This window comes from Eubalaena glacialis, chromosome 9 (genome assembly GCF_028564815.1).
Source record: "Eubalaena glacialis isolate mEubGla1 chromosome 9, mEubGla1.1.hap2.+ XY, whole genome shotgun sequence".
In the NCBI taxonomy this organism is placed as follows: domain Eukaryota; kingdom Metazoa; phylum Chordata; class Mammalia; order Artiodactyla; family Balaenidae; genus Eubalaena; species Eubalaena glacialis.
In genome coordinates, this window is record NC_083724.1 from 27,646,536 (window position 1) to 27,790,714 (window position 144,179).

A 144,179-nucleotide genomic window follows, 5' to 3' on the forward strand; every position below is an offset into this window, starting at 1 on the left:
AAACAAGCCTAAGACGATGAGAATTTATTGCCTTACATAACTAGTTGCAGGCATATTTGCATCCAGGGGTTCAAAAGATGTTATTAGATCTCTCTCTCTCTCTCTCTCCCTCCCCCCACCTCCTCCCCATCCTCCTCTCTTGCTCTCTCCCTCTCTCTCCTCTTCTCTGTGTTGTCTTTATTTTTCAGTATACTCTAGGCAAGTGGTCATATATATAACTTTCAAGTTCTCCAAGTTTCCATGAATATACTTTCTTGCAACCTCAAGAAGAAAAGAGATCCTCTTTCCCTCAGTGTGGGTCCCTGAGGAATAAATCTTCCATACCATAATAATCTCTGCAGCTAGTGGGATTGGTCAACCCTGGGTCTTTATTACCATCCCTTTAGGCCCAGAAAAATGGATTCAAGCCCACTCACACCAAAGGGATTGAATTGGATTATTACAAAATAGGTCAAGAAAGGTTAACCAAAGAGATTCTGGTCAGACAAAGAACACATGACCACAATTCAGTTGCAGCTTTGACGGTATTACGTATGTGACCACTGGAAAGCCAGTGGGCTAACCTATGGAAGAGGGGAGACCTCACAGGGTTCTCTTGAAGATTAAATAGCTGGAGAGAAAATGCCTACCATAGCATCTGGCAGATACAAAGTATCTTATAAAGTTTGTTTCCTAATTGATTAATCAAAGGCAGAGGTAGTTCTGAACTACTTGTATCAATCACCTCATCGCAGAGACTTTATCAGTCAACAAGTCCAACAGAAGAATATAGCATTCCTATCAAATACGAAATAGGATTGCAAGCCCATTTCAAGTTGTCCTTTCTAAGTCTACGGAGAGCCAGGGGACTGTGTGACCCTGGAGTCATAACAACCACAATAACAAAAACTGCAGTAACTAACATTTATTGCATGCCGACCACGTGCCAAGTAGTCTAAGTGCTTAACATGCATTTTCTCAGGCAATCTTTCCCATAACTAACAAAGTCGATATTATTGTTATCATTTCCATTTCACAGATTAAGAAACAGATGTAGCGAGGCCAAGTAATTTGCCCAAGGTCAAGCGAGTGACAAGACTTGGACTCCCACTTGGTTGTGTTTGACTTGGGAGCCTGAGCTCTTAACCGTGCATTGTTCTGTCTCGCGCTGCCCTTCGAGGCCTCATAATACCCCGAGGAGAAGACTCAACATGAAATAGCATTTGGCTGCATTCCAGTCAGTCAACACATTCATCACTAGATGCACAAAGAGAGCAGGTAGGTTGGATTCCCTGTGCTGAACACAACAATTCAGGCCAATACAGGCACTGACCTCTCACTCGATTTGAAGATTTAGCATCTCCACCTTGAAGACTTCCCTAACATCTCAGCTGCTGTATTTAATGGGACCTTTTGTTGATGGGGTCAAGTGGGATCAAAGAGAATTTACCTTTTTAGTTTCTTTTTCTTTCATTGAAAAAAAATTATTTAAGCGTAATGATTATGGAATTATTTCTCATTGGCAAAATTGTGGAGCTGTGTATTGAATCAGAGAAGTGTTGGGACGCTGGGCACAGATGGCTTTAATTATTAGGGCAGCCATTGACAGATGTGACAGTCTAGGTTTCTGCTGCCTTGGACAGGTGTAAGCTATAGGATTTACCCAGAGGGAGTTGTGGAGAGCCAGAATTGGATAGAGTCCTGTGATGGCCCTTTATTTTGTCTTAATCCACCCCTAGGTACATAGTTATCATATTTCTTTGCCTCAAGGCATGGTCAAGTCAGTCAAAACCATCAAACCAAGTTTGTGTGCAGAAAGAAAATCTCAAAGAGAGAATACATTGTTAGCAATTGGTCCCAAACTCTGTTCACTGTTTTTACTTAGAAGCCTTTCTTCTCTTTAATTATGTCTTTATAATCAAAAGACATAAGATATATGTATGTCCCTTCTCTGGATCAAAACAAGCATGTTTACTTCTCCAATTAGAGTCCACACAAATAATTTCAAAAAATTGAATGTCAGCCTGTGAAATCCTTTATTATTTTGCTCAACAAATTTATTGAGAAAGTTATGGAGAGTAGGAAGAGAAAGCAGACATATTCCCTGCTCTTAGGAGCTGGTATTAGGAGGGAATTTTCAGACCTTTGATCTGATAAGAATATGATAGTCAGCACTTACCACGTCAAGGCACCATTCTAGGCTCTGGGGATGCAGTGGTGATCAAAATAGCCCTTTTCCCCATGGAGCTTCCATTGTGACATGGGACATGGACCATTAAAAACCCATTTCTCCCTCTCTTGCTCTCTCATGTATATATGTATACAAATATACATGTATATATGGACACACATATATATATACACACATATTGTATGTGTGTGTATATCTGTGTATGTATTAGAGGGGGTGGATATAGTATACTACTTGTTAGAACAGCTTATATCTAAGGAATTGTGACTAGCTGTGTAGATGCGTTCAACAGTTCTGCAGAGGAAAAGATATTTAAACTGGGCTGAATATGAGAGAGATCACCAAGTGGAAAAGTAGAAGAAGAAGGTATCCCAGGTCCTACTACTCTTTGTTTGAAAAAGCAGAGTTTGACTTAGTACCTAAGCTGAATTTTGTCCCCCCAAATTCCTGTGTGAAAGTCCTAACCTCCCAGTACCTCAGAATGTAACTGTATCTGGAAATAAGATCTTTAAAGAAGTAATTAAGTTAAAATTAGACCTTAGGGTAGGGGCCTAGTTCAATGTGACTTGTGCCCTTGTAGAAGAGAAAGAGATGCCAGGGAAACTCGGCACAGGGAAAAGGCCATGTGAAGGCATGGTGACAAGGCGGCCGTCTGCAAGTCAAGGAGAGAGGCCTCAGGAGAAAGCAACCAGCCAACCCTGCTGGCACCTTGATCTTGGAGTTCCAGCCTCTAGAACTGTGAGAAAATAAATTTCTGTTGTTTAAACTACCCAGTCTATGGTATTTTGTTACAGCAGCCCTACTAAACTAATACATATGTCTCCTGTTCAGTTTGGAAGGAGAACAGTATATACCTAGTGTGCAGAAAGCTTTCAAAAAATATTTACTGAATTAAAATGTCTGAGAGTTAACACAGCTGACCTATACTGAGCACTGATCTAATTTAATCCACAACTCTCTGATGTAGATATTATTATTCCTGTTTTATTGATGAGGAAACTGAGGCTCGATGAGGTTAACTAAGGTACCCAGTGTCACTTGGCTGGTAAGTGAGCATGTATTTGAGCCCAGGCAGTCTGATTTGACAGCAAATGCTCATCACTGCAGGCCCGGGGGGGAAGGAGTTGGTAAAGAAGGAGAGGAAAGGCCAACTCATGGAGGACCTTGGTTACAGCCATGAGGCTGCATTACCAGGGAACCAGAAACCTAAGTCAGTACCCAGAAAACCTGTGATGCCATTACCTATATTTACTCAGGCCGACTCTCAAAGCAATCACAATCCATGCACACAACTCACCACCCTGTACCTCACATAGACACAGTCCTCCCAACCACTCATCTCCCCTCTTGTGCAACACACACACATACACACACACACACACTCACACTCGCCCCAAACTCCTCAGACAATACAACTTTTTAGGAAGTCCTTTGAAGAATGCCTTAACGGATCTGAATCAATAATCTCCTCAGATCCTAAACTGGTGCTCCCCAGTTTGCTTTTTAATGATATCTCCCAACTCGGCAATCACAGCTGCTTCTTACTGCTCACTCCTAGCTGGTTTACTCTATTCTTCCCTCGGCCCATAGCACACGTGTTGTTTTTTTTTTTTTTAAAGAAAGAAACAGACATGGAATTAAGTCTTGATGTCCCATGTGCTTCATTATCCTGCCTTGTTGGGAATGTGTTAAACATACAGTGTGAGTTTTCGTAAGTAGCAGAAAAGGATCAAAGGAACCCACTTTACCAAAGGTTTTTCTTCTCTCTCTCTCTCTCCCCCAGTTTTTTTAAAAACTGAGGTTTGGGTGATTCAAATCACACTAGGTAGTTGAGCTGATAAGATAGGGGAGGAGAGATCTTCAGCAGTAGTTTTTATTTCAAGAAAAGAAAACTTTTTAAGTCCTGAAATGGTCTTAGTTGTCTTTGATTTTTTTTTTTTTCAGTTGAATTACAAACCTGGAATTAGAAGACGTTTTCAAAAAATATGCTTGATGTTAACCCTAGGTAGTTATATAAATAGAGTGAATTGAAGGAAGTTACATAGCCCAAAGATTACACTTTGCTATGCTGCTGAGATTTTTACATACCAAAAACTTTAAAACTTAAAATGGGCTACTTAAAATTACATTCTTTACTGGAAATACACACACACACACACACACACACACACACACACACACACATATACATATATCCCTTTATAATAACGTTTTCATATTGCTCTTCTGTAAAACTTTGAAGTGCTTGTTCCTAGGAGACATTAAGTAACAGTCCTTGGATTGGGAGGATTTGAATAAATTGCCCTGAGATGAGATATAATATGAAATATAAAGTTCATGGGAAAACAAATTTCCTCATTTAATCCTACCTGTGCAATACAGAGGGATATTTTTTTTTCCTTTTCATTTTTTAAAAATTTAAGTATATTGACTTACACTATTATAATAGTTTGGGGTGTACAACATAGTGATTTGATATTTTCATAGATTATGCACCATACAAAGTTATTACAGTATTATTGACTATATTTCCTGTGCTGTACATGACATCCCTGTGACTTATTTTATAACTGGTAGCTCTTTTTCCTTAACTTTTGGATGTCCCTAGGCTATTTGGGTTTCCAAAGACAAGACTGGAATACATAAGCTCTCAAACTGAGTCGAGAGCACACATTTATAATGACAATCCATTAGCATCTGGTTTATATACAGGACTCTAAGACATTTTCCTCATAATACTTTTTGAAAAGTTGCCTTTCAGAATCCAATTTTGCTGAATAAAAATCTATTTCCTCTTTCTTTTAATTTTGCAGTTACTATTGTATTATTTTCACCAAAAATGGTTCTGAATATTTGCAGATTCATGTCTTTGATGTGTATTCAGCAGATACTTTTTTTCCTTGTGTGACATCAGTGAAATGGTGAAAATTTCAAATGAAAGCTCAGTGAAAAATATTTGGGTATAAAAAAAGTCATATAATCACCACCCTCAACAGATTTTTGTTGTATTTTCATTATTCTATGCATATTTTAAAAGCTGTAATCAGACTGTGCCCACAACTTTTGTATCTTGATTCTATTGCTTAAAGTGATTAAAATCTTTCACATTAAAATCATAAGAAAATATTTTACTAAGTCTTTATTAAGTGTAACTTATACTCAATGACTCATCACTATATATACACTCACACAACCATCATTCAAGTCAAGATATTCAACATTTCATTGACCCTCAAAATTACCCTCTGCTTCCTTATAGGCAATCTTTTCTGTTCCTAGCCTCAAATAACCACCACTATGCTTTCTTTATAAGTATATTTTTTTGCCTTTTCTAGAGTTTCACATGAATGGAATCATACAGTATGCACACGGCTGACTTTGGTGTCTGGCCTCTTTCACTCAGCATATGGGTTTTAAGATTTATCCTTATCATTGTGTGTATCACAGGTTTGCTACTTTTTATTGGTACGTAGTATTCCATTGTATAATTATTCAACCATTTATTTATTCATTCACCTATTGATAATCATTTGGGTTGTATCCAGTCTGTAGCTATCATTAATAAAGCTGTTATGAACCTTCTTGTACACATTATTTTGTGGACATACATTTTCATTTTTCTTGGGTAAATAACTAGGAGTGGAATTGCTGGGTGATAAGATAAGTGAATATTTAACTTTTTAGAAACTCTCAAATTGTTTTTTTAAAGTGACAGTACTATTCTGCATTCCCTTCAGCAACGTATGACAGTTTAACTGCTTCATATTCTAGCCAACATTTGGTATTGTCAGTCCTTTAATTTTAGTCTTTCTGGGGCATGTGTAGTGATATGCTATTGTGGTTTTATTTACATTCCTTGATGACTCGTGATGTTAAGCATATTTTTCCATGCTTTGTGGACATTTATATATCTTGTGTGTGTGTGAGATCAAATATTTTACTTTTTTTTAAATAAAAAATTGGGTTGTTTATCTTCCTATTATTGATTTGTAAGACCTTTTCATATATCATAAGTTCTTTGTCACATATATGCATTGTGAATGTTTTCGTTGAATCTGTGGCTTGCCTTTTCATAATCTTTATAATGAGTTTCAAAGAGTAGAACTTTTCCATCTTGATAAAGTCCTATTTATCACTTTTGTCTTTTATAGTTAGTACATTTTGCATCCTATGACATCTTTGCTTCAAGACTGTAAAGATTTTTCTCCTATGTTTTCTTCTGGAAATTACATAGTTTTCATTTTAAGGTACAGATCTTAGATCCACTTTCAGTTAATTTTGTATGTGATATAATGTAGGGATCAAGGTTCAGAATTGCTTTGGCTATTCTGTTTTATGCATTTCCATGTAAATTTAAAATCATCTTACTAATCTACTTTTTAAAAAGTCTCCTAGGATTTTGACTGGGATTTCATTGAATCTACTGATCAACTTGGAGGAATTTACATAATAATAATATTTAATCTTCTGATACTGAGAAGTGTATATATACTATAGTATAACACTCCTTTCTTTGTCTTATTTAATTTATCTCAGAAATGTTTTGTAGGTCTCAGTACGTAGATCTTGGACATATTTTGTCAATTTTATCCTTAAGTATTTCATGTATAAAATCCATATTAATTGCTATATGATAGCCCACTGAGCTCAGCCATTCTACCTATTTTTTACTGAATAAGTTGTTTACAGTGTTTATTCTAATACAATTAATATGGTGATTGGTAATTTGTGCATGCATTTTTTTGTATTTAAAATTAGTTTACAGAAACTTCCAGAAGAGAAGTTACTAAGTCAAAGGGCATGAAAAATTTTCAGGTTCGTGATGCATATTGAGTAACTTTTTGTCTTGAAAAAGAATTACAGAAGTTTTTCCAGATATTCCACTCTTTCCTCCTCTGTAGCCAAGGTGAACAGAGTCACTGTTATATAATCTCCAAGAAAGATAGAGGAAGAGAGAAAAAAAATTTTAAATCCCTTTTAAAAGAGAAATAGAACACACCAATTTTTTTCTTGCTGTACAGTTGAATATAAGAAAGACCAAGGCAAGCTGTTGCAGGTGATGTTTTTATATGTTAAAATGGATGGATTCTTTCTAGTAAGTAACTCTTCCTGGACCTCAGTTTCTTCATTTACAAAATAAGATTGTTAGAAGTATCAGTGGTTTTCAAAACCTGCTCTGAAAAACCTCAGGGTTTTGGAGGGGAAGGTTTGCGATGCAAGTCTGAGCTGGCCTGCTTTGCGTCCCCCAGTATTTCTTCATGCAGAAAAGCTTTTTTTGTCAGCTTTGCATAACATGTTCTTTCTCAAATGTGTTTTAAAAATTGGCATCCACTAATAAAAACAATTTAGAAACCCACTGAATTAGATGGACTCTAAAGTATTTTTCAGTGAAGTCTTTGGTTTGAAGCTATGTTATCTTCTGGGAGCTTGTCTACATAAGAAGTCCTGGGGAAACTGGGATTAAACTGGGATTCCGTGCTGCCAAATATATCATAAAACACCCCTAGAGTACCTTCAGTTCACAGGACACAGTGGTTCTGGGCAGGTCCCAAAAGAGACTGGAATCAGAATTCAGATTCAAATTCAGATTTCTGGGTGCCTACTACCACAGGCCAGGTGCCCTGACTGCATTCTAACATACACAGTCTTATTGAATTCTCACAAGAGATCTGTGTTATTATCGCCATTTTGCAAATAAGGAAATTAGAGCCCAGCTTAGTAAGCAATGGAGTTGTGACTCAAACTCAGGTCACCTGACTTTGTATCATCCCAAGGTATCCCAGATTTGTGAACAGAGCTTGGTCAGAGTCTGGGCACCAGACATGGATTGCTAAAATAGTCAAGGGATAAAAACAGGTGAGAAGCTCAGAGAGTCACAGGAAGAACCCAGGACTGGAACATGCTTTTATGTCTACTTACCTCCAAGAAAATCAAAGCCAAAGTAGACCATTTGAGACCCAGTTCTGCTTTTTACTAGCCTTGTAATCTCGGGACCATGCCTTAACTTCTCTGAGACTCAGTTTCCTTGTACATGAAGGAATAGCAGTGAACCTCATAGGGTATCTGTGAGAACTAAATGAGATGATGAATATGATAATATCTAGCTCAAAGTCTGCACAGGGAACGTGTCACACCCAAAGTGCCACATGAGCGGACCACAGACACATCATCAGATACAGCAGTTCTGAATCAGACCCTCGACAGACAGAGGAGAAGAGAAAAGAGTGAGGGCAAGGAAAATAAGATTATTATCGTTTCTAAGCAACCACAGAAAAAGAATAATATAAAGGCATTTCTCATAAGGGTGCTACACTGGCTACTTCACAGAAAGACTCGTCAGGTTTTAAAAGTAGGATACAACTATCAGTGACTGTAGAGAGACTTTTGATGATTTACAATTATTCAAAATTCTTCCTAACCACACCCCCTCCCCCCTTCCTCTCTCTCCCAGTTCTCAAAGTAGTCAGCGAGGAAAACCAGAAAGACGTTTTCATTTTAATTTTATAAATAATCAAACTGAGGCTCTGAGAAAGCTTAGAAAACTATACACAGTCATCCACTTTAGGCTCAAAGCCCCCCTGGGCTATAATCTTCTTGAGGCCAGGATCTATATCTTATTTTTCTTATATACCTTCCCAAAGTGTCCTCAGAAAATAACTATCGAGTGAAATACATTCGTTTAAGACCTGCTCATTCAGCCATTTTTCTCAGAAGCAGAATCTCAGATTAAATTTCAAGGTCACAGATGCTGTGGAAAGCATCTTCGGTTGGTACATATCCATTTAGGAATAACTTATTTTAAATGTCTTGGTGCATTGTCATGTCCCACTGCTAATCCATTCTTTCTTTTCTTTCTAATTTTTGAATAATGCATGTATTTTTTTTTGAGAAACAGCATAGAAAAAAACACTGATTAAGGATAAATTTTCATTTTGAAAAAATCCTTGATGTTAGCTTATCCTCCTGATTGGCTTTAAGTTGCAAGGAAAATTAATTGACCTTGGACATAACATGTTTTAAAGCCAGAATGGGTGAAATTTTACTGAGGGCATATTTATCTGAAGTTGAGATGTAACTTGCTGTCTCTGGTGTTATCTCTGATTGAAGGCAGGAAGTGTTGTCCTGCCTATTAAAAATGTACTTCATCTGGACCCAAAATAAAAATATGTCAAATGCAAAGAGACCCATATTTGAACCTTGACTCCCCAGATTTACAATGTTCCATTATGAATATCACTTAAAACTGCTCTGTGTCTCCAAATAAAATAACCACTTGCCCTTCTTCCCCAGCTCGTAAAAATTAATATAATGCTGCAGAGGACTGACATCCTTAGAAGAAAAGACTTGCTAGGTAAATGCTGAGACTCCCCAGGATTCTTAGAACCACAGGTCGTCACTATTAAAGTCATAAAAATAGGACAGAGAAGACATGTTTTGCTTCCGACAATTTGAGGATTGGATTTTCCAACCACCTTTGAACCTTTTGATGTTCAAATTCCTCACTGGCAAGCATTCCAAAACCTTGCAGGGCTCCTGAAATCTGAGAAGTCTTCTCACCAGAGACATGTTGAGCTGAGCTGAAAGCTCACAGATGTGGCTGCAGCCTGCCTCCCGGAATGGGAAGAACCACAGTAAATTATTTAGATGATGCTTTCTCTCTGCTCTGCCCCTCTCAAGGTCCCCTTCTATTCCAGGCCACCTTCTTTTTCTTTGTGGGGAGAGGTTTTGGCAACCAAGAGGGATCTCTCCCCTCTAGCACTGCCTGACAGAGGGTACCTCTCCCTTGCCCCACCTCAGGGGCTGCACTGACAGCCTTTCTTTGACTGTGTCACTCACAGCTGGAGGAGAGTCCAGCCTGAAGATAAATCTCTCACAGCTCGCTCATTCTTCTCCACGGGGCTGTGAGGAGAATATTCAAGGCAGTGTGACAAGGCTAGTTTGCTCAGTGAACCACAGAGAGAGAGAGAGAGAGAGAGAGATTACAAAGAGCCCATTGAAATACCGAAGTCCCCTCAGCTCCCCCCTCCTAAGTCATGGCCTTGCTCTTACAATTTCAATGGGTGTATCTACAAACAGTGACCTCAGGGAGATGGCTGGCCAAAAATAACCCCTCAGGCAATGACCCCGGCAGCTCCCTGAAAATAAGGCCCTTGTACCTATTTCGAAGAGGGTGCCTCTCCACCATCATTGCCTAAGCTGCCAGTTGTTCATCCGATGGAGAGCAAGCTCTGGGACAAACGAGACTGGGAGATTAGCAGGACATTATTGGGCCACTGACAGGTGCAAGGAGACAAACATTAATTTGCTAAGATTCTAAAGCCCTGCTACAGGCCCCAGGCTGGCAATAATGCGCTCTCTCCAAGAACCCGAAGGTATTTCTGGGGTGGCGGGTCATTTTCCACAAGCCAGAAGGCTTTGTTGGGTTTCTGTGTTGTGCCCTGCATTCAATGTGCATTCCAGGAGCCAGCCCGTCACTACGGCAACTGGTCACTGATCTGGCCGGCCTTTTCTCTCTTTTTAATAGACTGTCTGGAAGTAAGGGTGCAAGTTCTCTCCTCTCTGAGCCCAGTGGCTCCATCACGCTGGAAACAACTTTCAGTAGGTACTTTTCCTACGTATCCTGTCCGTCACCCTTGGCACATGCCTTGTAATTGGTTCCACTGCAACCAGTTTCTTCCTCTTCCATTCATACTCTTTGCATCCTGGCATCAGAGTGATCACTTCAAGCTCAGACTTCACAATGTTATTCTCCTGCTTAAAAAAACTGGATGGCTTTTGATCAATGACAGGACGGATCTCTATACTTGGTGGGCCCTACTCCATCATCCTGCATCTGGGCATGATGAGGATGTGCAGTCAAAGCCAACCCGACGGACAAGCCTGCAAGAAACTGCCTTTTCTGCTGTCAACCGCCAAGGCATCAAGCATTACTTCAGCCAAACTTAGCCTAAACTGCGTGAAACTGCGACTATGGTCATCTTATTTGAGACATCAAATGACATCAGGGAAACTATTGAAGACCAATTGTGTCTTCAGGAAGAAATGTTTTTAAACAATACACTCTTAAGTCCAAGCTCGTCCTAGGCCTTCATAGAACTAGGAAGTAGAGTAATGGAGCATGAAAAATTGACTCTTTCATCACGAGTCACTATTGAGACTTTCCCTATATCTGAGAGAAAGAAATGATTTGAAAATCTGAAAAACAATCCATGATCTCAGTGTATGACGTGGTTTCCAGGACAAAGAAAGATCTACATTTTAACCTTTCCACTGTGTACCAAACACTTTGGGAGCTTTAGATATATAGATAGATAGATAGATAGATAGATAGATAGATAGATAGATGATATATAGATAGATGGATAGATAGATAGGTAGATAGATAGATGATAGATAACAGGGTCTCAGCCTGAGCCTAAATGTGGATTCAGACATGTCCAGATGTGTCCGATGAGTATGAGGCCGGCCAGCCACATGCCTTTTCGCACCAGGGTCTGAGCGAGAGAACTCAGGGAAGGAGGAGCTGCCCGATGGGTACCATCATTCTGAGACTAGTGTGATGGCTTCTAGAGTCATTTCCAAGCACAGCCCACACAGGGTTCATCATATCTGAGCCCCATGGAACAAAGAGACTGAAGGAAACACCTAATGAATTGCCTTCATAAAAGTCTGTGAAACATCACGTCTCACGCAGCCCTGCACGGGGACCCTTGGAATGGAATGTGACACAGAGCTGGGACAGGGGCCTTCTTCTCTACCTTGCCCTAAAATATCTCACAGGCTCCAGGACCTATTCAGTGTTAGGAGTTCTTGGCTTATTGCTAGTAGCACTGAGCAAATGCCCTGCTGGAGACAGGGAAGCAAATATGGCACCAGGGAGGAGATACACGTGGAAATTGCCATAAACCCTTGAAAAGTAATTACACAGAGATGAGGTCATGTGCACAGAAAAGGCCCAGAGCTATAGAACCATAATTACTATTGCTGATATAACCCCATTAATATCAATCAACAATTATGTTTCCAGCACCTACTCTATGCAAATTACTTTGTTACATGCTGAGCAATAATCCTTGATCTTAAGGGGCTAGTCTCTAGCCCTCCATGGCCTGACAATGCTGGAAGAAACTCCATCTAATCACACATTATCTCATTTAATCATCACAGTAACTCCATGAGGGAGATTTTATCATCTTTTTAAAACAAGGGCCTGGCTTCCCTGGTGGCGCAGTGGTTAAGAATCTGCCTGCCAATGCAGGGGACATGGGTTCGAGTCCTGATTCAGGAAGATCCCACATGCCATGGAGCAACTAAGCCCGTGTGCCACAACTACTGAACCTGAGCTCTAGAGCCAGCGAGCCACAACTATGGAGACCGAATGCCACAACTACTGAAGCCCACGTGTCTAGAGCCCATGCTCCGCAACAAGAGAAGCCACTGCAATGAGAAGCCTGCGCACCGCAACGAAGAGCAGCCCCCGCTCGCTCCAACTAGAGAAAAACCCGTGTGCAGCAACAAAGACCTAACATAGCCAAAAATAAATAAATAAATAAAAATTTAAAAAATTTTTAAAAATTTAAAAGGAGGGCCCAGAGAGATTAAGTAACTTGTTGAAGGTAACACAGCTTTTAAGTGGTAGAGATAAGGCAAGTCAGATATGATGACACAAACAACTGATCATCAAGGCAAGGCAGAGTTCCTGCTTATTACTAACAAAACAAAAAGATGAAGAAACAAACAAAAGAAGTGCCACAGACCTTTTTTCTGTGATTCTTTGGTGGAACATGTCACCAGCTCTAACACCCCGGGGAGAAAACAGCAGCTGTCAGAGGCTGCCCACCTTGCTTTGCCTCTCGCTTGCTCTCTAGTAGCTTCCACGATTTCTCCCCTTACCAACCTGAGCCTCAGGAGTAATCAAATCAGTAACTGATATTCAGGAAGTAGGTACAGGCTTAGCTGAAGTGGATTTTGTATGTTAATTAAGTGTTTTATGGAACCTCTGAGAGCTCAGATGACACTCGGTAAATATTTCTCACTGAATCCACAGAATCTGTGAGTGGGTTCTGTATAATAAAGCAATTTCAATGTCCTGACAGATGGGCCATAGAAATTGACTGGGTGGCTATGATTCCAACAGATTATATACGATGAGAAATCTGGACAATAAGTGCTTTCTGTGATTGTTGCCTATGTCCTGGTCATTTTCTAGAAGGGAAGAACTCAACTGTTTTCAATTTGTATTACAGAGAGAGGAGGGGTTCTGAGATGCTTGCAGTTCTTTTGTCCTGGCATTAAGTAAAAAAGAAGAAGAAGAAAAAAAAAAGTACCTCCCAGTTCTGCTTCCTGGTTCTTGCATGAACAATGCAACCCGCTAAAAGTCATTTGTAAAGCATTTATCAAAAAGATAGAAGTGATAAATTCCCCCTTCTCCTCTTGAGTTCAGAGCCCTCTTTTTCCTACAATTTCTCTGTAGAGAGCCTGATTGAGGTTCTGCTGTACCTTCAGCTCTTTCAGGTCAGGACTCCAAATTCTTGGAATGAGTTCATGTACATAAACACTCACCATGTGAATGTGCACACACACACAATCCAGGAATTGGCGAAGCTTGTGTTGTTAAACACGTTGATTCAGACTAATAAATACCCACTAAGCAAAACATTTTAAAAACATTCACATAAAGATCTTTCTAATCTAAACAGAAAAAATTCTAGGCTTCTAATCTGTGGATTTTGCCTACCTTGGACAACCACATTAAAGAATAAAATTTCAAAATTGCCTAAGCCAGTCACAAAAAGATAAATACTGTATGATTCCACTTATATGAGATACTTAGAAGGGTCAGAATCATAGGGACAGAAAGTAGAATGGTGGTTGCCAGGGGCTGGGGGAAAGGGGAATGGAAACTACTGAGCTATTGTTTAATGGGGGAAAGTTTCAGTTTTACAAGAGGAAGTTTTATGGAGCTAGCTGGTGGTGATGTTTGCACAACACTATGAATATATTTATTACAACTGAATTGTACACTTAAAAATAGTTCAGGTGATAAATTTTATGTTATGTGTATTTTACCATAATAAAAATTTTTTAAAAACCATAGGACAAAATTAAAAACAAAACAAAAAAATTTTTAATTTCCTTTGTTGCTACTTTACCTTCATCAAGAGGCATCGTCTTCTGCCTACACTGCCTGGTCTATGCTCAAATGATGAAAGGAATCTGGTGCAGCCCCACAATTAGATAAAGACAAAATTGCCTATGGAAATGACCGAACCCTTAATTAGCTAATTGTAGGTGCAATTGGCCACTTGCACCATCAGATGAAGGGCAAGTGGTTAATTGAGCCCACAAGTGACCTACTCAATCAGAACTAACAAATGGCTCATAAGATGAGGTCCTGGCCAAAACGTATCTGCAAACAATAGCATGTGTGAAAACTGCACAAATCAGAAGCGGCAGTCGGGCTGCTATCTAAAAACAAAACACGAGCTAATTATGGAAATGATCAAAATAAGGAAAATTCAATAATGAGCCATGATCATGGGGGAAGGGAGGGAGATGAGTGATGAAGCAATTTTGGGAACCAAAGGCCCTAGATATTGGAAAGAGCATCTGCTTGGAGCCATCCCTACTTGTTCTTATTTAAAACTTTCAGGAACACTTGTCATTTTCTTCCATTGTACATTCTTATTCATGGAAGGTATCGAGAGACCTCAGCACAAAATGTTATACCGATAGGGGGCTTGGGAAATGTGACTGAATGAATGAATGGGGGACACCATATTTGCACATAGAGGGCTAAGACACAAATACAGCCACTTCAGTAAATTGATGGTACTGAGAAGTTCCTGTTGGGTTTCCCCAATACTGAATATTTTGTTTGACTGTGTTGCTACCACATGCAAGTTAACTAGTAGGAGGAAATACTAACAATTATGAGGCTGTTGACAGAAACAATAATAATAGTTTGTACTCATCAGGTTAGGCCAGGTCTATGCTGAGGTAGAAATCCCAAAATCTCAGCGGCCCTAAACAACAAAAGTTTATTTCTTACACAAAATTCATTCTAGGTTGTTTCTCCTTCTCACCGGTAAAGATTCTTTCATCCTGTGATTCTGCCATCTCAACAAAGGCCTCCACCTTTACCACTCAAGAGGACAAGAAGACCAAGAACTACGCAGTGAAATAGGGCTTTTCATCGCGTCAGCCCGGATGTGTCACATGTCACTTCTGCTCACATTTCTTTGGCCAGAATTAGTCATGTGCTCCCGGGGAGCACAGGCTCCCATTCGCTCAGGAAAGAGGAGAGATGAAATAGGGTTGAGTGAATCTGTGGCATTTTTTCTACCACAGAGGCCAAAAACAAAGAAGAATAAAAAATAATCTATCCATCTGGAAACTTAGAATACCTCTTGATATAATGCTATTTTAAAGAAGTACAGAAAATTAAATGTACAAACGAGTCAGAAACTTTCATGATAAAACATATAAGCTGAAGTGGTGTTCATAAGGAAATGCAAAGCCGTGAAACTCCTTATAAGAGGAAAAGTAGACTGAAAATAAATGATCCATACTTTCACTCAAGAGTCTTAACAACAAGAAATAACAAGTGTTGGCGAGGATGTGGAAAAAGGGAACCCTTGTGCACCACTGGTGGGAATGTAAATTGGTGCAGCCACTATGGAAAGCAGTATGGGGGTTCCTCAAGAAGTTAAAAATAGAACTACTATATGATCCAGTGATTTCACGTCTGGGTATTTACTTGAAGAAAACAAAAATACTAATTTGAAAATATATATGCATCCCTGTATTCATTGCAGCATTATTTACAACAGCCAAGATATGGAAACAACCTAAGTGTCCACTGATGAATGAATGAATGAAGAAGTGATGTGGTATATATATACACACACACATACACATACCTACACACAGTGGAATACTATTCAGTCATAAAAAATGAAATCTTGCCATTTACGACTACATGGATGGACCATGAGGGCATATGAAGTGAAATAAGTCAGATAGAGAAAGACAAATATCATATGATCTCATTTATATGTGAAATCTAAAACAAAAAAACAAACAAAACCAAGCTCATAGATACAGAGAACAGATTGGGGGTTGCCAGAGGTAGGGGGTGGGGGTAGGCAAAATGGGTGAAGGGGGTCAAAAAGTACAAACTTCCGGTTACAAAATAAACAAATCATGAGGACATAATGTATAGCGTGGTGACTATGGTTAATAATACCGTATTGCATAGTTGAAAGCTGCTAAGGGAAGAGATATTTAAAGTCCTCATCAAAAGAAAAAAAACTTATCTATGGGGACCAATGTTAACTATGAAGTAGACTACTGTGGTGATCATTTCACAATATACACAACTATTGAATCATTATGTTGTACACCTGAAACTATTCAATAATATGTCAATTATATCTCAGTTAAAAAAAATCTTAAAGAAGCAGCAAAATAACACAAAGGAAATGTGATTAGGAATTACTGAAGATTTTTTAAATGATGAAATAAAAAATATTTTAAAAGTACATCATATTAATAAAAATTTAAAATGTGTCCTTTGTAAAGATTGATAAAGTAGAAAGATTTTGGGCCAGTAGGATTATAGGGAATAAAGAATGGATTACTACGAACAATGTTATAAACAATATAGGAGACATAAATATAGATGCTGAGGAGCTAGCAAACATCTTAAGAGAACACACATAACAATTTCAACCAAAAAGTTGGAAAATATAGAAAACTGATGAAAATCTAGGAAAACGGTCATTATTAAACCTAGGAAATTTATTTATCCTTACTCAAAATTTTTTCTTTTCCTTATTTGCCTTCCTTAAAAATGAAATAACACTCCGGAGTTTGGGCTATGCTCTGGGGTATCAGTACCAGGATTCAAATCCTGACTCCACCCTACTAGCTGTGCCAAATTATTCCACCTCTCTGTGATTCAGCTTCTTAATTTACAGCTACTCACTAGATTATCATGAGGATCGGGTAGGTAGTAAGCTATCAATGAACACTGATACTATTCTTTAAATGGGACTTCAAGCATGTGATTTTTAAGTGGGTTGAAAAAAATTTTTAATAGATTATATTTACAGAGCAATTACATCAATTATTCCAGAGTATAGAAAATATCCTATAACATCGTGTTAATTTAAGGATGTAATCTAGGCACATGAACACAGATCACAGATAACACAAATCAGTGGATCACAAATTCAGATGCTTTCAAGAGCCATGCAGCAATCTAAATGAGAAAAGTAGGCTTGGTTTAAGAAGGACCAGGCATGCATATTTTTTGGTCTATTTTGGTATTCTCAGTTTTAATAAAAACATGAGACTAAGAAGCAGTTCTCTCCTATAAGAGAAACAAATGGGCACTCATAGTTAAATCACCCTCTGGCACGCTGAGGTGACAGGGAGCAAAAGGGACCATGAGAACTAGTGGCCATAGGCCCCCATTAAATGCGGCATTTGCCTCTGAGCTACAGCCAAAGGCTAACGTGCAGAATTAAACTCCCAGTGTAACCTCATCATCTCAATTTTTTAAAGAAAAATTCTCTTTTATAAAAAAATGTAGATCTATATATTTACAAAAAAATTATAGTGTCGGATCCCTACTTTATACCTTTCACAAAGCTAAATTTCAGATGGTTTAAAGAGATAAACTAAACTTAAAATAATATTTTTATGATCATGGTGTAAGACAGCTTTTCCTAGCAAAGCACAAATAAGGAAAAAATTAACATGTTAGACTACATAAAATTTTAAATATTTATATAACACAATAGTCATAAAAGGCAAGTAACAGACTTGGAAAAGTATATGTAGAGTATAAAACCAAAGATTAAGATCTAGAACAGTGCTGCCTAGTAGAATTTTCTGTGGTGAGGGAAATGTTAACAATTTGGTATGTATTCTCCTGGATATTTCTCTCTATATTTATATGGATATTCAGGTGGGTACATATAAGTATGTAGTACTATTATGCTAATAATAACAATATTGCTTACTATGTCATGTACTGTTCTAACGGCTTTTCATATATTAATTGATTTAATCCTCATAACAACCCTATGAGATAAACACTACTGTTATCCCCATTTTACAGATGAGGAAACTGATGCATAGATGGGCTTAGTAAATTTTCCAAGGACAGAGAGCTAGCGAGTATCGGAGACACGACTCAATCTTGGGCCGTCTGGTTTCAATGCCTATACTCTTCAAATTTATACTAAATTTCCTCACATATAATTTTAATTTTCTTGATTGTTTTTAAGGTTGTTGTTTTTGTTAAGTATAAGGTGGATTTTATTGCACATGTAGCTCTACAAATGATATTTTTCATTAACAGTCTACCTGGCATATGTCCTCACTAGGACATATATCTCTACTTCATTCTTTTTACTGGTATGATATTTCATAGTGTGGATGAGATGTACCATAACTAATTTAACTATTCTGACATTGTATTAGGGTTTCCAAAGAGCATCACCCAGAGAGCACCATTCATAGAAACTACAAAGTGAAAGGCATCTACTGGACATGTGCAGTGCATTGCCCAAGTGGTCCCGCATTTAAGTATTTCCACTTTTTTCAATAATACAAATGGTGTTGGAATAGACTTTCTTGTTCAGGTCTGTGCCAGTATCCCCGCAAGCCAGATACCCAAAACTGGAGTTGTAAAGAAAAGAGTATGGATGGTTTAAATGGTGATAGACACTGCCAGAGTGATTCCAGAAAGGCCCTATCATTATTCTCCCACCAAAAGTATAAGAGAGAACTCATTTTCTTCCACCCACACTAAAACATACACTGCCAATATTTATGTTTCTTGTCAATCTGAAGAATGAAAACTGGTACCTGACTTTTGGTTGCTTCAGCATCTTTTCATATGTTTACTGACCTTTAGAATTTCTCCTATTGTTTTAAATTATTCATTTATAGGCACATATATAGTCTACATCTGCAGTGTCCAATACGGTAGAGACTAGCCACGTGGCTATTTGAATGTAAATTAATTAAAATTAAAGGTAAATATTTAATTCCTCAGTTGCACTAGCCACATTTCAAATGTGTATGCTCTCTGATAGAAAGGAGACAGTAGAGAAGAGACTGAAGATAAAAGAGAATAAAGCGATAATTAGAAACTAAAGGGAAGATGGAGAAAGTAATATGATTACAGAAAAATAGCCATAAACGTAGACAGCTAGTACTGAAAGGAAACTTGGAGATGATCTGATCCCATCGTTTTCAAATTCTATTTTGTGAAGTCCAGGAATTCTGTACAGATGCACAGATCTATATATTTTAAAATACGTTTCAATGTAATTTAAGGTTGTAAATAAAAACAGAGACTCAAATTTCAGCACATCGTAGGCCATTGGAATTTTAACTTGTTTTACCATTTTAACTTGTTTTGGGGCAGACCTGAAAAGTTTTCTGGTGTGTGTGTGTGTGTGTGTGTGTGTGTGTGTGTGAGTGAGAGTGAGAGAGTAAGAGAGAGAGAGAGAGAGAGGACAAACTTATGGAAAGTATGTCATTGGGTAGGAAGGTTATAGCTCTATGTGGAAGTTTTTTTTAACAATTCAAGACAATATGTCAACACTCATAACTGTGACCAAAAGCAAGCATGCTACCTTAGCTCATGCACACAATACCCATGCAAGGCAGGTCTCTACTACATCTGCTTGACACATGCTCCCATCTTCAATGAATACTCAATAGTGCAATACGAAGGAAATGTCAATATATACAGTCAAAATAATATGTTATATAGATAGCTTTAGAGCTCATTTTAAATCTTAGAGGCTTCTGGTTTGACTTTTTATTGATAAACTTTCTGCAAATATTGAGTTATTCTTATTTCATTTTTGTATTTATAAACATTCTCTTTTTTTTCAGGAGATGTAAAAAATACTCTTGAAGCAAGAAAGAGTTATCTGGTGAGAAAGAGAATATTAAAAGGGGAAGTCAGATATGGCATATTAGCATGTATTGGGTATATCCACTAATGTTAACCCATTGAGAATCATGTAAGGAATGAAGGCAAGTGCTGACAACTCTCACACAAATGCACTTAAAATTCACACAAGATCAAGAAACTACATGATGGAAGGAAAAACTGGAGGAATCTATGTTTATGATCATAACATCGTCCCCATCTGCAGCAGGTTTTAGGCAACAAACTACTTCAAAATAGTGTTATGGTCCCTGACAGGTTAGTCCTATCTAAATAGAAGACAATGAGCAATACAGTAAGTCTTTCTACTTGCTTTTTTCAATGTTAATTGAACAGTTTGAATGCTATCAAATTTGATGCAAATTGCTTGTTAGTGAACATGCACTTTCTCCCATGGCAGAGAATCAGATTCTATGAAGGGAAAGTTTTAAAACCCAGTACTTTTAAACAATCCTACTCAAATGTAAGAGAGTGAAACTATTATAAATACATACATACAACTGTTTCCATTTTCTGATGATATGTCTAGAGAGGAGTGAACTTTTTTTAATTAATTTTTATTGGAGCATAGTTGATTTACAATGTTGTACTAGTTTCTGCTGAACAGCAAAGTGAATCAGTTATACATATATCCACTCTTTTTTACATTCTATTCCCATATACATCATTACAGAGTACCGAGTAGAGTTCCCTGTGCTATACAGTAGGTCCTTATTAGTTATCTATTTTATATGTAGTAGTATGTATATGTCAATCCCAATCTCCCAATTTATCCCTTCCCCGCCCTTTCCCCCTTGGTAACCATAAGTTTGTTTTCTACATCTGTGACTCTATTTCTGTTTTGTAAATAGGTTCATTCGTACCATTTTTTTTAGATTTCACATATAAGTGATATCATATGATATTTGTCTTTCTCTGTCTGACTTACTTCGCTCAGTATGACAATCTCTAGGTCCATCATGTTGCTGCGAATGGCATTATTTTTTCTTTTTTATGGCTGAGTAATATCCCTTTGTATATATGTACCACATCTTTATGGATAAAGGAGTGAAATTTTTAACACCCAAAATACATGATGGATTAGTGAAGGTTGTCAGTTTTATGAACTCTTCATGAATTTTACTAATAATACTGTGGATTTCAGCATATTTCTTATTTTTCTATGTTGGGTTCATGCAGATGAAAACAAAAAAATGTACCTTACACTGGCCAATGTGTAGTTAACATCTATACAGATGATGTGAAAGTAATATCTGAGAAGAACACAGATGTAATGATTCTCTTAAAGCTCAGCACAATGTGTTCAAGCAGTCTAAAGACTCTTTAACAGAACTGTAGAGTCAAACATTAGGTGTTAACTTCTTACAAACATACAAGCATCTTTCTAAATATTGTTGGAGCAAACCATATAAATAATCAATTACATTAAGATACAGCCTTAAAACTGCAATTTTTCAGAGTTATTGGTAATTATATTGGCAGTATATTACAGAATAGCCTTTTCTTTACAGGAGACTTACATGATGAACTGAAGGCAAGGAGCTAGTACAAATATTTCAAAGATTCTAAGGGAGAAAAAAAATTGTGCTTGTCAGTGAAGGAATTCCATTTATTAAGTAGCTAACAAAAATACAACAGCTTTTCAGAAATCCAGTATTTTCATGCTTATAATTGCAAATGAGGTGTCAGAAAGGGAAATGAAACTTCAAATTTCTACTGAATGGAAAACAAAGTAGATTTTTATAGCCTTGAAAAATGACAGAGGTGTGCTAAGACATGTGAGATTTTTTTAAAATGAAATCACTGAGAAATCTTATATTGTTATCAGATATATTTGAAAAATATTTCCTGCCAAAGACATTTCAACCAGCTAGATAGGAGTGAGTTTACCTACCCTCCCCAAATGAAACACTTACCAAGTAACCTAAGCGAGCGGCTATGAGATAATGTTAGTGATTCAGTCTCGAAATAAAAATACCCTATTGCTTCTCTTTCAGTCTTCTCTGATGGTTAATGGAAGAATAAGCTTAACCATTGAAAACCTGTTATCTTTTGTAAAAAACTTCTCTAAGTGAATCAGCATTTTTGTCCCATAAAAACCAAAACAAATCACTGGAATAATTGGATTCTGACCCTAGTTATTATCCATAACTCCTGATTTCAAGATTATGTTTAATGACACATAATTCTGAAATATTTCAGTTGCCTTTACAATAAATAATAATAAGCATGCATTAGATAAATATATGTGTATATGTAAATATATATAAGTTAATACATACTGAAACTAAGAAAATTATACTAAATATTGCTTTTTCTCTTATTATATATTTGGGTTCTTCATATCATTTTGTTGAAAAGAAATACTGCTAGAAATGAAGCAGAGATGATTGATTCAACTCCATTTTACAGAAAAGGGATTGCAACCAAGGAAGCAATGAGCACCATACTTCAGAGCATGGTCTCTAGGTTCTGACAGATTTGGGCTTAAATCCTGACTCCATCACTTATTTTCTGTGTGCCACTGGCTATATTTCTTAGTTTCTCACCAAGTTTTAGTTTCATCATTTGTTTGATGAAGGTAATAATAGTATTGACCCCCAAGGGTTCTTATTATGGTTAAATTCAATGTAGTGAATTCTCTTAAAAAAGAAAAAAAAAAAATAGAAAACAAAATGAAACATGCCCTGCATGGGAAAGTGATCCAGTATTACCCAGAAGTCAATAGTTAAGCCTGGACAACAAGTTAGTTGTCCTAGTTATAGAGTTCTCTCCATCATACTAGTCTGCAGTGAACCCAGTGGGAAAGTTCCTTCGGATGAAGACGCATATGGCTTCTTCCTCTGCAAGGAGGGGAAAGAGACGGGAGTCCAGAAATTCTGATCTGGAAGGTGGACAATGGCCAGGAATATTTCTTAAGTGGTGGTTAGTTTTTCTGTTGAAAATGTGGGTTTTGAGTGGCATCGGAAAAGGTGGAAAAAGTCTTTGTAGCAGAGAGTATGAGATTAATAAAATTTATTGAGCTGCAGTTTTGACTAAGTTTGGAGACTTTGGAAGAATAAGAAGCTTTGAATTCCAGTAGAATTGCTGCAAACTCAAGATTTGCTACATAGCAAATGTGTGGTTTTGGCAAGTCTTTAATATCGCCATACCTTTCTGCTGAGGTTACTGTGGCAATTACATTAGATAACATTAGGTGAAATTCCAGGCCTGTTGCTGAGGCCCGCAGCACAGAAGGCAGACTTGTAGCCCAGATCCTCCTAGACCATGGGCTCCTTGAGACCGGGAAGAGTGTCAGACTCAACGTTTGTTGAGTGTTGAACAAACCCTGAACTCTCGTTTCTTATACTCCTTGATCTGAATATTTGACCTTTGTTCTGCTGGTGGTAGCCCAATTTATTAAGACTTCTTCCTTCATCTTTTGGGCTATGTTACTACCCTCAACCTCTGGTCCCTGGAAATAAAATGGGAATGATAACCACTTTGTACAGGTATTATGTGATTTAGCAGTAATTCATGTAAAGGCTTCAGCACAGTCCCAGCACACAGACACAAATTCAAGTTCCAGTATTTATTATCTTCTGAGTGTCCCCCCCTGTGAAATGGGATAATAATGCAGTTTTCCTGAAGTCTAAATGAAATTTTTAGATGTGAAAAGACTTTTCAAATTATAAAGTGCTAAATGAATGTTGATTAATATCTTCAGTAGAGAAGAGCTAATTTAGGTGTCTTCGATTAAAGACAAAACAAACATTAAGTGTTAGAACTTGAAGTTTTCCTACTAAGTTCTCAAACTGAAGGATATTCTTCCTATTAATGTGTTGGTTAAATGTGGTCCCTCCACCTGCATTCTTGAAATCATTTCCTCTACCCTTTCCAGGAAATTTGTTCTATCAGTCAATGAATTGCCGCCTCTATAAGATCAAACTGCAGCTAGTAGCTTGCACACTTAACAAATCAGTGCTTGAAAAAAAATTGGCTAGAGGACTCCACTTTCCAAGGATGCTATAGAGGAAATGCCTGTGTTGGGTGGAAGACAGGACTAAAGCGATAGGAATGTTGAATTGGAAAGGATTTATATTCCAGTTCTTACCACAGCAAGTGGATATTTATCCGCTTCTGCTGAAGCATTTCTAGCCATTTGATTTTCAGGGCACCTTCATTTTTAGAAAGCTCTCTAGATTGCATTAAATTCTACCTCTCCTTGGGCCACATTCTCTCCTCTGGAGCCATCAAAACCAGCCTCTTCCATCTTCAATGCGAGGCTGTCAAATATTTAGGGAAAGAGATCAAGCTTTTCATCATTTGAGCATGTTATTTGTCAGCACACAAGGGAGCTTGAGGGAAGGGTGGTCAGTGGGTTTGAGGAGCATCTCAGACAGGGTTTGGCAAACCCTCTTTAACCACAGTCTATATCTTGATTGGCCACATCAGATCCAAAGAAGCCACGGGATGTCACTAAACCACCCAAATCTGCCCCTTCTCTTGAAATTCTCTTGATCTTAGTCATACTTTTGGACTCTTCTCATTTTCTATAGCATATTAAGTAGCACTTTGGTAAAAGACGTGCTTTATGTGGGAAAAAACCTCTTACATATTGCATAGCTACAGGGATTACGATTCCATCTCATTTTTCCCCTCTCAGGCTCAAGTGTCTTTTTGTCAACCTTTTGGTATTCATCTCCAATCCCTTCTCCTTCCTCATTTTCTCACTGTATAATTTCTTCCTTCCTTTCTAATAAGCCATTCGAGAGGTTCCCAAACCATTTTACCTTTTCCTCAAATAGGGTGACAAAATGGCATGGAATATACACATAGTCAGGATGGCCTCAGGAAGGAAGAAAATTATAAGGGGACAGTAGAACCTCTCAACTTTCATGCCTCTTGATGATGGGAAGGCTATGGTTAGATTCTGCAGTGAACCACAATTCTGTTGTCTAACTCCAGGTACTTCTAACTAGCTGCTACTTATAAGTAGACTATGGTTTCCTGTTACATTTAAGCCAGTGCATCTATTCTTATTTTTTCACCTCACTGTTAGTTGCTTAGTCACTCATTCAATGAATAAAATATCAGTCATTTCCATAAGTCTCTGCAGACCTGTTTCCAGATATTCAGCAAGACATTGACCTAGTCTGCTAGGATTTCTCATTAGTATTTGTAAACTGGTAGCAATAACACGCATCATGTGAATGAGCTGTTATTAAATATTTTATATACATCATGAAGATCCTTATGACACTTCCATGATGTATGCAGAAGAGAGATATTATTAATAATTATCACTCTAAAGATGTAGGAACCAAGGTTCTGGAAGATTGTTTGCCTGCATAGATTGTATGTGGTGGGGCTAAGACTCCAATGTGGGTCTTCAGACCCACAGTCTCACTTTATTTACCTCACACTGTATTACTTGTGCTACTCTTTCCCAAAAAGAACAAAAAAAAACACACCATGGAAAATATTATTAAGTACAAAAAGTTTCTCCTAAATTCTTCACCCTTGGCTTAAAAAAAGTAACACCCTGAAATCTCCTTAGAATACTTTAGTCTGAAGTTCTGTCTCTCCTTCTAAAACCAATGTATTGTACACTTCCTCTTTGACTTTAACTCATGTTCATTCATCCATTGTGCTTTGAGTGTCTTTCTTGTACCAAAGTGCCAAGCATTGGGAATTCAAAGTTGAGTAAGAGATGGTCCTTGCTTTTGAAGAGCTCACTGTGTAGTACAGGGCATAGGGAAATCTTTTAAATGGTACAAAAATAATGATGTTTATAACAATAACGGCTAACATTTATTGAGTACTTACTATGTGCCAGACACTTATAAGCACTTTACACATATGGTTAAAAAATGCACAGTGTAATATGATTTATATTTTCTTATGAATACATATTACTTGCCCAGCTGGTATGCAAACTCTTTGAGAACAAGAGCCTTCCTTCTCAGTGTTTTGCTTACATTATATATGTCCTCAGTTAAACCAAAATGAACCAGTTTATGGTAGCAACCTGGGAATCATAAACTAAACTGGAATACAATAAAAACGTTCCTACTTGTTTTAATGACAGCTGTTGGCCAAGGGACACACATATTATTAGAAATCATTTTGACTAGGTTGAAAGGGGACCACAAAAGGACAAGGTTTAATAGCACATGAACTGGATGATAGCTGTAAATACATAAAAAAGTTTGAAAATTGTTAGGATATGAAACACAATGTTTCACAGATCAAAAGCATATCTGGAGAATTAACCTTACAAGGGAAGGAGTAACAGATGAAAACAAGGGACTGGGGTATACAAGTCCTAGCTAGCTTATAAAGCAGTAAAGAATACAAATCTCAGTGGTTTAAGACAACAGTTCTCAACCAGGAGCAATTTTCTCCATAGGGGACATCTAATGATGTCTGGCCACAGCTTTGGTTGTCACAACTTGGGGAGGGGTGCTACTGATAGCTGGTAAGTAGAGATCAGGGATACCGTTCAATATCCTTTAGTGCACCTGAGAGCTCTCCTCTCTACCCCCAAGAAAGAATTACCCAGCCACAATGTCACTAACACCGAGTCAGAGAAACTCCAGATTAAAATAACAAAGGATTATTGCTCACTCCTACAACATGTCCACCACGGAGGAACTTAGAACTCTGCTCTGGGATCATCATCAACCTCAGTCCAGGATTCAGGCTAACAGAATAACATGGCTGAGAGAAGAGAGAGCTTTGGTGTTTCTCACAGTGGCAATTAGGTCATCCAGCTCTGAAATGCCATGCATCACTACTGCTCAAACTCATTGGCCAGAACCAATCACATGGTCCCATCCAAGCCATAGGAAACAGGAAGTGTAATTCTGAAACTAATCACACAGTCCCACCCAAGCCAAAGGAGCCAGGAAGTGCAATTCTACTGTGTGCCCCAAACAGGGGAGAACTCGTATATATGATGAATAGCACAAATGTATAGTTTGAGGGATGGAGGGCAGGAAATAAGAATAGTATTGGGCAGAATTATCACTGTTCTAATCACAGTTTAAAGTTCTGAAGTCAATGCAGTTTCCACTTTCAGAAAATCTTTACAGAGAAGGAAGTAGTATATTCACAACAAGTGTAATTCAGAGATTCTTCAGCCGGAAATGGTTAGAAATAATGCCTACCTCCCAATGTTATGTGAAAGCATAACCTCTCAATATGTGAAAGCAATTGATATGGTGCTTAATTTCTAAGAAATACTCTTTAAATAATTTCCTCCCCTCTTTCCTTTGCAGAGTGGATAGAAGGGCAATAATGTAGCTGAAGAATAAATTTATCAAAAATGGGCTACTTCTTTTGCATTAGGGAAGAGAAGAAAACACTGTATTATGTATGATAGCTGAGGCCTTTTCTCCTTCTTGCCAGGATTGCATCAATTACCTTATGGATTCCATAACTCTACTCTCAGTCCTTTCCTCTTCTCCTTCCCTCCTTGACTTCAAAACTCCAAGTCAGTCTTTATTGTTTCCTTAATGAAAACCCTTCAGTGGCTTCTTATGACCCTCACTAGAAAACTCTAATTCCTTAGCACAGCATCCTTCCCTTTATGACTTTGTCTGCCCAACTCTCCATCCTCATCTTTCTCCCTGTTGCCCAACGATTTATATTTTCTCAAACACAATGCTGTTATCCATGTTTCATGCCTTCTTGGAAACTGACTTCTTCTATCCATTGGCTTGGCAAACCATACTTTGCCCACAAAAAGATCTCAACCATCACTGTCCTCAGGAACATATTCTCTGAGTCTTCCCACCCCCATACTCATTTCTATGATAGCATTTATTAAGTTACATTATTTGACTGTCTAATTGCCTGTCTCCCCCATTCTATGTAAACTGCTCTTACCAGGGGCTGCATTTCATGTCTATAGCCACAGACTCTAGCCCAGGACCTGACATAGAATGGGAACCCAACAAGTGGTTTTTGAATGAATCATTAAGATATAAATTTCATTTTGCTATGTCTTCATAATGATCATTTTAGCATATGCATATTATCCAGCCAAGATGATATCAAACTTTTCAAAACATTAAAACAAGGTAATATTTTCCTTTAATAAATTAGGAAAAAATATTTGTATAAAGAAGAAAAATGTCAATCCTCAGATATTTCCTGCAGCATTATATAAAAGCAAGATCATCACCTTCTTTTCTCAGCAGTAGCTCTTCGGAAGGGACTGAATAAGGTATCAATGACTGAATAAAGTTAGATAGGTAAGTAAGAAAGGGGTTTCACCTTTTTTGTTCCTAGGAGTTTCCAACTCTTGCACCACAACTTCTACTTTTATTATCTGTCCTAGAATGGTCAGACTTGAACTTGAATCTCAAGTTTGCCTGGATCATTACCTCTGAAGACTCTTCTAAGAAACCAGGGATTCTAAGCAGAGCACCATTGGTTTAGTCCAAATCTGTCATTTCACACAATCCTGTAAGATGGATACTATTATAATCCCATTTTACAGATGATAAAATGGAGGCATCAAAAGGCTAAATAAAACTGGGTAGTACATCAGGTTTGAACCAGGAAGTCTGATTCAGAGACTATACAATCCTTATACTATAACATCTTCTATAACAAAAGCTATGTATTTTAGTAGCTTGAAAAACTTTATCCCTAAAAGAATGGCTTTCATAAATGAGTGTGAAAAGTAACTGGGAAAGTAGAAGAGCTTCAGTGGACATTTGTCTATTATTTTGTTTACTTCCCAATCTGAGGACTTGTCTTTATCAGGAGAATTCCTCATCTTAAGAAACTTGGTGGAAGGCAAAGATTGCCTTCCATGATAGTGAAAATTGTCCCCTTTTCTTTCTAGGGCAGATGGAGGGCACAAAATGGAACAAGGTTCACCCTGGAAAAATGATCTGTCTAGTTTTCCAGGTATTTAAGCTTTCTGATTTTTATATACAGAGAGAAAAAGCCATAAGTCAACCGAGATCACTCCTTTACAAGCATGACTCACATGCCATCCAAACCATAAGTTATGAAATTGAAATCTAAGAGGAAGTGATCAGCTTGTCAACTCTACCTGAAGAAGAACCTCTCAGTAGGAACCATCCATGCGTGCTTATTGCTGAGTGAATCTTCTCTAAAGACCCAGCCTCTTTCTGTGAAACAGATTTAAATATTTAAATATGATATTTAAATATGATAATGGCAGACTTCCCTGGTCGTCCAGTGGGTAAGACTCCACACTCCCAATGCAGGGGGCCCGAGTTCGATCCCTGGTCAGGGAACTAGGTCCCACATGCATGCTGCAACTAAGAGTCCACATGCAGCAACTAAGAAGTCCACATGCTGCAACTAAGAAGCCTGCATGCCACAACTAAAGATCCCGCATGCCGGAACGAAGATCCCATGTGCTGCAATGAAGACCCGGCACAGCCAAAATAAATAAATAAATAGATAGATAGGTAGGTAGATAGATAGATAGACAGATACATAAAATATTTAAAAATAAATAAATAAATATGATAAGGGCTTCAATGGGGGCATAAGAGAACTCTCCTGAAACACCTTTTCTTTGTCATATTGGTTGTAAGAGTTTGCTAGTAACTAGCCGATCCTGGTGGAGAAAAAAGCAAGAGAATAATAAAGATAGTTTTGGCTATGATGATTTCAGTGTCTTTCTCTGTTATCATATTGGGGAAGGACGTACACTCTGGTGACTGCAGCCATGAATCAGTGTCAGGGAAGACTAAGAATGACACAACCTCCTGGAGGGATCACTTGACTCAATGATTATTATTTTAGGACAATATGTTTTATCTCAAACATATGAAAATAGATATATTATAGAAGAGCATAAAAAATTAGTGTGGGGGACTTCCCTGGCAGTCCAGTGGCTAAGACTCCATGTTGCCAGTGCAGGGGGCCCAGGTTTGATCCCTGGTCGGGGAACTAGATCCCACATGCCACAACTAAGAGTCTGCATGCTGCAACTAAAGATTCCTCATGTCACAACGAAGATCCCGCATGCGGCAAGAAAGATCCTGCATGCCACAACTAAGACCTGACTCAACCAATCAACTAACCAACCAACTAACAAACTAAATAAATATTTTTAAAAAAATTAGTGTGAACTTTTAAGATTCATTGATTTATTCAACAAATATTTACTGAGTGTTGGTGTCCCAATAATGGGCAGAAAAGAAAAATGGCCTCTGATCTCAGGAAATTTAAAACCTAGTGAAGGAGGCAGATGAGTTAGTCACAAAAGCTGGGCTAAGGGGTTTTACCTTTCTTATTCCTAGAAGTTTCCAACTCTTTCACCACAAAACTCTACTTTTATTATTATCTGTTCTAGAATGGTCAGACTTGGACTCGAATCTCAAGTTTGCCTGGATCATTACCTCTGAAGACTCTTTTAGGAAACAAGGGATTCTAAGCAAGGCAGACAGGAAGACATCACAATTCTTAAAAAGCCAAGAACAGAGGCAAGTGAAGGATAATCTGAAGGATGAGAACAGCAAAGATGGTGAAACGCAGGGAGTGATGGTAGCAGGGAGGTAGGTACAGATGGCCTTGAAATGTATGGGGATTAGGACACACTGAAGAAGTGGAAAAGAAGGCCAGTGAGACTGAAGCTCATAGGATAAGGGGGAGGGTGGTGGACCAGGCTGGAGATACTGCTGGGGCCAGACAGGGCAAATCTTGTGAGTATGTTAGGTGTACAAAACAACAAAGGTGAATACTTGCTTCACGCTGCTTTGCAGTTAATTTTCTGGTCCTTCCAGAGGACCTTCTCCCCTGATACTGGGGGGTACATGGATGGAAAATGTGAAGCATTGGCTTATTACATATCTTGCAAAGTCAACTGTACTGGCCCTAATTTGCAGATGAGGAAACTGAGGCACAGAGAGGAGAAGTGAACAAGGTAGTTTACGTTGTAATCAACAGACAGGATTTCAACTTTTGTCTATTGGACCCCATCCTGTGGTGAGACTTTAGAAGCCAACTTTGTCTCCTCCATGATTTACCTGTGACCAGTCAGGGCTATGTATACTCATTCTGTGGGCAATAGTTTCCATTTTTATTGCTTTTTAAAATTGACCTCAACATGATTTCCTTTAGGTCCAGCCTCTTTGTGGAATCTCTAATCTGGGATCAAAGCAGGTTTACATGGTTGTCTTAAAATGATCTCCTTCTGGTCACCCCCTCAGTCACAGGTACATTCAACACTCAAATGCAGTCAGCTTTCCTTTGGCTCATCTGAGATGTGAATCACTTGTCCACGCCAGTTACATTTTGCTTAGTAAATTCATTGCTCTATCCTCAACAGGTTATTCTCATCCTACCTCACTTCTCTGGAATTTATAGGAAACTCAGAATTTGTCAGAGTTGAAATTGACTCACCGCAACTTCTCACTCGAAGAGATTTCGTTCAAATAAATCCTCGATGCATCCAAGATCTTAATGAATCAGCACATTCACAAATATCGCTCTAATATAATTTCTCCCAGAAAAAGAAGTAATGAAATACTGAAACAGTTAGGTTGTGCTTTGATGATTTACTTAATGAGCAGTATTTGCCCGGGGTAGAGTACTGCCTGAAGTGGAATCAGAAATATCTTTTTCTCGATGCTGTACAGAGTGTATGGGGGACTCGTTTATGTCATGGAACCCGAGCACTGCCAAATGTGACATTCCATTCCTTAATGAATCCAAGGGTTCAGCTTTCTGGCAAGGGACTATCACTTTCTTAGGCTTCTTATTTTCTATTCCCTTTCAGCACCAGCTCTTGCAATTGATGTTCTTCTCTTGTTTAGTTTTTTCACAAAGAAATACAATTTATCACATTATGAGAATTGCTAAATTCTCGTCAAGGAGTGTGAAACCACAAAACTGATTAAGACACAAAAGCTGGACGGTTGGCTAGGTTCGGAGACAGAGTGGCGTGGTCAAAACGCGAGCTTTGAAAACCCATGTGATTTAACGTGCTGTTGCAGCAAAATGATAAATCACGCCATATCCTGGCCCTGCGAGGTCCCTTGTGAATAGCTGAATTCATGGATACCAAATTCACAAATGCTAATGGTCTCCTCTGTTCCCGTAAGTTTTCACCTAACTTGTGTTTTGCTTTTTATGTAATAATACCCAAAGTCCTAAGTCCTTTGTGTATACTCAGTCTGTTCTGGGTCTCTCTTTGAGCTTCTGCCTTTGACTGTGAACTTGCCACATGACTTTAGTCAATTCATCATTGACACTGACCTTATTTAGCACCCCAAAAGTCCCCATAGCCATTTCTGATTATTCTGTTCATCTGTTTCTACCAAACAGATTTTATCTGACAAAGGATATAAAGAAAAACCAAGATTGTCTAAGGATCTAGGTTATATTACTCTGGGTGAAACAAATGCTCACTGAAATAAACATTTTGAATTTTTTCAAGTGAGTCACAAATTCAATGAACTATTATATATTAGTGAAAATTATGAATAAATAGTCATATAGGGAAATGATTGTGAAGTAGTACTAAGTGACAAAACAACATACAAAATGACAAGTATAGTGAGATTTCAATGGTGTAAAAAAAGTATACTAAAAATACTAAATTTCAATATACCAACAAATAGTAATCATATCTGGGTATGTGAATAATTTAAATTTTCCATTTATAGTACCTCAGATCTTCAATTTTTTTACAGTCCATAAAAAAGACTATTCAACAGCTCAGTAGTACCTATGAAGTACCTTAGTCTTAAAAGAATTGTAGGCCAGCTCCTTAAAACACTGCTCAAATTCCTCCACAGTTTCAGAGGCTAAAAATCAGGGCCAGCAACTTGAGGAATTTAATAAAGAACAAGAAACAAATCCCAACTTCAATTCCCCTGCAAATATGACAGGATTTTAAAATGTGCCTGGAAAACTGCATCTGGGGTTTTGCCAATCCCATAACGTTTGGGACGTTTGCTGAACCCAAAACACAGCCGGGCCCACCCATCCATAATTAAAGCCCTCCCCCCAGATGAATTCATTGCTTTGTGGCACCATCTGTCTCATTCCCTTATTTACATAATAGGGAACCCTGCTCCGACTGCAGCAAATGAGAAGCGACAAAAGAATGGCGAGTGAAGATGAAATGTATACATGTATACATCAGATTATGTATAATATGGTCAAATCCTTCCAATTTAAAATTTTTTTAAAAATTCCAAAACCCATCACAATTTTCACTTGGGCCTCTTTCCAGCTCCCGGAACCTCCTTCCTCCTTCTGCTGTATCTGCAGCTCTCACTAATATGGCTTGTTTCGCTCAAAGAGTTCATTTGTCACGTTTTATTTTATTAAATACTTTATTTTCCTCTTGTGGACCCATTAGAATGCCAGTTCGAGAAAATGACATAAATCAGTTGTGTTTGGTAGTCACTAAGGATGCAGAGGAGAAATAAGTAGTTTCATATTAACTTGAAATTTAAAAAGAAAAAAAAAAAATTGTCCCCCATGTGAAGCTTCCTTGAATCCTCATTTTCCTCTTGCCCGTCTCCTGGGAAGTTCCTGTCCTAATAATGGGAGCATGAGGAGTGGATCTGTTCAAAGACAGACAAAGGGCTGATTTTTGAATATGCAGCAGTCACTCTAATCCCATGTTTTGTGTCCCTTCCTACAGGCTGGGGCAGGGACACCCTTCCAGTGCCCAAGGCAGCTGCAGGATTCCTATGTGGGCTCTGCCACTAACTCTCAGCAAATCCACTTCTGAGAACTTCAAATTCACAGTCAGTGCTCTGCTGCCCCAAAAATGCCTGCCTGGAAGCAGAGCTGATGCTATTCTCTATGGATCTAGAGGCCCCCCCTTTCCAAGCCCCCAGACACAGATGCAACTGGGTGGAGTGTTAGGGTGCCTGAGTTCCTTCAGCTTCGGTACTCACCTTTCGCCAGGACTGAGCACCGTCAGATCAGAGGGAGAAAGACGCCAAGGCTTAGAGGTATATATTGTCTTCTGCACCAAGCTGAGCTCTTTTGCAGTCAGGGATCAGGAGGGAGCCTCCTAGGCCCAGCACTGACAGCCCACCTGTGGAAGCAGCCACACTTCAGGTTAAAATGTGAGAGGCTAGAGCAGAGTTCCCTGTGCTACAGAGTAGGTCCTTGTTGGTTATCTATTTTAAATAAAGCAGTGTGTACATGTCAATCCCAAACTCCCAATATATTTCTCCCTCCGCTCAAGATTCTGTAATAACCTAAATGGGAAAAGAATTTGAAAAAGAATAGATACATGTATATATATAACTGAATCACTTTGCTGTACACCTGAAACTGACACGACATTGTTAATCAACTATACTTCAATATAAAATAAAAACTTAAAAAAAAGAAAAGATTAAAAAATGAAATAAAATGCTATGCAAAGTTTAAAAAAAAATGTGAGAGGCTACTGCTGGGAACAGTGGCTTTATCAGCATAGAGGGCTTGGGAATCCAGCTGATCTACAGAAAATGGATTCCTCAGCCCCTCTCCAGGTCTCTCAATCAGAATTTCCAGGGATGGGGTAGAGGAATCAATGTATTTATTATGTTCCCAGGTAATTCTGATTCATAGCCCAGGTTTGGGTCCTATTGGTTTCCATAACTCTTGTTGTGATAAAAGGAAGATTAGCATCTCTTTAGGAGAAACAATTTCTTAGTTCTAAACTCCAGAAGGAATTTGCCACATGTGTGTCTTTATCCAGGGCTTACTGATCAGCAGAACAAGTAAAGCTGGCAGCAATTTTATTCCTCAGATGCAGAAATGTTCATGTGGACACATCTTACACCCACCTGCGATCAACCTGAGGCCAGAACCCTAGGCATTTCCCTGGTAAAAGCATTTCAGCTCTGGCTATACTGATGAGGTGCAGGCTGGGCTTCTAATCTATGCCTGGCAACCCACTGAGGCTAAGAGCAGCCTCAACAAAGAGGCCAAACCCCCTCCCCCAACCCCACATTCTCATCTGGTGTCTGAAACCTCCTTCCAAAAAAAAGATGAGTACAATGATGATAGAATTTTTCAATATAGGCAACTTGGATTTTCTCAATCATATACGATGTATGAGATAAAAATAGCTTCAGAAGACATTACAATATTTACAATGATGTAGAACACAATCCAAACACAACCTCTGTCCTTGCCTTGCAAATGCAGCTTGAAGGCAAGTTGGTTAGACTTCTTTTCCAACCAGGTGCCCTCTGCTAAGCCCCTTCCGTCTACATGGGAAAAGCTGCCGCTGCTGTTGTAAACAGCAAAGAAGTGAATTAGCAAAGAATGTATGGCAGTGGGGACACTTGGCTCGGACCTCTGGGCCTTCCATTTACTAACTGCACAACCTTGAAACGTTAGCTGAACCTGATCGTCATCTGTAAAATGGGATAATACGGGCCTATCTGACAGGGTTGGAGGATCAATCAGACAAAGGACATGAAAGGTCTAAGTAAGCAGTAAAAACAAGGGGTGTATTATAAGACATGGTACGTGTTCTACTGAGCTGGCAGTTTAGGAGAGGAGATGATAAATTGGAAAATTAAGTGAAATTCAAGTTATTGCGAAAGCCCAAATGTGGAAGGGATTTATCTGGTCTAGAGATCGTCAGGCACTTTTCTTCACAAAGAAGATTCGAACTGAATCTTTAGGGGTGGGTGGAAGTCTTCTAGGAGGACAAAGGGAGGCAGTATAGCATATGTGAGGGGAAAAAAATGAATGCTCATTTCCGGAAATAGCCATGTCAGTTGACATGACTGGTTCATAAGGTGCATTTTGAGGGATAGGAATTACAGAAGTGGGAGGTAGGGAGCCTCTAATTAGGCTTTTGTTGCTTTGTGCTGAAAGGGAAGGCCTTTATGTTGAACACACTGAAGGACCAATGGAGGCTTTATAAAGGAGAGTGACATGAATAGATTTGGGTGTAGAAAGGTCACTCCGGAAATACTGATTAAGATGGGCCGGAGCAGAGTGAGACAGGAGGCAAGAAGGCCACAGTTGGAGGGGGTGTTGCAGGAATCCTGGTAAGGAAAGACAGAGGCAGCAGTGATGGAGTGGACATTACTTATTTGAAAGATGCTAAGAAGGCAAGAAAGGCAGGACTCAGTAACTGATTGGTTGGGGCAGATAAAGGGGAATAAGAAATCAAGGCTGTCTCCCAGCTTACAAATGCAGGTGAATGAGTAAATGATTTGCACACTGACCAAGAGAGAAAGAAAAGAAGATGAGCAAATTTAAGAGTAAGCTGAAGTGGGAGATAGTGAATTTGCTTTGAGACATGTTGAGTTGAAACCTACCTGTGAAAATCCAGAAGGAAAAGTCCAGTAACTATGGAAATGAACATCTCTAATTTATGGGGGGAAAAACTCAGGGGAAAACAATCTCATGACGTGGAAGCTAAGAGTAGTTACTTGATGGCAGAATGTTCTTAGAAGAAGTCTGCTAATAGCAAATACAGTGGTTATTTTCAGAAATTGAACTGCTTGGAGGATTGTGTTTCTTTCTCCATGAGCCAAGCTCTGGGTTCAGAGCCACACAACCAACAGTGCTCAACCATATTCTTGAGGCTCCAAACAAAACTCAAGGACTTTTCAGCTGTGCCATGTCCAAGGTGAGATAACCCTGGACAATGGTGAAGGTCATAGACATAGTCAAATGAGACAGTGTACATGAAATTGCTTTGAAGTCCCTCAAGAAACAGCAGTGTCTTCTCTCTTTCCTCGTTTCCTCACAGAGCGGCAGCCCACAGCAATATGATCAGAAGTTGCGTCATGCCTGGCACATTATCTGACATACAGTAGTTATGCAGTTAATGCTTCGTGAATAAACTGCCGAAGGTAGGTACATGTCAATCAAACAGAATAAACATTCCAATTACTGATGAAAAATCTGAAAGTGAAATTAAGAAAACACTCCCATTTACCATTGCAACAAATAGAATAAAATATCTAGGAATAAACCTACCTAAGGAGACAAAAGACCTGTATGCAGAAAATTATAAGACACTGATGAAAGAAATTAAAGATGATACAAATAGATGGAGAGATAAACCATGTTCTTGGATTGGAAGAATCAACATTGTGAAAATGACTCTACTACCCAAAGCAATCTACAGATTCAATGCAATCCCTATCAAACTACCACTGGCATTTTTCACAGAACTAGAACAAAAAATTTCACAATTTGTATGGAAACACAAAAGACCCCGAATAGCCAAAGCAATCTTGAGAACGAAAAATGGAGCTGGAGGAATCAGGCTCCCGGACTTCAGACTATACTACAAAGCTACAGTAATCAAGACAGTATGGTACTGGCACAAAAACAGAAACATAGATCAATGGAACAGGATAGAAAGCCCAGAGATAAACCCACACACATATGGTCACCTTATCTTTGATAAAGGAGGCAAGCATATACAGTGGAGAAAAGACAGCCTCTCCAGTAAGTGGTGCTGGGAAAACTGGACAGGTACATGTAAAAGTATGAAATTAGAACACTCCCTAACACCATACACAAAAATAAACTCAAAATGGATTAAAGTCGTAAATGTAAGGCCAGACACTATCAAACTCTTAGAGGAAAACATAGGCAGAACACTCTATGACATAAATCACAGCAAGATCCTTTTTGACCCAGCTCCTAGAGTAATGGAAATAAAAACACAAATAAACAAATGGGACCTAATGAAACTTAAAAGCTTTTGCACAGCAAAGGAAACCATAAACAAGACCAAAAGACAACCCTCAAAATGAGAGAAAATATTTGCAAATGAAGCAACTGACAAAGGATTAATCTCCAAGATTTACAAGCAGCTCATGCAGCTCAATAACAAAAAACAAACAACCCAATCCAAAAATGGGCAGAAGACCTAAATAGACATTTCTCCAAAGAAGATATACAGATTGCCAACAGACACATGAAAGAATGCTCAACATCATTAATCATTAGAGAAATGCAAATCAAAACTACAATGAGATATCATCTCACACCGGTCAGAATGGCCATCATCAAAAAATCTAGAAACAATAAATGCTGGAGAGGGTGTGGAGAAAAGGGAACACTCTTGCACTGTTGGTGGGAATGTAAATTGATACAGCCACTATGGAGAACAGTATGGAGGTTCCTTAAAAAACTAAAAATAGAACTACCATATGACCCAGCAATCCCACTACTGGGCATATACCCTGAGAAAACCATAATTCAACAAGAGTCATGTACCACAATGTTCATTGCAGCTCTATTTACAATAGCCAGGACATGGAATCAACCTAAATGTCCATCATCAGATGAATGGATAAAGAAGATGTGGCACATATATACAATGGAATATTACTCAGCCATAAAATGAAACGAAATGGAGTTATTTGTAGTGAGGTGGATGGAGTTAGAGTCTGTCATACAGAGTGAAGTAAGTCAGAAAGAGAAAAACAAATACAGTATGCTAACACATATATATGGAATCTAAGGGGGAAAAAAAAAAAGATCATGAAGAACCTAGTGGCAAGATGGGAATAAAGACACAGACCTACTAGAGAATGGACTTGAGAATATGGGGAGGGGGAAGGGTAAGATGGGACAAAGTGAGAGAGTGGCATGGACATATATACACTACCAAACATAAAATAGATAGCTAGTGGGAAGCAACCGCATAGCACAGGGAGATCAGCTCGGTGTTTTGTGACCACCTAGAGGGGTGGGATAGGGAGGGTGGGAGGGAGGGAGATGCAAGAGGGAAGAGATATGGGAACATATGTATATGTATAACTGATTCACTTTGTTATAAAGCAGAAACTAACACACCATTGTAAAGCAATTATACTCCAATAAAGATGTTAAAAAAAAAATTCCAATGGAACTGGAGGAGGCTGGAAGAAGTTTGGGTTCCCCCCCCCCGCCCCCGGGTAGAAGTGATGCCCGAAGTGGGTACATTCAGATTTTAATCAATGGTGGCATTTCACCCTGGCCACATCTCAAGGGAACCGTTAGGGTGGTTGAAAGTGGGAAACTGAAATTTTCTTTCTTTCAAGGAGGAAATGAAAAGTTCCAAGAAGGGATGAGTGGGTGCGGCTTCTTTTTAAACAACGGTGAAATGCTACATCAGGTCATAAACCTGCGGTAGAGTTTAGTGACTGTGTTTAAATGGATGAGTCTCATTGCCTTATGAGATCCAGAAAAGCCATAAAAATTCATGGCCTACTTGTGGCTGAGCTCTAATAAAGGAATAATCGGTGCTTTAAGCGAGGGGTAATGGGAGGTACAGTGGGAGATTTACTGGAGCAATAACGGCTGCAGAGAGAGAGTAGGTTTTCCATGCCAATTACACTGACAGACAACAGTGCAAGACTTCCCTGACACACACTTGCAATCCTGTTCTGTTAAGTGACAAGATGGGGTCCTTAGTTCTTTCTTCTCCTGCATTTGCAGGAATCAAGCCTTGGAGTTTTACTCAGGGCCCCTGTCATCAAGGTCAATAAATCTGCACTGAGGTTCCCATTAGAGATCACTTGGTATGGTAGAAAGAACTTGGAATGTGGATAAGGGAGAACTTTAGTTTTAAACCCAGCTCTGTCACTTACTAGATGCCTTTCTTATTGACCCTAATGATTCCTTCCCAATTATTCCTTCCTGACCTTTGCCATGGGACTTGGGATGTCTATCTATGGGAAAAGCCCTCACTCCTATCGCCTGGACTTCAAGCTTGGCCATATGACTTGTTTTGGCCAATGGAATGTGAGTTGAAGTAATGTATGCCACAGTCCAAAGGAGCTTTAAGAGCCTTTGGGAGGGCAGCCATTGTTCTTTTCTCTCTGTCATGAGAATAATATACCCCAAATCAGGATTGTTTTTTAGTCCGGGTTCTGGAATAAAGAAGACCCATAGGGCAGAGCCAAAGCTGCCCTCAGACACTGCACTAGGAATGTAATATGATTGAGAATTAAAGGCTTGTTGTTCCAAGACATTGAGACATGGGGGATGTTTGTTACCTCAGTATAATATACTGAAAGCTGACTGATACACAGAGTGATTTTGGGAAAAGCTCTTAACCTGACTGAGCACTATTTTCCCTAAAATGGTGACCATACACCCACTTTTATGTTTGGGTGGACATCAAATGAGATTCTTGCGCCATGTATGACAGAGAAGATGTGCCATTAATGGTGGTTTTTGTTTTTCTAATTTGCTACTCAATTAGAGAAATAAGGGAGGCTAAGTTGCTTTTTCAACAGGTGTGCTTCTGGTTAGCTATGTTTCAGTGACTTGTTGCTGTGGAGTCCCTGTGCCAATGCGGCAATCAGTGGCAAATTGGACATTTATGACACCCTTCTTCCAGGACTAGGGCAAAAGAGTTTCTCAGATCTTTTCATTACAGCCTTCACAAGCTGTGATAGAAATAGCAGCAGGTTCACTTTCACCCCATTACACGTCCAGTCTATGGAACGCTGCCTTTTCCTTACCTGGGGTGACGGTCAGGCAGCTAAGCGCTGGCTCCTATGGCCCTTTGTACCTGGCCACACTGCTATGAGAGCCAGGGGACCGTGCTCATTGCAATCACAGTAATAGCCTCTTGCCCAGGCCCAGCCATACATGGTTCACAAAGCTTCCACAGTGTTCATTTTGATTTTCACAACAGCTCTATGAGCTTTTCATTCCCTCACTCATTCATTCAACCGAGTGCCAGCTACATGGTTCCTGCCTTCATGGAGGTTGGTATTATTGTATTAGTGCCAGTTTATGACTAGTTATTGTATTTATTCAGCAAATATTATTTTGCATCTACTGTGTGCTGGGCATTGTAAAGTCAGTGAAGATACCCAAATGAACCAAGCCTGGTCCCGGCCCTCAAGGAGCTCACAACTGCAAAACGAGGATGCAGACACGTAAATCACCATGTCTGAAAGGTTATAGCAGAAGTGTGACCACAGAGATTGAACCAAGTGTGTGGAGCACAAAGAAGTGAGACAGTGAGTCTGCCTGGAGAATCAGGGAACCCAGGCCACAGGAAGGGACACAGGGGCTGGGTTCTGAGAGATGATTGGTAGTGTACTAGTTGGATGAAGCGGAACACAGGAGCAAACAGTGGAAATGTAGAGATTAGGAAGACTGTCTGTGCGTGGCTAGAGCACAGGGTCAGTTGGGGCCATAGGGAGAGATGGAGCTCAATAGGTAGGAAGAAGTGTGTTGTAAAGAACCCTGAGGTACAAAGGAGTTTATCTTTATTCTGTAGGCAATGGTGAGACCTCACATAAAGTGTTCTAAACAGAGGACTATCGTGGTCACATTTTTTTAAAGAGATCACTCCGGCAACAATGTAGTCTATTGGAAATAAGAAAGACTAGGGTAAAGGAAACCAGTTAAGAGGTTAATTCCAAAATCCAGAGTGCTGAACTAACGTGCGCTCACTCCAAAGTCTTGTCTTTCTGCCAAGGACTTGTACTCATAGGGAGATGTCACCCCTATTTCACACCATCTCTGCCCTTCCTTTGGGAAAAGCACACACTTAACAAATGATCCACCCACTTATCCCTCTGATAAAAGACTATAATCATTAATTATAGTCTTTTATCAGAGGGATAATCGCTTCCCAGATACCTCACACACTCTCTCTGGATGGTGATCCCAAGATCAGGGTCACCAGGATAATCAGCTAGGGCTTGATGATGAATGGCAAACTAACATGTGCTCTGAGCACCAAAAAAGCAGGGATTTTTTTTAAAAGTACGTGTAGACACATTTTAAAATCATCATGGAAAAATCAGAACTTTGTTGGATTTGGATACACTTATTTTATAATTTACCTTTGTTTTCCATTGCATATAATGTGGGGAATAGTGGTGGCGGTGGAGGTGGGACACATATTTTTAGCACAGAAGTCTTCTAAAGGACTCGGTCTGGCCCTGATTATGCCCTCTTTTCTCTGGTCGCACTGCAGGTGGCCATAGCCATTTCCTTCCTTGGAACTCCTTTACAGAGAGAGTCTAGACAGCAGCAAGCAGGAAAGTGCAATGAATTGGATTCATCATTCACAGCAATGCCGAGGACATCACCACCGCCCTTAGTAAGGCTACACAAGGGGACATGGCTAGCAACTCTCATTGCTTAACTGTTCAGGTTTGAACTCCATGTAAGTTTATTTGGGCAACAGAACTGGAACCAGAGTACTTCATACTTCGGTTACTCAACAGCAGTATTAAATTGAGATCCTCTATACTGTCAGGGCTTGAAAGTCTTGGTGATTATCGTAGGGCAGGTTTCTTAAGCTGTAGATAAACTACTCCAAACTAGAGCAATCCCAACACTCTTCCAAGGGATCCTGATTGGAGGCCCATCTGTTTCAAGAAGGTCAGCTCCATAGAGAGAGGCTGAGAGGAATGATCTGTTCTGTTAACAATATAAGTCATTGCTGTTCCCAAAATGGTTCCCAAACACTTGCACAACCCAGTAGGCTATACTCCACTAGAGAACCGAAATCTGAAAGGTCTATTCAGGCTTTCTAGGCCGGAGTCATTCGAAATCACACTGTAAGCTTTCCTTACTAATTTTATCTTTATTCTTTGGTCACAAGCCACAAGCTTTCCAACAGAGTTCTCTTGAGATAATAAAGATACGTATTGAGCACTTACTATGCGCCAGGCATATGCTAAGTGTTTTACATGCATTCTCTGATTTACTCTTCATATTTATGGGGCATAAACTATTATTATTATCCCTATTTAGCAGATAAGGAAACTGAGACACAATGATCTTTGGTAACTAGGCCAAAGTCGTAGAGCAAGTAAGTTTTGGAGCCCAGGCTGGAATTTAGGAAGCCTAACTCTAGAGCCAACCTTCTTGACCATTTGCTTTCCTGCCTAGGAATTTAACCTGATCTTTTATTCCAATTTACAAGCATTTGTTAACTTCATTTGTAGGGGAGAAAACGGAGGTGAGAGAGGTTAAGTGACTTGCCTCAGGTCACATCACTAGTGGTGGCAGAGCTGGAACAGGCATACAAAATCATTGCCTCCTTGATTTCTTAATTTGACATCCTCATTTTAACCTAAACTAGGCCTAAGACAATTTTATCCCCTCAAGGGAAAGAACAAAGGGAGGTGGGAGTGGGGTGGCATTTATTGAGCTCTTTCTAAGAATCAAGTAATCTGCTAGGCACTTTATATCCAACATTCATTCATTCAAGCAACAACCTGGAAATGTTGGCATTACTGCTTCCATTTTCCAAATGAGAAAACAGAGGCTTCAGGAGGTCAGGGAAACCTTCCTAGATACCAAGTGATGGAGCTGGGGCTCTAGACCCCATCTTTGTGAACATGATGCCCAGGCTCCTCTACCAAGAATTTAATAGTGGGTTTATCCCTTGCAGGTGTGGATTTTATTCTGTACCTGCTTTTACCAGGTCATCAAGGATGAAGGAGTAAAATGGGTCTTGAATCAACACAGGCGATCTTCTTCCATCATCCCCTTACAAGATCCTGCCCACTATGATTTAAATTGAATTTGTAAGCAGTTTCTCCAAGGCTCTGGGTCAAATGGCTTGTGATGTTTGGGGAAGATTCCTCCCCCTGATTCTGTTTCCTGACTCTTCTGACTTGGGCCCAGCAATGAGAAGCCTCACAATTTATTTAAAGGTTACCCACCAGAGAAAACATCTTCTAGACCTTGGCTTGAAATTGCTAGGTGAGCCAAGTCATATTTTAGGTACAATGAATGTGTTATTTCCCAAGTATTTGGGGTTTAATACAGCAACAGAAGACTCTCACCAGAAACCGTCCCCCCTAACTTTGAAATATGTGTGTACAGCAGAGAAAATTTTCTGGTTTTGATGCCCTTGCAAAATTGTCAACACACTGTATCTTTCTTCACAGCTCTTTGATGTACTTGAAGGGGTTTCTTCCTTGAACAAGAAGCCACAACTCCAAATGTGTTTAAAACAGAAGCCCCTAAACATTTGAAGTTCAGAATTCCTAAGCAGAAACTTGGCAAGAAGTCCTAACTTAAATTAGGAAAAAGGAAAAAAACAAAAAAACAAAAAAAACAAACCCTTCTATCATCCATAAAGTATCAAATGTATACTTCCCAATAGAAAACAGACTTTTCACATCCATGTCATGCTGGTCTATCTTTTTATTCACTGCATTTTCCCCACAGAACTTAGACTTTTCGACTCATATCAAAAGCACGGTAAAGACCATTTGGATGTATTGCTTTCATCTCAAATTCAACAAGCCCAAGTCTTAACCTGTAATCTTTTCTCTACTCGGTGTCCTTTGCTTTCTTCTTTGTTTCCCCATCATATAGGCTCAAAATCTAGACAAGGACAGGAAATATGCCTTAATTATCTTTATATGCTTAGTACCCAGGCAGTGCTGGTACATAGAAGATGCTCAATAAATACTTGTTCAATAAATAGATTTAAAAGTCATCTTCTCCTTTTCTCTCTCCTTCACCCATGCATCTTATCTCTTCAAAGCCCTTACCACTTGTGTTTTACAATATGAGTACCCAACAGCCAAATATGGCCCATCTGATCAGGATGCAACCTGTTTAAGAATTTTATGGAAAAAACAAAAAACAAAAACATATAAAATCAGCCAGAAATAGAAACTAAGAGGCCAGTGGTTCCAAGTAATTATGGGTCTGAGTGCAGATTAGGGTCATTCTAAAAAGAAGTGGACCCGGTGTAACTGTCACTGAATCTATGAACAATTTTAATCTTACATATTAAATTAGTTTATAAGATCAAGGTAAAGTTTAATGGATCATTCCAAAGGATTTCTTACCAAAAAATAAGTATGCACCATATCATTAATATAAACTTCTTAAGAGCAGAATCCATAAAGCCCCTTTGAAGTCACTATCATGCTTTGAACATGGAAACTACTTACTAAAGCTTCCATGTATCCTTGAATCTCACTTGAGTCATTGTGCCCAAACTAAACATCAGCTATTAGCCCTCTTTTAAACTAAAATGTATTATCAATAACGAATAGGTTTCATTACACTCTATTTCTGATTATGGGGTTCTCTATAAAAACCATATACCTTTACCTATTTTTTCCTTCAGTTATTTATCTCTCCCCATTCTTTTAATATATACTATGAATCTTATGGCTGCTGCTGTAGTTCATACCTTCCTGCTCCACTAGATCAGCAGTTCTTAACTTGAGGTCTATGGTATAGAAGAGAGACTGTGGAAGTAGAGGTAAGGGCCCAGAGCAAGAAAGCAGCACTGACTTCAAGCTGGCATGAGTCTAGAGAAACCTCAGACACGCTGATGAGAATACGCAGATTCTGGAGGAAGGACCCACAGGGTTTAATATGCACCAGGCATAGTTTTAGGCACCGGGGGGGAAAGCAGTGAACACAAATCCTGCCCTCCTGACCTTCCATTCTGATGGAACAAATGGCTAGCAAACAAATAAATACGTATTATGAAAAACAGTCATGAGTGCTATGGAGACAAATGAAAGAGATAAGGAATGGAGAGTTCTATAAATTGCCATTTTATATAGGGTGGTCAGAGAAGGCCTCCCTGAGCAGAGAGCTGATGGAAGAGATTATCTGGGGAAGAGCCTGAAGGCAGGGGAAACAACTGAAGCAAATGCCCTAAGGCAGGAAAAGGCTTGGACCAGCTTCAGCAGCAGAAAGCAAGGTGGCCAGTATGGTTGGAGCAGAAGGTGGGAAACATCATGTACAGCCTCGTGCTGGTGAGAGGGCTCACACTTTCACTCTGAATGAGTGTCTACTTAAAGAGACAATCTTTCCCTGATTCTATTCCACCAGCACGCTGGTTGTCCGTCATGTCCCAAGCACTCTGATAAGCTCTGGGAACGTACACGTAAATAAGATCCAGTCCCTCTTTAATAAGGAAACAGATATTTAGACAGATGAATCTAATGCCAGGCAGCAAACAGGCAAGTGCTGTTAAGAGAGCTGGGTGGCCTGCAGGAGAGCTGAGACCCCTCTCAGCTTCAGAGAGGAGGTAGTCAGGTTTGGCTCGTGGAAATAGTTCCCATATGATGGACCTTGAAGGATGGGTTGGATTTGAATATGGGCATCACTGAGCTACAGAACTTTCTAAGAAAACAAGTCAAGAGACAGAGGTGAAAATATGCCTGATATTATCAGACAATTGTGAGAATTGCCTGAGATGGGAAATGCTTGAAGGTGAGTAATTGGAAATGGGTTTGGACAAAAGGTTTGAAATTATATGTTTGAGGTACATAGAGGCAAGACAGAGAATTAGTGAACCCTTATTAGCTCTGGGGTATAATATGCCTTCTACATCATTTCCAGATATGTATGTTGACATCTATATATGAAGATTTCATAGGAGAACAGTACATGCAATGAACGTACAGGAATTAAATTGAACTCTCCTTTGGTGATTTGGTGAAAAATTTTAAATTAGATTCGCTATTAGAGATAATTTATTATAAACCCTTCCCTCACCCTCCAACATTGCACTGTCGAGGAGTATGAGTCCTAAAGGTTTAATAGGCAGTGAAAGGTCATGTTATTAATAACTGATGAATCAAGAATTGGACTAATGTCCCATTATTTTCCTACCACATTTCTCTACTCAGCTCTATCCGGCTTTTCCATTACTGTACCAAAGTAAGGTGAGGGTGACACACTTAGTGCTTCAAATCCAGATCTTGAGCTGTCCTATTGTAATACACAGATGATATTAATGACTCATCTGCTATTCCTCCCCCAGCTGAGTGCAATCTACCTCCTTACAACTCCTTCACACTGTCAACGGTGACTTAGCTGCACAGCTGTAGGCAAGGCCTTCCAAATACTCAACTATGGCATCTTCCACCCCTGCTTACTTCTCTGCAGGACAAAAAAAAAAAAAAATGGAATTCCCTCCACCCACCACTACCACACCATTAAGAAGTTTTGTTTCCATTTATTTGCTCAATATTCCTTACGAGAAGATCTTGACTTGTTCTTTTTCAATAATTGAGCTTAGCAACCAGATTAACACGCTTTTGGATGTTTCAAATTTATTTCTAATAAAAAGCAGAGTTGACAGAGAGCAAGAGAGAATGAGCCAGAGAGAATGAGCCAACTTAGCCACAAAAGTAAATTTTAGCTCTTTGCTTGTATCTTAAAGAAAGACTAGAAAATTTGGAAAAATCCTTCCAGAGCTTGATGTTTCATTTGAATCTTGAAAATAACAAACTAGCCTCAAGACTCCACCTAATGGCTAGCTGTTTCAGGAAACCCTCGGTGAACAAACCCCACTCCCCAAATCTGTGTGCCCTTGAAATTCCATACATACCTTTAAGATGATGGCACAGACCGTACTGTGTTGTGATAATTGCTCCACATGTCTCTTCTTTCTCACCAGGTTCACAGCACCTATCACAGTGGGGAAGAAAGAAGGAAGTTATCAAAGATGGGAAGGAGGAAGGAAATGTTCAATGTACATGTTTTCCAAGCTAACTCAAGACACATGATCTGGCAAAGAATGTCTTGGCTGCTACTTAGTTAAGAGTAACTTGAAGAGAAATAGCTTGGGTGTCAATACTAGGATTCCATGCACACTGCTGGTTTCTGATGACACCAGAAAAGAATGTTCTAATTTGAGACTGAAAATCTATGATGCTCATATACTCTGCTCACATTACAACTCAAACCTGGACAAATGAAAATAAACATTTCTTGGATCTACGACTATTTTTATAAAAGCTTACACAGGCACTTCTTGGTCTAGATACATTTGTGTTTTACATATTTGATATATACATAATTTTATTTAGGCCTTTTAGTGAAATAATACAGTGATGCAATGTAACGTGTGGCAAATACCATGGTAGGTGGGCACCGCAGTACCTGAGACTGTAATTTCTGGTGAATGACAACGTTCTAGTATCCATCCTTTACACTGTTCATTTCTCCATTGCCTGTCAAGTGAGATGCATTTGTGCTGTGTTTGTGCTTTTCTGCACTGTGGTTTTCTTTCTCACATTAACTGCTTTTGATTCCACAGCTACACAGAGCAACATGGCGCATGCTTCACTGTTTGTAATTTTTAATTTATTTAAGCATAGAAAGAAAAATCCTAAGACATGATATGACCCATCGCCATCAACCCTGTGGCAGTACAAGGAAGCTGATTTATCACCTCCAACTCTTTCTCTGTTTACACCACCTCTCACCCTGTACACTTATTAAATGAGTCCAGCTTAAGTAACTATGGATTAAATAGAAATAGTGATATCCCCCTAGAGTGGCTGAAATATCCTAAATCTCTTCTGTGCCATTACTCTATTGGAAAATTGCTTTGGGCATATCAGTTTTGGCTGGCATCCTTTGTAAGGAATTTAGCCACTGGTCATGTCAAGGGGTGTCTGTACACCTGAGTTTTTGATCTCCAATACTTGGGACATTGGAATTATATTTGTATGTTTGAGAAACATTAATCGATCATGAGCCTCACCTTGCCAAATGACTTAAAGAATATTGGTATAAAAAAATTAATATCAGAAGTTTGACTTAGGATATTAATTCTCACTAGTATTTTACTAAGACACTGAAAGGGTTCTGCAAAAGGAGATACAAACAAGGAATGTCCCAGGGCAGAAGTGCATATGATGAAGGCAGCATGGACTACTCAAGGGAGCAGCAGAATTTAAATGATTCAGAACCTCAATCCATGAATATATTTTGAGCACCCATTATATGCTGGAACGTGTGCATATATAAAATCATATAGTAGTATATATAAATATAGGGTATAATTATGAGTTCTTTTAGCATAACTTAGAAGGTATGGGAGATCCAAAGGAACACTTGACCACCTCTTTGAAGAGATTGACTTGGCTGAACAACATCTTGCAGGAATCTTTTGGGTGGGGCTGGAAGAATCAGGAGCCTTTCACATTGACTGTATTTACCCAAATCATCTGTCTTTTTTTGCAAAGGTTTAATTTTCACATGAAGCCACACTTACATTGAAGTATGAAACTTTCCATTATCTATGTTAAATGTCATCCCTCTAGTTTGTTGAGTTTTTTGATATCTAATTTTGATATAAGACATGTTCTTTAAGATTCCTTCCGGCTCCATATCATCTGCCACTTCAACAAATAAGTCTTCACCTATCTCAATAAAAAGATGTTGGCCTGGGCTAGATCAATGACCTGAAGTTTCACCGTTTCTCCAGGGATCTCCCTTCTGACAGCCACTGCGACACTCTACCAATTACATATCCACCAAATTGAAAACCATCAAGCTCCATTTTCATCTTCACTTTAAGGTTTTATAAAGCACCCAGCTCAAATATCCTACTCTTGTGACTACAGGATTTTATAAATGGGCAAGATTTGATCCACAAAATGAAATGAAGATGTGAGGGCATAATTTATTCTTAGGGATTATTGCTAAGTCCCAGGGATCGCTATACCTTTTGTAATGGCTCAAAATTTTTCACTTAATCTATTTAAAAATCAGAAGCATCTCCAAGTTTTCTAAAGCTTTTGGAAATCAAGATATTGGCTCAGTCACCTAGTACCTCTTGGCTCCCCTCATACTGCAAACATGGCTGACAGCATCTCAACGATCTCATCTGCGTCTCTGCCCAGCTCAGCATCAGGCAGGCCTGCAATTCCATCTGGGCAGAGGGCTCCATCTCCTTTACAGAAAGGTAACACTCCTTTGGAATCACTTTATCTTGATTGGGCTTCCAGATCCTCCCCTTAATGTTTGTTCCTCTCTTTCCGGACTTTTTTGACTACTGATCTGGGGAGAACTTAAGAGAGGCGTTTTATAATTTATTCAGTTGACAATGGACACCTTGCTCTTTAAAAACAAAAACAAAAACAAAAGAATACATGTCACCAAACATAATGTACCTAAAAACCAAAGGTGCTTCAACTAATCGAGCCTAAAAGAACTGATATGAGTGAGAAGATGGAAAGGGGAATGTGTTTCTAGAGGGAGTGCTTTTATTTGTGGGAAATTCCCCCTACAGATGGTGAGCTTGTCAATATAACAAGAAGGGTGGAGGCCGCCCCTCTCAAGATGATTTGAGGAATAATGGTGAGCAACCAGGTAGCTGATGCACTGTGAGAAGGTCTGTCGTCCACGCCTCTGCCTCCTCCGGGGGATCTGCCCTGTTCATCTGTCAGTTCAGCAGAAGCTCTGTCTGTGACAGCCAGAAGCCTGGCGGTAAGTCAATATGTTCCCCTTGAGACAAGGAAAATTCCGCAGGTCAGACTCACTAGGCAAGTAGACTACAAAAAGCACCTAGTGCATACAAATGCTGTAGTAAATTAAGATAATGATATTAGCTGTTTATTGTAGATAAAACCTAAATCTGTAATAGAAGCATCTAGGAGATTCCAACACCCAGTGTCTCAACATCAGAAAGAGCAGTTATGATTGTTGTCAAGGAAAAAAAAAAATCCAGGACTGACTAACATTTAGAGATATAAAGCTTTCATATCCTTCAGTCTTCTTTCCTTTGTGATTTCCACAGGATTTTCATTTCCAGAGATATTATACTACTTGCTTTCAAAGGAATTCAATATTTTCATTCAGAAAAGTAATTTCACAGGAAAGTAACACAGAGTGATGTCCTGGGTATTCATTTTCAGAGCCAATATTACAAAGTCAATTTGTGCTGCACGGAGCTGGGGCGACATGAAAAGGTGCAGATCCTGTGTATCTGGGTTTCCAGGGTCCTCTTCTTCCTTCCCATTCCCCTCCTGCAGGACACCCCACAAGCCTTTGAAAAGAAGTGTCTGGCGGTAAAACAAAACAGGCTGTCTGATTCCCTTAATAACCTCACCCAGCGTCACCCAAAGACCTTGATCCCGAGCCCAGGACTCGATTACGGCTTCATCCCCTCTGCCCTGTAGTAAAAGTCCTATCTCCATAACCATCACAATCATCCTGTTTCTTTTCTTCATGTTGTTATAGAAATTAGAGGAGAAAGCAGCCAGCCTAAGGTGAAAGACGAGGAGATGAGTGACTTCCTCTGGTACTTCTGTGCAGATAAAAGCTAATTCTGATAAAACCAAGACTGAAATCCTTCCAGCCCACATAAAGTCAAGGTCAGGCAACATGAACCAATCAAGTTGAAAGCTGACCGATTTTTTCTTTTCGCAAGTAAGTCAGAGACTGACAGAGGAGCAGAGGTGGACGGAGGAAGGATGAAGGGGGGAAGAGGGAAGAAAGGAGGAGAAAAGCCCCCCCATCGAGGTGAACAGATGGACTGACAGAGTGAACGAGAGACAGAGATGGAGGGGAAAAAAGGGAGTTCCTTTTGCTATTCCTGTTCCTTACATATTTCAGGATCACAAGGCATAAAAAAACATCTTCAAGTTTTTCATCAGGCATTGGGGGTGACGGGAACACAAGGTCCAGCTGCCAACGGGTGTTTTTCCTGGGGTGTTACAAGTCGGGCCGCATGCCCTAACCTTGAGGATGATGTTTATTCCTGGGGGAGAGATAAGCCAGCAGCCCTGGCCCCAGCCCCATCGGAGCAGAGAGGGCATTACCAGCGAACAAAGGAAGAGCGCTGTACAGCAACAAGCATTTGGTTTTGATTAGAGGATATTCAGGGACTGTGCAAGTTCTATTAAAATAAGCACAAAACCATCTTAAAGGGCTTTTTCTTTTCTTTCTCTTTCCCCCCCTCGGTTTATATTGTTAATCTTTCTTCCTGGACGGCTCCTCACAAATGCCTTTTGTTTTCTTGTGTGATTCTACGTGCCAGGACTCTAAGAAGGCAGGACGGAGGTCCTGTTCTGGCATGCTTTCAAGTCTCTTCCATAGGAGATGAAGGCTTGTTGCTGTGCCTTCAAGGGTATAAATTTAGAGGCCGCCAATCCGTCCGGAGGTAATTCAAATGCTGGTAAATGGTGGAATCCACCCTGGCCCCCTGCTCCTATGAATACCCTGGCACTTACCCCACTCAGAGGAAACGAAACCAATTTGGGAAAGCGAAGAGAGAATAAACATGCAATTAAAATGGTCATTTCTCCTGGTTTCTTCCTTTAGTTCTTTTTTTAACACTGCATCCCATTCTATAATCTGATGATGAAACGGGCCTGGTTAATTATAACAACGTACAAAAGATCGCTGCCTTTTCCCCACAGTGACTAGGCTAGGTCTGAATATTTTTTTTGTGGTAGTGGCGAGGAACGGGGAGAGAGGTGGGTGAACTTCAAGTGAAGCCGTCATCTTGGAAGAGCCGCTATTTTTATATTGTTTCACACCCTTTGCCAGGGTGAGCATTACAGAAATGGCACTTTCTTTTCAATTTATCTATCTTCCTCCTTTATCCGCAGATAGACAAATAAAAATGAATTCTATCCAGAGGCAGCATGCATGCCGCTTCTATATGTTCTTCAGATAGCTTATTTTTATTCAGCTTAAAGCAGAACCTATAATTTTTATTCAAGATTCCATCCAGCCTCTCTCTCTCTCTACCTCCAAGCAAGTCTTCAAGAAGCCCTGCTGCCCTGCTTTGTTCCAAAGACTCTGCTAAAGGCCAAAAGATGGAGATAGCACACCCGTCTGGTCTGTTTTCGCATCCTAAGAGAAGGGCTTGAGAGAGCCCCCTCCAGTGGAGGGAACAAGGTGGTCGGGAATAAGCATTGCTGTCTTTGTTTGTGATTAGCTTCTTGTGCTTATTCCAGGAAGACTCTTAATATCCATGGGGAAATAACACCACTAAATGAAGCTCACCCAGCAATCAGGAGACTTCGTTGCCAGGGCTCTGAAATACTTACACTTAAAGATTCCATTTCAGTGTCAAAAAAAACATAAGCATCTCACTTCCCCCTTCGTCCTTTTCTCTTGTTTTTCCCCTTACCCACCATCACCCCCACCCCCGCCTAATTCTCAAGAGTGTGTGAATTTTATATGGATCAACCTTAAAGCATCTGCTAGAAAATAACAGCCAACCTGTATATGAAATAGGAATAGATTCCATGTCAGAGCAAAATTAAGATCTTGATGCCTCCTCATTTCCATAATATTACCCTTGCGCTTGGTGAATAAATACCACAGGAATACCAAACATGGTGGAGCAAAAATGAATATTGAAATTTATAAAATGGCCAGTGTCCAAAATAGTAATATTCACGGGGAAGTGTTTTGACATCCGAGATAACCTCCATTTTCCTTCAGAGAGCTGAGCATGCTTGATTTGGTAACACGGATTTGAACAAACACGTTATTACAATGCATTTCAAACTGCTCACCTCTTTTTTAACCCCTTCAATTTTGACAATCTCCCATCACCCCAGTTTTAGAATAAGAAGGGTATTAGAGCACAGAATTTTAAGTCAGATGATTTGGGGCTAGAATCCTTGTTCTGTCACTCTCCAAATGCTTAGCTTTGGGTACCTGAATGAATCTTTCTGAGCTTCAATTGACATCTATAAAGTGAGGAAAGCAACAGACCCATTCTCACAGGGTAGTGGTGAGGACCAAATAATAACATATATTATAGATGACATAAAAAGTCATGGTAATTATCACAACTAACATTTATTGCATACTTTAACATGTATCACTGTTTTAAGAGTCTTACACATACTAGCTTATTAACTATGAGATAGGGTTACTGGGAAGATTAAATGAGCTATTTCATGTAAATGAAGTAATACACTTCTGCCTGGCACATGGTTAATGCACTATAAATAGTGATTACAGTGATAATAATGTAATCCGCAGAACCTTCTAAAAATGGAATTGATATTAGGCCTTTTACACAGATGAGGAAACTGAGGCACAGAGATATTAAGGGACTTAACCCAATAGTACAGATTAGGAAATAGTGAAACAATTCAAACAGACAGTCTGGCCCTGAAGCCTATAATTTTAACCATTGTACTATATGTAAAAGCTCTTTATAAAATATGACACACATTAATATGTACATATGTGTGTGTGTGTGTCTAGACACACACACACATAAAGTTGATTTCTCATATTAAAAAAGGAAATATTCTGGTTAAGTTTCTACCACACAGGCCAACCCCATAAGTAACGAATGAAAGTTGTGACCGGTGCCTGGCCTGATTTATATTCTGAAATCATCATATTTTCTTCTCAGTCCCCTTCTTGCCCATATTTTCCTTTCTGGCTGATGGGGGTTGCTCAGCTGGGCTTTGTGTGAGTTACAAAGCAGCAACAATGACATGAGGGAGTCCAGGAGCATGTTAACCACAAAAAAACAGTTGTCATAAACACTGTGCATCTTAATGCAGTGCTTCCGTCTTTACGTAAGATTAACTAAAGAGCAGATGTTCTGTCATGCCCCACGTTAGGTATGGTTATCTTTGAGATTCCAGCTCCTCCATTTGCTGGGTTTTAATTTGCATCATTATGCATTTTGAGCCTGGGGCATGAGTAGTCAAGTGGTAAACATTAGCTATACTGCACTGTATTTCCAAATGCAACCTCACTATTAGGCTGACTAATAGAATTCAATTCTATTTTCAGCCGAATCCTCTCAATTTTCATTTGCTTTTGACACGTTACATGGCAGGGGGAGAGAGCAAGGGAAAATGAGGGAGAGAGAGGCAGCTACAGCACTGTTTGTGCACAGGCCTCGAGTCGGCAAGACAGCCCCCTTCCGGTGGGTTTTGACCATGCAGCTGAAGAGCTCCCACCCTTGCCTTCCTTTTACACACAGCTGTGACAGCCCTGAAGTTTCCCCTCCCATCCTCATCTCCGAGGTTGACACTCCAGATATGGCAAGATGTCCCTGCTGTTGTTAAGAACTGGAGACGCTAAAGTGAATTCTGATTTTCTAAATGCAACTCCTAAAAATTGATGTCAAAAAAGTTTTCAGGCCACGATCAAAGTCCGCTATGAATTAATTTGTCATTATAACACAGCCCCGCTTGCCAGGCATTTCAGGCCAGGGTCTGGGAAAGGCAGCAGATATCTGGGTTGACAATTTCATTTAAAGGACAGAAAGCTTTCTGCTTTCTTTTCATTGGTATCTTGATTTAATGAACACACAAACAGACCATGGCCATATGCTCCAAATACCAGCTTGCTGTTCTTCAAGAAGCAGCTTGGGAAAATGCCAAGGCAAGAAGCTTGGAAGAAACTTGAAAAGGCTTCAAGACATATCTGTGTAGCCTGGGATAGCAAATGCACCAGTGATTAATTACACTGGGGTTGGATGTGAATAGGAATGCCAATAAGGCGTTCGTAGCACAGCAATAGTGGGCACGTTGGCCTGATAATAGAATCCTTCCTGTTTTGATTTCCCGAGTTTCCTTTCTGTTGGTAACACATTCACATGCAGGTCAGAGATATAAGATGGTAATGTCATGCTGCTTCTCATTATAGAATCATTAGATCAGGTGTGACCACAATCAAAGAGGGGGTGGCCCTAGGAAATGGGAACTCCAGAATTTGTGCCAGAGAACTCTTGTCTGAAGAGAAATCAATGACTGCCTCTTCCTGCAGAAACCCTCCACTACATCCCCCAGAGATGCTCAAAAACAATGTAGGGGGTGGCTTGACTCTGCTGGCAACACAATTCATAGATTCTCCCCTAAATGACTTTGAAAATGATTCCCCTCCTTCAGAATCCACAGTAGGAATTTGCTGAAGTTGGAGAGCAAGGAAGTTCATCTTCTTTCTCTTCCTGTTAGCAGATGAAGGAAGAAGAGGAGAGGAAGAAGAAGAAAAGCTACCTTTTATCCAGAGCAGAAAGCTTAACTGAGCCTAATAAGAGGGAAGAACTTGTCTTGGTGGTAGAGTTTCAAGGATTAGGCTCATTGGAAAAGGACCATTTTGACTCCAGTCTTGGGGCCTGTGTCATCTACTTTAAGGACAACTTGTAGGTTTCTTCCATCCTGTATTTCCTGATCTAACAATCCGGCCACGTACATGTTGAATGGCTTCCCATCACCTACAAGACATAGTCTAGAATCCTTTATCTTTCATACATGGTCCTTTATGACCTGACCCTGCCTTACAGATCCAGTTGTGGCTCCTGTTTTTCCCCCCTTCACCCCCCATTCCTCTTATCACACTACTTGTAAAAGGCTTAAGGGTGCTGACCCTTTTAACCTCTAGGCTTTTGCACATTTGCTACCTCTACCTAAAATTCTCTTCTCCACATTGTCTTTCTAGGAAAAATTCTGCCTACATTCCTATCTCTTGGGATATTTTCCCAAATTTCTCACTAATTCTCCTTGAAAATCCCACCAACACCTCAAACCAAACACATTTAGGGCTTAACTCATCTTTCCCTTTAGACATCCTCCACTTTGTAATCCCTGATGTCAATTAATGGTACCTACAGACCATAAGGACACTAACACTCAAAACATTGATTTTGTTTCCCTTCTAACTCCTTGATAGCCAGTCACTAAATCATTCCTGATGAGTTTACCTCCAGAATCACTCTTCTATCCAAAATCTTTACGCCCTACCTAAATTGTCTCCCAGGATTTTCCTTTCTATTGTCACTTCCCTACCCAAATACTGGTTTTATCTCACATGGCCTATTGTGATAATCACCTAATTGATCTCATTTCTTTCCACTCTTTCTCTCTTTCTATCCATTTTACCTTGAGCCACAGGATTAAATTGTGATGCTTGAAGTATTTATTCAGTCATTCATTCGATATGTATAAGCATATGTGCCAGGTACCAGGAAGTACACCCCTTAAGAATAGAATTCCCATATCCATTTAAAGTGTCAGTCAGTGATTGGTACTTAGTCACTTTTAAATAAACTGGTATTAAGTAAATGACTAAATGAATGGGCTTAAAGTTTAGTTGGAGAGAAGAGTTATCAGAAGCTAAAAATAATAAAATGCTTCTATGGAATACTTCAGGACAATCTGTAATTGATTGCCAGATGACAGATATTAGCATTCTAACTAATGTCATCAGAGAAACCCTTAGAGAAGGTAAGGGAGAAGAAAGAGAACCAAGATTTATTGAGTAACTATTATGCATCTAGCCTGATGCTATGTGAATTGTATACATTATTTTATTTATTCCTTACAACAACCCTATTAGCAAGCCCATTTTACAGATGAATCAGCAGAGGCTCATGGAGGTTAAATAGTTTGCCCAGTCATCTAGCTAGAAAGGATTAGAACTGAGGTTTGAATCAAGAAGTGTGTTGTCCCAATGTCTCCCTTTTTTCACTGAACTAAGCTAGAAAAGAAGAGGTGGCTGTAAAAACATTTCAAAGAGGACTAGATAGGTCTTTGGTTACTGATTTGACATGGTAGACCTCAGTAAAGGAGGCGGTCAAAATTTACCCTCAAATTTTGAAACAGAATGTTTGGGAGGAATACTAGAAGTGTGAATTTGGTATGCTTTTAATCAGAAAGCAATTTATTTATAGACCTACTAAGTTAGTTTAGTGAGAAACTCTTACCTCTAACTCTGGGTTCCTTATACAGTTGACCCTTGAACCATGCAGGGGTTAGGGACACAGACTCCTCACGCAAAAATCCGTAAATAACTTTACAGTCGGCCCTCAATATCTGCGGTTCCACATCCACAGATTCAACCAACCGCGGATGGTGTGGTACTGTGATATATATTTAGTGAAAAAAATACGCATATAAGTGGAACCCCGGTTGTTCAAGTGTCGACTGTGTATCATCCCTCGGTTTCTGCAGGGGATTCGTTGCAGGACCCCCATAGATACCAAAATCTGAGGATGCTCAAGTCCCTTATATAAAATGGCATAGTATTTGCATATAACCTACGCACAAACTCCTGCCTACTTTAACTAATCTCTAGATTACTTATAATACCTAATACAATGTAAATGCTATGTAAATAGTTGCTGGCTTGCAGCAAATTCAAGTTTTGCTTTTTAGAACTTGCTGGAATTTTTTTTCTGAATATTTTCTATCCACAGTTGGTTGAATCCACGACGTGGAACCCTCCGACATGGAGAGCTGACTGTATTTGGTTAGGGTCTTCGTGGGTTCCACAGTGCCTGCAGGATATCAGATAAAGGCAACACTAAAAAATGAAAAATAGCCATGAACTTACTTTCTAAGGTTTGGGGGGATGCCTGGTCCGACTGTGGTGTGATATGATCAGTTTGGTTGCTAAGAACAAGCTTACGGAGGGTAAGGGTGGTATAACAAGATCACTAAGAGCTGGGCAGAACTTTCTACGGCACTTAGGACAATGTTCCATCCAGGGTTGGAACTTTGCCTCAGGAACCTCAAATCTGTTCAACTAGAGTCTGCTCACCACCTGAGGTAGCAAGAACCCCATTCCATCATCAGAAGGATCTAATAGTGAGAAATTGCTTCTTTTTTTGGGGAATCAAAATCTACCTTCTAGTTCATCTACTAGCCCTATCTCTGCTAGTCCTTTAGAATATATATGATAGCTCTTCCTATATTTTCTGACAACCTTTGTATCTCCCTTCAGTCCTTTCTTTTCCAGGCTAGAATCCACACAGTAGATTTATTGTATACTTTTATCTGGCCTATTATATCCACTTTGTAAATGAAGACATTGAGTGTTAATCAAGGTCAGCAATAAGCCCAAGCTCATAAGGCTCACAAGCAGAGAAGCAAGAATTTGAACTCAGGCCTGTGTGCTACCCAAACCCCTATTCTTTCTATTACAAACTGCTGCTTTCACTTTCCCATTGGACATTTATTTACAGATAATCTCTTTCCCCTTCTAAATTTTTAAGCGATGCAAAGAAGAACACTAAAGTAAATTGGTTAGTCAAAAATAAATACATTTCAATAAAAGGATGACAAGAACAGCATATTTTTTAAAAAATTTATTGAAGTATAGTTGACATACAATATTGTATTAGTTTCAGGTGTACAACATAGTGATTCGACATTTATATACACCACGAATTGATCAGCACATTAAGTCTAGTAACCATCTGTTACCATATGATGTTATTGCACTGTTACTGACTATATTCCCTATGCTTTATATTACATCCTCATGACTTATCTATTTATAACTGGAAGTTTGTACCTCTTAGTCCCTTTCACCTGTTTCACCCAACTCCCCACCCGCCTTCCCTCTGACAACCTCCAGCTTGTTCTCTGTATCTATGAGTCAAAACCAGAATATTTTCAAGGAAGGAAGATAATTATGCCTGACAACAACTGCAAGAGAAGTTTTACATTATGTTCAAGTATTTCATTTAGCTGTGAGCTTCCTGGCACTCAAGGCAAAAAGAGAAGTAAAACCACAGTTTCAAAGCTCTTGCCATAGGATAAAAGGAAACTAACCAGTTCCTGAGAAGAGAGAAATGTTTTCCTGGCACTGCATTCTAAAAAGAATTCTCAAAAGCATTTATCACATAGCTGTAAGAAGAAATCATCACTTAGATGTTGAGTAAAACAACAGATGATGCCTTCAAAGTGGCTTTACAGAAGATAAAACAACAGTCTTCCCACAGCTATTGCTTGTAGAGATTCTTTATTAAAGCAAAGGGGAAAATACTAAATTGCTACTCAGTGAAGGCAATTCTAAAATCAGCAAAGCCAATGTAATTTGTAAGCATACACATAAGAACAGAGCCCAGAAAAAGTGAGGAATGGGCTTCTTTACTGGCCCAGACAGTTAGAACTTTGGAGAGGCTAACCCTGTTCTGGCCAGAGACTATATAAAAGAAATGTCCTCACATACATGCTTTGAGAATCTCATTTTCAGCTGGGTTTTATGTTTCCATTACCTGGCCTTTTAGTGTGGATGTCCACATGGTTCCTTCCAGCTCCTTCTCTTTATCATATTTTCCAAGTTCACAATTTCAACTCTTGGCACTCCATTTCTCAGAATGGATCTCCTCCCCAAAGACCCTTCCACTTGATGAGCCCAGGATCTTCCTTCTTCAGGTTCTGCTTTAGCCAGGGACACAGGCAGCCCAGTAGGCACCTGGTCAGCAAATCCCTTCGAGAATTTCTCAAAAAGCAATCACTTCAACTGTGCTCTGGGAGAGAACTCAAGCAATCAATTCCAGACTGAGCTTTCTGGCAGCACTGAAGGTGCAGTTCCTCTGTGTGGCTGAACGAAGCAAATTCCATCGGCTTTTGATATGAGACATTCCACTGGCACAATTGACATTCTGTTAGGGTAATTGTGGAATCTGACATACTTTTCCAGTTGAAAGGGCAAGGCAGGGTATGAAAGTGCTTGCAGATACAATCAAAATTTTCTTTAAAAGAAGATTTAAATCTGCTTAAGAGCTCAGCTAAATCTCTGGTTGACTTCAGAACATGGGAGGGATTTTCCCCCTCAGTTGCCTTTGTTTTTGTTTTAGTTGAAAAACACTAACAAAATTCTAAATAAAATTAAGAATTTATCTACAGTCCACCATCCATTCATCCCTATCAAACTGACTTCCTTTTACCAGGTTCTTTTCTAGCCTTTGCTCATATAAAGACATAATTTTTAAATTACAATTACTGCATAGGCATACGCTTGCATTCTGGGTTTTTGCCCCATTCAGCTTTATAAACACTTTTCCTACTACACAGTTACCACATGGTTTTCATAATTATCATTTATGATGAAGCCACGCCTCCATTAAGCAACTGCATTATGATTTAATTAACCATTTCACTACATAGACATTTAAGTTGTTTGAATTATTTGGGTTATTTCCACATGACAAGTTCAAAGCAGTTAAATTTTTAAACCAAACCATGTAAGTATGGTTCTTTACATCTTGTCAAACTGATTTTCGCAATGATAGTTCCCATTTACACGTTCATTGGTAACATATGAAAATATCATCATCACCACAGCCATGCCAACACCGGGGATTTGCATTTTTTAAACATTAATGTAAAAGGTAGAGAGTGGCACACATGCATGTATTTAGTGAAGTGGCCTAGAAATGTGTAACAATTGTTATAATAATAAGTGTAACAGACAGTGATGGTGCCAGTCAAATAGCCCTTCCCTCTCTTCCTTGTAAAAAGCCCAGATTTTGTCCTCATTTCCATCTTTCCTCCATGTCACTCAGAAATAAATATTTATTAGTCAAAGACAATCTTGAAAATCCCATTTCATTGCCAATGAGACTCAGGAAGGGGCCCCCAGAACTTCTAGGAATGGTTTCTTTGCTCCTAAAAAAGGCAGATGAAACAACTGAACACAACTGGATACTCTAGAACAAAATGGTAGCATAACCACAATCATTGTATCATGTAACTTTGAATATACTTCTCTGACTATGTATCCTTAGTGGCATATGCTCTAAAAACAAAAAGAACTACAAAGAAATCTTAAAATTTACTCAGTAGGCTTTTTTTATCATAGTGATGTCAGTGTTATAATTTTGTTATTTTATTTGTATTGTAATATATATAATAATTATATATAATCTGTTATGTTTATATATTATATATAATCTGTTATATTATACAGATAGATATAGATATATAATCTGTTATTGGAAATAAAGATATGCACTTTAAGGGAAAAAACGGCAAACATAAAGTAAAATAAGACAGTGTAATGTTAAATTTGAATTGCAGATATCAATATAAACTTATGATTATATAGATTATATATGTATGTGTGTGAATATATATATATATATATATATATATATATATATATGTTTCTCCTAGCTCTTTCCACTACAAGAAGACAGAAGGAATAATAAACCACCATCAATAAATACCCCAACAATGTATCTTGGTTTCTAAATGCCAGTCCCCACCTAAGGTAACAACAGCTTATAGAAATGGCTAATCTATGTCTGGGACAGAAAAGTACAAGGTTAATATTAGATACCTTGTTGTGCCGGAAAGCAAAGGAACATTCGAAGACTAAAGGGATAATGTCAAAAGCACAGAGGAGCCAACTTGAAGGGGTTCCAACTGGCAAAGTTTGGGACAATTTAAGCATCAGAGATAGTAATCACTGTAATTGATTATAACATTAAAAATAAATGTATGACTCCATAGTAACATGTAACATTTAAGTAAAAGAAGGGGTGCTTTTCTCTACAGAAAAAATACAAACTGATAAATGTGAAAGGAATGATAGAATATTGCTATTTTATAACCTGCAATGCAATAAGCAATTCAATGGATCCTGAAGTCATTAGCTGAGAAAGGACAAGATGGTGAAGCACCACCCCCTACCCCAGATTAACTGCTGAACTCTGCAGGGAATATATACCTTTGTTATGGAGAGATATGACGGTCACCACTTTAACCAGGTAATCACACTTAATATCACCAATAGTAGGACATCCTGACATTGTGCCTGATATGCTGCAATGTGTTGTACATGGCATCACCCATGAAATTGTCTTGCCTAAAACAACCTAAATCTACTCAAGGCTCTAGACCTGATGTCTGTGTGTACAGTTAATTGAGAAAAATTTAAATGACACCATTAGGAAACAATCACAAAATTCTAGAATGTGGTACTTATTACAAGACCGGAACTTTTCAAAACATCAGTGTCACAAAAAAATTAAAAGGTATGGGGACTGTCCTAGATTAAGAAAGACTAAAGACTCATAAACAAATGCCATGGGCACATAATCATTGGTCCTAGATTGGGGGGGGCGGTGCGGAAACAGATATAAAGGATATTTGGGAGCCGATGGAGAATTTGAATATGCATTCGATTTGAAATAATATTATGGAATTTTTGTAAACCTTAAGTCTGACGATTATACTATTCTTACACAGGATATTATCCTTATTCTTAGGAGATGCATGCTGAAGAATTTAGAATGAAGTATAATGATATCTGCAACTTAATTTCAAAAGGTTTGGCCAGAAGGACTGTTCTTTCAATTTTCCTATATGCTTGAAAATTTTCAGAAGAAAAAGTTCATGAAAGAAAAGAGAGATGAATGAGAACAAACAGTCCTACTTCTTCCACTAGATGTTATCCCTTAGTTGCCATAATCAGGAGGATATACTGATAAATTGAGAAGAGAACAGCTAAAAACAAACAAAACAAAATGAAAAAATGAGTCCTGGACTTCTTGAGCCACTGAATTGACCAATTTTAGAACCATCTTACCTAATAGTTTCTTATTATATCAATTATTTTATTTTTTAAGCAGTTGAGGTTTTGTAACTTGCAGACAAAAGTATTCTAACTCATAGCATAAGTAGCAGACCACATAAACTTACCATGTGGCAGCTACCATAATAAATACCGTTATTTATAGTATATATTTTCAGCATTTTACATCCATATGAAGTAAGTACCACTATTGTACACATTTTCTTCAGATTTGGGGGCCAAAGTGTAGACAGGTAAGTCTTATTGAAGGTCACACAGCCATTAAGTAATCCAGCTAGAACTCAAGCCTAAGCATCTAGCAATACCTTGCCACTGAGTCCCAGACACTTATGTTCAATTGCCTGTTTACCAAGTCCATTTTGGTCTAGAATGTACTTCTTGAATTTAAATTAACATGGCTTATACAACATTCTTGATTCCCTCCACAAAACATGCCTCTCTACCCAATTCCTCAAGACTAAATCCTAGAGATATCCCTTTACTTGCCTCCCCACACCACATCCAGTCTATAAGCAAATCTCTTCTCCTTTACCTCAAAAATATACCCAAAATCTGTTTGCTTTTTTTTTTGATCTGAAGCTTCAATCTGCTACAATCGGGACTGAAGCTTCGACTGTCTCTTATACAACTGCAGTAACCTCCTAACTGACCTCTATACATTCATTTTGCCCCCTGCATCTTCTCTCTACACAATAGCATGAGTGACCTTTCCCTGCTATGAATGATTGGATCATATCACTGCCATGGTTAATGACCTCAAGGACTTTCCATTAAACTTTAAATCCAAATGTATTACAAAGGTCAATGAGGCACTACAGAATTTTTCCTGTCTTTCTCTCCAACCTCATCTGGAACCCCTCTCCCCCAGGTTCACTACACTATAGCACACACACCTTCTCTTTGTTCCTCAAATACAACAAGCACAGCCTTGGCACTGGTTGGTCTTCTCTCTACCTGAAATACTCTGCCCCCAGATATTTGCATTGTTGGATCCTTCAGATCATTCAAGTCTTAGTTCAAGTGTCTCTTCAGGGAGGTCACTGAAACTCTATACAACACACTCTACACAAAGTGTTCACGATCACTCTCGATTGCCTTTGTAAAAGTTAATAATCTTTCAAATGATCTTGTTCATTCATTTACTTAGTTTTTTTTTTTTTTTTTTTTTTACTTTCCTTTCCCTCTTCCCAACTAGGATGTATGTTAAATAAGAGCAGGAATATTACTTGTCTTGTTTAGCACTTTATCCCTTGTTCCTAGAATAGTGCCCGGCACATAGTAAGATACTCAATAAATACTTGTTAATGAATGAATAAAAACAATATTCAATGGCTATTAACAACCACATTTTGCCATTTCTCCATAAAATATTGACCCAGGTTGCTTTTCCTTGAAAGCATACCCACTGGTTTCTCAAAGTTTCCCTTATAATGCCGCAGTCAGACAGCAACAAAAAACAGTAACCTTTCTCACAAGTTTTTTTGCCATATACTTTGTTTTATTTTCTTTTTTTCTCCTATTACTTGGAAGATGAACATTCAATTTTAAGCTATACCAGTGGTTATTTTTAAGTTTCATAAAAATATGTTTTACTGCTATTGCTCTAATTTTCAGCATTAAGAATAAAATATATTTTGCACTGCATCAAAAAGAATAAAATATCTAGGAGTAAACCTACCTAAGGAGGCAAAAGACCTGTACTCCAAAAACTATAAGATGCTGATGAAAGAAATTGAAGATGACACAAACAGATGGAAAGATATACTTCATTCTTGGATTGGAAGACTCAATATCATCAAAATTACCATACTACTCAAGGCAATCTACAAATTCAGTGCAATCCCTATCAAATTACCAATGACATTTTTCACAGAACTAGAACAAAAAATTCTAAAATTTATATGGAAAATACAGAAGACCCTGAATAGCCAAAGCAATCTTGAGAAAGAAGAACGAAGCTGGAGGAATCACGCTCCTTGACTGTAGACTATAATACAAAGCTACAGTAATCAAAACAGTATGGTACTGGCACAAAAACAGACATACAGATTAATGGAACAGGATAGAAAGCCAAGAAACAAATCCATGCACTTATGTCAATCTATGACAAAGGAGGCACGAATATATAACGGAGAAAAGACAGTCTCTTCAATAAGTGGTGCTGGGAAAACTGGACAGCTACATATAAAAGAATGAAATTAGAATATTCTCTAACACCAGATATGAAAATAAACTCAAAATGGATTAAAGACCTAAATGTAAGACCGGACACTATAAGACCGAAAACATAGGCAGAACACTTTTTGACCTAAATTGCAGCAATATTTTTTTGAATCCATCTCCTGAGTAATGGAAATAAAAACAAAAATAAACAAATGGGACCTAATTAAACTTAAAAGCTTTTGCACAGCAAAGGAAACCATAAACAAAACAAAAAGACAACCTATGGACTGGGAGAAAATATTTTTAAACAATGCTACTGACAAGGAATTAATCTCCAAAATACATAAACAGTTCATACAGCTCAATATCAAAACAAAACAAAATAAAACAAAAAACCTGATAAAAAGATGGGTAGAAGACCTAAATAGACATTTCTCCAAAGAATACATACAGATGGCCAACAGGCACATGAAAAGATGCTCAACATCACTAATTATTAGAGAAATACAAATCAAAACTATAATTAGGTATTATATCAGTCAGAATGGCCATCATTAAAAAGTCTATAAATAATAAATGCTGGAGAGAGTGTGGAGAAAAGGGGACCCTCCTACACTGTTGGTGGGAAGGTAAATTGGTGCAGCCACTATGGGGAACAGTATGGAGGTTCCTTAAGAAACTAAAGATAGAGTTACCATCTGATCCTGCAATCCCACTCCTGGGCATATACTCAGAGAAAACTTTAATTTGAAAAGATACATGCAACCCAATGTTCATTGCAGCTCTATTTACAATAGCCAAGACATGGAAGCAACCTAAATGTCCATTGACAGATGAATGGATAAAGATGTGGTGTGTATATATATATATATATATATATATATATACACACAATGGAATATTACTCAGCCATAAAAAAGAATGAGATAATGCCATCTGTAGCAACATGGATGGAATCAGAGATTATCATATTAAGTGAAGTAAATCAGACAGAGAAAGACAAATATCATATATCACTTGTTTGTGGAATCTAAAAAAAAAAAAAAGATACAAATGAACTTATTTACAAAACAGAAATAAACTCACAGACATAGAAACCAAAGGGGTTAGCGGCGGGTGGGTGGGGGAGATAAATTAGGAGTTTGGGATTAACATATATACACTACTATATATAAAATAGGTAAACAATAAGGACCTACTGTATAGCAGAGCAAACTATACTCAATATCTTGTAATAACCTATAATGGAAAAGAATCTGAAAGAGAATAGATATATATTCATGTATAACTGGACCACTTTGCTGTACACTTGAAAGTAACACAACATTGTAAATTAACTATACCTTAATAAAAAAAAGAATAAAATACATATTATGTACATATACACAGGCATATGTACTCTGTAAATGATGAAGAAATCAGCATAATATGATATTCTCTTACTTATCAAATCCTATTTTTAGGTAGTATACAGAATTTTTGTCTTAGACTACTATTGTTATCTTACTATCATTATGTTATTATTTTTACTGTGTATTTACCCTTTCCAAGAATCATTTAAGATATTTACACTAGAGTTTTCCTTTCCACCATATGTCTAGCTGTGATTTAATATAATTTTATGTTTAAATTATTTTCATTTAAGCTACTAGTTCGTTCATTCACTCTGTGACTTCTCTTTTAATAACTTCTTTATTTTGATTCATCTCAGAGATATCAGGAATAGGTCTCCAAGTAATTTTTCAAGAAAGATAAATGGAAAAAATATATTCCATGTCCTTGCCTATTTGATAATGTCTTTCTACAGCTTTCACATAAGTGTCATAAACTGGCTAGGCCACAAACTTTTCTTCCATAGTTATATAGACGTTTCTCTATTGTTATAAGACATAAAGTGTTAAGACAACCTGGAATTTATTCCTTTTTGGATGACCTTTTATTTTGCATAAATATTTGTGGCATTTTTTTCTTTACTTGAAATTTTAAAACATTTCAAGAATGTGCCTACAGATTAGTTGCTTTTCATTAACTGCCTGATAACCATTCATTTGCTTTGATCTAGGGCAGACATCAGCAAATGTTTTCTGTAAGAGGCAAGACAGTAAATATTTTAGGCTTTGAGGGTCACATGGTCTGTCATAATGATTCAACCCTGCCATGTAGGGCCCTTCTTGGCAGCTGTTTTCTGGCTGGGATTGCTACAGGAATGAACAAAATGGGGAGGAGTCTATGACGATGAGGCTTGGAGAGGAAGTATTTGTTATTTCAACCTGCAGATGACACTAAAATCTAGCAACTTATAGCTAAGCAGGAAACTGAAGTCACTGAGTGAGGAAAGGGTATCCAAATGTGTTTGAAGAATCAAAGGGCTACAACACATTCCAGAGAGAGTTCAGAAAACCATGGATTTGAGGACAGAAAGCGTAAGACAAATGCACAGTCAAGTGGTTCTGGAGGGGCGTCTGAGACAAGGGTGCTTGGGTGAGGCTGGCTTTGATTCATTCCCCCACGGGGACTGAATAAAAACTATGTTTCCATCTTAAAGGATAGGACGGGTATACATCAATGGCCCCTACTCAAAGACCTTCCATGACTCCCCATAATTTATGCGATAAAGTTCAAATGACACAGCAGGAAATCAAAGCCTTAACCTATCTGATCCCAGCTACCTTTATCCTAATTCAACATCTGCCTTTTTCTCCCCTCCATGTACCATATATTCCATTAAATAACCCATTTTCTTAATGTGTCAAACTCGTTTACAACTGCATGCCTTTTTATTCTTAAAGTGTTCTTTCTTCTCCTCTCTGCCTTGTAAAATAAATATATTTATCTTTCAATGTTCAGCTTTAATGTTCCCTTGTATATGAATATTTCCCCACTATTCTCAACTATGTTAAAATATATTCATTCCCAATATCTCCCGGGAATTCCATCACCTGGCTTTCATCGTAATCCACTTACTTATGACAGTCTTCTAACTAATGGTTTGTCCCTAAGCCATTTCATTTCTTTGCTTGAAACTTAAAACATAAGTATTTCCACAAACTCAACCCTTTTCGATGTTGCATAATTGACCATCTAAATATAGAAAAAGACATGTGCCTAAATAATATAGCAGTATTATTTATAATAGCAAAAGAGAAATGCCAGCAACTGGTTAGACTTTTTTTTTTAACATCTTTATTAGGAGTATAATTGCTTTACAGTGTTGTGTTAGTTTCTGCTGTATAACAAAGTGAATCAGCTATATGCATATGTATATCCTCATATACCCTCTCTCCAGTGTCGCCCTCCCACCCTCCTTATCCCACCCCTCTAGGTGGTTGCAAAGCACCGAGCTGATCTCCCTGTGCTATGCAGCTGCTTCCCACTAGCTATTTATTTTACATTTGGTACTGTGTATATGTAAATGCTACTCTCTCACTTCGTCCCAACTTACACTTCCCCCTCCCCGTGTCCTAAAGTCCATTCTCTACATCTGTGTCTTTATTCCTGTCCTGGCCTTAGGTTCATCAGGACCTTTTTTGATTCCATATATATGTGTTAGCATACAGCATTCGTTTTTCTCCTTCTGACTCACTTCACTCTGTATGACAGACTCTAGGTCCATCCAACTCACTACAAATAACTCAATTTCGTTTCTTTTTGTGGCTGAGTAATATTCCATTGTATATATGTGCCACATCTTCTTTATCCATTCATCTGTTGATGGACACTTAGGTTGCTTCCATGTCCTGGCTATTGTAAATAGTGCTGCAATGAACACTGTGGTAAATGACTCTTTTTGAATTATGGATTTCTCAGGGTATATGCCCAGGAGTGGGATTTCAGGATCAGATGGTAACTATATTTTTAGTTTTTTAAGGAAACTCCATACTGTTCTCCATAGTGGCTGTATCAATTTACATTCCCACCAACAGTGCAAGAGGGTTTCCTTTTCTCCACACCCTCTCCAGCATTTATTGTTTGTAGATTTTTTTTGATAATGGCCATTCTGACCAGTGTGAGGTGATACCTCAAGGTAGTTTTCATTTGCATTTCTCTAATGATTAGTGATGTTGAGCATCTTTTCATGTGTTTGCTGGCAATCTGTGTATCTTCTTTGGAGAAATGTCCATTTAGGTCTTCTGCCCATTATGGATTGGGTTGTTTGCTTTTTTGATATTGAGCTGCATAAGCTGCTTGTATATTTTGGAGATTAATCCTTTGTCAGTTGCTTCATTTGCAAATATTTTCTCCCATTCTGAGGGTTGTCTTTTCGTCTTTTTTACGGTTTCCTTTGTTGTGCAAAAGCTTTTAAGTTTCATTAGGTCCCATTTGTTTATTTTTGATTTTATTTACATTTCACTAGGAGGTGGGTCAAAAAGGTTCTTGCTGTGATTTATGTCACAGAGTGTTCTGCCTATGTTTTCTGTGAAGAGCTTTATAGTGTCTTGCCTTACATTTAGGTCTTTAATCCATTTCATTTTTGTGTATGGTGTTAGGAAGTGTTCTAATTTCATTCTTTTACATGTAGCTGTCCAGTTTTCCCAGCACCACTTATTGAAGAGGCTGTCTTTTCTCCATTGTAATTTCTTGCCTCCTTTACCAAAGATAAGGTGACCATATGTGCATGGGTTTATCTCTGGGCTTTCTATACTGTTCCATTGATCTATATTTCTGTTTTTGTGCCAGTACCATACTGTCTTGATTACTGTAGCTTTGTAGTATAGTCTGAAGTCCAGGAGCCTGATTCCTCCAGCTCCATTTTTCTTTCTCAAGATTGCTTTGGCTATTCGGGGTCTTTTGTGTTTCCATACAAATTGTGAAATTTTTTGCTCTAGTTCTGTGAAAAATGCCATTGGCAGTTTGATAGGGATTTCATTGAATCTGTAGATTGCTTTGGGTAGTATAGTCATTTTCACAATGTTGATTCTTCCAATCCAAGAACATAATATATCTCTCCATCTGTTTCTATCACCTTTAATTTCTTTCATCAGTGTCTTATAGTTTTCTGCATACAGGTCTTTTGTCTCCTTAGGTAGGTTTATTCCTAGGAATTTTATTCTTTTTGTTGCAATGGTAAATGGGAGTGTTTCCTTAATTTCTCTTTCAGATTTTTCAGCATTAGTGTATAGGGATTCAAGAGATTTCCATGCATTAATTTTGTATCCTGCTACTTTACCGAATTCATTGATTAGCTCTAGTAGTTTTCTGGTAGCATCTTTAGGATTCTCCTTGTATATTGTCATGTCATCTGCAAACACTGACAGTTTTACTTCTTCTTTTCCGATTTGGATTCCTTTTATTTCTTTTTCTTCTCTGATCGCTGTGGCTAAAACTTCAAAAACTGTGTTGAATAATAGTGGTGAGAATGGGCAACCCTGTCTTGTTCCTGATCTTAGAGGAAATGCTTTCAGTCTTTCACCATTGAGAACGATGTTGGCTGTGGGTTTGTCATATATGGCCTTTATTATGTTGAGGTAAGTTCCCTCTGTGCCTACTTTCCAGAGAGTTTTTATAATAAATGGGTATTGAATTTGCCAAAAGTTTTTCTGCATCTATTGAGATTATCATATGGTTTTACTCCTTCAATTTGTTAATATGGTATATCGCACTGACTGATTTGCATATATTGAAGAATCCTTGCATTCCTGGGATAAACCCCACTTGATCATGGTGTATGATCCTTTTAATGTGTTGTTGGATTCTGTTTGCTAGTATTTTGTTGAGGATTTTTGCATCTATGTTCATCAGTGTTATTAGCCTGTAGTTTTCCTTTCTTGTGACATCTTTGTCTGGTTTTGGTATCAGGGTGATGGTGACCTTATAGAATGAGTTTGGGTGTGTTCCTCCCTCTGCTATATTTTGGAAGAGTTTGAGAAGGATGGATGTTAGCTCTTCTCTAAATGTTTGATAGAATTCACCTGTGAAGCCATCTGGTCCTGGGCTTTTGTTTGTTGGAAGATTTTTAATCACAATTTCAATTTCAGTGCTTGTGATTGGTCTGTTCATATTTTCTATTTCTTCCTGGTTCAGTCTTGGAGGGTTGTACTTTTCTAAGTATTTGTCCATTTCTTCCAGGTTGTCCATTTTATTGCCATATGGTTGCTTGTACTAATCTCTCATGATCCTTTGTATTTCTGCAGTGTCAATTGTTACCTCTCCTTTTTCATTTGTAATTCTGTTGATTTGAGTTTTCTTTTTTTCTTGATGAGTCTGGCTAAAGGTTTATCAATTTTGTTTACCTTCTCAAAGAACCAGCTTTTAGTTTTATTGATCTTTGCTATCATTTCCTTCATTTCCTTTTCATTTATTTCTCATCTGATCTTTATGATTTCTTTCCTTCAGCTAACTTTGGGGTTTTTTGTTCTTCTTTCTCTAATTGCTTTATGTGTAAGGTTAGGTTGTTTATTTGAGATGTTCCTTGTTTCTTGAGGTAGGATTGTATCGCTATAAACTTCCCTCTTAGAAATGCTTTTGGTGCATCCCATAGGTTTTGGGTCATCGGGTTTTCATTGTCATTTATTTCTAAGTATTTTATGATTTCCTCTTTGATTTCTTCAGTGCCCTCTTAGTTATTTAGTAGCGTATTGTTTAGCCTCCATGTGTTTGTGTTTTTTATAGTTTTTTTCCTGTAACTGATATCTAGTCTCATAGCATTGTCGTCGGAAAAGATACTTGATATGATTTCAATTTTCTTAAGTTTATCCAGGCTAGATTTGTGACCCAAGATATGATCTACCCCAGAGAATGCTCCATGAGCACTTGAGAAGAAAGTGTATTATTTTGTTTTTGGATTGAATATCCTATAAATATCAACCAAGACCATCTTGTTTAATGTGTCATTTGAAGCTTGTGTTTCCTTATTTATTTTCATTTTGGATGATCTGTCCATTGGTGAAAGTGGGGTGTTAAAGTCCCCTATTATTACTATATTACTGTTGATTTCCCTTTTTTTGGCTGTTAGCATTTGCCTTATGTATTGAGGTGCTCCTATGTTGGGTGCATAAATACTTACAATTGTTATATCTTCTTGGATTGATCCCTTGATCATTATGTAGTGTTCTTCTTTGTCTCTTATAATAGTCTTTATTTTAAAGTCTATTTTGTGTGATATGAGAATTGCTACTCCAGCTTTCTTTTGATTTCCATTTGCATGGAATATCTTTTTCCATCCCCTCACTTTCAGTCTGTATGTGTCCCTAGGTCTGAAGTGGGTCTCTTGTAGACAGCATATAGATGGGTCTTGTTTTTGTATCCATTCAGCCAGTCTATGTCTTTTGGTTGGAGCATTTAATCCATTTACATTTAAGGTAATTATCGATATGTATGTTCCTATTACCATTTTCTTAATTGTTTTGTCTTTGTTATTGTAGATCTTTTCCTTCCCTTGTGTTTCCTGCCAAGAGAAGTTCCTTTAGCATTTGTTGTAAAGCTGGTTTGGTGGTGCTGAATTCTCTTAGCTTTTGCTTATCTGTAAAGTGTTTAATTTCTCCATCAAATCTGAATGAGATCCTTGTTGGCTAGAGTAATCTTGGTTGTAGGTTTTTCCCTTTCATCACTTTAAATATGTCCTGCCACTCCCTTCTGGCTTCCAGAGCTTCTGCTCAAAAATCAGCTGTTAACCTTATGGGGATTCCCTTGTATGTTATTTGTTGCTTTTCTCTTTCTGCTTTTAATATTTTTTCTTTGTATTGTATTTTGATAGTTTGATTAATATGTGTCTTGGCATGTTTCTCTTTGGGTTTATCCTGTATAGTACTCTCTGTGCTTCCTGCACTTGATTGACTATTTCTTTTCCCATGTTAGGGAAGTTTTCAACTATAATCTCTTCAAATATTTTCTCAGACCCTTTCTTTTTCTCTTTTTCTCTTGGACCCCTATAATTCGAATGTTGGTGTGTTTAATGTTGTTCCAGAAGTCTCTGAGACTGTCCTCAATTCTTTTCATTCTTTCTTGTTTATTCTGCTCCCTGGCAGTTATTTCCACAATTTTATCTTCCAACTCACTTATCCATTCTTCTGCCTCAGTTATTCTGTTATTGATTCCTTCTAGAGTATTTTTAATTTCATTTATTGTGTTGTTCATCATTGTTTGTTTGCTCTTTAGTTCTTCTAGATCCTGGTTAAATATTTCTTGTATTTTCTCCATTATGTTTCCAAGATTTTGGATCATCTTTAGTATCATTACTCTGAATGCTTTTTCAGGTATGTTGCCTATTTTGTCTTCATTTATTTGGTCTTGTAGGCTTTTACCTTGCTCCTTTGTCTGTAACATATTTTTTGTCTTTTAATTTTTTTTTTTTGATGGATAATGCTGTATTCATGTCTTACTGGTTGTTTGGCCTGAGAAGTCAAGTACTGGAGTATGCAGGCAGTTGGATAGAGCTGGGTCTTGGTGCTGAGATGAGGGCCTACAGGAGGCCTCACTCTGATAGATATTCCTTGGGGTATGACGTTTTCCCTTAGTCCAGCGGTTAGGAACTGGAGCTCCCACCACAGGAGCTCAGGCCCAACCTCCGGCCTGGGAACCAAGATCCCACAAGTTTTGTGGCGCAAAAAAAAAAAAAAAAAAAAAAAAAAAAAAAGAGGAAGAAAGAGAGAAAAAAAGGAGCAGTACAGAGGGGAAGGTGACATGGTGATAGCTTAAAATGTACTTGGAAACTGGAGGGAGGGGTTGCAAGCCAAGGCTTACTGACGGCCACTATAAGCTGAAAAAGGCATTTGCTGAACCAGACACCTTGAACTTTGGACTTCTTTCCTTCCCAAAATAAGATAAGACAGAAACACAGCCCAGAACCAGCCCAAGACACAATATATCATTTAAATCCAATGTCATGAAGGACTTCTATCACATTTATCTTCCTCACAGAACCAAGAACTCATGAATTACTTCCATTTTGGTTGACGGAATGATTTAAATGTTAACTACCAACCAAATCTTCATAAAGTTTCCTCACTCCAATTCCATTATATAAACATTTGTACTAGAACACCAGAATCACAACTAGCTGCTGGACAATCATTGACAGGAAGACACTGAAACTCACCAAAAAAGATACCCACATCCAAAGACAAAGGAGAAGCCACAATGAGACGGTAGGAGGGGCGCAATCAGAGTAAAGTCAAATCCCATAACTGCTGGGTGGGTGACTCACAGACTGGCAAACACTTATACCACAGAAGTCTACCCAATGGAGTGAAGGTTCTGAGCCCCACGTCAGGCTTCCCAACCTGGAGGTCTGGCAACGGGAGGAGGAATTCATAGAGAATCAGACTTTGAAGCCTAGTGGGAATTGATTGCAGGACTTCAACAGGACTGGGGGAAACAGAGACCCCACTCTTGGAGGGCGCACACAAAATAGTGTGCGCATCGGTACCCAGGGGAAGGAGCAGTGACCCCGGGGGAGACTGAACCAGACCTACCTGCTAGTGTTGGAAGGTCTCCTGCAGAGGCAGGGGGTGGCTCTGTTTCACCATAGGGACAAGGACTCTGGCAGCAGAAGTTCTGGGAAGTACTCCCTGGCATGAGCCCTCCCAGAGTCTGTCATTAGCCCCACCAAAGAGACCAGGTAGGCTCCAGTGTTGGGTTGCCTCAGGCAAAACAACCAACAGGGAGGGAACCCAGACCCACCCATCAACAGTCAAGTGGATTAAAGTTTTACTGAGCTCTGACCACCACAGCAACAGTCTACCCACCACCACAGCCTCCCATCAGGCCTCTTAGATAGCCTCAACCACCAGAGGGCAGACAGCAGAAGCAAGAAAAACTACAATCCTGCAGCCTGTGGAACAAAAACCACATTCACAGAAAGATAGGCAAGATGAAAAGGCAGAGGGCTATATACCAGATGAAGGAACAAGAAAAAACCCCAGAAAAACAACTAAATGAAGTGGAGATAGGCAACCTTCCAGAAAAACAATTCAGAATAATGATAGTGAAGATGATTCAGGACCTCGGAAACACAATGGAGGCAAAGATCGAGAAGATGCAAGAAATGTTTAACAAAGACCTAGAAGAATTAAAGAACAAACAAACAGAGATGAACAATACAATAACTGAAATGAAAACTACACTAGAAGGAATCAATAGCAGAATAACTGAGGCAGAAGAACGGATAAGTGACCTGGAAGACAGAATGGTGGAGTTCACTGCTGTGGAAGAGACTAAAGAAAAAAGAATGAAAAGAAATGAAGACAGCCTAAGAGACCTCTGGGACAACATTAAATGCAACAACATTCGCATTATAGGGGTCCCAGAAGGAGAAGAGAGAGAGAAAGGACCAGAGAAAATATTTGAAGAGATTATAGTCGAAAACTTCCCTAACATGGGGAAGGAAATAGCCACCCAAGTCCAGGAAGCCCAGAGAGTCCCATACAGGATAAACCCAAGGAGAAACACACCGAGACACATAGTAATCAAACTGGCAAAAATTAAAGACAAAGAAAAATTATTGAAAGCAGCAAGAGAAAACGACAAATAACATACAAGGGAACTCCCATAAGGTTAACAGCTGATTTCTCAGCAGAAACTCTACAAGCCAGAAGGGAGTGGCATGATGTACTTAAAGTGATGAAAGGGAAGAACCTACAACCAAGATTACTCTACCCAGCAAGGATCTCATTTAGATTTGATGGAGAAATCAAAAGCTTTACAGACATGCAAAAGCTAAGAGAATTCAGCACCACCAAACCAGCTCTACAACAAATGCTAAAGGAACTTCTCTAAGTGGAAAACACAAGAGAAGAAAAGGACCTACAAAAACAAACCCAAAACAATTAAGAAAATGGTAATAGGAACATACATATTGATAATTACCTTAAACGTGAATGGATTAAATGCTCCAACCAAAAGACATAGACTGGCTGAATGGATACAAAAACAAGACCCATCTATATGCTGTCTACAAGAGACCCACTTCAGACCTAGGGACACATACAGACTGAAAGTGAGGGGATGGAAAAAGCTATTCCATGCAAATGGAAATCAAAAGAAAGCTGGAGCAGCTATACTCATTTCAGATAAAATAGACTTTAAAATAAAGAATGTTACAAGAGACAAGGAAGGACACTACATAATGATCAAGGGATCAATCCAAGAAGAAGATATAACAATTATAAATATATATGCACCCAACATAGGAGCACCTCAATACATAAGGCAACTGCTAACAGCTATAAAAGAGGAAATCGACAGTAACACAATAATAATGGGGGACTTTAACACCTCACTTACACCAATGGACAGATCATCCAAAATGAAAATGAATAAGGAAACAGAAGCTTTAAATGACACAATAGACCTGATAGATTTAATTGATATTTATAGGACATTCCACCCAAAAACAGCAGATTACACTTTCTTCTCAAGTGTGCATGGAACATTGTCCAGGATAGATCTCATCTTGGGTCACAAATCAAGCCTCAGAAAATTTAAGAAAAGTGAAATCATATCAAGCATCTTTTCTGACCACAATGCTATGAGATTAGAAATCAATTACAGGGAAAAAAACGTGAAAAGCACAAACACATGGAGGCTAAACAATACGGTACTAAATAACCAAGAGATCACTGAAGAAATCAGAGAGGAAATCAAAAAATACCTAGAGACAAGTGACAATGAAAACATGATGATCCAAAACCTATGGGATGCAGCAAAAGCAGTTCTAAGAGGGAAGTTTATAGCTATACAAGCCTACCTAAAGAAACAAGAAAAATCTCAAGTAAACAATCTAACCTTACACCTAAAGGAACTAGAGAAAGAAGAACAAACAAAACCCAAAGTTAGCAGAAGGAAAGAAATCATAAAGATCAGAGTGGAAATAAATGAAATAGAAACAAAGAGAACAATAGCAAAGATCAATAAAACTAAAAGCTGGTTCTTTGAGAAGATAAACAAAATTGATAAGCCATTAGCCAGACTCATCCAGAAGAAGAGGGAGAGGACTCAAATCAATAAAATTAGAAATGAAAAAGGAGAAGTTACAACAGACACCGCAGAAATACAAAGCATCCTAAGAGACTACTACAAGCAACTCTATGCCAATAAAATGGACAACCTGGAAGAAATGGACAAATTCTTAGAAAGGTATAACCTTCCAAGACTGAACCAGGAAGAAACAAAAAATATGAACAGACCAATCACAAGCACTGAAATTGAAACTGTGATTAAAAATCTTCCAACAAACAAAAGCCCAGGACCAGATGGCTTCACAGGTGAATTCTATCAAACATTTAGAGAAGAGCTAACATCCATCCTTCTCAAACTCTTCCAAACAATTGCAGAGGAAGGGATACTCCCAAACTTATTCTATGAGGCCACCATCACCTTGATACCAAAAACAGACAAAGATAGTACAAAAAAAGAAAATTACAGACCAATATCACTGATGAATATAGATGCAAAAATCCACAACAAAATGCTAGCAAACAGAATCCAACAACACATTAAAAGGATCATACACCATGATCAAGTGGGATTTATCCCAGGGATGCAAGGATTCTTCAATATACACAAATCAATCAATGTGATACACCGTATTAACAAATTGAAGAATAAAAACCATATGATCATCTCAATAGATGCAGAAAAAGCTTTCAACAAAATTCAACACCCATTTATGATAAAACTCTCCAGAAAGTGGGCATAGAGGGAACTTACCTCAACATAATAAAGGCCATATACGACAAACCCACAGCAAACATAATTCTCAATGGTGAAAAACTGAAAGCATTTCCTCTAAGATCAGGAACAAGACAAGGATGTCCACTCTCACCACTATTATTCAACATAGTTTTGGAAGTCCTAGCCACGGCAATCAGAGAAGAAAAAGAAATAAAAGGAATACAAATTGGAAAAGAAGAAGTAAAACTGTCACTGTTTGCAGATGACATGATACTATACATAGAGAATCCTAAAAATGCCACCAGAAAACTACTAGAGCTCATCAATGAATTTGGTAAAGTTGCAGGATACAAAATTAATGCACAGAAATCTCTTGCATTCCTATACACTAATGATGAAAAATCTGAAAGAGAAATTATGGAAACATTCCCATTTACCATTGCAACAAAAAGAATAAAATACCTAGGAATAAACCTACCTAGGGAGACAAAAGATCTGTATGCAGAAAACTATAAGACACTGATGAAAGAAATTAAAGATGATACCAACAGATGGAGAGATATACCAAGTTCTTGGATTGGAAGAATCAATATTGTGAAAATGACTATACTACCCAAAGCAATCTACAGATTCAATGCAATCCCTATCAAATTACCAATGGCATTTTTTACGGAACTAGAACAAATCATCTTAAAATTTGTATGGAGACACAAAAGACCCCGAATAGCCAAAGCAGTCTTGAGGGAAAAAATGGAGCTGGAGGAATCAGACTCCCTGACTTCAGACTATACTACAAAGCTACAGTAATCAAGACAATATGGTACTGGCACAAAAACAGAAACATAGATCAATGGAACAAGATAGAAAGCCCAGAGGTAAACCCACGCACGTATGGTCAACTAGTCTATGACAAAGGAGGCAAAGATATGCAATGGAGAAAAGACAGTCTCTTCAATAAGTGGTGCTGGGAAAACTGGACAGCTACATGTAAAAGAATGAAATTAGAATACTCCCTAACACCATACACAAAAATAAACTCAAAATGGATTCGAGACCTAAATGTAAGACTGGACACTATAAAACTCTTAGAGGAAAACATAGGAAGAACACTCTTTGACATAAATCACAGCAAGATCTTTTTTGATCCACCCCCTAGAGTAATGGAAATAAAAACAAAAATAAACAAATGGGACCTAATGAAACTTCAAAGCTTTTGCACAGCAAAGGAAACCATAAACAAGACAAAAAGACAACCCTCAGAATGGGAGAAAATATTTGCAAACGAAGCAACTGACAAAGGATTAATCTCCAAAATTTACAAGCAGCTCATGCAGCTCAATATTAAAGAAACAAACAACCCAATCCAAAAATGGGCAGAAGACCTACATAGACATTTCTCCAAAGAAGACATACAGATGGCCAAGAAGCACATGAAAAGCTGCTCAACATCACTAATTATTAGAGAAATGCAAATCAAAACTACAATGAGGTATCACCTCACACCAGTTAGAATGGGCATCATCTGAAAATCTACAAACAACAAATGCTGGAGAGGGTGTGGAGAAAAGGGAACCCTCTTGCACTGTTGGTGGGAATGTAAATTGATACAGCCACTATGGAGAACAATATGGAGGTTCCTTAAAAAACTAAAAATAGAATTACCATATGGTCCAGCAATCCCACTACTGGGCATATACCTAGAGAAAACCGTAATTCAAAAAGACACATGCACCCCAATATTCATTGCAGCACTATTTACAATAGCCAGGTCATGGAAGCAACTTAAATGCCCATCGACAGACGAATGGATAAAGAAGTTGTGGTACATATATACAATGGAATATTACTCAGCCATAAAAAGGAACGAAACTGAGTCATTTGTTGAGATGTGGATGGATCTAGAGACTGTCATACAGAGTGAAGTAAGCCAGAAAGAGAAAAATAAATATCGTATATTAATGCATGTATGTGGAACCTAGAAAAATAGTACAGATGAACTGGTTTGCAGGGCAGAAGTTGAGACACAGATGTAGAGAACAAACGTATGGACACCAAGGGGGGAAAACCACGGTGGGGTGGGGATGGTGGTGTGCTGAACTGGGCGATTGGGATTGACATGTATACAATGATGTGTATAAAATTGATGACTGATTAAAAAAAAAAAAAGGAGCAGTACAATATCAAAGAATAAAAAACAAAATAGAATTAGAATGATAAAAATTATATTAGTTAAAATAAAACTATAACTGACACAACTGCAACAAAGTAGAATAAAACCACAACAGAAAAAAGAAAAAAAAAGGGGTGGGGGACAAGCCAAAAGGAGAGAACAATAACAAATTATAAAGAATAAAATAAAATTAGAAAAATAAAAGATTTATTAGGAAGAATAAAAATATAAAAGAATCAATAACAATGAATCAACAAGGTAAAAGAGAACCCTAATCTAAAAGAGGAAGAAAGAAAAAAAAAAAAAAGAAAAACAAGCCTTGGCTATGGGGGTGGAGTTTAGGCGGGGATGGAACTTAGGCAGGGTTGGGTTTTTGGGGGGCAGGACCTAGGGGGGTAGGGGGGTGATGTTTGAGCATGGGGCAGGGCCTAGGCAGGGCGAGTTCAAGTGTGGGGCAGGGCCTCTGCTTAGGACCTGCGCTGAAGTGGAGGTGCCACACGTGGAAAGGGGGTCCTCTGGAGTTTGGGGTTCCACAGTCTGGGGGTAGGGCCCTGAGTGAGGGTGTGTGGGTGGGGTTTAGGCCCAGCGAGTTGGAGGAGGTCTCAGAGGTGGTCTCTGAGTGTAGAGATAGGGACCTGGGTGGCGGTGTAAGGGTGGGGCTTGGGCTCTGCACAGCAGGAGGGAGGCTCCGAGGGCAGAGGATTAGGCCCGGGAGCCCAACAGGCTCCCCAGTGCCTAAGTGGACAGGGAAAGCACTGGCCTCGTACCCTTCCGTTCCTTAGTGCCCCTCCCCTACCATCTCCCCAGGGTCTCCCCAGTCCCCGCTGGACCCCTAACCGTGGGTGGGTCCCGCTGGGTGTAGCAACCCCTTCCCTCCCCCAACCGCCCCTCAGGGGCACCAGTCCCATCCCGCCTCCACTTCTCCTCCCCCTTCACTCCCCCCACACCCCACGTCCTACCCGGTCTATGGGGGTTCCTCCCATCCCCTTAGGTGTCCGTGGTCCCCCTCCAGTGCCTGGTAGGTGCCCTAGTTGTGAGGAGACGTGAATTCCGCGTTCTCCTAGTATGCCATCTTGACTCTGCCCTGGTTAGACTATTTAAATAAACCACATGGAATAGTATGCAACCACTGAAAAAGATGATTTTTGACATATATATAACTTTTTTGAATACCGAAATCTTTAAAATGATGGTTTCCAGCTGATGAATTATGGCTGCAATATTTTCTTTTCACTTTTTTTCATATTTAAAATTGCCTGTAACAGTATATGTTACTTTTATACTAGAACAAAGTATTTTTAATGCCTAGTAGAAAAAAGGATCACAATCTGTAATGTCTAATTTTCTCTTTTGGCAATTCTCCATTGACCTGATAGAAGTATTGATTTACCTTAAAAAGCTCCATCACTTGTACACGTAACATGCCTAGATACTTGTATGTTAACTCTGCTGCTCTCATTTTAGGGAGGTAGTCCTGGGTTGATGAACTGGTTGTCCTTGATCCAGGACTTGTGTAAGGAAGGGGAGGGGGAAGCTATTTTTGATCTAGGTGTTGTTCCCATTGCTTGTAGTTTTTATGGCCTGTTTGACTTACGGTTTTTTTTAACTAGGGGAACTTTAATCTTAGTCAGCAGCTGCTCCTTCTGCCCTCAGAAACCTGCTTGGAGATGCAGTGAGCAAATGTACTATATTGGATCCCTCTGATGCAGCACTTCAGATTCTCTGTGCCTCACCTCTATTTCCAGCAACTACTTTATCAACCAGCTTCCCCCAGGTGGAACCTGACAGCACCTTGCCCCTCTTACTTACTGCCTTGCAGTGTTCTGAGACTCACGAGAACCAACTTGGCACTCATGAATGTACAAACCAGAAGTATGGGCAATCCTCAACCAATAGGGATGGGAATGATGGATAAGTGTTCCTCCCTTTCTACCCCTGCATAGATGGTTCTTGAGGGATTCAATAAGATTTATCAGAAGAATCTGCAGCATCAATAAATCAGTTACTTATAGTGGTGGTCAAAACAATAACACATCCTACTATGGGGTTTTCCTTCTTCCATGTTTCCTCTCTGTCCCTCACTACTGCTCTCTGTGATCATATTCACTATTAGATTTTGGAGATCTTTTTATGATTTTCTATGTGCAAAATTATGTCATTTGCAGATAAAGACAGCTTTGTGTCTTCCTTTCAAGCCTGCATGTCTTTTATTTCTCTCTCTGGTCTTACTGAATTGACTAGGACCTTCAGTATAATGTTGAATAGAAGTGACAGTAGACATCTTTGCCTTGTCCCTGATCTATGTTTCACATTAAACATGTTTGATGTGAGGATGTTAGGGCGTGGTCCTTATTCACACCCTAAAATGGGTGCATTTTAATGTAAATAAATTGTATTTCAGTAAGTTGTTTTTTTAAAAAGCTAGCCCTCTTAAATAGATGAAGGTGAAATACAGGTAGTTTCAAACAAGCAAAAACGAAGAGATTATGTTACCAAGAAATCTGCACTAAAAGAAATAATAAAAGAACTTCCTGAAGGAAGACTGAAGGTAAATGATATCAGATGAAACTTGGATGTAGAAGAAGGAATGGAGAGCATTAGAAATGCTAAATATGTGACTAAATAGAAAATATTATACTTTTTTCTTAATTTCCTTAAAAGACAACTGATTATTTAAAATAACAATGTAACACTGTATTGTCAGGTTTATAACATACATAACTAAAATAGATAACACAACAGCACAATTTGTAGTCGTAAATGGAATTATTTTAAATGGTTCTTATATTTTATGTGGGCGGCACAATATTAACTTAAAGTACACTGTGATAAGTTAAGGATATATAACGAAAACCCTAGGGTTACCACTAAAAACATAATACAAAGAAGTATGGCTAAACAGTTATTAGAGGAATTAAAGTGGTATGTTAGAAAAAATACAATTAACCAAAATAAGGCAGGAAAACAAGAGGAAAACCCACAAAACAGTGAGCAAATAGAAAACAAATCACAAGTGATAGGCCTAAACATAAACATTTCAGTAATTTCATTAATTATAAATGGATAAAACATTTCAATTAAAAGGCAGAGGTTGTCAGACTGGATAAAAAAGTAAGATATAAGAATATACTGTTTACAAGAAACAAGCTATCAGTGCTAAGATACAGATATGTTTAAAGTAAAAACATGAAAAAATATGTATATGCAAATACTGAACATGATAAATCTTGGGTACGCAAATTTCTGTCTTAGGTTCTGTCTCTTAGGGAACCTGATCTAAGATGAGTCCCAAATGAAGATATAGCATCTATGAGTCATTTGAAATGTTCTGATCCTATAACTGCACCTAGTATTCATTGGATCATAAGCAACTTATTACAGTCATTTTCCAAGACTATGCATGTAGGATCTCCCTCATATTCAAGTGGTTCGTGTAAGCTTGAGGCACTTTCCAAAATCATGAGCATCCTTGACTGGCCTTTAACATAATGATATGATCAGGTACTGTCATTAAATTACACACCATGTCCCAGCACATCTGTGTGATTGGAGAGAACTTACACAGGTCCCGAGTCCTCTTCCAACTGTGATGAATTCCCAGACTGCATACTAATCCTTTCACCACTCAACTCTGCCATCTTACAAGGAAGTTCAGAGCAGGTGGGACTGGCACAATGCCCATTTAGACTTTCTAGTCATAACTGGGGCTTTGGGATGCTATCAGAGAAAATCCCAAGTACCTTTACAAACTTAACTGGATCAAATCTTTCCCAGTTTTTCACAGGGAAAGTCTCCACTGGCAAATTGTACGTGAAACATGGACACATGACATATTCAGGTTGTCTTTCCCTAGAGAAATTTGGATTTATGACACACTGTTTCATTTTTATCATTTAGGAATATTGCAGAGCCATACAATCACGCCATCCAGAAGGGGGGGAATTTCTTCATATTTGCCCACAAATTCAGCATTTCTAATGTTCCTCATTTCTTCCTATAAATCTGTGTTTTCATGAGTTGTCATTTATCCTCAGTCTGAAGGAGTCTTTTTAGCATTTCTTATTGAACAAGTCTGTTGGCAACACATTCTCTCAGCTTTTGTCTATCTGAAAATGCCTTTATTTCACTTTCATTTGGTGGGGCTGGTTAGTTTTAAATCAACTTTATTGTGGTATAATTGAGTTCATGTGTTAATGTCTCTAGGTGATGCTCCATGAGGGCAAGACCCATGACTCATTCTGAAGGGACAGCAGAGCACAGTGATCCAGAACCCAAACTCTAAAGCCAAATGCCTGAATCTGAATCTCAGCTCCACAGTCAACTACTTGGGCAGGTGCCTTAGCCTTTCAGCACCTCAGTTTCCTCATATACCAAATGAGGAAAATATAAACTACCTGTTTCAGAGAATTGTTGCAGATATTATGTGAAATACTATGTAAAAAATCTTAGAACAATGTCCAATACATAGGAATCACTATACAAATGTTTTCTATTATTGTTGTTATTATTAATATCTATATCCCCATCAACTAATAGAATGTTTATATCTTAGTCAATACTTAAAACATGTTGAATAAACAAGATCTTCCTAGATTATTTAAAGACTCAATGAATCGAGAAGTCACAATCACTAAGAATTCTAAGATTATTCCTTTTGTCTACTGGGTGTAAGATAGGCTCAAGGATGTATTGTACAGCATGGGGAATATAGCCAATATTTTGTAATAACTGTAAATGGAAAGTTATTTTAACCTTTAAAAATTGTATAATTAAAAAAAAAAAAAAAGATTATTCCTTTTGTAATTTTCCTTCTGACAGTGACCTAACTGGACTATGTGGTCCTTGCCATGGACTCCCCTCCCAATCCTATTTTGGACTTTGGCCTCCCTGTTCTTTCCCCTCCTCCATTAACTTTTCAAATTCAAATAAACAGGGGTCCTCTTTTCCATGAATCTTTCCCAAATACCCAAGAACAATGTGCTCACTCCCTTCCATAGGTCTTGGAGTTTTTGTCTGACCTTCTTTTTAAGCAGTCACCATAACTTATGCCAGACTATAATTTTTCAGATCTGAGTCATTCACTTGTATATTTCACCATAGTCATGAAGGATAAAAAGACCACAGGATCAACCAACTCCAAGCCTGAGATACAGATATCCTGGCTGCTAATCTGCTGTTGTTTCATGCCTGAGGGCAGATATTTGGGCTTCTGCTTTGAACTCTGTATGTGAGTCCCCAGGTTAGTAAACAGCCTACAATACTACAACTGGACGTGGCCCTGGTCTCCAGTCTGGATTGCAACATTGGCAACCTGATGCTGACTGCCTGCCCCACCACTAGGCAACACCCACCAGCCAAAACCCTGTGGCCAGACTTTACTCTTTGAAATAGACATATGATAATGAAAGTCACCTGTCCAAAAAGCATCCATGTCTCCCCTCTGAAAGAGGAATACATCCGTAACTTGGTACCAAGGCACTTTTAGCCTTTCCTACTTCATCTTCCACCAATCCCTTTCCAAGCAACTTAAATTACAGCTACTCTGAATTCCTTAGAGTTCCCCGGGAAGTTTTTTTTTCTTTTTTTTCTTTTTTTTTTGAAAGATGTAGGGGTGGAGAATGGAGGGTACATGGTACATCTACGCAGAATACCTTCACCCTCATAACTAATTCCTACTTAGCCTTTAAAACCCTCACCAGTCATCATACTTAAATCAGCAAGGGTATGTCCAAAAGTTCAGCTAGTGGCTCTGCCTTATTGCAAATGCTCATTAGCTAGCAACTTTGCAAGTGAAAACCCTGTGCCAAGGGGAGATTTAGCCATGCAGGATTTAGCAGAGCAGGTGCACTCAGGCATGCCCAAAAGAGCAAAGCAAGGAGCAGTGTTTCATTCTTAGTTCTCAAAAGCTGCTATTTCTTCTTGTAGATCAATGGGCTTTCTGTGCCTATGAACCATGTCAGTGTTCTAGATCTGCAAGCCCATGACTGTTGGCCAGAATATACGCATATGCTACCAGGTCTAGAATCTAAACAAGTGATACTCTCAGAGAGGATGCGTCTCCTAGTGAAAAGCTACTGCCCCAAAGATGTAAAAGAACCAGGAGAGAGTGACTGCTCACAAGACATCTCATATCCAGCCCTGAGCAATACTTTTCCCTATTAAGGGAAGATTTGGGTTGCTACAATTCATCATAAACCTTTATAGACTCTTTTCTTCAAATATGCTCTATTGCCCGGCACTATGTCTGACAGTTCCTCACTTTTTCAAGTGAGGGGCTCGATAATTTCTCCATTCCTGGCCTCGGCTTCAGTTAGTGTAAATGAGCAAGCCTTTATAAAGGCCTCAAGGAATGATGGCTGTCCTCTTTTCCCTAACTGCATCCCCACATCCGGCTTCCATCATGATAATAAATATAACTCTTGGTGACTGAGCACACCTTGTGTAAGACCAGTTAAAATAAACCTCCATGTTTCTATGGTGCCTGACACTTCAAAGTAGAGGGTGGCTATCAGTTGGTTAATACATTCATTGTTAGCTTGGGTTTAGATTCTTCTTAACTTACAGTTGAGAGAGAAATGACAATGACAGCCATCCTTTAGATGGCTGGGATTTATCTATGAGAAGATGCAGGAGCTGGGCCCGGGTAAAGGAACTTCTCTTGTGTTACTGTGCTGATCTTTTTAACTCACTCAGCTGGTAAAGTTCCATGTCTTGCCCTTGGCCGCTGTCATTAGCCAGGTGCAACAGCAGCTTTGAGCCACAGCTGCTCCTCCTCTATCAGGTGTTGCCCTTGATCCATCAGTAATGCCTTGTGACTGGAGGGTGTTTATACCTTCCTAATCCGGAGGTTGCGATTACTGCATGGAGTCAATGCCACTCAGGAATGTACGTGATTCTGAAATGCAATTTTGCTCCACTGTCAGGTCTGAATAGGTGTCCCATATATGGTAACATCTCCTTATTTGTGGGCAGAAGCTCAAAGAAGAAACCTGTTCTGAACACCTACTGTATGGGTACTATGGACACTTTATATGTATAATTTCCTTTGACCCTCACAACAACCTTGTAAGGTCAATGATATCAGCTCCCTATTAGAAAAGTGATATCTGAGATTCTGAAATAGCAAATAACTTGCCCAGAGTCATACAGCTACTATGTGATGACTTGGGTTTGAAACTGATGCCAAACTTGTGTTTTCCCGTAATTTAATTTAGGAATGGTTAATATATTTGGATCGTAGAAACTTTACCGAGCTGCTGGGTAAAGCCTTTGGATCTTTAGGGTATGGAGGACTCAAGTTCTCCAGTTGTTGGATTTCTGGGTGGTGGTACAATTTATGAGATAGTAAATGCAGGAAGAGCAGGAGTGTGTGAGCATACACATGCCTCAGTTATTCCAGGCCTTCACCCAGATCACCTCAGCAGCATCTGAGATGTATACAAAATGGCACCTAAGTGATTAAATCAAAGCAGACTTGTCTGCCCAAGCAATAACTATAGAATAGATACAACGAAGCCTGAAGGTTTAGCCATCCTCTCCTTTGCCTGTCTGCAGAGAAAGTACATTATCTGCAAAAATTCTCCATTCTTCCTTTCCTTTCTTCCTTTCTCTCCTCTCATTTCTTTTTCCTTTCTTGATTTCCTGTTTTTTCTTTGCTTATTTACTTTTCCTCTAATTCATTCTTCAACAAGATTCTTATTAAACATCACATACACGTGGGAGCATTCTATTTACAGAGATGAATTATGCTCAATTATTGCCATCCATGAACTAGTACTCTGATTTGTGTAATAAGACATGTACATAAAAATATATAATACAAGATGAAAAGCATTACTGGTCTTAGGAGAAGTTTGGAAAAATACATAGTGGGGGTAAAATGAAGGATCAGGTTACTTTTAACTGAAGATGAGCCTTCAAGGATGGATGAAATGAATGGATAGGATATAGGCATATAAAATAAAGGGGAAAGGAACCTGCCAAAAGTTCTGTGCTCTGCAGAATAATGCCCCCCACCCAAGGATGTCCACAACCTTTTAATGCCCCAGAACCTATGACAATGTTAGGTTACACGGCAGAGGGGAATTAAGGTTGAGGATGGAATTCAGGCTGCTAATAGAGTGACTTTAAAGTAGAGAGATGTTCCTGGGTTATCGGGGTGGGCCCAATAAGGGTCCTTAAAGGTGGAAGAGGGAGGCAGAAGGAGAGAATCAGAGGCAATGTGATAATAGAAGCAAAGTTGTAGAGATGCTATATTTATGGCTTTGAGGATGGAAGGGATATGGTCATGAGTCAAGGAATGAGGGTAGCCTCTAAAAGCTATAAAAGGCAAGGACTAGATTCTCTCCTAGAGCCTCCAGGAAGAAACACAGCCCTGCCAATATTTTGATTAGCCCAGGGAGACCTATGTCAGACTTCTGACCTTAGAACTGAAGGATAATAAATGTGTGTTGTCTGAAGCCACTGAGTTGGTGGTGTTTTGTCACAGCAGCAAATGGAAAACTAATGCAGGAGAAATCACATGGTAGAAGGGTGGAAGTTTAATTGTATTTTTTATGACACAACGCCCACAAAGGAGAAAGTAGGAGATGAGGCTTGGGAGGCAGGCAAGAGTCTAGCCATGAAGGGCAATAGGGCACCACTGAAGTTTTTAGAGAAGAGAGTGACAGGATCAGATCTGCATGTAAGAATGACCATTGTGGCAGTTGTGTGAAGGAGAAAATAGAGGGAGCAGGTGAGGAAAATCAGTTAGGAAGCTGCTGGAATGGTTTAGGCAAGAAGTGATGAGGCCTCAGGGAGAGCAGTGTAATGAGAAGAGATAAGAGTAGTCATTCATTCATTTGTTCATTCAAGAAATTATTTTTGAGTGTCTGCTATGTACCAGGCACTGTTGTAGGTGTCAGGGATATGGGAAAGCCCATGGTTGATATTCTAACCCTCCTTCAGGACTTATAGTCTAATGGGTATAGGGAGGCAATAAAGAAATCAGTATATAATGTGTTAGGAGTGATAAGATCTCTGGAAAAAAGTGGAGTTGGGAAAGATGCCTCGAGAGTGACAGATGTGCACAGGGGACTATTTCAATGGGACTTTGGGGAAGGTCTCTCTGAGAAGGAAGTATCTGAGCACAGATCTGAAAGAAGAGAAGAAAAGAATCAAGCAAGTATCTTGGGGTGACGCCTTCCTGGCAGACAGCAGAAAGGGAAGTGCATCCACAGTAAAGTGCAGAGGCTGGTATGGCTGGAGGAAATGAACAAAGGTGTGAGTGGTGGGAGCTGAGGGCAGAGGTGTGGAGTACAAGCATCTCATGGGCAGCTTTTGTGATCACTGTGAAAACTCAGGCTACCCAATAAGATGAAGGCATTCTGCTTTTAGAATTGATAGGGCTAGGAAGCTGTTGAAATGGAGAGCCAGGGGTCTCAGAATAATGGACAGTCTTCTCCTATGGCTTCAGTTGTAAAATTCATCCTGAGCCAATCAGACATTCCCATCAGATGTACCCACCCGAAGGAAGCCCACTCAGAAGAACACGGGAAATGTGAGCTGGGACAGACATCATCGCAGAATCATCCAAATCCAGCTTGACTGCGAAGTGGGTGCTTTGCATAAAAAAAATTTCCATCTTGCTTTCCATGCTTTCCTCATGGGTCAAAACCAGATTGGAGGTACACCAACAGAGAAAATTTGGGTCCCAAATTTTTGTACATTAGCCTGGTTAGAGACAAGGCAAGAATTCTGTTCAACTTACAACCAGAAAATATCCCACAGCAATGATGGCACCAGGTTTGGGATGTGTCCCTTAACCTTTCTAGGTCTCAGATTCCAAATGGAGGAACGGAGGATTGTTTAGTTTCCAAGAGATCATCTGATCTCTTCAAGGCCTTTCGATTATAGGACCCACAGTTCTACACCTGAAATAAAGGCCTCAAGTATATCCAATAAATAGGCTCACAGACAAAGGAGGAGAAATCACGGGTCTTCAATCTTTGGGATTTTATGTGGCCTGGTATTTTGATATTATAGAGCAGGAAAGCATCCATTGCAGGGATAAGAGCACAGACCCATGTTCTGATTTCAATTCCATCTCTTACTGGTTGTGGTGTAGAATAAGCCAGGGTACAAATACACAAATGTATAGTAATAACCATAAGACTTTGAACTCATTATTTCCCCTCTCTGAGGCTCAGAACATCATCTGTAAATTGGGGATATTCATATTTATGCCATAGTGTTATTGTGAGGTTTAGAGAAAAGACAGGCAGGAAATGCTCATGAGGCCCTTTACCATTTAGAGGTGTTAAAATGGAAGAAAATACTGTTCCTGTTACTTTAAAAAGAAAATTAAAAGTAAGAATTCCATTAGAAGTTGAACACTGCAATAATCCCATTGAGGAACAGCACATTAAAGACACTAGCTCGGGGGGAAAGGAGAAAGGTAAGTCCAGGTTCTCCACAGTTGTCCCTAAAGCAGCAAAAGGTCTCAGATGCACAATCTCTGCAACAGTCAACCTAAGAATTGAGGGCGAGCACTTTTCTTGTTCTGTAATCCTTGACTCCTACTCAGACATCTTATTAGCTCACCAGGAGTTCCCTTAACACTGATTGAGAACCACAGCCCTAAGGGGAACTCAGGGACTGTTCAAAGTAACACTGATTTCATCTAGACTGTATACATCCCCAGCGATCTTGCTGAGAGAGGGGCAAAGTGGGCCAGCAGGATCTGTCCCTTGTCTTACCTGTTCTGTTCCCTAAGGCAGGGCTGTGGTGGGGGGCTGGCCCTGGAGCCTGCATTTCCCCAGCACCAGTGTGAGCTGCAATGGGCCAGTGGGAGGCCCTGGCAGGAAATGAAAGAGCAGGAGGAACGGACACACCACGGTACTTCCCCATTTCTCTCTCTGCTCAGGGAGGAATCTCTGAAATCATTGATGTCCTTTCCATGGATCCAACTCCCACCTGGTGACCCCACACCCTGAACTCTGGCTGCCATCCTTTGTCCCTTCCGTCTACAGATGGAAGACATTTCCTTTGATGGAAGGTGGGTTGATTTGCTGTCCCCAGTTCGGCTTTGCAGCTTTTCTTTTACCTATGTAAGCAATTCGCTACATTAATTTCCCTCTGTTTTTAATGCTTAGAATGCTTTCCTTCCTGGGTGGACTCTAGCTGATAGAGCCACATTGAGAGCTGGCTGCACCCAGGGTGGGGTTGATGAGCTCAGGGGGGTCTCAAGAGCAGCAGCACCCTGGAGGCAGCAACACACTCTAGGGTTGGTCTATGGTCAAGTTGGTCCAGAAATTCATTCTTGTCTGTGGTCCTGAGCTGATTTAAACGCTAGGAAGTAGACTCACTGATTCTAAACTAGCAAGATTTTAAAAAATAAATCATAAAATCACAATGTCCATTTAAAAATTCTGATGAGAAATGGAACTGCCACATGGACCAGAACAATCTTGTCAGCAGGACTCACACAGTCCTTCATACAGAAGCCTGATAGAATCAGAGGGAAATCTGGAAGGACTAGAGACAGAGACCTTATGTGTTTAAATGTTGAATAGCATCAGGCTCTGAGAGCCCACAGCATCCACTGCCACAACAGAGATGGCCTTGACAATCTGCCAATGTCATTTATCAGGAAATTCATACCAACAGGATAGACAGCTCCTACCCTCCTGGAACGTACAATAAGTCTCCAAGTCCAGTGGCCATTCCCTGGGGAGAACTCTGACAGGCACTGCCGACACCCACCTCTGTGACCCCTTTACCTATACTTCCATGACTGACCATCCCCTGCTCCAATGAATACATTGTTGCTTTGGATCTCTGTTACCTGGAGAAAAAGTGTCAATCATTCTTCAGTAGGAAATGGTCATGGACTTAGGTGAGGCAGATCCCAGAACTGGTCCGCCCCAGACCTCCAGAGGGAGACAGGGCTCCTAGGGAAGTTACCATACAAGTGAATCTAAAGAGTGCCCTGCTGGAAAGTCAGGCCACACATGGAATGAAGCATCCTCCTCTAAGTTTAATAGTAAGTAAATGAGGTCATTCCCCCTCTGGGAACCTAAAGGAACCATCAGGAACTTAGGGCTCATGTGACTTCTGGTGACCACAGGCGAAGGCAACACTCACTCACACACAAGCACACTCATACACACACCCTGCAATAATAGCAGGGTCATCTCAACAGCAAATAAACCATTCAATAGCATCTGTTGAGCAGCATCATACATGGCATTCACTAAATCTGGCATCGGAAAACTTGGCCTTCTGGAGGACTGATTATGTGCTCTACATCTCTCTCCATGAGGCACCTGGAAGCAGGAGAATTTTACCATCCTCTTTTTGGGGGTCCATAATCTAATAATCCATGCTTTTAAGTCTCAAAAGACAATTTTATGACTTCAAGACCAAATTTTTGGAAGAGTAAGGAGGGCAGCACCCAAGGGGTGTGCTGGTAAACCAATTCTAAAACAAAAAAAATTGAATTTATAACTTTTGACAACTTCTTGATAAATCAGCCACCATGGCTGATTTTTAACTACCTAAGTGAAACCAACCAACTGGCAAAATTCCTTCATATTTGACAAAATTCTCTCTCATGAGCTGGGACAAATACAAACACATGACTGGAATTTCTGTCCCTCAAAATGAACCATCATCCCTCAAAATGAACCACAGTAGGAACTCAAGAAAATCCATCTATGATTAAAATTTACTTATAGTTTTCTCTGCTACCTAGAGCTGTGGAGAAAAATTCTTACCATCATAAGGATCTCAAGTCTATCTCTCACAGAGATTATGTTTGCTTATTTGCCTGTTTATTTATACCTTTTTTTCAATAAAGGATTTAAGGTGGATTACTTAAATACATTCAATATAAAAGTAGATAAAATTGAATTTAAAATAAGTAGATGAGAAAAGTGGGACAAAGAGAACGTTTTAATAGTAATAGAGAAAAAAAAAATGAAATCAGGAGTGAGTTTAGCACACAAAAGACATGGTATAAGGCTTTCTGGGCCATTCAGAGTGCATGCGGGAACAAATAGACATTCAGTGATGAGCCACTCACAGGAGTTCCTGTGTCCAGATTTTAGTGGATCTGGCCATCTGTGCAGAGTAATGTGGCAACTGGGTCCCAGTGGGTCCATTTGGACATTAATGTTACACCCAGGACTTCTATGGAAAGGTGGTAAATGGGTCTAGTGTCCTACTGTCTGCCTGCAGAGGCTCTTGGCAGTCTAATGATCTCCCATTGCCCTGCCGATTTGTCAGAATTGCTGTTCTGGAGCAAACCCCAGTCTCCAGGAACAAGCTCACTAGGGGCACTCTCTGGATGGTGAATTCATCAAGCCCCCTCTAAGTCAGACTGGCAGTCTATGAGAGCTTTGATCCAGCTCTGCACAGACAGTGCCTGTCAAGCAGAATAGTGGCCCATGCTTTCTCCAGGTGCCAATAACCCAGAAGAGCCAGAAAATCAGCTCTTGGGACATGAGTAAGCAAAGAGGCCAGAGAAGAAGAGAATCATTAAAATGGACATATATCTGGGCTTCAGTTACATATAGTCATTGAATGCCTAGGATAGGAACTTTGGCAGGCTTTTCATGTGTTATGATTAAGCTCCAATATTAGTCCTCACTTGGTTCCCCAGGGCCCCTGGGGAGACCTGTAAGTGTCTCCTCTATGCTGGGCTCATTCCCTGAGTTGGCTCCATTATTAGGGATGTGTTCCTGCTTAATAATAAAAAAAAAAAGTATCAACATATGCCTGGCATAGTGCTTGGCATTGAGCAATGAGTTGAATGGAAGCACCATACCTAACTCTGCCAGGCATTCCAGGCCCCCCAAGGTTGTCAGTGGGGTCTTTATGGCAAGGTCTTGCTCTTCTTGGGGTCCTGCCTGGGTTAAAGCTCCTTTTCCCAAGATTACGACTATGGCACTCCTAGTGCCTCTCACCCCCATGCCCCATACTCTTGTGCTCAGCCAGGCCTGGTACATGTTGAGATTGCCAACCTCTCTGGGCTCTGTGCCTTCTTGCTTGGCTGTACCTCCAGAGCCCAACTCTGTAGCCAGGACAGTTTCCTCAATGGTCTTTATCTCATGCCAGGCCCAACCCACTTTCATGCCTTCTCTGAGTCTAAATCTGCAGATAAGACCCCTAGAGTGATGTTTTGGGGAGACTGCATTAATCTGGCATTGGTCCATCAGCATTTAGGGGACCAGTTCATGGCAGGGGAACAAATATGCAGATCCTGAGAATTCCATATGCTGAATATCGGTGGGAATTGGCAGAACCTGCTCAGTGTTGCATGCCCAGCCCTCAGAGAAGACTTGCCCTCTCCAGTCTCCAGTCAGTCACATCCAGCCACAAATATCCTATGAGCAGTTCATCAAAGCTATCCAGGCCTCAGCTATAGGCAAAGATTCCCTTTGGAGACAGCTTTGCTATTGTGAGAAAAACACAGAGCTTAGAATCAGCAGAACTGAGTTCAAAAGAAAATTTCAGTTATTAGATGCATGAACTTGCTTTAGACAGTGTCTCTGAATTTCAATTTTTTTATCTGTAGAATGGAAATAGTAAAAATATCTTTCTAATTAGATTGAGTCACGGTCTAAAAAAGAAAATATATTAAAAAATTCTTCATAAGCTAAAGCACAACATAATGTTATATATTATATTTATTTATAACTGACTTCTCAAAGAGTTTGTTAAAATTTTAAAAGGCAAAGTGAATTTAGGGAAGTTCCAGATTTCAGTAATGGCAAAGTAGCTTGGCCAGACTAACTCTTCTACAGATAACAATAATAAAATGTGAGAGTACCACAAACTGGCAGAAACTGAATGGGAGATCAATCTTAGTTAGATAGGAAATGCACTGGTGAGATTTCTGAATTAGCAGCTTTTTACCTGAGGGCATATTCCAATCCCTATAGCTCAGGATGGTAGAAAGCTACAGTCCTGCTATCTTGAGGTGTCAAAGAATGGAGTTTTGAGCTGGCAAAACTACTGAAAAGTGTGTGTGTGTGTGTGTGTGTGTGTGTGTTTAGGGTGGGGGAAATATCCTGGAAAGGAGGCAGCAACAGAGGCAGTGAGTGCAAAAATCTGCAAATAGATTCTGCTAAAAGTATTGGTTGACTGCTGAAAAAGGAAGAATACAGAACCTGAAAGCTGAAATAACTGCGTTGATTATTTCCTTCCCAGAGAAGACACACTTTGGAGTTTAATTTCAGCCAGTTAATTAAACAAATGTAAACACTCTTCCAAAGAAGATAACAAAATCCAGAGTCTCTATAATATACCTTCCAAACTGTCCACATATAATTAAAAAATTACTAGACATTCAAAGAAATAAGAAAGTATAACCTGTACCTCACAGATAAGCAGTTTGTTCAAGAACTTCTAAGAAAATATGTCAGTGAGTTAAGGACAAGGGATATCAGCAAAAAATATCAACTATTTTAACAAAAGCAAATTTTAGAGCTGAAAACACAAAACAGAATATTAAAAATGTAAGGAGCTTCAAGATGGCAGAAGAGTAAGACGTGGAGATCACCTTCTTTCCCAAAAATACATCAGAAATACATCTACATGTGGAACAACTCCTAGAGAACACCTACTGAACACTAGCAGAAGACCTCAGACCTCCCAAAAGGCAAGAAACTCCCCATGTACCTGGGTAGGGCAAGAGAAAAAAGAAAAAACAGAGACAAAAGAATAGGGATGGGACCTGCACCAGTGGGAGGAAGCTGTGAAGGAGGAAAGGTTTCCACACACTAGGAACCCCTTCTCTGGTAGAGACTGCAGGTGGCGGAGGGGGGGAGCTTCGGAGCCACAGAGGAGAGTGCAGCAACAGGGGTGCAGAGGGCAAAGCGGAGAGATTCCCGCACAGAGGAGCGGTGCCGACCAGCACTCACCAGCCCGAGAGGCTTGTCTGCTCACCCGCCAGGGCGGGCGGGGGCTGGGAGCTGAGGCTCGGGCTTCAGTCGGATCGCAGGGAGAGGACTGGGGTTGGCGGCGTGAACATAGCCTGAAGGGGGCTGCTGTGCCACCGCTAGCCGGGAGGGAGTCCGGGAAAATGTCTGGAACTGCGAAGAGGCAAGAGCCTTTTTCTTGCCTCTCTGTTTCCTGGTGCGCAAGGAGAGGGGATTCAGAGCGCCGCTTAAAGGAGCTCCAGAGACAGGCGCGAGCCGCGGCTATCAGTGCAGACCCCAGAGACGGGCATGGGACGCTAAGGCTGCTGCTGCCACCACCAAGAAGCCTGTGTGCAAGCCCAGGTCACTATCCACACCTCCCCTCCCGGGAGCCTGTGCAGCCCGCCACTGCCAGGGTCCCATGATCCAGGGACAACTTCCCCGGGAGAACGCACGGCATGCCTCAGTCTGGTGCCATGTCATGGTGGCCTCTGCTGCCGCAGGATCGCCCCGCATCCATACCCCTCCCTCTCCCCCCACCCTGGCCTGAGTGAGCCAGAGCCCCCTAATCAGCTGCTCCTTTAACCCCGTCCTGTCTGAGCAAAGAACAGACGCCCTCAGGCGACCTACACACAGAGGCAGGGCCAAATCCAAAGCTGAATCCCAGGAGCTGTGAGAACAAAGAAGAGAAAGGGAAATCTCTCCCAGCAGCCTCAGGAGCAGGGGATTAAATCTCCACAGTCAAATGAATGTACCCTGCATCTGTGGAATACCTGAATAGACAATGAATCATCCCAAATTGAGGAGGTGGACTTTGGGAGCAACGATATATATATATTTTTTCCCTTTTTCTCTTATTGCGAGTGTGTATGCGCATGGTTCTGTGTGTGATTTTGTCTGTATAGCTTTGTTTTTACAATTTGTCCTAGGGCTCTTTCTGTCCATTTTTTTGTTGTTGTTTGTTTGTTTTTAGTATAGTTTTCAGTGCTTGTTATCATTGGTGAATTTGTTTCTTGTTTTGGTTGTTCTCTTCTTTCTATTTTTTTTAATTACTTAAAAAAATTTTTTTAATAATTATTTTATGTTTTTTATTTTAATAACTTTTTAAAAATCTTTTTCTTTCTTTCTTTCTTTCTTTTCTCCCTTTTATTCTGAGCCGGGTGGATGACAGGCTCTTGGTGCTCCAGCCAGGCATCGGGGCTGTGCCTCTGAAGTGGGAGAGCCAACTTCAGGACACTGGTCCACCAGAGACCTCCCAGCTCCACATAATATCAAACGGCGAAAATCTCCCAGAGATCTCCATCTCAACGCCAAAACCCAACTCCAATCAATGACCAGCAAGTTACAGTGATTGACACCCTATGCCAAACAACTAACAAGACAGGAACACAACACCACCCATTAGCAGAGAGGATGCCTAAAATCATAATAAGGTCACAGACACCCCAAAACACACGACCAGATGTGGACCTGCCCACCAGAAAGACAAGATACAGCCTCATCCACCAGAACACAGGCACTAGTCCCCTCCACCAGGAAGCCTACACAACCCACTGAACCAACCTTAGCCACTGGGGGCAGACACTGAAAACAACGGGACCTACGAACATGAAGCCTGTGAAAAGGAGACCCCAAACACAGTAAGTTAAGCAAAATGAGAAGACAAAGAAACACACAGCAGATGAAAGAGTAAGGTAAAAACCTTCCAGACCTAACAAATGAAGAGGAAATAGGCAGTCTACCTGAAAAAGAATTCAGAATAATGATAGTAAAGATGATCCAAAATCTTAGAAATAGAATGGAGAAAATACAAGAAACGTTTAACAAGGACCTAGAAGAACTAAAGAGCAAACAAAAAATCATGAACAACACAATAAATGAAATTAAAGATTCTCTAGAAGGGATCACTAGCAGAATAACTGAGGGAGAAGAACGGATAAATGACCTGGAAGATAAAATAGTGGAAATAACTACTGCAGAGCAGAATAAAGAAAAAAGAATGAAAAGAATTGAGGACAGTCTCAGAGACCTCTGGGACAACATTAAATGCACCAACATTCAAATTATAGGGGTCCCAAAAGAAGAAGAGAAAAAGAAAGGGATTGAGAAAATATTTGAAGAGATTATAGTTAAAAACTTCCCTAATATGGGAAGGGAAATAGTTAATCAAGTCCAGCAAGCACAGAGAGTCCCATAGATGATAAATCCAAGGAGAAACATGCCAAGACACATATTAATCAAACTATCAAAAATTAAATACAAAGAAAAATATTAAAAGTGGCAAGGGAAAAACAACAAATAACATACAAGGGAATCTCCATAAGGTTAACAGCTGATCTTTCAGCAGAAACTCTGCAAGCCAGAAGGGAGTGGCAGGACATATTTAAAGTGATGAAAGGGAAAAACCTACAACCAAGATTACTCTATCCAGCAAGGATATCATTCAGATTTGACAGAGAAATTAAAATCTTTACAGACAAGCAAAAGCTAAGAGAATTCAGCACAACCAAGCCAGCTTTACAACAAATGTTAAAGGAACTTCTCTAGGCAGGATAAAGAAGAGAAGGAAAAGACCTACAAAAACAAACCCAAACAATTAAGAAAATGGTAATAGGAACATACATATTGATAATTACCTTAAATGTAAATGGATTAAATGCTCCAACCAAAAGACATAGACTGGCTGAATGGATACAAAAACAAGACCCGTATATATGATGTCTATAAGAGACCCACTTCAGACCTAGGGACACATACAGAGTGAAAGTGAGGGGATGGAAAAAGATATTCCAAGCAAATGGAAATCAAAAGAAAGCTGAAGTAGCAATTCTCATATCAGACAAAATAGAGTTTAAAACAAAGACTATTACAAGAGACAAAGAAGGACACTACATAATGATCAAGGGATCAATCCAAGAAGAAGATATAACAATTGTAAATATTTATGCACCCAACATAGGAGCATCTCAGTACATAAGGCAAATGCTAACAGCATAAAAGGGGAAATCGACAGTAACACAATCATAGTAGGGGACTTTAACACCCCACTTTCACCAATGGACAGATCACCCAAAATGAAAATAAATAAGGAAACACAAGCTTTAAATGATACATTAAACAAGATGGACTTAATTGATATTTATAGGACATTCCATCCAAAAACAACACAATATACTTTCTTCTCAAGTGCTCATGGAACACTCTCCAGGAGAGATCATATCTTGGGTCACAAGTCAAGCCTTGGTAAATTTAAGAAAATTGAAATCATATCAAGTATCTTTTCTGACCACAACGCTATGAAACTAGATAACAATTACAGGAGAAAACCTGTAAAAAATACAAACACATGGAGGCTAAACAATACACTACTTAATAACCAAGAGATCACTGAGGAAGTCAAAGAGGAAATCAAAAAATACCTAGAAACAAATGACAATGAAATCACGATGACCCAAAACCAATGGGATGAGCAAAAGCAGTTCTAAGAGGGAAGTTTATAGTAGTACAATCCTACCTTAAGAAACAAGAAACATCTCAAATAAACAACCTAACCTTACACCTAAAGCAATTAGAGAAAGAAGAAAAAACAAAACCCCAACGTTGGCAGAAGGAAAGAAATCATAAAGATCAGATCAGAAATAAATGAAAAAGAAATGAAGGAAATGATAGCAAAGCTCAATAAAACTAAAAGCTGGTTCTTAGAGAAGATAAACAAAATTGATAAACCATTAGCCAGACTCATCAAGAAAAAAAGGGAGAAGTCTCAAATCAATAGAATTACAAATGAAAAAGGAGAAGTAACAACTGACACTGCAGAAATACAAAGGATCATGACAGACTACTACAAGCAACTATATGCCAATAAAATGGACAACCTGGAAGAAATGGACAAATTCTTAGAAATGCACAACCTTCTGAGACTGATCCAGGAAGAAATAGAAAATATGAACATACCAATCTCAAGCACTGAAATTGAAACTGGGATTAAAAATCTTCCAACAAACAAAAGCCCAGGACCAGATGGCTTCACAGGCGAATTCCATCAAACATTTAGAGAAGAGCTAACACCTATCCTTCTCAAACTCTTCCAAAATATAGCAGAGGGAGGAACATTCCCCAACTCATTCTATGAGACCACCATCACCCTGATACCAAAACTAGACAAAGATGTCATAAAGAAAGAAAACTACAGGCCAATATCACTGATGAACATAGATGCAAAAATCCTCAACAAAATACTAGCAAACAGAATCCAACAGCACATTAAAAGGATCATACACCATGATCAAGTGGGGTTTATCCCAGGAATGCAAGGATTCTTTAATATACACAAATCAATCAACGTGATACAGCATATTAACAAATTGAAAGAGAAAAACCATATGATCATCTCAATAGATGCAGAGAAAGCTTTCGACAAAATTCGACACCCATTTATGATAAAAGCCCTGCAGAAAGTAGGCATAGAGGGAACTTTCCTCAACATAATAAAAGCCATATATGACAAATCCAGAGCCAACATCATCCTCAATGGTGAAAAACTGAAACCATTTCCACTAAGATCAGGAACAAGACAAGGTTGCCCATTCTCACCACTATTATTCAACATAGTTTTGGAAGTTTTAGCCACAGCAATCAGAGAAGAAAAAGAAATAAAAGGAATCCAAATCGGAAAAGAAGTAAAGCTGTCACTGTTTGCAGATGACATGATACTATACATAGAGAATCCTAAAGACGCTACCAGAAAACTACTAGATCTAATAAATGAATTTGGTAAAGTAGCAGGATACAAAATTAATGCACAGAAATCTCTTGCATTCCTATACACTAATGATGAAAAATCTGAAAGTGAAATTAAGAAAACACTTCCATTTACCACTGCAACAAAAAGAATAAAATACCTAGGAATAAACCTACCTAAGGAGACAAAGACCTGTATGCAGAAAATTATAAGACACTGATGAAAGAAATTAAAGATGATATAAATAGATGGAGAGATATACCATGTTCTCGAATTGGAAGAATCAACACTGTGAAAATGACTATATTACCCAAAGCAATCTACAGATTCAATGCAATCCCTATCAAACTACCACTGGCATTTTTCACAGAACTAGAACAAAAAAATTCACAATTTGTATGGAAACACAAAAGACCCAGAATAGCCAAAGCAATCTTGAGAAAGAGAAATGGAGCTGGAGGAATCAGGTGCCCCGACTTCAGACTATACTACATAGCTACAGTAATCAAGACAGTATGGTCCTGGCACAAAAACAGAAATATAGATCAATGGAACAGGATAAAAAGTCCAGAGGTAAACCCACGCACATATGGTCACCTTATCTTTGATAAAGGAAGCAAGAATATACAATGGAGAAAAGACAGCCTCTTCAATAAGTGGTGCTGGGACAACTGGACAGCTACATGTAAAAAAATGAAATTAGAACACTCCTTAACACCATACACAAAAATTAATTGAAAATGGATTAAAGATCTAAATGTAAGGCCAGACACTATCAAACTCTTAGAGGAAAACATAGGCAGAACAATCTATGACATAAATCACAGCAAGAACCTTTTTGACCCACCTCCTAGAGAAATGGATATAATAACAAAAATAAACAAATGGGACCTAATGAAATTTCAAAGCTTTTGCACAGCAAAGGAAACCATAAACAAGACGAAAAGACAACCCTCAGAATGGGAGAAAATATTTGCAAATGAAGCAACTGACAAAGGATTAATCTCCAAAATATACAAGCAGCTCATGTAGCTCAATATCAAAAAAACAAACAACCCAATCCAAAAACGGGCAGAAGACCTAAATAGACATTTCTCCAATGAAGATACACAGATTGCCAATAAACACATGAAAGAATGCTCAACACCACTAATCATTAGAGAAACACAAATCAAAACTACAATGCAATAGCATCTCACACCGGTCAGAATGGCCATCATCAAAGAATCTACAAACAACAAATGCTGGAGAGGGTGTGGAGAAAAGGGAACCCTCATACACTGTTGGTGGGAATGTAAATTGATACAGCCACTATGGAGAATAGTATGGAGGTTCCTTAAAAAACTAAAAATAGAACTATCATACGACCCAGCAATCCCACTACTGGGCATATACCCTGAGAAAACCATAATTCAGAAAGAGTCATGTACCAAAATATTCATTGCAGCTCTATTTACAATAGCCAGGACATGGAAGCAACCTAAGTGTCCATCGACAGATGAATGGATAAAGAAGATGTGGCACATATATACAATGGAATATTACTCAGCCATAAAAAGAAATGAAATTGAGTTATTTGTAGTGAGGCGGATGGACCTAGAGTCTGTCATACAGAGTGAAGTAAGTCAGAAAGAGAAAAACAAATACCGTATGCTAACACATATATATGGAATCTAAAGAAAAAGAAAATGGTCATGAAGAACCTAGGGGTAAGACGGGAATAAAGATGCAGACCTACTGGAGAATGGACTTGTGGACATGGGGAGGGGGAAGGGTAATCTGGAACAAAGTGTGAGAGTGGTAGTGTATATATGGACATATATACACTACCAAATGTAAAATAGATAGCTAGTGGGAAGCAGTCGCATAGCACAGGGAGATCAGCTCTGTGCTTTGTGACCACCTAGAGGGGTGCGAGGATAGGGAGGGTGGGAGGGAGGGAGATGCAAGAGGGAAGAGATATGGGGATATATATATATATATATATATATATATATATATATATATATATAACTGATTCACTTTGTTATAAAGCAGAAACTAATACACCATTGTAAAGCAATTATACTCCAATAAAAATGTTAAAAAAATAAAAAATAAAAATGTCAGAGGAAAGAAGCAGTAAACTCAAAGAAAGATGAATGGAAGTTATCCAAACTAAAGAACAGAGAGGAAGATTTTTCAATCAAAATTAACAAAGCTTTGGTGACCTTTGAGACAATATCAAGCAATGTAATATATTTATAATTGGAACTCCAAAAGGAAGTCAGAGAGAACGGAGCAGAAAAAAATATAATGATCAAAAATTTCCCAAATTACTTAGAAAGTTCAATTTATAGATGCAGGAAGCCCAGTAAACACCAAGCAGAATAAATATAATCAGTACTGTATAACATCATATCAAATGCTTGAATCCAGAGTTAAAAAGAAAATATAAAAAGCAGCCACAAAAAATCATATATTATGTACAGAAACATAATGCCACAAATACAGCTGACTTCTTATCCGAAATCATGGAGGCCATTGGCAATGGAAGGATGCCTTCAAAATAATGAAAGAATAAGACTGACAACCAAGAATCCTATATCCTGTAAAATTATTCTTAACATACAAAGGCAAAATAAAGACATTTTCAAATGAACAAAAAATGAGAGAATTTGTAGCCAGGATATTTACCGTGCAAAATATTCTGAAAGAAGTTCTTCTGGCTGAGGGGCAATAACAGCAGATAGAAATTCAGACAGATCAACAAAAAAGAACGAGTGGCATGAAACATAATAAGTATTATATAAACTCGAAAGAGAGTTTTCCTTTCCTCTTTCCTTTTCTTCAAAAACATATAACTGTTTGAACAAAAACAACTGTAATAGTTTGTTGTGGTATTTATAGTATATATAGATTGTAAAATGTATATATATGTTTATAATAACACAAAGGTTGATCATGTCAATAGAACCTTATCATTGCAAGTTTCCTAAATGTCATATGAAGCAGTAAAAAGTTACACTGTGAAGAGTTAAAGGTGTATATGGTAATCATCAGTTAGAAGCTGAACAATCAGTTAAAGAAATGAAAAGAGGTATGGTTAAAAAGCCATTACTGTAGTTGGGGTAAAAGTGAATATTAAAAAGTGCTTGATTAACTCAAAACAAGGCAAGAAAGGTGGAATAGAGGAATGAAATAATAGTTGGAACAAGTAGTAACATGATTGATCTAATACAAAAATATCGATAATTATAGTAATATAAATGGACTAAACCCTCAAATAAAAGGCAGAAATTGTTAGATTGTATTAAAAAATCAACAATATGCTATACACAAAAGACAAATTTTAAAGCCAACACAAATAGAGCAAAGCAAATCTCATGACCACACCTAACTTTAAGGTGAGTACAAAAGTGCAACGCAACCATGTGCTAAGATAGTGGAAAACCAAATATCTGTGAACATCAGCTCTCTCTCCTGCCCTGCAAAGACAGGTACCATCAGTGCTGGTAAAGAGAAGGGAAGAGCTGCATGTCTCTTAAACACCACATATCCACCATCCACGCAGCTGGCCACAGTGCCTAGTGAGCATTATGACCACGGTTCCTGTGCCAAACCCAGTCCCCACTGATACCATGCCTGAACTGAGGGTGGCATTTTCAGGAACCTGTGGGGTCCAAAATAGAATGGACAATACCAAAGGGATAGGCAAGTGGCCAACCGAACCCTGTAGAATCCAGCATTAATGTTCATTACTCCCATAAGCATTTGAGAGAGAGATTTAGACCAGCAAAATCATCTCCTCTGTGGTTGGTATCTCACAGAAACAAATTACACCAGTTATTTTAACAGGAAGAATTTAATATAAAAATTGTAATGCAAGTAAAAGAATTGTTAACTAGATATCTGAAAAGACAAAAAGATGCACTGAGGTATCACAGAGATAGCTAATGCAGAAAGAGCTACTACCCCTAGGACTGGGGGAACAAAGAGAAAACATAGACATTAAACTCTAGAAGTGTGGATGAAGGTCCCATGAATGGGCTAAGATCCCTATGCAGCTGGAAATTTTGGCTTCAGCTGTTGCTGCAGAAACACCCCGCTGCCTAGGTAAAGAAGGAAGCCTGAGGTGACCCAAGAGAAGCCCACAGGAAGCTGAGAGGAAGGAGGAACTCCCTTCTCCCTCCTCCTCCTTCCTAGTCTGACTCTGGCTCCCCCCGTTGACAAAACCTATGACGGAACCAGGGACAAAGCAGAAATGAGGTATAAAGGCTCCAGTCCCAGCATCACAAATCTGAGTGTGGAAGGGTGGGTTTGGAGCCAACAGACAATAGTGTAATACCTGACTCAGCTGGGCTATGGCAAGTCCAAAAGTGACTGTTGGGGTGGGTTCCCTAAGCAGGGAATTTGACATAGGAATTGGAGAGAAGGCTTTCCTAGAAAAGGGTGACTGAGTCCAAGGGAGTATGCAGGACCACAAAGTGGGAAGCCAGACTGCATGTTAGGATAAAGGGGACTGTAGAGCTGGTGTCGGGAGAGGAAAATGCAGGACGCTGGTAAATGGGGGAGCATAGCAAGGCATGAGGAGCACAGATGGTAAAGAAACAAGAAGGCCTAGAAATGTGCAGGGCCTAGATGCAGAAACTCCCTCTGGGATGGCTATATGCTGGTGGGAAGGTTAAAGACATGGTTTGGATAGGGTGCTATAAATTGAGACAGAGAGCAATAGCACTTATCCATCTGTTTATCAATCAGCCTTATTTTGTGTTTTAGAGGACAAGAGGTGTATAAATAAGTTTGTGTGTGAGTATGTGCATGCATGCAAGTGCACGCGTACATGGATGCATATCCCAGGGGATTGTTCCAGAAGAACACTGTAACATTGACACATGGGCAATATGATATGCATTTATTATGGCTGGTGACAAGAACTGTGTCTTAATGAAGAAGGTGATTGTTATTCATGATTTCCAAATGGTTAACTAGATCAAGAGGATTTGCATTAAACCAAGTCATTCCCCTTCCATGCTTGCCGGCCATGATCGATGGAAATGTCACGTCCCATGAGATCTCTGAGCTCACATTCTCTTTCTACTAGAATTGGGGCATTTTTTTCCCCTTACCATTTCTGCTCTGCGTCTCATTTCCACAAACAGTGCTGGTGATATGTCTATGGATTTGATCTTCAATTTCTGACTTCTTTTAAAGGGCATTGTCAGCCTGCAACACAGTTTCTAAAGCAGATATTGTTCTGGCATCCAGGAAAAAAATAAAGATGAAAGAAAGAAGGTGACTCTGAATGTGAAATGCAAGATTTCACAGAATCATGGATTTTCAAGCTGGAAAGCACTGTAGAGATTACTGAGTTCAGTGTTTTCAAACTCTGTCTTAAACACAGGAGCTGTTTACACTAGATGTTGGAACTGGTAGTAATTTTTTGAATGAACAAATGAATGAACAAGGCAGAATATGTGATGGAGGACTTTTCAAGTAGAAGAAATTATAGGATCAAAGATATAGGAGTCACAACATTGTCCAGGGTTTTCTGGAATTATAGAAGCCAAAGTGTAGGAGAGGGAGAGGGAACGGTGTAGGATGAACTCATTTCCTACATTTCAACTTAATCCGATGGCTAATGGTTGGAGAACTAGTGACAGATTTTAAGCAAAGGAGATACACAATCACATTTGAGTTTCAAATATATTAGATCAGAAAAAGGGGGGTACGGGGATTTTGTAATAATCAAAATGAGAAATGATAAACTCTGTATTAGAGTACTAGGATTGGGTAATTAGGAATAGGAAGAACAAATTCAAGAGACATTTAGAAGATAGCCGGTCTTAAGTGACTGAGTAGAGAGAGGACACACAGGCATTTGGAAGAGTCTGAGATGACCCCCAGGTCTCCAGCTTGTACTACTGAGCTAGTGATGGTCTTCCCTGAACTGAGGAGCCCAGGAAAAGCAGGGGTACAATTACTATGTTTGGTTTTAGACATGTTAAGTTAGGCTCAATGTGGGAATACTGAAGGCAAAACTAAAAAATGAAAAAGCCAAGATAAAATACTGGTAATCTTCTGGATGGGATAACAATCTAAATAGATTGAATGGGAGACAAGACATAAAGTATAGGCAGCACTAAATATGGCCACCTAAGTTCCACTATCAACGCCAGCAAGGATAAATAAGAGGCAAGGCCTAGGAACGAGGGAACATCCCAGTAGGTTAGGACTAATTTCCACAGAATATCCACACTGTTGGCCTGGGCCTTCCTCCAATTCATTCCCTTGACAGGGTCTTAAAGACACAGTAGTCTATACGCAGCTTCTGAGGGAGGATACGAGCAAAGCTCGGCTTTGTCTATTCCAGTGCTTCTGCATTCTACTTCCAAGGAAGCATATAACCATGAAGCTGGAAAAGGATGTCTCCATCTCAGGGGAGATGGAGCTGTGTGGGTAGTGACTTTGGCGAGCAGTCCAACCTCAGAGAGCGAGTGTGAATTACCGCCCGCACACACAGAGTGGCTCTCTGCGACTGCCTGCCAAGGAAGAGATGGTTCTCAACCAAATCAGTCTGTGGCTGCCAAAAGCTCTTGTGAGGGCCCAGTTTTCCAGCAGGAAACATAACCTGAATTGGAAAACATGAGTGTAAGCTGGAAAACAAACAGCTCAAAATATCCGTGTCCTGAAATGAACTGTAAGCCATTCTGTCTCCAGAACTGAATCCACTTAGTCAAAGGAGAAGAGGGTCAGAGGAGCCAGCAGAAGGGAGGGAGAGAGGAAGGAAAGACCAACTGGTGGAGGGAAGAAAAGAAAGAAGGAAATTCAGAACAAAAGGAACATTGAACTTCTGCTATATGCCCTGATCTGTGCAGGGAGTTCCACATTCATTTTCTAATGAAGTCTCTCAACAACATGATGCATGGAGAAGTTGGAGGTCCTGGGGTTAATTAACTGGCCCAAGATCACATAATCAGGATGCAGCAGAGTGGGAATTTGAACTCAGATTCAATGACTCTGAAATTAATATGCTTTCACTAGAATCTTTTACCCCCTGAAAAAGGGAAAGGAGGAAGTACTATTGGAAACTGCCTTGGAGAAGGCTTCCTGAGTCCCTATTAGATTAAAAAAAAAAAAAAAGAAAAAAAAGGTTGAGGGTTTGGAAGTGGCTAACATCACAGATTCCTAGTCTCTGAGTTGGACTTATGGAGAATGGCCTGAATAATTAACAAAAGCCTATAGGACCACTGTTCTTTCCTAGGAAAGCTTCCCTTCTCATGTCCCTTTTTTTCTGGATTTTCCCCTGCCCTCCGAGGTTCCACTTGAGCCATTTGTATACGCATTTTCACACGTGCTTATACATACATGAAACTCTACAGGGTCAAAGGATTTAAGCAATGTTTCAAGGCACCTGAATGATAAATGACAGGATTGAGATTTAAACCCACGTCTTCCAACTCTTCATTCTAAGCAATTTCCACTGCATAATAGCTGTCTCTATAACATGTGCCTAAAACAAGGAGATGCAAGATAAACATTGACCATTAATTTGTCAATTCCAGCTGCTGGGATATTTGAGTGACCAGTAATCCATCAGTAATTTCACAGAAAGAGTCAGAAGGATAGGCCAATGTCAATGAGGAAATGATTATTAAAGTAGGTTAAAACTGTAAAGTGATATGCAAGTGAAAGTAATTATTATCATTTTAAGAACAGATTCTCCTTGCTCAGTTCCCAAAACCATACTTATTAGTATGTTCAAAGATGTTCAAACATGTTCAAAGTTGACCTTTGGAAAATATTACAAATGTAGGCTATTCAGTTACTCATTGAAGAAATGATTGCCTTTTCTAAAGTCTGTTTTAAATGTTAAGTGAATTGTCCAAAGTCACAAACCTGGAAAATGGTGAAGCAGAAATACAAATTCCAACAATTGGTCTCCAGCAACTACAATTAAAACCACTTTACACAATCCAATGAAGTAGGTGACATCATTAGATATGTCTCCATTGCATAAACAAGTCAATAAGAAGCTACGTTCCTTGTTCAAAGGATCCATAACCAGTAAGCAGTGGAGCTGAAATTGGCATTCAGGTTGTCTGACCCCACAGTTGGTGGAATTAACCACAATTCTACAGGTGCTGCCTTAGATGGAAGATAAAGAGAAGACCGAAAAACATAGGACTAATTTCTCTTTGTAATTTATAGAAGAGTAGAGCACTGAAAGGTGTTACCATCATGACCCATGACAATTATCAGCTATCTGTTCCTTAGACCCATCCCTATTACCATCTCCACTGAAAACACCTTAATTCAGGGCCATCATGTCTCCCACAGACAGCCTCTTATGTTCCTGTCTTCAGTCTTTCCCTCCTGCTGTCCCACATTGCCACAGGAGGAATCCTTTCGAAACATGGATCTGACCATGTTACTTCCCCCAGTGAAAACTCACTAGCTCTCTATTTTCTTTAGTAAAATGCACACGATTCTAGCACCATGTTCCCAGCCTCCACTTTGCCATGTGACCACCTCTTGGGTCTAGTCCCTTGCTGCTCTCCACCACCCTGAGCAGATTCTTCTCCTGCCACTCGGGACCACTTCCAGTTCTGGGATTAAGCAATGCTGTTTCCTGCCTCTGTATCTATGCTCACAGTGCTCTCTCTAGCTGGAATATTTCCTCTCCCTTGTGTATGTCTGGGGAACTCTGCAGCCAGGATACCCCCTCTTTAAGATTCCCTCTCTTTCCCATTACCCTAGGATTTCCAGTCCTTCCTCAGGCTGCTTTTGTACTAATCATACACCTCTGTCATTTTGCATGGTGCATATGTCCCCACAACCTAACTGATACAACCCTGTCTCTTTGGGTCCTCAGAGCCTAGCATAAGGGTTCAGTAAGTGCTTGTCAAAATAAATTTAGCTGGTTTCTCTGTTTCTTCCTTACTAGTCCCCAGTCAAGGTAATAAACTGCCCATCCATGCACAGAAAATGTGTTTTTCTTTACTGCTTTCCTCCCTGCCTCTCTTTCTCTCTCTCTGTATCCTCTCTTCTCCTCCACGGACTGTGAAGGGATGAGAAAGCAAGAGGCTGGATGAAAATGTAAACTCAAAAGCCCTATCCTAATGCTGGTTTGTATTATTTCTTCTGTGTCTGTACAAGAGAGACAGAGAAGCAGAGAGAGAGGAATGGGGAGAGGGTGAGGGCTTGCAGCTGGCTGTGAGTGGGAGTGTCCCCACTGGGCAGCATCTCACACTGGGTTTAATGGCAAGCCTACTTTGGGGGACGATGGGGACAGGGAGCAATAGATTGACTGCTGTGTGTACCAATTTCAAATTGCTAGCTATACCCTTAGCTAACACTAGTGTTTCATGTTGCAAATCCAGTGTTACCACATGAATTAGTCAGTAAGTACACCTCTGCCAGAGGTGGAGTAATTTGTTACTGGCTGGAGTGAGAAGCTGACACAGTTAGCTCACAGAGATGCTTTTACTGAGATATACAGCCTTCCCCAAATTAACCATGACTGTCCCGGGTCTTGGCGACATATGTTCTGAGCAGTAGCTCCTTGGCCAGTGCTGTTGCATTTTTGAAGAGGGTCCCCTATCTGCTATGCAAACAGTTTCTGATTTTCCTGTCTTAGCTGTTTCATGAGGATGGTACAGGAGGGTAAGTTGGAGAGGAATAGAACTCAGAGGCAGTTGGAAAAGACAGACTTCTGTCTCTGGTCTTGTCTCCCTTCAATCCATCCTCAAGTGTGTTTTGCTAAAACTCCGATCTGACCACGTCACCCTCGTTGAAATCCCTTAATGATCCTTATTGTACTCAGGATGAAGTTCAAGCTTCAAGTTCAAGTACGTGTGCCTGTATAAAATCTGGCCCCTGCTTACTTGTCTACCAGCAAGTTTTGTCTCTGACTTTTGGATCTGGTAACACCAAACTATTTGTCAGTTTCTGCACATATGGTTTTTGTCTCCACACCCTCACTCCAGTAGTTTCTTCTGCTTGGAGTACCCTTTCCTGCACCCCTCACCTCTCACCCACTTTGCTTAGCAAACTTCCACTTATGGATTAAGGCTTAGCTAAAGCATCAACTCTGCTAGCTTCTTCCAACCCTCTGGATTAATTAATTTCCTTCAGGCTCCCATAGTCCTTTTTCATTTCTCCCACTTGTGTTACAGTGATCAGGGAAGCAGTAGAATATAGTGGTTAAAAACAGAGGAAGTACCAAGGGGAGTGGTAGGAGTGGTCTGCTAGGATGCAGGCAATAAAGGGTGCGTTATATGTAGAATATATTAAAAAAAGGGAAAAAATGCACTAAAAGTTTTATGTACCTGCAATTCTAAACAATCTCAGTGATAAAATACTCTTCCTTACAAAGGCAGTCTATTCCCATCTCCACCCCTGGTTAATAATTCAGGGTCTGGAGTGAAAACACTTAGCTCCATCATTTTACATCATCACATCATGTGTGGCCTTGGGCACGTGACTTATCTTTCTGTTCCTCAATTCCTGCCTCTGTAAAATGGAAACAAGAAAACTATCTGCCTGGTTACTCTGTGTGATGATTACATGAGATGATTCATGTAAAGCACCTAGAACAGTAACTGGGATTAAGTAATCGCTCCATAAATGTTAACTACTACTTGCTGATGAGTCTGTATTCCTCCCCTTGGGTTAAGCTCCTTCACTAGCTTAAAGCTCTTTGAGAATCTATCTTGCTCACTGTTGTATACACTCTCCCTAGCATAATAATCATTTGTTGAATGTATAAATGGGTCTTATTCATCTCTGTGTGTGAAGTGCATTGCTGAGGATGTGAATTGGTAATAGGTGCTCAGCAAATGTTTGTTGGATGAATGGGTAGTTGAAGAAAAGAATAGCTCATAAGAGAAGAAGAAACTTGCAAAAGGAGCTGGATGGAAGTGCCCCTGAAGAGACACAGAAGTGGGGACAGAAAATGTAGAGAAAGTCAATGGTGAGAGTGAAAGAAAGAACCAAAGTTACCTCTCCTTGAACTATCCCAGAAGGTAGGGCCTAATGAAATGTAAGTTTATGAAAACTGGAGAGTCACACCTGTCAATTCCATGACTTGTAGAAGCCTAGAGGAGGGAGAGGAAAATCCATCCCATTATGGGCTCCAGGAAAATGGCAGCAGTAAACGAAAGCAACAGGAAGATTTTCCCACAGTCTAAATCCCACATAAAGACCAGAAACCTGGCTGCAAAGAGGGAAATGGGGATCTGCCAGTTTCTTGTTCCAGTTACTGTGTTAATGTCAGATTTTTTTAAAAAATTGGTTGACAAAGCTCATTAGTATAATACTCTGCATCTAGTTCTTGAAAGATATATGACTAAAATATGATCAGTATATGGATCACGCTCAGATTTTCCAGGGGGGCACACCTCCTAAACCTAACGAGATATTCATGAAACTCTAGATTGGAACCGTTAACAGGAGAGATGATGATTATACTCTCACGACTATCTCATAACAACGTTTAGAATTTCCCTCCGAGGTTTCAGTTCAAGATGGCAACATAGGAAGATCCTGAATGGACGCATCAAATCTACAGTTATATATGGAACAATGTCCTCTAAAGAAAACCTAAACACTGGCAGAGCAACCCCTTCACGTCAGGCAAACAAGAGGGAAACCACATTGAAGCAGGTAGGAAAGGCTGAGACACAAGCTCGCCATAAACCCCACTCTTGGCACAGTGACTCACAATCAGGAGGGAACTCAAAAGCCAGAGCTTCTCCCTGAGGAGCAAAGGATTCATATGTCACACTGGGCACCCCAAGTTTTAACACCAGCACCTGAGAGACAAGGCCCTAAAACACCTGGCTTTCAGGACCGATGGGGCTTATGCCCACGAGACTCACAGGGCTATGGGGAATTGAGGAATGGCTCTTAAAGCACCCATGTGCAGACTCACCTGCCCCAGGGCCCAACACAGAAGTAGCCCCTTGAAAAGTGCCCAGACACTATGTGAAAGAAACAGGTGCTCTCAAGGAAGGTAAGCCAGGGGATGCCATCTTTGCACTGTCCCTCTGTCTCACTACAACTCACCAATATCTCCCAGAAAGAAAGCCTCATGGCAACCATCAAGGAAAAACCTATAGTTGATTCACAAAAGAGAGTGAGAATTTCCATCTAAAATATAATTCATTAAGTTTTAGCTTTAATAAGGAGGAGGAATGGGCCACTTCTGGGTTCTGGGCAAAGTCTGCTATGGCAGCTCTACAATCATTAGGGATCCTGGTTATATCTCTCTTCCATTCTGCTATCTTGAAAATGCAGCTTCCATTTCAGGGTACAAAGTGGCTTTTCCAGCTCCTTTTCTCACATGAGATTACATTTCCACTAGCAAGAAAGAGAAAGGAGGAAGGGGAGAGGCATAGACTTCCTTTTGAGGATCCAACCAGACCAGAAGTCATATATACATCATTCTTCCTCAATTCCAGTTGACCAGGACTCAGTTACATTCCATGCATGGCTAAAAGGGATTCTTTATTCTAGACCACCATAGGCTTATCCAAAAATCAAGATTCTACTAAAATAAAAAAAATAAAAAAAAACAATGGATATTGCAGGACAACTGGCAGTTTCTGCCATACAAGGTTCAAAAATCTCCCTAATATTTAGGTAAAATTGCCTCTCTGTTGTTTTTGAAACTGAAAATAATTTGTTCTCTGGAGATAAAATATGCAAAATTATGCTCATCAAAAAATTAAATAGATTGGTTCAAGATGGTGGAATAGAAAGACATGCGCTCACTCCCTCTTGCGAGAGCCCCAGAATCACAACTAACTGTTGAACAATCATTGACAGGAAGACACTGGAACTCACCAAAAAAGATACCCCACATGCAAAGACAAAAGAGAAGCCTCAAGGAGATGGTAGGAGGGGCACAATCACAATAAAATAAAATCCCATAACCGCTGGGTGGGTGACTCACAAACTGGAGAACAATTATACCTCAGAAGTCCATTCACTGGAGTGAAGGTTCTGAGGCCCACGTCAGGCATCCCAACCTGGGGGTCCAGCAATGGGAGGAGGAATTCCCAGAGAATCAGACTTTGAAGCCTACCAGGACTTGATTGCAGGACTTAGGACTGGGGGAAACAGAGACTCACTCTTGGAGGGCACACACAAAGTAGTATGCACATGAGAACCCCGGGGAAAGGAGCAGTGACCCCACAGGAGACTGAACCGGACCTACCAACTAGTGTTGGAGGGTCTCCTGCAGAGGCGGGGTGTGGCTGTGGCTCACCGCAGGGATGAGGACACTGACAGTGGAAGTTCTGGGAAGCGCTCCTTGGCACGAGCTCTCCTGGAGTCTGCCATTAGCCCCACCAAAGAGCCGGGTAGACTGCAGTGCTAGGTCACCTCAGGCCAAACAACCAACAGGAGGGAACTCAGCCCCACCCATCAGCATACAAATGGAATAAAGTTTTGAAATCTGCCCACCAGAGCAACACCCAGCTCTACCCACCACCAGTCCCTCCCACCAGGAAGCTTGCACAAACCACTTAGATAGCCTTATCCACCAGAAGGCAGACAGCAGAAGCAAGAAGAACTACAATCCTGCAGCCTATGGAACAAAAACCATATTCACAGAAAGATAGACAAAATGAAAAGGCAGAGGACTATGTAACAGATGAAGGAACAAGATAAAACCCCAGAAAAACAACTAAATGGAGACAGGCAACCTTCCAGAAAAAGAATTCAGAATAATGATAGTGAAGATGATCCAGGACCTCAGGAAAAGAATGGAGGCAAAGATCGAGAAGATGCAAGAAATGTATAACAAAGACCTAGAAGAATTAAAGAACAAAACAACAGAGATGAACAATACAGTAACTGAAATGAAAAATACACTAGATGGAATCAATGGCAGAATAACTGAGGCAGAAGAATGGATAAGTGACCTGGAAGACAGAATGGTGGAATTCACTGCCATGGAACAGAATAAACAAAAAAGATTGAAAAGAAATGAAGACAGCTAAAGAGACTTCTGGGACAACAAGTAACACACGAACATTCACATTATAGGGGTCCCAGAAGGAGAAGAGAGGGACAAAGGACCCGAGAAAATATGTGAAGAGATTATACTCAAAAACTTCCTTAACATGGGAAATGAAATAGCCACCCAAGTTCAGGAAGTGCAGAGAGTCCAAGGCAGGATGAACCCAAGGAGAAACACACCAAGACACATAGTAATCAAACTTACAAAAATTAAAGACAAAGAAAAATTATTAAAAGCAACAAGGGAACTCCCATAAGGTTAACAGCTGATTTCTACAAGCCAGAAGGGAGTGGCACGATATATTTAAAGTAATGAAAGGGAAGAAACTACAACCAAGATTACTCTACCCGGCAAGGATCTCATTCAGATTCAATGGAGAAATTAAAACCTTTACAGACAAACAAAAGCTAAGAGAATTCAGCACCACCAAACCAGCTCTACAACAAATGCTAAAGGAACTTCTCTAAGTGGGAAACACAAGAGAAGAAAAGGACCTACAAAAACAAACACAAAACAATTAAGAAAATGGTAATAGGAACATACATATCATTAATGACCTTAAATGTGAATGGATTAAATGCTCCAACCAAAAGACACAGGCTCGCTGAAAGGATTCAAAAACAAGACCCATACATATGCTGTCTACAAGAGACCCACTTCAGACCTAGGGACGCATACAGACTGAAAGTGAGGGGTTGGAAAAAGATATTCCATGAAAATGGAAATCAAAAGTAACAATACTCATATCATATAAAATAGATTTTAAAATAAAGAATGTTACAAGAGACAAGGAAGGACACTACATAAAGATCAAAGGATCAATCCAAGAAGAAGATATAACAATTATAAATATATATGCACCCAACGTAGGAGCACCTCAATACATAAGGCAACTGCTAACAGCTCTAAAAGAGAAAACCGACAGTAACACAGTAATAATGGGGGACTTTAACACCTCACTCACACCAATGGACAGATCATCCAGACAGAAAATTAATAAGGAAACAACAGCTTTAAATGACACAATAGACCAGATAGATTTAATTGATATTTATAGGACATTCCATCAAAAACATCAGATTACACTTTCTTCTCAAATGCACACGGAACATTCTCCAGGATAGATCACATTGTGGGTCACAAATCAAGGCTCGGTACATTTGAGAATATTAAAATCATATCAAGCATCTTTTCCAACCACAACGCTATGAGATTAGAAATCAATTACTGAGGGAAAAAATGGAAAAAATACAAACACATGGAGGCTAAACAATACATTACTAAATAACCAAGATATCACTGAAGAAATCAAAGAGGAAATCAAAAAAATACCTAGAGACAAATGACAATGAAAACACGACGATCCAAAACCTACGGGATGCAGAAAAGCAGTTCTAAGAGGGAAGTTTATAGCTATACAAGCCTACCTCAAGAAACAAGAAAAATCTCAAGTAAACAATCTAACCTTACACCAAAAGGAACTAGAGAAAGAAGAACAAACAAAACCCAAAATTAGCAGAAGGAAAGAAATCATAAAGATCAGAGCAGAAATAAATGAAATAGAAACAAAGAAAACAATAGCAAAGACCAATAAAACTAAAAGCTGGTTCTTTGAGAAGATAAACAAAATTGATGAATCTTTAGCCAGACTCATCAAGAAAAGAGGGAGAGGACTCAAATCAATAAAATTAGAAATGAAAAAGGAGAAGTTACAACAGACACCACAGAAATACAAAGCATCCTAAGAGACTACTACAAGCAACTCTATGCCAATAAAATGGACAACCTGGAAGAAATGGACAAATTCTTAGAAAGGTATAAACTTCCGAGACTGAACCAAGAAGAAATAGAAAATATAAACAGACCAATCACAAGGAATGAAATTGAAACTGTGATTAAAAATCTTCCAACAAACAAAAGTCCAGGACCAGATGGCTTCACAGGTGAATTCTATCAAACATTTAGAGAGGAGATAACACCCATCCTTCTCAAACTCTTCCAAACAATTGCAGAGGAAGGAACATTCCCAAACTCATTCTATGAGGCCACCATCACCCTGATATGAAAACCAGACAAAGATCCTAGAAAAAAAGAAGATTACAGACCAATATCACTGATGAATATAGATGCAAAAATCCTCAACAAAATACTAGCAAACACAATCCAACAATACATTAAGAGGATCATACACCATGATCAAGTGGGATTTATCCCAGGGATGCAAGGATTCTTCAATATACACAAATCAATCAATGTGATACACCATAGTAACAAATTGAAGAATAAAAACCATATGATCATCTCAATAGATGCAGAAAAAGCTTTCAACAAAATTCAACACCCATTTATGATAAAACTCTCCAGAAAGTGGGCATAGAGGGAACCTACCTCAACATAATAAAGGCCATATACGAGAAACCCACAGCAAACATCATTCTCAATGGTAAAAAACTGAAAGCATTTCCTCTAAGATCAGGAACAAGACAAGGATGTCCACTCTCACCACTATTATTCAACACAGTTTTGGAAGTCCTAGCCACGGCAATCAGAGAAGAAAAGGAAATAAAAGGAATCCAAATCGGAAAAGAAGAAGTAAAACTGTCGCTCTTTGCAGATGACATGACACTATAGATAGAGAATCCTAAAAATGCCACCAGAAAACTACTAGAGCTAATCAATGAATTTGATAAAGTAGGAGGATACAAAATTAATGCACAGAAATCTCTTACATTCCTATACACCAATGATGAAAAATCTGAAGGAGAAATTAAGGAAACACTTCCATTTACCATTTCAACAAAAAGAATAAAACACCTAGGAATAAACCTACCTAAGGAGACAAAAGACCTGTATGCAGAAAACTATAAGACACTGATGAAAGAAACTAAAGATGATACAAACAGATGGAGAGAGATACCATGTTCTTAGAATGGAAGAATCAATATTGTGAAAATGACTATACTACCCAAAGCAATCTACAGATTCAATGCAATCCCTATCAAACTACCAATGGCATATTTCACAGAACTAGAACAAAAAATTGCACAATTTGTATGGAAACACAAAAGACTCTGAAGAGCCAAAGCAATCTTGAGAAAGTAAAACAGAACTGGAGGAATCAGGCTCCTGGACTTCAGACTATACTACAACGCTACAGTAGTCAAGACAGTATGGTACTGGCACAAAAACAGAAATACAGATTAATGGAACAGGATAGAAAGCCCAGAGATAAACCCATGCACATATGGTCACCTTATCTTTGATAAAGGAGGCAAGAATATACAATGGAGAAAAGACAACCTCTTCAATAAGTGGTGCTGGGAAAACTGGACAGCTACATGTAAAAGAATGAAATTAGAACACTCCCTAACACCATACACAAAAATAAACTCAAAATGGATTAGAGACCTAAATGTAAGGGCAGACAGTATAAAACTCTTAGAGAAAAACATAGGAAGAACACTCCATGACATAAATCACAGCAAGATCCTTTTTGACCCACCTCCTAGAGAAATGGAAATAAAAACAAAAATAAACAAATGGGACCTAATGAAACTTAAAAGCTTTTGTGCAGCAAAGGAAACCATAAACAAGACCAAAAGACAACTCTCAGAATGGGAGAAAATGTTTGCCAATGAAGCAACTGACAAAGGATTAATCTCCAAAATATACAAGCAGCTCATGTAGCTCAATATCAAAAAAACAAATAACCCAATACAAAAATGGATGGAAGACCTAAATAGACATCTCTCCAAAGAAGATATACACATTGCCAACAAACACATGAAAGGATGCTCAACATCACTAATCATTATAGAAATGCAAGTCAAAACTACAATGAGGTATCACCTGACACCAGTTAGAATGGACATCATCAGAAGATCTACAAACAACAAATGCTGGAGAGGGTGTGGAAAAAAGGGAACCCTCTTGCACTGTTGGTGGGAATGTAAATTGATGCAGCCAATATGGAGAACAGTATGGAGGTTCCTTAAAAAACTAAAAATAGAACTACCTTATGACCCAGCAATCCCATTACTGGGCATATACCCTACGAAAACCATAATTCAAAAAATCATGTACCACAGTGTTCTCTGCAGCACTATTTACAATAGCCAGGTCATGGAAGCAACCTAAATGCCCATGGACAGACGAATGGATAAAGAAGATGTGGTACATATATACAATGGAATATTACTCAGCCATAAAAAGGAACGAAACTGGGTCATTTGTAGACACGTGGATGGACCTAGAGACTGTCATACAGAGTGAAGTAAGTCAGAAAGGGAAAAACAAATATCGTATATGAAAGCATATATGTGGAACCTAGAAAAATGGTACAGATGAACCTGTTTGCAAGGCAGAAATAGAGACACAGTTGTAGAGAACAAACGTATGGACACCAAGGGGGGAAAGCAGGGTAGGTGGGTTCAGGGAGGGGGGAGATTGGGATTGATACATATACACTAATATGTATAAAATAGATAACTAAGAAGAACCTGCTGTATAAATAAATAATAATAAAATAAAATTAAAAAAAAAATAAATGCAACTGTCATGGAACGTCCCCTTACTGAATCTCACTTTGCCAAGGAAAGCAAGCCCCTATTCTTTGCTTTCTCTGTAATGTGGTTTCTGCAAACTTCCACAACCTCATCACATTCCTCTCGTCTTTTTACCAATGTTTCTCTCATCACTTTAGAATCTTTTTCTATACCTCTAGGATCACATTTAGCAATCCACCTTCCACAAATATGTATTTATTACAGATATTTTCCAAACACTATCTCAGCATTGGCAATAACCCAAAGAGGACATGATTTTTAAACTTAAGGAGCTTATAGTCTAGTGCCACATTAGACAACTGATTCATAATGACCTTACAGTCATTTCAACCCTTGTATATATTTTTCATAAGAACAACAATTAAGTCATGCTATTCAAAACTTAGATAATTGACTTTTTCATTTAATTGAGGGACTTGATGTCCAGCTATGCTATATCTCACCTTGGTTTTCAGCCTCTTATTCTATCACTTGGAACCTTGATTCTGTCTTTGGATATTAAGCCACCACTCCCAATTTTATGGGTTTTGAAGTTTTTCCTTTGGTAGACATGCTTGGAAGGATTACTGATACAAGTGATTTGCTGAAACCCAGATATAATTCTTAGTATAACATCTATTGTTTAGAAGAGGGTAGAAAAAGAAACCATGATTTTTTTTTTAATCAGATTTTTTTTTCTTTTTGCATTTTTCTTTTTTCTTCTGTTTAAGGTGCTATAAAATTATCCTGACAGCATGAATTGCTCTGCAGGTAATTTGCCAATGCCAACTGAATGCAGCCCAGAAGGTTCCTGAGCCCACTGGCAAGCTGGTGCCAGTGATAGATACTCCATATTACTAGCTGGTAATGTTGGCACAACTCTAGGAATTAGCCTATTTTGTGAGTTTAATCCTCATCAACAGAGGCCTCCCCCATGCTCCACCTCCTTTTCTGAAGAGAAATGCAAATGAATGTGATTTAGAGTTTGGGGCATTTTCAGATTCTCAAAAAAAGTACATTTCCCCTGTTCTTAGGCCATGAATGATGAACCAACCAGAAGCTGAAAATTTCTTATCACAAGAGCTTCATGTCAGCCATGGGTCTATCTCTTTTCAACAGGAATCTGGAGCTTGCAGAGTGGGAGCCAAATAAAAGTCTTGTTCCACTGGCTCCACTTCTTCCTGTTGTCACAATCATTCCCTGCTTGTGTCATCCATAGGACAGGGTGAAGGAAGTGGTTAAGTACAACCCTCAACACACACCTGGAGTAAGTTAATCGTACCATGCAGAAGAAGGATGGCAGCCATGGTTTCGACAGCGGGGGAAATCCTTCATGAGTTTACATTTTCATAGGTAAATTGGTGACCCCACCCTCAGAAAGTAAGGAAAATAGATCTTCCATCATTCCCTTCTGGGGAAAAGACAGAACCCAGAAGGAGGATTATTAAGTATAAAGAGTATTAGGGGTGGGGGAGATCCACAGAGCTAGGCAAGTGAAGAAATCATCCATTCCTTGGCTAATAAGAGAATGGGAAAGGCACTTGGCAGAGAGCATTCAAGGGAAAGTGCATCTTTTCACTGCAGCTACTAAAAGCTCTCCATTTTAGGTGACCTTTGGGCAGTAACAGACACAGAGAGTGGAAAGTTCTTGCAAATAGAAATAAATGCCTCATAGAAGGAAGGGACATCTCAGAGCAGACCTATTTGGGGCAACTATTGCACAAATGAGGACACATGATATCCTTGATAAGGGCCTGCAGTCACCCTCATGTCCCTTGGGGCCACAGCCAGAAGAACCAGGATAACTCATTCACGTTGAACACCTACCGTGTACCAGGCACTGTGCAATAAAATCATCAATCCATCCTGGACCACAGCAGTGACAATTCCCTTTGCAGGCCATTTTGAGAGAGACCAACCAACAAAAGCAACTGAGACGGAGTCCCAAGGCAGACCAGCACTTAAAGAATATTGCTTTTTCAAGGCACGTTTGGGCAGGTTGCCTGCCAGTTACTTTCACATTACACTGTTGCTTATTTTTTTTAACTCCCTGAAGTATATTCACACACTGTCTATGAGAAACATTGAAATTAGTGAATAACATTTATGGATAATACAGAATTACCTCTCCATGACTTGAGGTTTCTAGCAGCAACAGAAATGTGAAGCAAAACTGAAACTGGATTAGGGGTCATGAGACAGCCTGAGACTTCATCGATTATTAAATGAGATACTTATGCAAAACCTTAGCATGCTACATGGAGAAGAGTAATTACTCAAGATATCACAGCTATTGGTATTATAATAACAAATGTTATCAATGTTATTACTGCTGGTGTTATAATTATTATGACTACAGTTCTATATAATTTCTGAGGCCATTACATATCAATAGTTCTAAAATTATCCCTATTTTATAGGGGCTAATTTCCTAGGGATGAATTGGGGAAAATGAGGGAAGAGAACCTTCCTTCCTAACAAAAGGTATATAGGAAAAAATGCCTAGAAAGGTATAGTCTACACCCTTAGAATGAATGCTCGGGAAAGTCAGCAATTTTTACATACAAGTAACCTAAAATATCATCATGCCTGGACTGAGATTGTGCCACACATCAAAGGAGGTAGACGTGGGCTACATAATGACCTACAGTTTCGTGCTTTCATCAAGGAAGGAGAGAGAAGACGAGTCTGTGTAGGTAGGTGGAAGAATATTCTGGCTTTAAACTCATTAAATGTGTCAAGCCTAGCTAACTTAAAGGCCGCTTAGGTGCAGACAACAGAAGCCATTATATCTGGCTGAAGCGGAAAGGTCTATTATTAGAGGGTAGCAGATAGCTCACAGAACTTACTGGATGGCCAGGGCAATAAGACTGAATGCTACGCAGCCTGGAATTACATTGTCAGGAGAAATGTCCAACCACACTATTGAATCTCTGTAGCAGATACCCTATTGCTGTTGTCACCTGCTGCTTAGCAGTCATGCCAAAAGGTACCAGAAAGTAAAACTTTCACCACAGCTGCACCATAGGATCCAAATACTTCTGCAATGAGGTCTGATCTCACACATGCTCTCCAAGTCTCCAACAACTGTATCAATTTAGCAGAATCTAGGTAACCTAGGAAATTCTTAGCTGCGTGATAATTGCTGAGAATATAGATTTTCATGGAGATAAGAAAGTATGAGGAAAAGGTAAATAATCTGTAGCATCTACCACATCAGATTTGGAAACTAAACTTTTTAAGGCATCTGGTTATTAAATCCGGGAATCCCTTTTCATGCTAAGTGGCCTGGAGCTGCTCCAGGACTGTGGAATGGTAACTAGTTTTACCATCAACTTGATGGACAGAAATCCAGACAAAAGCTTAGGAACCTGTCATTTTGCTGAACTCAGGAAGTCTCAGCACAAGCTCCACTGGTTACTTTCAATATTGAAAGTTGCTTATGTGCCTTCCCATTAATGGTACTCTCAGGTTGGAGACATGGATGTAGATCGGTGTATCAAAATATATCCTATACAACACCCTCTTCAAAATCACTTGGGGTGTTTGTTAAAATGAAATCCTTGGGGCCCACTCCAAACTCTGAAGTAGAATCTCTGCATTAGTGGGAACTATATAGTTAGAGGACCACTGATCTATATTTTGATACATGCTCCTGTGCTCATAGAGCCTAGACTCTGAGTGTAGTGAAATGCCCAGTTATTCCTATAAGAGCTTATTATTGAAGTCTAAAAGTTGTAAAGTAGGAAGGAAGTTGGAAACTCATTTTTGGCCTGGTGAACTTGAGGGCCACAAAAGAGCTGAGATTGGGAATATACTGAGACAATTAAAAATATATAATGTTTTAAAGCTACATTAGCATATCATCATATCCTAGGCATCAAAAATATATAAATCAAAATTGAACTCATACCAATCCAAATGTTTGTGTGCAGAATCTCTTGCTCAGTTACAGGAATAAGGTCATAGGCCTGAAAAATTGTTTACAGGTGTCTCTGAGGAGATGGAATTAAAACATTTACACATGGTGTACCCTGTATTTACATGCAAGCTAGCCTCTCTGCTATGTTTTCCTATGAATGTGTTTAACTCTACAGAGAAATGTGAAGACCAACTCCTAGCATATGGAAGTATTTTCAAGTGGCAAATTATATGGGCACTAGAGAGAACAAGAAGGATTTGTAAATACTGCCAGTTTAAATGTACGTTTCAAATTCTATTAGGAGACTTAAATCTTCCTGTATTCAACTAAAATCAACCAACATTTACTGAAAACCTACTGTGTTCCAAAATCTTGCTGCTTTCTCATATGTTATCTCATTTAACTTTTAGAATAATCCTATGAGGTAAGTATTTTCAATCCTGTTTCACAGTTGAGAAAACCAAAGTTCCAAGAGATTGGGTAATGTGTCACGGAGCAAAGAAGAAGTGAAGCCAGGAGTTTCTGACAGCAAATCCCATGCTCTCTCTACTCTACCACTCTCTATAATTAATGCTAATTAAGTATTATATAATATTCAATTAATACTAACAACCCACTACATCTTATAGCACAATACACTTTTACTAAGGACATTATCTCATTTGATCCTAGTGACAGCACACAAGGCCTAGTAGAGAATGATGTTACCATTGCACAATGGAAAAACAGAAACTCCAGGAGACTCAATAATTCTTCATAGGTCACAAAGCTCAGAGCCTTTGAGCCTTATTCTTCTGATTCCAAAAATGTGTTCTATTTACTACCTCAGAGTTTAGGAAATGGGAATTAACATTATTGTGTACCCAGTTTATGGTAATCTGCTAGGCATTTTACATACATGAGTCCTAATCCTCACCACAACCCTGAAAACCAGGACGTAGACCCATTTCATAGATGTCTAAATAATGACTTGAAAGAAGCTGAAGTTAGTCAGTGTTAGAAGTGATTCAAACCCAAATCTGTGAGACACTGATATAATTACATATTACACACACACACACACACACACACACACCATAATTTAAAGTGAATACTACGATGAAGAAAGTACAAACAGCTCTTAACAGAACTTTCTATTTGGAAATGTCTAGTTTTGATCACAAAAGTGTTCTAATTCACTAAACTTAAACGTGAAAGTAGAATGAGCAAATATAGACAAAAATCTCTCAACAGATTCCATATAGTCAAGATTGTACCTAAAGGAAGAAGAAATTGGTGGCTCATTCTGAAAGCACTTGGCCATGCCTATGAATGTCTACTGCCAGGATAACTTCAAATAATTATGTCCTTCATGCCATTTACCCAGTGTCATTCTTGGAAGTGATGTCTTTGAGGATTAAGTTACGAACAGACACGTAGAGTCAATGAGTTCTTGTGCTTATAACTCCTTGCAAATGGGTAGAAAATTGGGTAAGTAGAACTTGTTTATTGAGTGAGACCAGCAGGCCAGCCAGGACTTTCACAGACACTCTGTAAAGCACAGTTGCTATAAAATATATGCAATTTTACCTGAGAAGGAGCAATAAAGTATTTTCTTTGTTAACCAATAGCTCAGCAAGTAAGAATAATGGTCATTGAGACTTATGTATATTTTTGCAGGTTACAAAATATGTCACACAGAAAGCTCATTTGATTTTCTGATTATAAAACATTTAAATCCCATTATCTGGCCCATGATAGGCTTTCAATAAATGTGGTTGCAATGAAAAAAATTGAACAGAGTTAAGAATTGTTATCCTTTTTAAACACATGAGACAATGGAGGCTCAGTAAAGGTAAGTGACTTGCCTAGTTTCAAATATAAGCTTTTATATGTCATTAAGATCTTTTACTCATTCATGAATCTTTTAGAAATTATCTAACTCCATATTGTTAGCAAGGAGTAAGAGTAGACCATATGATATACATCAAAATTCGGTATTTTTCCATTAAGATGCCTCTCCATCTTAGTCAGAAAACCTGGATTTGATTAATTTTGGTTTCCAGAATAGAACCCCTGAAGAATTTAAATCCAGATTTTTTGAGTGATCCATATGTCTGAATCAGTTGTTTTTGTCAAACATCCATTACCTCATGGCCCAGATTTCCATAACTAAATGAGGTCAAATGAGAATATACAGAAACTGAAAAGCACTGTGTTAATATTAGCTGTTATCAGTGAGATGTATTTCTCTTATAAATATAGAAGACAGTAAAGTAAAGGACTTCTTTTATAAAAGAAAGAAAGAAAGAATTACCCAGCCAGCACACAAAAAAGTGTGTTATTATATATCGTGGACACACAAATTCAAAGGCAAATATAATTGGTAATAACATTGTTATATTAGACTCTATTACAAAACAGGTTTAAAGTTTGGAGTTTGATGTTTGAAAGGACAGTCAAATGTTGTAGGCATGGAGAATTTTTAGGGATTCAGTCCATTCTGAAAATCAAAGATTTAGCCAGGCATAATCCTCTTAAAACATGATCATCTATGGTTTTCACACATTTACAAACTCAGCCTCCTTGATACCTTCAATCATTAAAAAGCTACTAATTAAAAAAAGAAAAAGTTTTTTAAAGGCACTTGGAAGGAACATATAGTATGTTGTATTCAAACATAGTCATTTATTGAATGCCTGCTAGGTGACTGATAATTGTGAAAAATTCATTACTATCTCCATTCTACAGATGAGAAAACTGAGATTTAGACTGTTAAGGCACTTATGATGAAGGTAATAATTAACAAAGACATGCATTAAGCTCAAGTATTCCAATGTTGTGTCCTATATTCATTTTTTTCTAAACTTTTCTGTAAGTTTCAAAATAGACCAATGTATAGATCCAGAATGGCAACACTAAATAGTCTTTTGTTCTTTTTATTGTCTTTTATTAATATAATTATCTTTAACATTTGCTTCAACTTAATTTCTTAATCACTCTCTATTTTGTATCTCTATTTAAGGATTAAACTATTAAAATCAACATAACAAAAAGACTTCTGGTGTTAAGATGCCCTCTTCTTTCAGATATCACTCCCAAAGCAACAAGAAACATGAACAACAGAATTCAAAGTCTTTTTTGGACAAAATTTAGAAACATCTATAATCCCAAACCACTGTATATGATTAAAAGATGTCAAGATATGAGATTAATGCAAGAAAAAAAGCCTGCAGGAGCAGATCTTAAACATGTCAAGAGAGCACAATCACCAAAACAGATGGTGCATTATAAGAAGCAAAATACAATAATCACATCTTTGGAAAAAAAAAAAAAGGAACATGATGCCCAGGCAATGAAGAGTACCAGGAAGTAAGCAAGGAAACAGACAGACATCCCTTTTTTGTAAGAAACAGTTCATTGATGAATCATGATGGAAAAAAATGTCAAAGGCTAAAGAAATAAAAAAAATGTCCAAAGACTTAACTATCACATACACATAAACACACATATACACAGGGGAGTGGGGGTGGGGAGGAAGAGAGACAGAGAGAGAACTTTCACTTCATTGTGAAATAGGGAGACTCCTACTAGCCTGTAATATCTCTTGGTTCTTTTCCCATAAAGTTCCTACACATGCAATCCAAGAACTCAATAATTCATTTTATTCAAAAGTAAGCAATATTCAAAAAGAACTAAAGATTTTTTAAGAAAAAAGGAAGAAATTGACAAAATTGCTTTCTCTCACACACCTACACATACATGCACATAAATGCATATATAGAAGTAACGTTGTTCACTAGGAAATGTTAACAGGCAGAGGAAAATCATTGCAAGTTATTGTGATGGATCAAAAAGCATTAAAAAAAAATCAAAGAACCCAAAGTAAAAATACAAGAGTTTAGGGACTATGTGGTTGAATGATAGAAGAAAGTAAAATATAAGAGGTCAGATCTAAGAAAAGATGGAGAGTAAAGAGTAAAAGCATTAAATAATGAATACCATATTATAAGCAGTGCACACACACAAAAAAGAATGGAGTCTTATGAAAACATAGTAAAGAGTAAAGGATGATAAAATTGCAAAAAGTAAACAAAATTAAATCAAAACAAACAATTCATTAAAGTAGTTTAGAGAAAAATTATATTAATAAAAAATGGACTAAGGAGATCTTTCATGCATATGATCAATATTCTTAAAGAGAAAAAAACACAAGGAAAAAATTTAAGATATATTTCAGGAAAACGTCCAGAAAGAAATACTTGATACAAAGATTAAAATGGTCCATTCTGTCTGAGAAAATGAATATATTATAGAACAACCACCTAAAAACATATCTCAATAACACTATCACATTTTAAACAAAAAGATTACCTATAACAATAAAACAAACCAAGCTAATCATGGGTTTCTCAAGGGTAATCTTCAAGGATACAATAAAGTTATAGTAAACACTATGTTTAAAAAATCCTAGAGGAAGATTTTTAATAATTCAAGTATAAAGACAGGAGAAAATCATTTTGAACTTGCAAGACCCAGAAAATATAAATTATATAAAAAGGAAAAACCTAAGTAAATTAAGAAATGAATTGAATAACTATTAAAAAAAAAAAAAAAGTCTGGCAGTGACCACTCAGTTGAGGTAGCCACAAGCCTAAGTCTAAAACGACTGTGGGAATCCTAAGTATATAAATTTTATAAATCATATAATGTAGAAATATTATAAAATATATATATATTTAAGCACATAATATGAAAAGCATACATATAAAGTACCAGAAGAACAAGAAAAGAAAAAAGAAAAGAAGAAATAAGGGTAGAAAAAAATGAAGAATGCTACTTTCATCATTGCTTAATATACTGTCTTTAAAAAATAGAGAACTGAGTATGTCATATAAAGTTACAGTAATGAAGGTAACAAGAGAACTTAAAACAAAAGATAAACTTAAACAATTATCAAAAAGAAAACAGATCATTTGTAAAAAAGATTTTTAAAAAGAATCAATAAAAAAGAATGTGTATTACAAGATGATATTGCAAAATTAAGACTAGCCTATCTATCAAAGCCATTAATGAAAACAGGATAAACTCACATATTAAGTGGAAAAAATACTAAAACTAAAACTAAGTCAGAAAGAAAATCCGACTACATACCACACACAAAAAAGATATTATGTGCTAATTATATATGTATACATGAACATATATATTCTCATATATAATCTTACAACTTAATAATAAACAACCCAGATGAAAATGGGCAAATGATCTGAAATACTTTTCTCCAAAGAAGATACACAAATGGCCAGTAAATACTGGAAAGTGCCTAACATCATTAGCCATTAAGGGGAAATACAAATCAAAACCATGATCAGGTCTTAACTTCACACAACTATCATGGTTATAATCAAAAAAGAGACACTAGCAAATGCTAACAAGTATGTGAAGATATTGGAACCCTCATGTATTGCTTGTGAGAATTTAATATGGTGCAGTCACTTTGAAAAACCGTTTAGTAGTTCCTCAAGATGCTAAATATAGAATGATCAAGCAATTCCACTCCTAGGTATCTACTATCCAAGAGAAATGAAAACATATGTCCACAAAAAGACTTATACACAAATGTTCATAGTAGCATTATTTATAATATCTAACAAGTAGAAAAAAACCAAATTCCCATCAACTAAAGAATCGGCAAATAATATACGGTATACCCATAAAATGAACATTATTTGGCAATAAGAAGGAATGATGTAGTGACACGGTAGGACATGGATGAAATTTGAAAACAGAATGCTAACTGGAAGAAGTCAGTCACAAAAAACCATGTAGTGCATTATTTTATTTACATGAAATGTCAAGAATGGGCCAATTTTTATGGAGACAGAGAGTAGATTAGTGGTTACCTAGTGCTGGGGTGTGGGGTGGGGAGAGGCTGTGGATAAATGGGGAGTGATGCTAATGAGTATGTAGTTTCTTTTTGAGAGGATGAAATGTCTTAAAATTGTGGTGAGGGTTGCACAACTATCTGAACACACTAAAAACTATTTGATTGTATATTTTAAATAGGCAGATTATATGATGTGTTGGTTATACCTTAATAAAGCCACTAAAAAATAAACTGTTAGTTAATTTAGGTTATAAAAGAGGGCAGGGAAAAGCACAAGTATATAAATGGGATATTAGAATGGGGAATTGACCAAATATAGAAGAATTTTAAAGATTACGAAAGACTATTTTGCTTTGACTATAGAAATTAACTAGAAAACCTGAATTAAATGGATGATTTTCTAGGAAAATATTAATTACCAAAAAAAGACCCAAGAAATGTTAGAAAATCAAAAATAAATTCTCACATGAGACATAGACAAAGTTGTCAAAAAACTACTCACCCCATCCCACCAGAGGATCAGAACCAAACCTTTAACAAATATATATCTCAAATACTGTTTAAACTGTTCCAGAGTAAAGAAAATATAAATGCTCCCAATTTTTTTAATGAAGTCAGGAAAATATTAATATCAAATCTGACAATGATAGCCCCAATCTCACTTATAAGACTTCATGAAAAAAATTCTAAATAAAATATAAACAAGAAGAATTCAGAAACAGAAATGCAAAATAAACCACAACCAAATTGGGGTCATACCAAAGATAGTCCAATATTAGGAAATATTATCATATTAAAAGATTAAAGGAGAAAAATCACATGATAATCTCTGTTGATCCTAAAAAGGCACCTAATCAAATTCAAAACTAATTTTGATTGTTATAACTTTTACTAAAATATAAATTAATTGATACTTATAATACATAATATATATGTGTGAGAGAAAAAGCAGGTAACCATCAAACTTACAAGTAAAACACTAAAAGCATTCTTATTCAAGAGAGAAAATAAGACAAGGATTATAGAATGCTATCAGTTGGATACATACGAAATTAATATCACAACATAATAGAAGAAAAGATCTTGTTTACAACAGCAAGAAAAAAAACCCCACAAACATAAAATATATAGAAATAAGCCTAATAAGATATATCCAAAATCTAAGCAACTTTAAAACTTACTGAAAAATCCAGAAGAAGGCTCAGATAAATGGAAGGAATACCCTATTCTTAGATAGAAAGGCACAATATTTCAAATATGTATATTATTTCTAAACACCTATAAATTTGACCTAATAAAAATATCAACAGGGCTTTTATTTTTAGAATTAGACGAATTCTAAATTTCATGTGGGGGGAAAAACATGAAAGAATATACAAGAAAATTCTGAAAAGAAAAAGTAATAAGGGAGAACTCCTCCTAAAAGATATTAGAATATATTTTAAACCAGCATAATTAAATCAGTGTGGTACTTGTGCGTGAATAGAGAGTCTAGAGAAATAGAAAAACCACGTACAGGAATTTAGTATATGATGATATGGTCATGTGGGAAAATGATGATTTGTTCAATAAATGAGTAACCTTCTAGAAAAAATAAAGATCCTTGCCACATAAATATTTTCATGGATCTTTACCATATATAAATTACAGATGGTTAAATGGCTTAAATATAAAAACTGAAACCACAAAATTCCACAAAGAAAACATGAAATTTTTTATAATCTTAAAGATAAATCTCAGTATGATATGAAACCCAGTAATTATAAAAGATTGTTCTATATTCCAAATTGTTATGCATGGTAAATAAAAATTTAAGTTAAAAGTCAAAAATTGGGGGGAAATCAATAACACATAGCAAGGCTATTTTTTGTGTGTATAAAGAGAGCTTGTGAAGATCAACAAGAAAATGACCTATAGCCTTAGAGAAAAAGTGGCAAAGAACATGAATATGTTCACAGAAAAATAAAAAACTTTTAGACATGAAAAAGTGCTCAAACTCATTCACAATAGAAGAAATGAAAATTAAAACTAAAATGAGATAACATTCAATTGGCAAAGACAAAACCCATTCTAAAACTCTGTATTTTTCAGGGGATGAGAAACAGGGAAACTCTCCTATTTTGTTGGTAGGAATTTAAGTTAGCACCAGGACAGTTCAAAAATAGATATTAAAAAGATACATTTAAAAAGACACAATACTGAAGAATAAATTTCAAAACTGAAAACTGCTAAACATTGCTGAAAGAAACTAAAGAAGACCTAGATGAATGACGAGATATACCCTGTTAATAGATTGGAAGATGTTAATCCTACCTAAATTGATCTATAACTTTAATGCAGCAGGCTTTATCTTATTTTTTAATTCAAAAATTTATACGGAAAAGGAAAAAATCTAGGTTAGCCAAAACAATCTTGAAGATAGAGAATAAAGTTGGGGGATTATAATCAAGACACTGTAGTACTCACATAATGAGAGTTAAAGAGAAATGGAACAGACTGGAGTATCTAGATATAGACCCACTCATAAATGGACAATCAATGATTTCAACAATGATGCCAAAGCAATTCAATGAGGAAAGGAATGTCTTTCAACAAATGATGCTGGAACACCTTTTAAAAGATGTGGGGATTAAAAAAGTACTTCAAAACCTACCTCACATCATACAGAAAAATTTATTTGAGATGAATCATAGACCTAAATGTCTAGCAAACTATAAGATATCTAGGGAAAAAAACAAGATAATATGGTTGTAAATTTAGGATATGAAAATATTTCTTAGAAAGAATACAACAGGCTATAATTATAAAAGAAAAAATATTGATAGACTAAACTTCACAAAAATAAAATCATCTGCTCATCAAAAGACATTGATAAGAAAATAAAAAGACAAGCCACAGACTGGAAGAAAATATTCACAAAATATATATCCGACAAAGGACTTGTTTCTAGACTATATTTTAAATCGCATACAAATCAGTAGCAAAAGATAAACAATCTCAATTTTTTTAATGGCAAAAGACTTAAACACTTTGCAAAAAGAAAAATATATGAATGGCCAATAAGCACATAAAAAGGTACTCAATGCCATTAGCCACCAAGGAAACACAATTTAAAACCACAATGAGATACTATTTCAAACTCCTTCAAATAAATAATATTTTTAAATGACAGCAACAAATACTGGTGGAGATATGGAAAAACTTGAACTCTCATACATTGCTAATGCGAATGTAGAAACTATGTGGCAGTTTCTAACAAAGTTCAACATACGTCTACCCTATACCTAAAAGTTCTATTCTACATATTTACCCAAGAGAAATGAAAACATATATCCACTAAAAAATTGTTACAGAATGTTCTTAGCAACTTTATTCATAATAGCCTCAAATTATAAATGACTCATATGTCTATCGAAAGAGAATGGGTAGAGAGGACCTTCAAGATGGCAGAGGAGTAAGATGTGGAGATCACCTTCCTCCCCACAAATACATAAAAAAAATACATCTACATGTGGAATAACTCCTGCAGAACACTTACTGAACACTGGCAGAAGACCTCAGACTTCCCAAAAGGCAAGAAACTCCCCAAGTACCTGGCCGTGTGGCTGACAGGGTCTTGGTGCTCTGGCCAGGTGTCAGGCCTGAGCCTCGGAGGTGGGAGAGCCAAGATCAGGACACTGGAACACCAGAGACCTCCCGGCCCCACATAATATCAATCGGCCGGAGCTCTCCCAGAGATCTCTGTCTCAATGCTAAGACCCAGCTCCACTCAATGACCAGGAAGCTCCAGTGCTGGACACTCCATGCCAAACAACTAGCAAGACAGGAACACAACACCACCCATTAACAGAGAGGATGCCTAAAATCATAGTAAGTTCACAGATACCCCAAAAAACACCACTGGACACGGCCCTGCCCACCAGAAAGACAAGATCCAGCCGCATCCAAGAGAACATAGGCACCAGTCCCCTCCACCAGGAAGCATACACAACCCACTGAACCAACCTTACTCACTGGAGGTAGACACCAAAAACAACGGGAACTACGATCCTGCAGCCTGCAAAAAGGAGACCCCCAAACACAGCAAGTTAAGTGAAATGAGAAGACAGAGAAATACTCAGCAGATGAAGGAGCAAAGTAAAAACCCACCAGACCAAACAAATGAAGAGAAAATAGGCAGATTACCTGAAAAAGAATTCAGAGTAATGAGAGTAAAGATGATCCAAAATCTTGGAAATAGAATGGAGAAAATACAGGAAACGTTTAACAAGGACTTAGAAGAACTAAGGAGCAAACAAAAAATCATGAACAACACAATAAATGAAATTAAAGTGTCTAAATAAAAGAAGAGACATGGCAAATACAGGGCCTTGGCAAATGTGGGGCATGTTTGGGAACAGGGGCCTGAGGAAGACACGTTTGAAAAAGTAAATGGGAGCCTTAGCCTGACTTCTGAAGGCTCATTCAACATACTCCACTGATTTGGTTATAATCCTCAACCTCGTTTCTTGTAAACTTACACCACTGACTCCTTTCTATCAGAGATAGAAAATCAAAGGGGATGGGGTAAAAAATGGAACAGAAGGGAAAAGGGAGGAGTAAAGAAGAACAAACGTCAAGATAAAGAATCTGAGAAAAGTTAAAATGGAGTTTACTGGAAAGGAAAGTGAAGCAAATTTAAACATTGAGAAGAATAAAGATTTTGTTGATTTTGATTTTGTTGATACAGAAACAGAAAAGCAATACAAGGAGAAGGGCAGTTGCTTCCTTAGGACCCATGGTTGGTAGGTAGGTAACCAGACACTAGAGGATAAAAGGGCGAAAGACATATTAAATAACTGTTTTCCACCTGCAGTTACAATCGAAGAAAGTGGATCATCAGACAAACCAAGGATCAGGTTTCCAGGAATGAAAGATGAGGGGCAGATAAAAATCAGAGCGGAAATGAAAAGTCTTTGGAAATTAAGAAGACACCAGGATCTCACAAAAGCAGGAAACCCGTGAAGGGAGGAGAATCCAACACGTGGGCAAGACTTGGCAGGCCAGTCCTTGAATTCATTCATCACAGCTCACTAGGCCTTGCAAAAGCTGCCTCCTTTCAAAATGAATTGTAGGGACAGAGATGATAACAGAGACCCAGGGGCTCCTCATTAGCTCATGGTGCTAAGGTTGCAGGCTCCCTCCTCTATCCCAGGAGAAGGCCTGTCTCAGGATCTGTGCCTTATCTTTAGTTAATATTCGCTCAGACTTAGAAAGGCTGTGGAACAGCTCTGCCTAGCATCTCCCTGGATGCTCAGCCTCTGTGATGTACTAGGAAGGTGTCTGAAGGGATAACAAAATCCATCTATTCATTCATTCATTTCATTCATTCATTATTTGGACAAATATCTATTGGTTACCAACTATGGGCCTGGTACTCTGCTAAGTACTGATGAAATAAAGGTAAATTAGATTAATTATCACGAAGGCACCCCAGTCTAGCGGGAGAAGAGAAACAGTAATAGATAAAGCAGACATAGCAAAATGTTAATTGTAGACTCTAGAAGGTGGGAATGTTTGCTTTTGATGCACATTGCTTTCAATTTTTCTATAATTTTGAAAGCCTTTACAATAAAATGATGAAAAAATAAAATTACACTACAACATGACAAGTGCTTATTGACACTTAATCCAAAGTGAGGAGGCTATCATTTTTCTAACAATTGTTAATGGGTGCAACATAAACAGAGGTCTGTGGTCAAGTAAGTTCGGAAAACATTGGGCTAAACAATAGTAAACATGTTCTTTACTGCTTCATTTATTGATATCTCCAAGGTGTTCTATGCCATAGGACTCTTTAAGATCAAATGTGTAGAATTTTCCAGGCGTATCTGACTGTAAGACATTTTTTCCCTATAAGGCATTTCTCAGCATTCATGTTCTAAGGAACAGACAGCGAGAAATGCTAGATTAACGATTAATTCCCCAGAACTACTGCTGTGCTGCAGAAATGTCGTGGGGTTACACAGGTAGTGTCATGGGTACTGTACGTGGGGATTCTTTTTTCAGCTCATAGTCTAAACAGGAATTTATTTTTCACATGTATAGTTGTTTAACGCACACAAGCTAATATTATAGCACCATGATAATGCATAGAAACACTGAGTGATGGCCTTATATGGTACGAAGATCAGAAACACAAAAATGAATTGAAAACAAAAAACAAACATAATGACTTACTTCAAACAAATGCATAAGCAAAATTTAAGTGCTTTGAAACTATTTAGTTAAGGATCCTGAATTGAGAAAGGGGCATCTCAGTCCAGAATGACATACAGGGGAGGAAAAGAAGTACCAGAACAATGCAAGCAGCAAAGAAACATTTCTTGCCCCATGGGTTTAGAGTCCTTTCATGAAGGAGGACTGGAGACAAATATCAGAGCCTACAAAATAGTATTCAGAATGATCCCTGAATAGGACTGTGTAGTAAAATACATATAATTCTCAGACAAGATGACATTTTCAAATCCTTCTGGTTTTTTTTCCCTCAAAGTCCCAAATGAAAGAGCCCTCCTAAGTACTGTGTAAGGTATGAATATGTCTACATTGGTAGGAACCTTCCAGACAATATCTGTTAAATTTTGCCTCACAGCGTGGGTAAACTAAACAGATGATTTCTGAGAACGTTCCCTTAACAAGCTGAACTTCTCTCTTGCAGTGCTACATCTTACATAATCATAGAAGTATAACAAAGATTACACTTTATTACAGTTATTTGTTTACATTTTCATATGAGAACACTCTGCATAGTGCATTAAAATGATTTGTGTATGCATTGGCCTCCCTAATCAAACTGTGAGCTCATCAAAGAGGGGACTGTACATTTTTTCAGTTTCATATCCCATGTGCAAATTCCGAAGGTCCTGGTACGCTGCTCTAAAGAGCTTGGATCTTATCCCAAGAGCAATTGGAAGCATTAGAGGCTTTTAAATAAGGTCAGTTTTTAATAGGACTAGATTTGCATTTAGAAAGCCCTTTGGCTGGATTGTAGAAAGTAGATTAGAGGCAAGAAGCCAGGTGGCAGAGAGGCCAGCGAGAAGGCTACTGCAGCAGTGCAGGTGAGGGATGGAGAGGGCTGAAACTAGGGCACTGCCGTAGACCAGGGGACAGCCAGAGATTTTTAGGAGGTAGAATGGGCTAGATTTGGTAACTCATGAGATGTTAGAGATAAAGAAGAAGGTATAGCCTTAAATGACAGATGTTTCTAGCTTTGGTGATGCCAGTGACTGAAAAGCGGGAATACTGGATGGAGAACCAGGCTGGGAGAGAAGAAAATTATAATGTTCATCACAAACAGTCCTTTTTTGGAAAGTTTTGTGCTGTGGAAACACTAAGGAATAGAAATGGTCTCTAACTCAGCACCAGGCTAGATTCCAACTGTTTACAAGTCAATTGCTTAGAAATTACAATGTATTTTCCGGAAAGAAGCAACACTATAGACCCTGATTGAGCCTAAAGCCTATTTATTCCCCATTGGGCACAGAGTATGGTATTATTTCTGTGGGAGGGAGGGCAATGTGGAGGGAAAAGCCTTGGTCACATGGGAAGAAGCCTTAGGACCCAGACCCAGGTTCATCATTGACTAATATTGTCATCTGCTTCCTTAGGTTCTCTATCAATAAAATGAAGATTCAAAATAATGCTCTGCTTACCAAGGAGGGCTGGAGAGACAGCCTATGGGAAAACATTTTGTATACTGTAATGTTTTTTAAATGTAACATTTGAAGGCAGCCATTTAGTTATCTGGACTCCTAAAGGGTAAATGATTCTGGATAGCTGGGTTTGAAACACAGGTTAGAGTTTATTCCTTTGAACATGAAAATGTTTTTTCTAAAATATTAACCACTCTGTAGGTATAGAATGCTTTCCAAAATATAGCCTGTTACAGAGCACACTGAACGTGAGTCTAGGACTTAATAATTACTTACTGAGTAAATTTGCAGAGTTCAGTTTATGGTCTTATCCTCATGTGGCCACTCTACTGCTTCTTCATCTTCTACCTACTCAACACCTTTGTATGTCAAGTAAGTATGTCACATTTAACATATCCAGAATGATTCTTGATTCTTACCCATGTCCCGACTAAAAAACCTGCTCCACTCTCAGACTACCTAATCTCAACAAATGGCAGCACCAGTTGGCTACGGGCTCTGATCAAAACCCTTGGAGTCATCCTTGATTCCTCTCTTTCACTCCCAGTATTCAATCTATCAGCCAACACTGGCTGTCCTCCATTCCAGGTCATTTCTTACTCCAATCACTTCTCATCATCTCTCCTGCTACCCGCCATGGCTGAACCACCATCATTTGTCCTATAGGTAGTACAAGAGCCTCCTAACTTTCTTTCCTGTAATCTATTCCCCAAGGAGTGGCCAGTATGGCCACGTTTGTAATTCACGTCACTCCTTTGCTCAACACCCTCCAAAGGATCAGAATAAAGTCCAAACTTATTTTAATATCTATAGAGCCTAGTAATCTGACCCATTTCTCCCATGCCCCCCACTCCTAGAACATAGCACAAATCTTGATCCAGGACCTTTGTGCTGATGATTTCCATTCCCTCAAACTCCCCCTTTGATATCTGCAAGGTTCACACTCTTAACTTCATCCCATTCTCTGTTCAAACTTCATGTCACTAGAAAAACCCCTCTGACTTCCTTCAATAAAGTGGCACCACCATCCTCCAGCTCTGTCATTCTCTATTCCACTGCTGGACTAAGTGTCTATAGCATTTTAACGATGCTTGCACATTATATGTGTATTTGTACATAACATTTCAAGTGGTATGTGTGGTCCACAGATTGCTGCCAGTCTGCAAGGTTACCAGTCTGCAACAAGAAACATAGAAAAAATGCTTTGAAACTTCTTTAGCAACTTGACAGAGGAAGTTCATGTCTGTAGAATCTAATTAAAAAATTAGGGCTTGTGCTTTATATGTCCTTTCAATTTTTTCAAAAATTTTCAAAATATCAGTCTACAAGAGATTGGAAAAAATTTTTTTAAATTTCTTTAATAAATTTATTTATTTTATTTATTTATTTTTGGCTGCATTGAGTCTTCGTTGCTGCATGTAGTCTTTCTCTAGTTGGGCGAGCGGGGGCTACTCTTCATTGTGGTGCGCGGGCTTCTCATTGCAGTGGCTTCTCTTGTTGCGGAGCATGGGCCCTAGGTGCACGGGCTTCAGTAGTTGCAGCACGCGGGCTCAGTAGTTGTGGCTCGTGGGCTCTAGAGCACAGGCTCAGTAGTTGTGGCGCACAGGCTTAGTTGCTCCGCAGCAATGTGGGATCTTCCCGGACCAGGCTCGAACCCGTGTCCCCTGCCTTGGCAGGCAGATTGTTTTTTTTTTTTTTTTTTAAAGTAGACGGAAGGATTATTTATTTATTTATTTATTTATTTTTGGCTGTGTTGGGTCTTCGTTTCGTGCGAGGGCTTTCTTTAGTTGCGGCAAGCAGGGGCCACTCTTCATCGCGGTGCGGGGGCTACTCTTCATCGCGGTGCGCGGGCCTCTCACTATCGCGGCCTCTCTTGTTGCGGGGCACAGGCTCCAGACGCACAGGCTCAGTAGTTGTGGCTCACGGGCCTAGTTGCTCTGCGGCATGTGGGATCTTCCCAGACCAGGGCTTGAACCCGTGTCCCCTGCATTGGCAGGCAGACTCCCAACCACTGTGCCACCAGGGAAGCCCGGCAGGCAGATTCTTAACCACTACGCCACCAGGGAAGCCTCATGGAAAAAATTTTTAATTTTTAAGGGGAAAAAGTCTGGTCCTTCACCAAAGATTATCCAAAAAGCACTGGTTTACTTCCCCCCTGGACTGTCAGATCCAGGATAACAGGGTTATTTTTATCGGATGTTTACTAAACACCCACTATGTCCCTAGCTCTGTACTGGTCTCTGGGACTTAAACGTGAATTAGACATAGACAATGCCCTCTTGGAACTCACAGTTCAGTGGAGGAGAGAAACATGTATAAACAAACAGCAGTAGAGTGTGAAAGTCCAACAGCACAGACAAGGTACATACCACTCATGAGTTACAAGTTTTTATATTTGCATACCTGAAGATAAAACCAACAGTGCAAGTGTGTGATAAGCAGGAAATAAGTGGTCCCAGAGAGCTTGGGGAGAGCCCTTGGGCTACATTGGTATGTGTCTCCCTCCCAGTGAATGTGAGTACCTTTGTGCCTCTTCCATTAGCATCACCTTACATATTATATATCTGTTTGTTCATTGTTTACATAAGTGGTATTCATAGTGTGGTCCACGAACCAGTGCCTATTTTTTACCAGTCTCAAATGACATAACTCCCTTTCATCCTTTCTGCCCTTCACACACACCATATCTATGCTCCCTGTCTAGAGATGAGTCTTCTGTCTTCCATGTTGGTATGGCAGAGGGTGAGAGCTCCTGCTCAGTGGCAGGGTGTACGCAGGAAATGGGAGGACAAATCACTCCTAAAGATCCAAAAGCTTACAAATACCTGATACTGCCAAACCGTAGCTGGAAAACCTTTGTTTACTTCACGTTCTCTGGGCCAAAGTAAAAACATCACAATTCCTCCTAGCACTGCCTCTAAACACAGGGCATCTCATTTCATTAAAAACAAAGTCACCTCACTCTCTCCACTGCAAGCCTGGAAGTACTTTGAAGGTAGGCAGTACGGTTTTTATAATGGTTCCCATCCCCAAAGACACAACACACACACACATTTGGTACAATGCCATGCAACCTGAGGGCCCTCAACACTGGGGTATTTTAATACTCATTTAAAACTTATTCCTTTCTAGAAAAATGATTTGAGATAGTTAACGATAAAGGAAGATGGAAACAAGGATTTATTGATCAAGGCCTGTTGCACAGCCCTTTGATTATTTACTCTTCACAGTGGACCTGGGAGGGAAGGAGGTTATGCCCCTTATACAAATGAGGAAACAGGCTCAGGGAAGACAAGTGGAGAGACCAGGCTTCAAATCATGTCTTCTTACAGGGCTATGGACTTAAGTAGAGCCCTGGGGAAAAAAAAAACAGGAAGAAAATATGATAATGATAATGACTACTAGAGTTCCTACAACTGCATTATATTGGCTAAAAATGCTTTTGGTTTCAAAATTTCTAGTGGCTAAAGCATCAAAAAGAAGAAGGAGGAAGAAGAGAAGGAGGAGAAGAAGAAGGAAGAGGAGGAAGAGAACAATGGGAGGGGAGGAGGAGGAGGAGAAAGAAGAGGAGGTAAACAGGGGTTGGGCGAGGAGGGGGGAAGAGAAGAAAGAGGAAACTAACTTTCCTAACTTCTGTATCAGAAAAAGAGAAAGCATCTCAATTTCTCACAGGTAAAGTTTCTCACGAGACTTTAGATAAAACGTAATGGGAAAAAATGTGGTTGTCAACAAATTTATTCATTTATTTAACAATACTGAGTGTCCTATATGTCTGGCATCAGGCCAGTGCTGAAGTTCTCCAGGATACAATGGCAAACAAGGGTTCTTGGTCTCATGGAACTTAGAGTTCTACAACAAACACAGATGGGGCTATGTCTTTTCTCAATAACAATGCTGTTATTTTCAAATAACAATTCTCAAAATAAAAATACTCAATTCTCTATAACATCCAGGGACTAATGATAAGTGGACTTCAGTCAAATCTCTTGGTAAGTTCCTAAGCTAACACAGCCCATGGACATAACATTTTGGAGGAGCTAATTTGACCCAAAGATAAAATATAGAGCAGTGGATAGAAAATGTGTCCCTTTATCCTATTTTCCCCAGATACTCCATCTCACAGCCTGGCTTAATTGAGGTCATAGTCCTGACTCAGACCCATAAACAGGGTTTTCTGTGTTGCTGATGGAAGAAAGATCCATTTGTTTTAGATGCCAAATTAGTAGATAGAAGAACTGTGATCAAGCTTTGAAAGCTGAGAATCCAAACCAATTTCATTCAAATGGTTCACAAGTAAATTCATATTAACAAAGATTCCTTTTTTCCTTTGCTGCTTTAGTCCTCTCCAGTTGCCCCCCTACACACATACACACCCCCAAGACACACAACAGGACAAAAAATATTTCATAGTATCACACAAGAAACAGACGTATGATTGGATTGGGATGTTATGGTCATCACTTGCCTCATTTTAGTGGGATTCCTTCCTTCCATCATTCCAGACTTCAGAATACTATTAACTATAACCACTCATTCACTGAATAGTAAATGAGTACTTACTGTGTACTAGGCATTATACTAGTATTAGAGAGGCCTTCAGGAAGTTCACACTCTAACGGAGGAAAGGGGCAAATAAACAAAATATGAGAAGCACATTTCTGCAATAGAAATGGAACTAAGCTGTGGAGCCAAAAGAAAGAATGTAGTGATGATTATTACATAATGTATTGTACAATGATAGTATAATCACAGTAAAAAATGGAAAGTAGAACAGACATTGCAAAATTTTACATTTTCAACAAAACAAAGCATTTGTATTCCCTCGTTCCTTTCTTGCCTTTATCTGTGTTCAAGTTGATTTCCCCAGGATGCATGTAATTTTGTATTTTTTTTTAACATATTGAGAATGTCTATATATTGCTCTGTACTTTATAATTATCACATAATAGTCTACTAAGTTTATTATAATTTTCATATCAAGTTTCTATTATTGAAAACTTAGACTGTTTCCAAACTCTCTCCCATATAAGTGACACGGTAGTGTACATCTTCCTTTTTCCTTTTATCATATTTTTCCCCTAGGGTAAATTCACAGAAACAAACTTAAAAATATCAACATTTTATAATTATTCATTCACTTTTGCCATATTGCTTTCTAAAATATTTGTATTCATCTACCATGCCTCTATGGTAGCAGAAGAATTTTTGTTTTGTTTTCTTCTCCTCTAGTAGATGTCATTATCTATTCATTCTCCAATGTCTTATATTTTCCTGACCTGCAATAACTGGTTATATAGGCAGAAGTGATGGGTTTAAATGGCTTATCAGATTTCCTAGTTCAAGAGTACTCTCTTCTGTTGCTATAGTGAAGTCAACTGCTTTAACCAGTCCCTTAAACAAAGGTTTCTTTTATTTGAATGGAGGCTGGAGATAAGAGTTGGTGTGACTTCTAATTTTATGATTATCTTTTGTTTCTGAAATATGCTTTATTTGCATAGCTTGCTTTCTTCTTTCCACTTACCGCCAAGTCTCCAAAAGACATCTTCTCCCTCCAAATCAGCCTCCTCTTCCCCAAAAGCAGTGGCTTCTCAATCTGCTGCTTTTAGTCTTATATATTTTAAATTCTCTATGTTTTGATTCTCTAGTAACCAGTGCTCCAATGCATATGTCTCAGAACCACTTTCAGTATTTCTCCATTAAATGTAGGTCTCCTTCTTTATAAGGGTGATTTTATTTGATTCCACCAATGTTAGGATTACCCCCACCCCATTCTTCCTTCTTTTTGAGGAAATCTCTACATAACTCTTCTCCAGCCCAGACTCTAGAGTGTCCCTAGGAATTGGAATGTTTATTTCCCTATGTATTAGTTTCCTAGGGCTTCTGGAACAAATAACCAGAAACTTAGTGGCTTAAAACAATATGACTTTATTATCTTACAGTTCTTGAGGTTAGAAGTCCAAAATGGTTCTCAGCAGGCTAAATTCAAGGTGCTGACAGGACGGAGTTACTTCTGGAGGCTCTAGCAGACAATATATTTTCTTGCTTATTCCAGATTCTAGAGGTCATCCACATGCCTTGACGGGTGGCCACATTCCTCCATCTTCAAAGCCAACAAGGTCTTGCTGAGTCCTTCTCATATTCTCATCTCTCTGATTCTTTCCCTTCTTACTCCTTCTGCCACTTATGGGGACCCTTGTGATCACATCGAGCTCATCTGAATAATCTAGGATAATCTCCCCATCTCAAGATCATCTGACTAGCAACTTTAATTTTCTCTGCAATTTTAATTCCCCTTTGCCATGTAAGTAACATATTCACAGTTTCCAGAGATTAGGATGTGGAGATCTTGGGCAGGGGTGGAGGTGGGAGGGGTAATTGTTCTGCCTACCATGCTCTACTTGCACAAAAATGGAGTTTGTAGTATTCTATGCCTTTTAGTATGCTGTAGGTATGGATTATGGGTGACTTTATTTGCCCTTATTGATATGTATGGTTTTTGGAGGGGATATGCAGAAGTTTGGCTTTAGGCAACTACCATTACTCTACTAGAAAATGAAATGATTTGAAAATCATTTCAAATGCCAGAATATTTTTCATATCTTCATTCCTTTGTTTGTAGTGTACTTACTGATCAAAATGTCCTTTATTCTTTTTTTTATTTTCCAACCGTTAGGTTGTGTAATTTTTTTTCAGTCAACAAGGAGACACATGGATTATTCTATATTCTCAACACATGGGGAAATTGAGGGGCATAGAAAAGAGGCATGGACTTGCCCAGGACCACAAAGCCCAAGCAGGCTAGAGAAGCCCGACGGCTTTGGGGGAGGGGCTGTCGAGGAGGAAGACATTTTCCTCTACCCTCCATGCTTCTCTGGCTGATCTAAGAATTAAATTGACATGAGAGAGATTAAGAGAAGAAAATCAAACAAAATTTCTAACCCGTCGACATGGGAGAGACCCAGGAAACCTGAGTGATCCTCACCTTAAATACCATCCTCAGCAGAAGACAAAGAGGATGTGGAGAGTGGGGACAGCCAGTTAGGGGAGGTGACCAGAACAAAATGTCCTTTATTCTTTATAAAACCCTAACTCAGGTGGCACCTCTCCCATACTTCATAGGCAGAATCAATTATTCTTTTTCTTTGAGGCTTCTTTAAGACTTTGTACTTGATCTACCATTCCATTTGCTGTGGTGTATTAAAATCATTCCTTTATGTAGTCCACTAGATCAGGGAATATTTGAGAGTAAAAGATTATTTCTTATTCACTGTTGTTTACTGCCGAGCATAGTATGTGGCATGTGCTCTGGTCTATTATCGTTATTACCTATATTAATGATATCAATTTTACAGCTACCATTTATACTGAGCACTTGATGCATTATTATTAATGCTCACTAAAATTCAATGGCATAAGTCTTATCATCCTT